This window comes from Schistocerca piceifrons, chromosome 5 (genome assembly GCF_021461385.2).
Source record: "Schistocerca piceifrons isolate TAMUIC-IGC-003096 chromosome 5, iqSchPice1.1, whole genome shotgun sequence".
Classification (NCBI taxonomy): Eukaryota; Metazoa; Arthropoda; class Insecta; order Orthoptera; family Acrididae; genus Schistocerca; species Schistocerca piceifrons.
The window spans coordinates 160,087,059-160,208,954 of NC_060142.1; the positions used below are offsets into that span (position 1 = coordinate 160,087,059).

Sequence of the window (121,896 nt, forward strand, 5' to 3'; positions counted from 1 at the left end):
GAACCTATTTTCAGAAGTATTTGTAGATGAACTGCACTTTGCTAAGACTCTCCTACTAAAACGAAGTCGAGCATTCGCTTTCCTGTTACAGTCTTTACGATGACGAAGATTGTGTAATTCTATGTCAACGCGAATATTTTCGTTATTGTTTTGGTTGGCTTCAAAGATGTTGTGAGGGGTCCACTTATACGTGGTGCCCGATTTTGTAATATAATTCAAGAAAAAATGACCTGAAACGATTGTCAAATGTAAAAGAGATTATATTTTTGACACCACTGAACCAAAGATATTGTCTGAGTGGCAGAATCGATTCTAAATAGGGCCGCACGGAGCGCAGTAGCAGTTGCCATTGCACTCTGATGTAGGTAGTATGTAAAGCTTAAAGCTAGTGGCTAGCTGTGAGAATTTAGTTGTTGGTCCTTGGACGCAGCATAATACAGTTTTTACAAAATGAAGTGATGAATGGTATTGTTTGTGCTCACACAGAGCCCGTAAATGTTAGGTCGCGGTTATTTTTATAAAAGTGTAAAGTGTGTCTAGTAATTTGTAAGGCTACAAGATTATCAAGAATTGAAGTGATGCAGATCGTTAACAATATTGACCACTGTCCGTGGCAATTAGAGAAGACTAATGAATTGATACTGTAACCCGAAAGGAAAACAACTGGAACAAATTTGTAGGGTAATGAAATTGTGTATATTTAGTTTTAAGTATGCAGCAACGCAATGTGGATTTCGCTAATTTTTACAGTGCTGACCCCTGAATGTAGGAACCAAGTATTTTCCATCAGATTTAATAGGTTGATTAGGTGTAACAGACTTGTAATACTTTTTGTGTGTTTTGTAATTATGATACATAGAAGTTAATTTTTAGAATCTATTTTGTCAAACGATGTCAGATCTTTTGTCACGTAACAATCCAAGTGTTTTTAATTACGATCGTAAGTGAGAATTGTACAACAGTTAAGAAGTTCACTGATTTTGAAGTTAATGTAAAAAGTTTCACATCAGATTTTGTGAAGGAAAAACTTTATTTTGAATACAATTTTCAAGCTGAAGCATTTGGTCTTTGGATATTCCCTTATCAGTAACTCATCCTCTTCCATGCCGTGTTTACTTAAATGCAATGAATACTTTTTTCCTATCAGAATCAGAATAATATTAATGTGCTAGAATCAGAAAAGTATAAATGTTTGTAACAGCTTCAGTGCGGACACTACTGCACAGGGCTGAGCCAATATCCAGTTTTTTCACTGAACATTTGCAAGGTTATTCATTTATCAAACAATCTACTGATATTGTTTGTATTAAGCTATTTTACGGCCGGCATTGCACTTCGCTGTGCCAAAACTGAATATTTTCTATGCCTACTGTGGAGAGAACAGAATACCAAAATTATATCAGTTGCGACTGTAGAGCGAAGGAAAATTTATTTCATTCTTTATTTGCACAGGGAATTTTGTCAGTTAATAATACAGGGCCGTAGACGTCGGTGCTCACGAGACTGGGTAAATTTCAGAGGGACTGAATTCATTATTGGTTTTCCAGATTAAGTTGTTCAATTTTTTTTGGAATACAGTAACACTGACAAAGCAGACCACTGGCTCAAAAACACGTCACACAGTAAATTTTCGTAAGACAAACATTGTTGTTGTTTATGCAGCTCCTCATGCCACTCTATCCTGTGGAAGCTTCTTCATCTCCAAGCCACTACTGCAACCTACATCCTTCTGAATCTGCTTAGTGTATTCACCTCTTGGTCTCCCTCTACGAATATTACCCTTCACCCTGCCCTCCAATACTAAATTGGTGAGCCCTTGATGCCGCAGAATATGTCCTATCAACCGATCCCTTCTTCTAGTCAAGTTGTGCCTCAAAATTTCTCTTCTCCCTAATTCTATTCAATACCTCCTTATTAGTTATGTAATCTACCCATCTAATCTTCAGCATTCTTCTGTAGCAACACATTTCGAAAGCTTCTATTCTGTTCTTGTCCAAACTATTTATCGTCCATGTTTCACTTCCATACATGGCTACACTCCATACAAATACTTTCAGAAACGACTTCCTGACACTTAAATCTATACCCGATGTTAACAAATTTCTCTTCTTCAGAAACGCTTTCCTTGCCATTGCCAATCTACATTTTATATCTACTTCGACCATCATCAGCTATTTTGCTCCTCAAATAACAAAATTTATTTACTACTTTAAGTGTCTCATTTCCTAATCTAATTCCCTCAGCATCACCTGATTTAATGCGACTACATTCCATTATCGTCGTTTTGCTTTTGTTGACGTTCGTCTTATATCCTCCTTTCGAGACACTGTCCATTCCGTTCAACTGCTCTTCCAGTTCCTTTGCTGTCTCTGAAAGAATTACAATGTTATCCGCGAACCTCAAAGTTTTTATTTCTTCTCCATGGATTTTAATTCCTACTCCAAATTTTTCTTCTTTTCCTTTACTGCTTGCTCACTATACAGATTGAATAACATCGGGGATAGGCTACAACCCTGTCTCACTCCCTTCCGTACCACCGCTTCCCTTTTATGCCCCTCGAATCTTATAACTGCCATCTGGTTTCTGTACAAATTGTAAATAGCCATTCGCTCCCTGTATTTTACCCTGCCACCTTCAGAATTTGAAAGGGAGTATTCTAGTCAACATTGTCAAAAGCTTTCTCTAAGTCTACAAATGCTAGAGACGTAGGTTTGCCTTTCCTTAATCTATCTTCTAAGGTATTGCCTCACGTGCTCCAACATTCCTACGGAGTCCAAACTGATCTTTGGTTCAAATGGCTCTGAGAACTATGGGACTCAACTGCTGAGGTCATTAGTCCCCTAGAACTTAGAACTAGTTAAACCTAACTAACCTAAGGACATCACAAACATCCATGCCCGAGGCAGGATTCGAACCTGCGACCGTAGCGGTCTTGCGGTTCCAGACTGCAGCGCCTTTAACCGCACGGCCACTTCGGCCGGCAAACTGATCTTTCCCGAGGTCGGCTTCTACCAGTTTTTCCATTCATCTGTAAAGAATTCGCGTTAGTATTTTGCAGCCGAGACTTATTAAAGTGATAGTTCGGTAATTTTCACATCTGTCAACGCTTGCTTTCTTACGCATTCCATATTCTTTGACAAAAAAGAAATCCTTTTAAAAGAACGTTACAATGTGTTCGTTGCAATCCTGCCTGTGGTTGCATACAGCTACCTAGCCACTATAGTATACGGCTGGATTGTTCCGTCGTTGATTACCTAAGACAGTGGCAACAGAGCTGCGGTTTCGCTTGTAGCTTAAATAAATCCACTGAAAATTAAGGTAATGAAGAATCAACTTTAGAAGATAATTCACAGTATTTTAAACTTATTGAATAACCCAGGGAAAAATTTCAGGGTGGATGTAGATGCAGTACCTTGTTGAAGCACGAAAAATATTGGCCACAATGAGCAGCCGCACTATTATGTGTATTTAACTGGTACCTATATGTTTATTTAAAACTGCCACAACCACATACTATGCCCTCACAGGTCATTAAACAGTCCTAAATTGTCCCTCTACCTCCCGCATCTCGTGGTCGTGCGGTAGCGTTCTTGCTTCATACGCCCGGGTTCCCGGGTTCGATTCCTGGCGGGGTCAGGGATTTTCTCTGCCTCGTGATGGCTGGGTATTGTGTGCTGTCCTTAGGTTAGTTAGGTTTAAATAGTTCTAAGTTCTAGGGGACTGATGACCATAGATGTTAAGTCCCATAGTGCTCAGAGCCATTTGAACCATTTTTTTGTCCATCTACCACTGAGCTCTAGTAATAGCGACTATTCTGGCAAACAGTTGGTTCTTATGCCACAGTCGATTTGCACGACACAGTTCACGTCCACTATCCACTTTGCGGTTAAATAAAATTTTACTTGTGAGCGCACTCGACAGTATGTCGCTTCTTCGAACAACACACTTTCAATACGAGTTCAAAGGCGCGCGGAGTGGCTGCGCGATTCGAGGTCCATGTCACAGATTTCGCGGTCCCTCCCGCTGGAGGTTTGAGTCCTCTCTCGTGTGTATGTTGTTATTATCATAAGTTAAAGTAGTGTGTAAGTCTAGGGACCGATGATCTCAGAAGTTTGGAGGGTTAGGAATTCACACACATTTGAACACATTTGGACGAGTTCAAAGAGTTAATACCAGTCTTCAAACATATTGTATCACTCTCCAGTCCCACTTCCAATTGAGCCCCAATGGCCAGCGAAGAGGTGTTCAAATGGTTCAGATGGCTCTGAGCACTATGGGACTCAACATCCGAGGTCATCAGTCCCCTAGAACTTAGAAATACTTAAACCTAACTAACCTAAGGACATCACACACATCCACGCCCGGAGCACGATTCGAACCTACGACCGTAGCGGTCGCGCGGTTCCGGACTGAAGCGCCTAGAACCACTCGGCCACAACGGCCGGCGAAGACGTGTCTGGAGACGCTGTGGACAGTTGGGGGGGGGGGGGGATACCAACCTAACTGTCGTCTTCCATACGGTCCGACACCCATTTGTGCCCATACTCTGCAAATCACGTTTAAGTACCTGGCAGAGGGTTCATCGAACCACCTTTACAATAATTATTATTCCAACCTCGTAAAGGACGCTCAGAAAACGAACACCTATATCTTTCCGTGCGAGCTTTGATTTCTCTTATTTTATTATGATGACCGTTTTTCCCTATATAGGTCGGCGTCTAGAAAATGTTTTCGCATTCCGAGGAGAATGTTGTTGATTGAAATTTCGTGAGAAGATTCCGCCGCAACGAAAAACGCCTTTGTCTTAATGACGTCGATTCCAAATCTTGTATCATTTCGGTGACACTCTCTCCCATATTTCGCACCATATTTCGCGATAATACAAAACGTGCTGCTCTCCTTTGAACTTTCTCGCTGCGCTCCGTCATTTCCTCTGGTAAGGATCCGACAAAGCGCAGGAGTATTCTGAAAAAGGACGGATTAGCATAGTGAAGGCAGTCTCTTTAGTAGATCTGTTACATTTTCTAAGTATCCTGCCAATAAAACGCAGTCTTTGGTTAACCTTCCCCACAACATTTTCTGTGTGTTCCTTCCAATTTAAGTTGTTCGTAATTGTAAAACCTTGGTATTTTATTGAATTTACGGCCTTTAGATTTGACTGATTTATCGTGTAATCGAAGTTTAACGGATTGCTTTTAGCACTAATGTGGATGCCCTCACATTTTTCATTATTTATGGTCAACAGCCAATTTTTGCACCATACAGATACCTTTTCTAAATCGTTTTGCAATTTGTTTTGATCTTCTGAAGAATTTACTAGTCGATAAACGGGTGCGTCATCTGCAAACAACCTGAGACGGCTTCCCAGATAGTCTCCTAAATCGTTTATGTAGATAAGGAACAACGGAGGGCCTAGGTGATGGTACGGGGCACTATGTCAGTTCATAGTAGGACCCATTTGGTTGTGATCCACCGCATCCTTACAGCACAGCCGTACGTCGACGATATTCTATGCCCCGTTTGTTGCTCTTTGTGGCAGGTCATCCTAGGCTCACATTTCCTCAAGTTAATACCTGCCCACACATGGAGAGAGTTTTTACTGATTGTCGTTGTTTTAGTATCTTGGTCAGCAAGATAGCCGGACATGTCACCAACTGAGAAGATTTGGAGCATTATATGCGAAGCCGTCGAACCACCTCGGAATTTTGACGATCTAACGGGCCAATTTGAAAGAATCTGGAGGACACCCAAAAAATCTAGCAATCAACGCACATCCCAGTAACTGCTGAAGTAAAAGCCAGAGGTGGACGAAACCGTCACTGACATGCTCATTTTGTGAAGCTCGTTCGCTTGAATAAATCTTCAACATTTCTGAAATTGTAATCATTTGTTCGCTTGTACAAATACAACACAGCTTCCGATTTCCGCCCCACTCGAATAATTCCTTTGTGGTGTGTCATACGTGTTTGTCTTAGAGTGTATAATTGGATTTTTGTCTATCGTAGCATATCTGATTGATTTATTACACTTACACAAGAGTAGAACAAAGGACGTTTTCATGATCTACAACTTCAACCCAGTTGTCACAAAAACTACAATTTCTAGCTTGATAATATCATGCTTCCAAGAGTTAAAAACTTTAAATAAGTGCTCATAAAACGCTAAGGTACAATCTGTAAACCGGCTGTAAGACCAGCGCTGTTGCATGACAGTGAAGTCAGAGTATCAAAAAAGACTCTCTAGCGGAAGTAGTATAAAAGGAAATGGGCATGTTACAATCGACTGGTGGAGTAACATTGAAGGACAAAGGTGTAATGAATTCGTAAGAGGTAGTTTTAAAGTTGTTTCTCTAAACGAAAGACTCTCAGAATCCAGCCTGAGGTGGCGTAGTCACATAACATGAAGACCTGAAGACTATATCAGGAAAACGTGCCTCTCCAGGAAGAGAAAGACCTCCAGCCAGCCGTTAGACAAATACCAAAAAAATGTTCAAATGTGTGTGAAATCTTATGGGACTTAACTGCTAAGGTCATCAGTCCCTAAGCTTACACACTACTTAACCTAAATTATCCTAAGGACAAACACACACACCCATGCCCGAGGGAGAACTCGAACCTCCGCCGGGACCAGCCGCACAGTCCGTGACTGCAGCACCTGAGACCGCTCGGCTGATCCTGCGCGGCTAGACAAATACCCATAGCGATAAGAAGAAGCTAAACTTTAGCGAAGATGATGCCTACCAGAGGGACTGAGGGCACCGCATGATTGGAAAAAACGACCCCAAGCAATAGGAAAAGGTGAGGACAAAGATGTGGTAGTGAAGTATGTTTCTGATTAGTTGTAGCTCTGGAACTACTAGTCGTATTAGAAAGCTCTCACTACCAATAATCCTGTCTCAACTTCATCTTTATTCTGCAATTTTTATCTAATGAATACCATCATTCCTTCGGGTAACATCATAACTATTGTGAGAAACATAAAATGCCACTATTTTTACTGTCTGTCCAAGCGCCGCCATATCTCGATGGTTGACAATCATTCGTCTCTTAGTGGCAATGATTAATAAAGCCAATAAATCAGTCAAGATGTCTAGGAGAGTAATTTCGCTGGAAAGAGCAGGTAAGCAGTTGTTAGCATCTCAGTTGTACAATGGAATGATATCATTTAGTTTTAGTACGATGGACGTAGAGTAATTACGTGAAAAGTTTCAACAGACTTTATAACGTTCTCCGAAGAAGTACGTTCTGAGTAAGTGGATTAAGGACGGAAAAGACACACCGTGGCTTAACAACGAAATTCGAAAAATGCTGCCAGAAACATCTACATCCACATCTACATATATACATATATACTCCGCTAGGCGGAGGGCACAATTCGCGCCGAAGTCATATTTCCTCCCCTCCCCCGCCTGTTCCACTAGCGGATCACGCGAGGGAAAAACGACTGTCTGAAAGCCTCAGTACGAGCTCTAATTTCCCTTATCTTTGAATGGTGATCATTGCGCGATTTGAAAGTTGATGGTAATAATATGTGCTCTACATCCTCGTCAAAGATTGGATTTCGGAATTTAATGAGCAGCCCCTTCCGCTTAGCGCGCCGTCTATCTGCAAGTGTGTCCCACTTCAAACTTTCTTTGAGATTTGTAACGCTCTCGCGGTGGCTAAGTGTACCAGTCACGAATCTTTCCGCTCTTCTTTGGACCTTCTCAGTCTCTTGAATCAGACCCAGCCGGTAAGGGTCCCATACAGACGAACATTACTCTAAGACTGGACGAACTAACGTATTGTAAGCTATTTCCTTTGCTGAAGGAGTGCATCGCTTCAGGATCCTACCAATAAACCGCAATCTAGAGTTCGCCTTGCCCGTTACTTGTTAATCTGATCATTCCATTTGAGATCATTTCGAATAGCCACACTCAGATACTTGACGAATGTTACCGCTTCCAAAGACTCTCGAAAGTCGAGAAATATGGCATCAACCTCGGAGCCCGTATCTAGAGCCTGTTGTATATCATGTACAAAGAGGTCCAGCTGCGTCTCGCATGACCGCTGTTTCCTAAACTCGTGCTGGTTCTGCAGATGAGCTTCTCAGAGTCTTGAAAGGTCATTAGCTCTGAACACAAAATATGTTCCATGAGTCTACAACAAATCGATGTCAGTGAAACTGGCCGGTAATTATGTGCATCCGATTTTCTACCCTTTTTATAGATTGCTATGGCCTGGGCCTTCTTCCAGTCCCGTGGAGCTTTCCGCTGTTCCAATGATCTCTGATAGAAGATGGATAAGAATGGTGCCATATTTGTAACATAGTCAACATAAAATCTTACGGGGACACGGTCTGGGCCAGATGCCTTCCTGGATCTTAACAACGGCTGTTTCAATCTAAGTTCAAAAGAGAACGCTCAAATAAGACTGGCGAAAGTTGATACAGTTTCGTGAGTCTGTAAAAAGGTCGATGAGCGAAGCGTAGGAGTACCAGTGCCATAGCTGAGCAAAAGGTTTTGCCAAGAACACCGGACAATTCTGGTCCTGCACGCAATCGTCAACCAGGTCGCAGGCTTCTATCCAGTCAGTCGTGGATTAGTCTGGTGTGGCAGCTGAATATAGTAAGAGGAAAGCCGAAGTTTTAAATACCACATTTAATAAATCGTTCACGCAGGGGAATCGTACAAACATATCGTCGTTTGACCATCGCACAGACTTCCGCGTGCAGGACATAGGTATACAATTAAAATCGCTCAAAAGAGGAAAGGCCGTTGGACCTCATGGGATACCATTTCGATTTTACACAGAGTACGCGAAGGAACTTGCCCCCGTTCTTGCAGCGGTGTACCGTAGGTCTGTAGAAGAGCGTAGCGCTCCAAAAGATTGGAAAAGGGCACAAGTCATCCCCGTTTCCAAGAAGGGACGTCGAACAGATGTGCAGAACTATAGACCTATATCTCTAACGTCGATCAGTTGTAGAATTTTGGAACACGTATTATGTTCGAGTATAATGAATTTTCTGGAGACTATAAATCTGCTCTGTAGGAATCAGCATGGGTTTCGAAAAAGACGACCACGTGAAACCCAGCTCGCGCTATCCGTCCACGAGACTCCCCGAGACTCAGAGGGCCATCGACACAGGTTCCCAGGTAGATGCCGCAAGGCGTTTGATACAGTCCCCACAGTCGTTGAATGAACAAAGTAAGAGCATGTGGACTATCAGACCAATTGTGCGATTGGGTTGAAGAGTTCCTAGATAACAGAATGCAGCATGTCATTCTCAATGGAGAGAAGTTTTCCGAAGTAAGAGTGATTTCAGGTGTGCCGCAGGGCAGTGTTGTAGGACCGTTGCTATTCACAATATAAATAAATGACCTTGTGGATAACAGCGGAAGTTCACTGAGGCTTTTTGTGGATGATGCTGTAGTATATCGAGAGGTTGTAACAGTGGAAAATTGTACTGAAATGCAGGAGGATTTGCAATGAATTGAAGCATGGTGCAGGGAATGGCAATTGAATCTCAGTGTAGACAAAAGTAATGTGCTGCGAATACATAGAAAGAAATATTCTTTATAATTCAGCTACAATATAGCAGGTCAGCAACTGGAAGCAGTTAATTCCATAAATTATCTGGGAGTACACATTAGCAGTGATTTAAAATGGAATGAAGATATAATGTTGATCGTCGGTAAAGCAGATGCCAGACTGAGATTCGTTGGAAGAATCCTAAGGAAATGCAATCCGAAAACAAAGGAAGTAGGTTACAGTACGCTTGTTCACCCACTGCTTGAATACTGCTCAGCAGTGTGGGATCCGTACCAGATAGGGTTGATAGAAGAAATAGAGAAGATCCAACGGAGAGCAGCGCGCTTCGTTACAGGATCATTTAGTAATCGCGAAAGCGTTACGGAGATGATAGATAAACTCCAGTGGAAGACTCTGCAGGAGAGACGCTCAGTAGCTCGGTACGGGCTTTTGTTAAAGTTTCGAGAACATACCTTCACTGAAGAGTCAAGCAGTATATTGCTCCCTCCTACGTATATCTCGCGAAGAGACCATGAGGATAAAATCAGAGAGATTAGAGCCCACACAGAGGCATACCGACAATCCTCCGTTTCACGAACAATACGTGACTGGAATAGAAGGGAGAACCGATAGAGGTACTCAAGGTACCCTCCGCCATACACGGTGAAGTGGCTTGCGCAGTATGGATGTAGATGTAGATGTAGATAGCCAGAAACAACTTAAAGAGTTGAAAACAAATATTTCGCCAGGTCCACGTGGAATCCAAATTCGGTTTTACAGAGAGTACGGACCCATAAAACTGTTGACTAGTATCCTTAACATCGGTTTGTTGCAGAATTCTGGAACATATTCTGATTTCGAGTATAATAAATTTCTTTGAGGTGGAACAGCTTCTGTCCACAAATCAGCATCGCTCGTGCGAAACACTGCTTTCCGTTTTGTCACATGATATTCTGCGAACTATGGATGAAGGGAAACAGGTATAAAACATATTCCCAGTTTTCCGGAAAACGTTTGACAAGGTGCCCCACTGCAGGCTGTTAACGAAGTTACGATCATACGGAATAGGTTCTCAGATATGTGAGTGGCTCGAAGACTTCTTGAGCAATAGAACCAGTATGTTGTCCTCGACGGCGACTGTTCATGAGAGATAAGAGTATCGTCAGGAGTGCCCCATGGAAGTGTAATAGGACCGTTATTATTCGTGTGTATACATAAATGATCTGACGGACAGGGAGTGCAGCAATCTGCTGCTGTTTGTTGATGATACTGTGGTGTACGAGAAGGTGTGGTCATAAGTGACTGAAGTAGGATACAAGATGACTCAAACAGAATCTTTAGCTGGCGTGATCAACGGTAGCTATCTCTAATTGTATAAAAATGTAACCTTAATGCGAAAGAGTAAGAAAAAAAACCATAATGTTTGAATACAGCGTTAGTAGTGCGTTGCTTGACACAGTCAGATCCATTAAATATCTAATCGTAACGTTGCAAACAGGTATGAAATGGAACGACCTAGTAAGTATTGTAGTAGGGAAGGTGAATAACGACTCCGGTTTATTGGAAGAATTTTAGGGAAGTGTGGTTCATCTGTAAAGGAGACCTCCTGTGGAACACTAGTCTCACCCATTCCTGAGTTCTGCTCGACTGTTGGGGAACCCCGCCAGGTTGGATTAATGGCAGACGTCGAAGCAGTTGAGAGGTGGGTTTCTAGATTTGTTACCGGTATTACGGAGATGCTACGGGAACTCAAATGGGAATCCCTGGAGAGAATGGGACATTCTTTTCAAGGAAAGATTTTGAGATAGATTAGAGAACCGGCATTTGAAGCTGACTGCAGAACAGTTCTGCACCCACAGATGTACATTTTACGTAAGGACCATGATGATAAGGTAAGAAGGATTAGAACTCGAAAAGGAAAGGAAGGAATGTTGCGTTTAACGTCCCGCCGACATCGAAGTCATTAGAGACGGAGCACAAGCTTGGATTGTGTCAAGGATGGGGAAGCGAATCGGCCGTGCCCTTTCAAAGGAACCATCCTGGCGTATCAAATGTTCAAACGTGGGTAAAATCTTATGAGACTTAACTGCTGAGGTCATCAGTCCCTAAGCTTACACACTACTTAACCTAAAGTATCCTAAGGACAAACAGACACATTCATGCCCGAGGGAGAACTCCAACCTCCGCAGGGACCAGCCGCACAGTCCATGACTGCAGCGCCCGAGACCGCTCGGCTAATCCCGCGCGGCCCTGGCATATCCCTGGAACGATTTAGGGAAAGCTCAGAAAAACTAAATCTGGATGGCTGATTACGGCTTGTACCGAGGCATATAGACATTAATTTATTCCTCGCTCTATTTGCGAGTGAAACAGGAAAGAAAATGTCTAGTAGTGGTACAAGGTACCCTCCGTCACGCACCATACGGTGGATTACGCAGTAGGTATGTGGGTGTAGATGTAGCTTTTCCATTTCCCAGTCAATTTCAACACATCTACTGGGGGTGAGGTGAGATCCGTCTTCTCACCGCTCGTAAGCGAACGACCACGTGGCCGCTAACTGTCATTCTTCTGTCATTCTGCTCGTACGTATCAACGCGTCGCGTCGTCTGACGAAGGTTTCACCTCGCTGCATCACAATCACTGGTAACTACAACGACACGGCAGGAAGTCACAGGCATTCTGACCCCCATGTTATCTTTCATAAGATAATAAAATGGTACAGTCTATTAACAGGACAACGCTCATCTTCACGAAGTTTCTCTATGAACTGCACCGAGAGAGGTTTTCACACTGGGCTCGCATTCGAGAGGAAGACGGTTCATATCCCTGTCCGACCATCGAGATCTAGGTTTTCCGTGATTTCCTTAAATCGCTCCATGCAAATGCTGAGATGGTTCCTTTGAAGAGGGCACGGCCGATTTCCATTCCCATCCCGTCGTAATCCGAGCTTAGGCTCCGTCTCTAATTACCTCACTGTCGACGAGATGTTCAACTCTAATCTTACTTCCTTTTATGAATTGCCTCAATAATGTTACGGTACTGCCTTGGTCAGTAATATCCTCCGTTCAACCCCCACACATTATGTAAGAAAGCAACTGTAACGTATCTACACCCCAATGTCAATACAGACGCCCAGTTACAAAAGTTGTGGGAAAACTTAACCGCAGGAGGGGAAAAATGGCTATGTGGCACTCTCCCCAACTGAAAATGGCTCTGAGCACTATGGGACTTAACTTCTGGGGTCATCAGTCCCCTAGAACTTAGAACTACTTAAACCGAACTAACCTAAGGACATCACACATATCCATGCCCGAGGCAGGATTCGAACCTGCGACTATAGCTGTCGCGCGGTTCCAGACTGCAGCGCCTAGAACCGCTCGGCCACCCCGGCCGGCTCTCCCCAAATGAATCATTGCATTCATCCAAGACCAAGAATATGTAACATCTCGTCGACAAGTGACGAGCAGTGTTCTCTTACTGCCAAATTCATTGTTCATTTAAAGCGACTTCCTAATTTCTGAAATAAAACCATATAACCTCTCAACACATTACGTTTCATTTCATTCTTTCCTCTCTTTCCAGGCGCTCAACTTTTCTTTTCCCAGGGAGTATATAGCCCGCCTGAGCTTTTAAACGTACAGTATACCATCCAGCTTCTGTATCTACATTCTCAATTCCGGAATTTATAAGACTTCAGTAGTAAAATCGAAAAGAAAACCAAAGCGTTTTAGATATAGTTTTACATAAGAGTACTGAAAATAAAGTTGACTGATAAGAAATGAGCGACTTTCCACAGAATCAGTAAGAACAGTAACATATGGAAAGTGCTAACTACAATATGGCATATGATGACAGAATATGCGTTAAGACATGGTACTAGATGCATGTGTAGAGTATAATAATTACAGGGGAAGATGGTATAAAATGGAAATGTCGTGTGGCTAGGGCCTCCCGTCGGGTAGACCGTTCGCCTGGTGCAGGTCTTTCGATTTGACGCCACTTCGGCGACCTGCGCGTCAATGGGGATGAAATGATGATGATTAGGACAACACAACACCCAGTCCCTGAGCGGAGAAAATTTCCGGCCCAGCCGGGAATCGAACCCGGGCCCTTAGGATTGACAGTCTGTCACGCTGACCACTTTTTTTTTTTTTTTTTTTTTTTTTTTTTTTTTTTTTTTTTTTTTTTTTTTTTTTTTTTAGTAGGTCAGAGGGCAGAGTGTGCAGGGGTCGTACTTGGAGGCCTGGCCACGGTGTCCCCGTCTCCTGACAGGATAAGGGAGAGGCAGCAGGAAGGAAACATGGATATTGTAATTTTTTCTTTTTAGTAACAATAATATTTTCTTTATTCATTTAATTTTAATGTCCCAAAAGAAAAATCATATATAAAAAAGAAGGGAAATAAATATAGGGCCGAAGTGACATCCTCGTCACTGCACTGGGAGTAAATCCTATCCCTCGATCCAACGTAAACCTGGGACTCCCCACCGCTTCGGGGGGCTATGAAACATGCTGCCTAGAAAGTTCGCAAAATCCGTTTTATATTTAGAGTGGCGTCTGATGATTTCGTGTTGTTCTAGTAGATAATGCCAATAGTCCATGTCCGATATCAAGGTCCGCGAGAGCACGTAGTGTGATGCGTGTCCTCCAATCCATCGGATTGCCGATGTTTTGTGTGAGGGGAAAAAGACAGGGTCAGGGAAAAATAAAGCGTCCGTCGTGATCGTGGATTCGTCGGTGCGTCGGAGGAGGGCCATGATGCGTTGCGTCAGCCGCCAAACATCCTTTGCCTCACCGCACTGCAGAGAATGTTCGTCGGTGTCCTGCATGCCACATATAAGGCAGAGCGGGGAATCTACCATGCGAATGTCGTACAATCGTTGGCGGTTGACTGTCTTGCGGTTGATTAGTGTATACCATGACGATCGCGCTGCTGTGGTGAGGAGAGGTGTGTGGACAGCTCGCCAAATCTGTTGCCAGTTTCGTGTTGGGTATTTAAGTTCGACAACATTGCTGCCATGACGACGCCGCAAGTATCGATATATCTCACGGGTAGTGGGGATTCTGGTAGAAGGTATCTGTAACTGAACATAACTAAAATCAACAAAAAATCGCGCGACGTGAGAAAACGAGGGCGAGATGGTGCCTACTGCTACCGGTGGTTCAAAGGACGTGGGAAGAAGCACATCCAGGATGGCCGACGTGATGGCGTGTTGCCGCTGGTTCTAAGTTCGTAGCGTCGCTCGCAGGTATAGAGCTAGAGCCTTGTTCCGCACATCCGTGAGGTTAAGTCCTCCAGAGTGGTATGGGAGAGTTAAAGTCTCGTATTTGATCTTAAACAGCATTCCTTGGCTGACATAGTATCCAAAGGCCGCCATTAATCTGTCAGCGAGACCATGTGGCATTGGCAGTACCTGTGCCAAGTGCGGCAGTCGCGAGGCCAGGTGAACATTAGTGTAGTCCACCCTTTGGAGCAGGTCGTGCGTTCGGAGTGAATTGTTGCGTATGTGCAGTCGGACGTTCTGGAGGAGACGTCGATAGCTCGCCGCCGCTGATTGCCGTAGCGATCGGGTGAACAAGACACCTAAGCATCGCAAAATGTCCACAGTCGTAAACGGACTTCGCAGAGCGTCCAGCCCTCGACCGATGTGCATGATCTTGGTTTTATTCATGTTGACCCTGCTTCCCGCAGCTACCCCGTACGTAGTAAGAAGGGTAACCACCTGACTTACTTCGTTCTCCGACCGGACGAGTATCATCAAGTCGTCGGCATATGCACGACACGTGAAGGAGCTCGCACGGAGTCGGACGCCTGTTAGAGTCCGTCTAAGAGTCTGCATCAATGGTTCGAGCGCAATTGTAAACAGTATCATCGACAAGGGACATCCTTGCCTAACTGAGCTGCGAACAGGAATCGTTCCCACCTCCCGGCCATTGACTCTCACCGTCGAAGAAGCGCCGCGAAGGCGGCGCATGAGGACGATAATAAAATCCTGTGGTATCGCCATGCGTCGCATGGTCGAGTCAAGGAAATCATGGTTGATCCTGTCAAAGGCACGATCAAAATCCACCGATACGAACGCCGCTCGCATGCGACAAGCTTCCGTCAGGGAAATTACGTCACGGTATTCGCCGAGGATAGAATGTATGTTGCTCCGAACCCCTAGACAAGCCTGGTCTGGTGGTATTGTTTTGGATATTACAATCTTGAGCCTTGCCGCCAACATTCGCGCAAAGATCTTATAGTCAGTATTGAGCATCGTGAGCGGTCTAAATTGATGGGCGCTGTCACTCGCTGTCGATTTTGGTATTGGTATAAGCAGTCCCGCCATGAACTGCGACGGAACATCCGTGTCAGGGCTCAATAACTCGTTATACATCAATACCCACTGGGACATCATTAAATCCGCAAATGCGCGGTAAAATTCGAGTGTCAACCCATCTGGCCCAGGAGATTTATGCACCGCACCCTTCGCGAGTGCGCCCCGGATGTCATCTTCCGTTAGGGGTGCCAATAGCACCTCTGCATCCGGACCATCCACCTCCGTTTGCATCTGTCGCAAAATTTCTTCTTCTGTCCGATTGTCCGTCGGCGTCCCAGTGAAAAGGAGGCGGTAATGCTCCAGAAACTCAGCAGCAATGGCCTGTTGTGATGTCAAGGGCCGACCATCGTCATCATGGAGGACTGTGATTAGGGATCGGCGATTACGCGCATGTCCCTTGGACACATGATGCATGCCAATACGTTCTCCATCGACGTTGTCCAAGCACCGAGCACGGATCGAAAGTCCCTCCAGTCGACGTCTCGTGATCGATAAAATGCAGGCCTGAATGCGATGGACTTCCGCTTGACGTTCGGGCGATGGGGCCCTGGAGGACAGGTCGCGGAGCACCATGTAGTAATAGTCAAGTGTATCTCGGAGCCATTTCGCTTTTTCCTTGCCATACGTTATGAGAGCTCTTCGTATCGCCGGTTTTGCGCACTGCAGCCACCACGAAAGAACCGTACGGTGCAGCGGCAGACGGCGAGTGCAAGTCTGCCATGTTTCTTCGATCCGCTGGCGACATTCGAGATCCACCAATAAGGAGGAATTAAGTTTCCAGGAACTACGACTCCGCCAGACCCGCTGCCGTGGGAGGGTTAACGTGCATAAATACGCAAGGTGATCCGTAAAAGCTGTGGGCCAACGTTCAGCAGCCAACACGTGATCTCTTAGTCCGTCAGAAACGTAAATCCGATCCAGCCTGCTCGCCGAGTGGCTAGTAAAATACGTGTAGCCCTCTCGCTGCCCATGGATCTTTTCCCACGCGTCCATAAGGGCCATGTCCCGGCAGATCGTGTTCAATGCGTGGCAGGAGCTGAAATTAGGAGTTTGATCCTTCGGTGTGAGTACACAGTTAAAATCCCCCCCTACCAAGATGTGGTCATACCTCCCATGGAATAGGGGGGCAATCTCCTCCGAGTAGAATCGTGCACGCGCCTGTCGATTGTCAGATCCGGAGGGTGCATAGATGTTGACGATACGAATGCCGTTCACGGTCATAGCCAAACCCCGAGCCGAAGGAAGGTAATCGAGGTCACACATCGGAATCCCTTCCCGGACTAGTATCGCTGTGCCACGTCCTCCATCTGGAGTCGGCGCTAGATAAGTGTTGTATCCATGCACGTCGGGAAAAGCAGCATTGAAGGTTTCCTGCATCAGCAAAATATCGACGTCTGTGGCGTAAATCATGTCCCGGAGAAGTTGCATCTTTGCTAGCGAACGTGCGGTGTTAATGTTCACTGTGCCCACCTTATATGCTTGGTTCGATGTCGCTGTTGTCATGCTCGTGTCATGTCATTGAGAACTCCAAGGGCTTTAGTCCACTATTCGTGCTCAGAGGGGTGCCCGCCAACGGGCTGCCCTCCTTCGTTGTCGTTCCGTGGTGTGCATCCTGTAGGTGAGTGGTCATCATTTGGGGGTGGTAATTCCTGTAGGTCTTCGACTGGTTCCGCCCAGTCGCAGTGGTCATCCATCCGAGAAACGTCCTCTGGTGTATTTCGACGTGGCTGCCGGGACATTGATGTCCCTGACTCCTTCGTCGGCAGCGCTGGGTCAGTCGGTGTCAATGAAGAGGGACCATCTAAAAGGCAGGACATCCGGTCACCATCGGACGGAATCCTGTCAGCGTCCTCTGATGACACGTGTTCTGTGTCAGACAGTTCTTCGGCTAGGATACCTTCCGTGTCCCCTAGGCTAGGGGGGGACGTGTCACCCGAACTATGGCGACGCTTTTTGCGACGCTTCGGCGATCGCTGTTTGCGTGCCCTGCCCTCTGTTGCCTCACTGTGTTCGTTGGTCGTTCGCTGGTCCGTTGCCGGCGCCACCGTCTGGACATCCACTTCCACGTCGCGTGCTACATGTGAGTTTTCGGAAGGTTCCTCCCTCAACCGTCGTGACATGGGTGCAGGGACATTCTCCGAGTCACCTCCATGCTCCCGTAACTCGGTCTGCTCTTGCATAAACACGTCCTTGTCACGCTCCGAACTTGGCAACACTTACCGGCGGGCCACCGACACGTACGTCATCGGCAGTTGCGTGGGAACTTCTCGCTGTGACGCTTCTCCACGTGGCAGTTGCACGACGCGGCGTTGTATGCACTCCGAGCGGATATGTCCTTCTCCACCACAGCCAGAACAGGTGCGTGGCTGGCCATCGTAGATCACAATAGCTCGACATCCGCCAATGTATAAATAAGACGGGATATGTTTAGTAAGGACGATCCGCACCTGTCGCACGCCGTTTAGCACAGGATGGGTATTAAAACTAGCCCAGCGTTTAGGCGTATGACTAAGTACCGTTCCATATGGTCGCAGCGATTCAGTAACCATCGATTCTGGCACCTCAAACGGCAACTCAAAGATCCGAATGACCCTCACACCCAATCCTGAAGGAGCTACTGTTACATCGCTGATATGGCCATCAGAGTGTCGAAATTTAAAGCCTCTTTGTGCAGCAGAGAGAGTTCTTTCACACGCAGCTTCATCGGTCATCTTTACGTACATTGTACTGCTTACAATGGACAGGTGTATTCCAATTATGTCTGCAGCAGGTAAACGAACTTCTTCCCTCAAAAAACGCTCTATTTCGAAAGCTTTGGGTCTGGCAAATTCGTTGTCGAACGTAAATTGGAGCGTAGTCTTTCGAAAATTGTGTGCATGGCGATCGAGTCAGACAACAACACGCTCGAGTACCGGCGGTGTAAACACTTCCTCGTTCACGCGCGCCCGCGGCCGGACAGCAGGTCCGTGCCGCGCCACTGCCTAAAGCAGACTTTTTTTTTTAAATGGTTCAAATGGCTCTGAGCACTATGAGACTCAACTGCTGAGGTCATTAGTCCCCTAGAACTTAGAACTAGTTAAACCTAACTAACCTAAGGACATCACAAACATCCATGCCCGAGGCAGGATTCGAACCTGCGACGTAGCGGTCTTGCGGTTCCAGACTGCAGCGCCTAGAACCGCTCGGCCACCCCGGCCGGCTCTCCCCAAATGAATCATTGCATTCATCCAAGACCAAGAATATGTAACATCTCGTCGACAAGTGACGAGCGGTGTTCTCTTACTGCCAACTTCATTGTTCATTTAAAGCGACTTCCTAATTTCTGAAATAAAACCATATAACCTCTCAACACATTACGTTTCATTTCATTCTTTCCTCTCTTTCCAGGCGCTCAACTTTTCTTTTCCCAGGGAGTATATAGCCCGCCTGAGCTTTTAAACGTACAGTATACCATCCAGCTTCTGTATCTACATTCTCAATTCCGGAATTTATAAGACTTCAGTAGTAAAATCGAAAAGAAAACCAAAGCGTTTTAGATATAGTTTTACATAAGAGTACTGAAAATAAAGTTGACTGATAAGAAATGAGCGACTTTCCACAGAATCAGTAAGAACAGTAACATATGGAAAGTGCTAACTACAATATGGCATATGATGACAGAATATGCGTTAAGACATGGTACTAGATGCATGTGTAGAGTATAATAATTACAGGGGAAGATGGTATAAAATGGAAATGTCGTGTGGCTAGGGCCTCCCGTCGGGTAGACCGTTCGCCTGGTGCAGGTCTTTCGATTTGACGCCACTTCGGCGACCTGCGCGTCAATGGGGATGAAATGATGATGATTAGGACAACACAACACCCAGTCCCTGAGCGGAGAAAATTTCCGGCCCAGCCGGGAATCGAACCCGGGCCCTTAGGATTGACAGTCTGCCACGCTGACCACTCAGCTACCGGGGCGGACTAGGGGAAGATGGTAGTAGAATATATAGAACAAATAAACGATCATTACATGTGCTGTTGTGAGACGGTATGCTTCATCAAACATTTCGGAAGACTGATGAACTTCCCTTCTCCAACCATCCCTGCCCCCAAAACACACACACACACACACACACTCACAAATGCACCATATTACTTGAAGAACAATATACTAAACTACTCAGACATGCTGTTCGTGTTATTTAAATTTTTCTTCCGATGCATGTGTGTTAACTTCTCATTTTCTGGTATGAAATATACCAAGTCTGACCAACTTTTTGGTTAATTAGTTTTTAACTTGCATACACAGGGTGACAATTATTGAACTATATGAAAAAAAACGTAAATTAGTTACACACTACGGCGTGTACACACTTTATTAAACATGTGAAAGTCACTTCAGATATTAGGATTTAGGTTATGACATGTTCGATATGCGTGCCATCATTGGCAATGATGTAGCGCAGACGAATAGCGGAATTTTGCTTGACCCGCGGCCCGCCGCTGTGGCCGAGCGGTTCTAGGCGCTTCAGTTCAGAACCACGTGGCTGCTACTGTCGCAGGTTCGAATCCTGCCTCGGGCATGGATGTGTGTGTGATGTCCTTTGGTTAGTTAGGTTTAAGTAGTTCTAAATCCAGGGGACTGATGACCTCAGATGTTAAGTCGCATAGTGCTTGGAGGCATTTGAACCATTTGAAGCATGACCCGTTGAAGTGTCGAAAGATCGATGCTGCCGATGACTTCCTGAATGGCTTTTTGGGCTCAGTAATGGTTTTGGGATTATTGCTGTACACCTTCTCTTTAATACAGTCCCACAGAAGGAGTCGCATGTGTTCCGCTCCGGAGAATACGGCGGCCAATCAAGGTCCTTGCCAGTGGCATATGGGTACCCCAGTGCCAGAATGCGGTGCTCGAAGTACTCCTCCAGGACATCAGATACCCTCCTGCTTCGACTGGGTCGAACTCCGTCTTGCACGTACCACATCTTGTCGAAATCAGGGTCACTTTGAATAATTGGGAAGAAATCATCTTCCAGAACCTTCACATACCATTCGATAGTCACCGTACCATCAGACCAGTTATTTCGTCACTGGACGTTGCACTTGCACACCACATAGTCACCCGTTGAGGGTGAAGAGACTTCTCGATAGCGAAATCCGAATTCTCAATCCCTAAAATGCTCCAGTTTTCCTTGTTGACGAACCAATCCAAATGAAAGTTGACTTCGTCACTAAACCAAATCATGCATGCGCCTACTAATTCTCATCTTGCTCGGCGGCCAACTGTGCAGTTTGAAAGTCCTAATGCAAACCGTGCAGAAGTTATGACAGTTTTATTTCATATAGTTCAGTACTTGTTATCATGTATCAGAAACATTTTTTCTAGTTATTTCACATATTGAAAAGTCAAAATGTGTGTAAACTTGCGAACAGATCAGTTCAGAACGCCAGTAAAATGTCATTAATGAGTCAGCTTCTTCAGTTAACAAAGTTGCTGCAGTCGCCGAATAATAAAATCTGAAAATAAATCGTGGTATTAAAAGTGGGCTGTCGCTTTCACCTGCTAGAAATCCTGCCAGTCAGCTGCAGAGACGTCTCCTGCAGTTACCCGCTAACCGCAAACTTCAGTCGTCTCATCAGCACACGCCCTCCGAGCAGCGAAGTGGTGGGGGGAGCTGGCCAGAAGCAAATGCGCTTCGGCGCCAAGGGCACCATGTTGCCCCAGGCCTAACTACACTCAGTTTCGTGGCAGCAGCGACGGCGTTACATGTTACGTGTCCGCTACTGCGCTGTCCGACTATATCGCGTCCGTGGGCGTCGTCAGTTTGCCGGAACTGTAAGTAGATGCCTACATCATAAGCCACGAACGAGCAGAAGAGAAAGTTCATCTGAGATGTGGGTGTCTGGTTCGGTTCTGTGGATCCGAAAGTGTACGAAACAGAGCAGTTACAGCAGAGTTTGTGTTTTACAGTTCGGCTCCTTAGCAGACACGATATTGTCAGAATAAGAGCCGACGAAATAAGTACTAGAAGTGCCTCGCACCGTAGGGTAGCTTGTGAAATATAGGTGTAAATGTTTAACATGCCAAGTTAAATCAAAATCATGCGCACTCATCGACTCATCGACCCCTTACACAACTCATGGAGGCAAGTGACCTGCCAACAAAAATTCTACGATCAACAGCGGTATAGTGAAACTCATAATCTCTCGTATATTACAATTCAAGACACTAGCACCATCATTGAACCACTGCATGTACCTCCATCTGACAAATATTCTTCAAAATTTTAAGATTTTAAGATACACATTGAACTTTTAGCTCTCAATAGGCACCTCATTTTTTGCACATGATTAGATCGTCATTCCATGGCACATTAAATATTTCTCTAATCTCACTCATTTCTTACTTTTAGGTAAATCATTCCACCTAAAATTTGACAGTTTCTGTCACATTCTTTTATTTTCATCTTTGGTTCAGAAAGCATGAAACACAATATATCTAAAAATCGACCTATGTTCCACTATTATTAATATATATAGATCAAGAGAAAGTAAAGAAATTTTATTTTACATTGTGGTTTGACATTTATTGCCACTTCCTTTATGTAGCTAGCAGCAGCTGTTTATGAAATATTTCAGTTTTCCCGCAAATGTCTAATTAATTTTTTCTTACTATAATTAATTTATTAATCCTTTCTTGCGAAAATAGACCTCACGCTGGTCGATTTAACCTCCCACTAGTCCATTTCCCACTCTTCGTTTGTCTACTAAAATTTTGATAAAAACCCATTGTGTAACTTTCCCTCAAATCTATCATTAAGTTTAATTACCCCGAGTACTTTCAAGCAATTAAATATTTTTTTTACAAATCTATACCTCACAGTGGTCAGTTTGATGCCCCATTTGTCCGTTTCCCTTTCTAAAAATGCCTATCAAAATTGGAACAAAAATTCGTACTAAGGAGTGTTGTTTTCGCTCCCGTCAAACGTTTGATCAAAAGTGGATAACTGCTCGTAAACATGTCGATTTATATTCGGTTGTTGATGCGTGTGTGTCATCAATACGTTTAGCTGATTGGCATTGATAAATGGATTTGAGATGTGAACTATGGACTCTCCATCTGAAACGCAGGTAGGTGATTGATGCTGTTCCAACTCTAATTCTCCCATCCTCCAGAGTTGATTTAGGACGTAGAAATGAACCAGTAACGAGAATAATCAGGGCATGATAACGATGTTCCATAAAAATGGGAAGAGATTTTACAGGTAAATAGTTATCGAATAATGAAGGACTACAAGTACAGAAAATACTAACAACGAAAACACTGCTTCAAATGCGATAATACTCGTTAGTGACAACAAATATGACTTATGGAAAAAGAACTAAAAGAACTTAGGCAGAAGACTACAGATTTATAAGCTCGTTCCTGTCGGTGTAACGCTGTATTAATTAAAATAGAACATTTCCAAAAAGTTGTTGACGGTTCTTTTGTGACCGTCAACAAGTGGTTACGAAAGGACTAAATGGTTATCTCAAGATTTTGCAACTTTACATTGTGTCTATTCATATTATAAAAATGAATGTACATATGTACACTACTGGCCATTAAAATGGCTACACCACGAAGATGACGTTCTACAGACGCGAAATTTATCCTACAGGAAGAAGATGCTGTGATATGCAAATGATTAGCTTTTCAGAGCATTCACACAAGGTTGGCGCCGGTGGCGAGACCTACAACGTGCTGATATGAGGAAAGTTTCCAACAGATTTCTCATACACAAACAGCAGTTTACCGGCGTTGCCTGGTGAAACGTTGTTGTGATACCTCGTGTAAGGAGGGGAAATGCGTACCATCACGTTTCCGAATTTGATGAAGGTCGGATTGTAGCCTATCGCGATTGCGGTTTATCGTATCGCGACATTGCTGCTCGCGTTGGTCGAGATCCAATGGCTGTTAGCAGAACATGGAATCGCTGGGTTCAGGAGGGTAATACGGAACGCCGTGCTGGATCCCAACGACCTCGTATCACTAGCAGTCGAGATGACAGGCATCTCATCTGCATGGCTGTAACGGATCGCGCAGCCAAGTCTCGATCCCTGAGTCAGCAGATGGGGACGTTTGCAAGATAACAACCATCTGCACGAACAGTTCGACGATGTGTGCAGCAGCATGGACTATCAGCTCGGAGACCATGGCTGCGGTTACCCTTGACGCTGCATCACAGACAGTAGCGCGTTCGATGGTGTACTCAACAACGAACGTGGGTGCACGAATGGCAAAACGTCATTTTTTCGGATGAATCCAGGTTCTGTTTACAGCATCATGATGGTCGCATCCGTGTTTGGCGACATCGCGGTGAGCACACATTGGAAGTCTGTAATCGTCATCGCCATACTGGCGTATCACCCGGCGTGATGGTATGGGGTGCCATTGGTTACACGTCTCGGTCACCTCTTGTTCGCACTTACGGCACTTTGAACAGTGGACGTTACATTTCAGATGTGTTACGACCCGTGGCTCTACTCTTCATTCTATCCCTGTGAAACCCTACATTTCAGCAGGATAATGCACGACCGCATGTTGCAGGTCCTGAACGGGCCTTTCTGGACACAGAAAATGTTCGACTGATGCCCTGGTCAGCACATTCTCCAGATCTCTCACCAATTGAAAACGTCTGGTCAATGGTGGCCGAGCAACTGGCTCGTCACAATACGCCAGTCACTTCTCTTGATGAACTGTGGTATCGTGTTGAAGCTGCATGGGCAGCTGTACCTGTACACGCCATCCAAGCTCTGTATGACTCAATGCCCAGGCGTATCAAGGCCGTTATTACGGCCAGAGTTGGTTGTTCAGGGTACTGATTTCTCAGGATCTATGCACCCAAATTGCGTGAAAATGTAATCACATGTCAGTTCTAGTGTAATATATTTGTCCAATGAATACCCGTTTATGATCTGCATTTCTTCTTGGTGTAGCAATTTTAATGGCCAGTAGTGTATATTCCCAGGCAACGCTGCATACTGAGATAGTATCTTATAAAGCGTTATGTTTTGTCAGGGATGCACTCTTCCTAGTAGAGCACTACTGCAAGAACACACGAGCAGTTTACCGTTCCACCTAGTGTTAGCTATTTAAGCCTTCATTTCATGAAAACACTATCAAAGTTACAAATTAAATTTGAAAAGACATAATTTTTAGCTTTGATGAAAGGAAAGTTAAAGGCGACGTGTGTTGTGACCACGCAGAAGACATTGTCAGTCGACCTCCACAATAATGTTCCAGTTATGGTCATCACAAGTTTAGTAGGAAAATGTATGCAGACTATTTGTTATATCTTCGAGACGCCCGTTTCTAGGGACTTGTTGACTAGGACAGTTCAAGTCACAGAATATATTGAGTTTAACGTGATATGAGCCTTTCATACCGAAAACATATACATAGTCTATAGGTTACCTTTCACAACTCAGGATTCGAAAATCAATCAGATAATTCCTTTGTAATGTCCCTCACACCTTATTATAACTGTTAAGGAATCATCTGTCTGACGATGGATACCGGCTTAAGTCTGGAATTTTCTATGCAAAAGAAGTGCTCATTAACTTAGTTGAACTTCAAAGCACCTGCCTAGCTTTACAATACGCCCATCAACTGATTACCAACCATTTTCTTGTCTGGTCGCGTGGACAGGCAAAATTTAAGGAGGGCAGCAGAGCTCTTTTCTCTCATTGTAACACAACTAAAGAAAAAAGAAAAACTTAACTCTTCCCGAACAGGCCATGAAGGCCCAACGGTATCGACCGGCTGCCGTGTCATCCTCGGCCCACTGGCGTCACTTGATGTGGATATGGAGGGGCATGTGGTCAGCACACCACTCTCCTATGTCAGTTTCCGAGACCGGAGCCGCTACTTCTCAATCAAGTAGCTCCTCAGTTTGCCTCACAAGGGCTCACTGGACCACGCTTGCCAACAGCAAACTTCGGTGATCTGACGGAAACCAGTGTTATCACTGCGGCAAGGCCGTTGGCTCATTGTAAGACAACGCATGTGTCATAACCTTCCAAAGTTGAATTCTGTTGGTGACGCTGTAACAAGCAAACAACAAATTGTGCAGAATTTTTAAATAAAGTTTTTATGCAGAGATTTTTTTAAATAAGGGCAAATTTATTTGTTCGTGTTACTAATAAAAGAGTTAATCACAGTAGTAATGTACTACAACCGAAAAATGTTTTCTGTGATTTACACATGTGAGCACAGTGTGCCTGCAAGTGTCTATGCGGTGCCGAAAGCGCGACGGTCAGCAGTGACGTCATCACTCACAGCTTACATGCACGTGACACCTACCGCCTATTCTAGAAACCGTGTTTTGAGCCTAATGTTTCGGACGTCCTGTATGGTTGCTGTACAACTCCCTGATACCCATGCAAGAGATAATTTATTTTCTGCTTGCCACCGATTCAGGAATATTTTCTTCCTTTCCATCATGTGTATTGGTTTGTTGCCTGCCCTTCCACGTCTGCTTATTGATTCGCTCTGCAATCCAATACCATAATTCCTTTTCAGGTACTAATTTACTGCCGGCCGGTGGCCGACCGGTTCTTGGCGCTTCAGTGTGGAACTGCACGACCGCTACGGTCGCAGGTTCGAATCCTGCCTCGGGCATGGATCTGTGTGATGTCCTTAGGTTAGTTAGGTTTAAGTAGTTCTACGTTCTAGGGGACTGATGACCTCAGATGTTAAGTCTCATAGTGCTCAGAGCCATTTGAACTAATTTACTGTTAATGAAGCTCTAGATCCACGCAGAGCTTGGTGATCCATGTTTTAAGACATTGGACTCTTGTGAGGTTTAGTGTTTCCATGCCGTATCAGATGGCCAATGAAATTCTGGGAATTCGGCGGTAGCCAAACTTGTTATTTGTTAATATTTCGACTGTTAACCATTCAGCCGCCTTAAGAGTGAGCACTAAAAACTGACGGAAAAGCGCTCTAACCTTTCTTAGGAAATGTGTGTTCCAAAATAGATCGCATCAAATGGTTCAAATAGCTCTGAGCACTATGGGACTTGGAACTACTTAAACCTAACTAACCCAAGGACATCAGACACATCCATGCCCGAGGCAAGATTCGAACCTACGACCGTAGCGGTCGCGCGGTTCCAGACTGAAGCGCATCGAACCGCTCGGTCACAGCGGCCTGCTAGATCGCATCCTCTTCAAACATAAGGTCAGGGATATTTCTCTCTCAGCACCAAGGATAGCTTGTTGGCTTTGTGAAGAGTAGCTTTATTCTATGGAAGACAAGCGTTGGCTCTGTGAAGTATAACTTAATTCTATGGGAAGACAGACTTGTAAACGATTCCCTGTCAGTGTGGTTTGTCATTTGAGGGACATACTTTACACACAGTTCAAGAATTCTGCGTGGAATATAAACGCTACAGCTGCCAGATACAGCTTCATAAAGCTGCCGTGATCGAGCACCGTATTCAGACACGCCACCCTATGGACTACGAAAACGCACAAACGTTCAAATGTGTGTGAATTCCTAAGGGACCAAACTGCTTAGGTCATCGCTCCCTAAACTTACCCACTACTTAAACTAACTTTAACTTATGCTAAGACCAACACACACACCCATGTCCGAGGGAGGACTCGAACCTCCCGCGGTAGGGGCTGCGCCTCAAACCACGCGGCAGGAAAACGCACAAATTTCGTCCTTTTGGAACTGGGTTTTCAGGAAAGTAGATGAAGTACTTTTGACGAGTGATTTAAGTAATCTTGATGATGGTTTTAACCCTGAAAAAATGTTGCATTGCTGCTGGCAATAGTTAGCGCTAATACATAAAGGCACTGTTCCCCTATGGACCAGAATTTTTGGCGGAACTTCCTTCATAGAGGGACCTCCGCCCGTGTAGTGTTTCTTCCATCATGATTGTCCGTGTACGCATGCGGATTGCCTCCCCCTACCGGTACACAAGGCGGACTGGAACACTTTACTGAATAGTACTCAAATGGCCTCGTGCTGTTAAATTCTGGAGACATGTAAGAACGTCTGCAGAAAATTGCTCTGACGAAAATGTCGTCTTACCCTCCTTAACTACTGACCCAAGAAAATTTTATTATAGGTTATCTGACGTTATTTTAGGAACAAATTAACATGTGCAATACTTAGCTTTGTACAACGGTTAATCTATGGGCATAAATGAATATTTAAATGTACCTTAATGATCAGGTTTCTTGTCACTGAGTTCAGCTTTTGGCTTAAATGGTTCAAACGGCTTTGAGCATCATGGAACTCAACATCTGAGGCCATCAGTCACCTAGAAATTAGAACTACTTAAACCTAACTAACCTAAGGACATCACACACATCCATGCCCGAGGCAGGATTCGAACCTGCGACCGTAATGGTCCTTTTGGCTTAAGAAATGTGCCACTCAGGCAAAACATGTGCAGTTAGCTTACCTGGCTCGCAGTTGTGAACTAAACGCTTTTCCACACAAAAATGGAAATTATTAAATAATATAATAATCAGTAAAGAATGGCTCCTGAGACACCGATGCCTGCTACGACGATCTCGATGCAGTTTACCATCAAAACTTGAAAGATTCATGCAAAGACTAATAATAATATTGTTACTGAATGAGTGAGTGACTATTGTACGAGCAGCTCGCAGCGTGTAAACACATTTACTGCGAGCAAATGACGACAGCAAAATCTCTGCTGCAGTTTAATTTGTAAGTGGCGTACTAAACAGAATGCTTAAATTTCAGACATAAATTTAATAGCAGCAAGGAACATAAATTAATTCAGAGAGCTCGTGTTCAAATTACTGATTATCTCGACTCATAATACAGCATGGAAGAATACAGTTATTTCTGCATGAACCACGTTGAATTCTATACCAGCACACAACAAATAATTTACCCACAAAGTATTCAATAAATCTGCGAAAATATCCAGGATCATCACGTCAGAGAGGCATTGATTTATTCAGTTCACCTATGGTTCGGGTATGGTGCAGAGAAACCCATTTCTGGCCCTTCTGAAATGGCTTGGTTCAAATGGCTCTGAGCACTATGGGACTTAACATCTGAGGTCATCAGTCCCTAGAACTTAGAACTACTTAAACCTAACTAACCTAAGGACATCACACACATCCATGCCCAAGGCAGGAGTCGAACCTGCGATCGTAGCAGCCGCGCGGTTCCAGACTGAAGCGCCTAGAACCGCTCTTCCACTCTGGCCGGCTGGCCCTTCTGACTCTAAACTCAATACCTTACAGTAGAAAATGTATTGAATCCCACCACTCGTAATGGCTCAGTACAAACGTGAATTCGTTGCACTGTGCAACATGTTACCACACGTAACTCGTAGCCCTTGACAAGAGAACGCATGAAGAAAATCTCATTGGAAGTATGCACACCAGTCTGTTCTACAAGGGAAGCGGCAGTAGAAATCTTACGCATACATACCGCCAGCCGGCCTCTTTCATCCGACTTCCGCACTATGAGTCTCCTGTTCCGACCACATTAGGAAAGACTACTCTGTCCACATTCGAACGCAGAACACACCGTACCGGCCGAGGACATGCTGATCTCCCATTGCGCAAGACAACGCTCGCCGGAGAACGTCGTTCAAACTACCCATCGCGACTGTAAAAAGACCATCTTCACCTCAAACATCTAGAACTGGGCGCAGAATATGTTAGTAACACTGCTCTCTAATTAGCAAACGCAGAAAATGATAAAAGCTGAAAGTTGATATGCGTGGCAAGCTTTCAAGTTTACAACCGTAGGGGAGATAGTGGCACGTTTACACAAGGATCAAGTTTACGCAGAACTCTTTTGTCGGAGCCATTCTTGCTAGAGCGCTACCGACAGTGGAAGATTAGTACTGACATCTGCTGAGTTTCTCACAAACTTCATGGCACCAGCTAAGTGAACATCCTAGCGCAGACAACTTATTTGTGTTTCTGTGCAAGATGAGTAAATTTGTTATCAAATATTGAAGCTCCTAGGAAGCATAGCTTTTAGAATTGTGAATAGATAAACATATGTTTGTTGACAAGAGCTTATTCTACTCTACAAGGCATTTTTGTATAGTTAGAAATCCTGAAAGTACTACTGTAATTTCAAAACTACACTACTGGCCATTAAAATTGCTACATCACGAAGATGTGCTACAGATGCGAAATTTAACCGATAGGAAGAAGATGCTGTGATATGCAAATGATGAGCTTTTCAGAGCATTCACACAAGGTTGGCGCCTTGGCGACACCTACAACGTGCTGACATGAGGAATGTTTACAACCGATTTCTCATACACAAACAGCAGTTTACCGGCGTTGCCTGGTGAAACGTTGTTGTGATGCCTCGTGTAAGGAGGAGAAATGCATATCATCACGTTTTCGAATTTGATGAAGGTCGGATTGTAGCCTATCGCGATTGCGGTTTATCGTATCGCGACATTGCTGCTCGCGTTGGTCGAGATCCAATGGCTGTTAGCAGACTATGGAATCGGTGGGTTCAGGAAGGTAATACGGAACGCCGTGCTTGATCCCAACGGCCTCGTATCACCAGCAGTCGAGATGACAGGCATGTTATCCGCATGGCTGTAACGGATCGTGCAGCCACGTCTCGATCCCTGAGTCAACAGATGGGGATATTTGCAAGACAACAACCATCTGCACGAACAGTTCGACGACGTTTGCAGCAGCATGGACAATCAGCTCGGAGACAAAGGCTGCGGTTATCCTTGACGCTGCATCACAGACAGGAGCGCCTGCAATGGTGTACTCAACGACAAACCTGGGTGCACGAATGGCAAAACGTCATTTTTTCGGATGAATCCGGGTTCTGTTTACAGTATCATGATGGTCGTATCCGTGTTTTGCGACATCGCGGTGAACGCACATTGGAAGCATGTATTCCTCATCGCCATACTGGCGTATCACCCGGCGTGATGGTATGGGATGCCATTGGTTACACGTCTCGGTCACCTCTTGTTCGTACTTACGGCACTTTGAACAGTGGACGCTACATTCCAGATGTGTTACGACCCGTGGTTCTACCCTTCATTCGATCCCTGCGAAACCCTACATTTCAGCAGGAGAATGCACGACCGCATGTTGCAGGTCCTGTACGGGCCTTTCTGGATACAGAAAGTGTTCGACTGCTGCCCTGGCCAGCACATTTCCCAGATCTCTTACCAAATGAAAACTTCTGATCAATGGTGGCCGAGCAACTGGCTCGTCACAATACGCCAGTCACTTCTCTTGATGAACTGTGGTATCGTGTTGAAGCTGCATGGGCAGCTGTACCTGTACACCCCATCCAAGCTCTGTTTGACTCAATGCCCAGGCGTATCAAGGCCGTTATTACGGCCAGAGGTGGTTGTTCTGGGTGCTGATTTCGCAGGATCTATGCGCCCAAATCGCGTGAAAATGTAATCACATGTCAGTTTTAGTATAATACATTTGTCCAATAAATACCCGTTTATCATCTGCATTTCTTCTTGGTGTAGCAATTTTAATGGCCAGTAGTGTAATTCAAACGTGGCGATGGGGCACGTTTACCCAGTTCCGTTGGGTCATGTATACGCTCTAATTTGCATTACCATCCTAACTGATTCTCCAGTCAAGAAAATTTTAAGAGAACAGCAGTTGGAAACGCAGTCCAAAAAAGTGAAGAAACAGGAGAAGAAAAGGCAGAAATTGCTAATCAAGCTATCTGAATCTAGCGAGCAAGCAGAAGCAAAAGCAGAAAGAATAAATTATATGTGAGCAAGGACTTATAAGGGCAAGAAATTCCTAAAAGGAAGAATAAGGAAAAATGTAAATAGGTCCACTTCTGATGTGATCATTGGTGTTCTGCCGACAGTCAAATTTTCACAAGGTTACTCTGCATGCTCTCCTGTCTTCTATCATCCTCTTCAGATTCTTGTTATTTCCGCTTCTTTTATGCCATTTGTCATCCTTCCTCTCAATCTCCTCTCATAAGCCAGTCCTTCCTTTTGTATCCCGCCTGGAAGGCGGAGCGTGGTCTTGCTCCTGTAAACTGAAAGGTAGGCCGAATGTAGGAGGCGAGTAGGGGTAGGTGAGGTAAAAATCTCGGAACTGCTTTTAAAGTAAAAGTGGTTTTACTATATCTCAGCACACTAAAATATGAGAATACATAACGTTGTACTGAGGAGCACGTAGGTGCGAAGCCAGATGTATCAAAGCTAACACAGGCAAAATCTGTAGTGGCTCACCCACAATGAAAATGAAACAATGTTGGTTGGTCATCTGCTCGGAATCAAATGGGCTGAATCCGGAGCGGCGATCGTTGAGCTGCACAGCGCCGGGCTAGAGGGCGCTGTCGTCGGCGTTGATCGTTCGCTCTCGTGGTTCCAACCTACGAGAGCGCATCTACCGTTGTCGCATCGTAGCTACCGATACCTCACTTCCAAAGCGTCTTTTATCAAGAGCTCACGTTCCAATCAATTCTCATCCAGTTCTTCTTCCTTTGTCTCATAACCTGCAGCAATCTGACGAAGAGTGTGAAATTTTCATTCGTATTTACTGCTTCACACGATTCGGTCAATCGAAAAGAAATGAAGAATGAATCCAGTGCATCAGATGTAAAAGATGGGCTCTCGACGATTGTGCCAAAAGACGGTACTTTTTGCATGCATAAATTGCAACTCGGACAGTTATGACGAATAGGCCTTTAATTAGCATTCAAACTTCTAGGTGGGCCATATTATGCTAACAGGTGGAAATTCGACTAGACATTTTTTTATTTTCAGCAATTTTTTTGTTTTTCTTACAATGTTAACTGGTGTAAGTACATCTTCAATATTGTAGTGCCAATAAAATATGCTGTGTTCTGCAAATTTTAGTAGTGTGTTTTATTTAATCGTTATTGTGTTCTATGATATGCAAAAACGTGCCCTATAGAAGTATAAACCTGTCCCATACCCGTCGCACGTTAACTTGAGCCTAGATAAAATTATTTTACACTCTAAAATGTAATGTTGAGTTAGAAAAATATGTACCAACTGTTACTGTAATAACCATGTTATAAGACTAGACTATATGAAACACGATAAATTTAAGCAAACAATTTGAAAAATTCCGAAAAGAAATTCGCGTAAATGTGCCCCGATCACCCCTAATATTAACAGATGTCTGGATATATCTGGATTCTGTCGGTTTTATGGACTATATATGTTTCTCATTCGGGAGAAGCGTAATTCGATTCCGATTCTGGCGTTCTACATTCAAATTTTCTGTTGTTCCCTTGTATCGTTTAACGAAAAATGGCGGGATGGTTCATTCAGAAAGGACACGTCCGATTTCATGTTCTATCCCTGTATAAGCCCTGTCTGTATTCCGGCGTAAATGTGCCCCGATCTCCCCTAATATTAACAGATGTCTGGATACAGCTGGATTCTCTCGCTTTTATGGACTATATATGTTTCTGATTCGGGAGAAGCGTAATTCGATTCTGCTTCGGCCATCCAGATTCAAATTTTCTGTTGTTCCCTTGTATCGTTTAACGAAAAATGGCGGGATGGTTCACTCAGAAAGGATATGTCCGGTTTCCTGTCCTATCCCTGTGTAAGCCCTGTCTGTATTCCGTCCCTAATGACATCATCGTTGGCTAGAAGCTTAACAGTAACTTTCCTTCCATTTTGCCCACTTAACTTCCGTTTTCTCTTATTTGCACCGCCATGATAGCTTTAGTTCCAGCAATTACTCTTTATTTAAAATGTAAGAGCAACATTTCACTGTTTCCACAAAGCAAATTTGATCGCGGGCCTTTAGTTCCATGAATTTCGGGTTTTTCAAACCCCTCTCGGAGTGGTATGTAAGATTCCGAAGGTGTTATTTATACCAGACAGGTGGTTAGCAGCTCGCCAAACACAACGTTAAGGTCCTCGATGAATCACGCTTGCTGAGATGGAGCTTAGCTTTACTAACGCAAACCTACTAACTCAAACCATTGTGTCTGAGATTCCCAGATGAGTTTCACTTCCTGTGAATCATACCGTGGGCATCTGAAACGGTGTTTTGATGGAGAACATCTTGTAGATAAGATTTCGCAGACTCACGGTGATAAACGGCTTGCTGGTACTTTTATCTAGACACAAATGCGAGACGCAACCAGTGAGCGGATCGGCACAGAACTGGTGAGTGTAGCAACAGCAGCAATAGCAGTAGTAGTAGTAGTAGTAGTAGTAGTTTCATTTATGTGTGGATCTATTTTACACGGATGTCGGACTTACCGTGGTATTACAGTTCAAGAACAAATGCAGTCGACAATCGTTAATTTGAAACTCAAGGGACCAGGGATAGTTTCAACTTACGAAGTGTTGAAAGTAACAGGCGTTCAAGTAATCGAGAGGGACAGCGGAAAATTCGAATAAGCGAGAGTCTGACTTTGTTTTAATAATATGAGACGTAATGCATACATATAAACATATGGTAAATGCATTGATCAGCCACAACATTATGACCACCTACCTAATAGCCGGTATGTCCAGCTCTGCGGATAACAGCGACGACGCGGCGTGGCATGGAAGGGGTGAGGCCTTGGTAGGTCGCTGGAGGGAGTTGGCGCCACATCTGCAGACACACACACACACACACACACACACACACACACACACACACACACACAAAACCAAGTCACCTAATTCCCGTAAATACCGGTGAGTGGGGCGATGAGCTCTGACGCCCCATTCAATCACATCCCACATGTTTTCGATCGGTTTCAGATCTGGCGAGGTGGGGGGCCAGCACACCAATTGGAACTCGTCACTGTGTTTCTTGAACAACTCCATCATAGTCCTGGTCTTGCGACATGGCGCATTATCTTGTTGAAAAATAGAACTGCCGTCGGGAAACATAGTCGCCACGAAGTGTTGTACGTGATCTGGAACCAATGTACCATACTCCATGGCCGTCATGGTGCCTTGCACGACCTCCACTGAATGTATGGATGCCCAAGTGACTCTTCCCCAGAACGTAACAGGGCCGCCGCCAGCTTGTCTCCATCCCACTGTAGAGGTGTCAAGGAGCTATTCCCCTGGAGGACGACGGATCTGCGCCTTCCCATCGCCATGATAAAGAAGGTACCGGGATTCATCAGACCATGCAATGCTCTGCCACTGACCCAACGTCCAGTGCCGATGATCACGTGCCCATTTCAGTCGTAGTTGCCGATGTCGCGGTCTTAACATTGGCACATGTATGGGTCGCCAGCAGCGGACGCCCATTGTTAGGAGTGTTCGGTGCACTGTGTGTGTCAGGCACATTTGTTCTCTGGTGAACAGTAAAGTGTGACGTTAGTTCCGTCACAGTTCGCTGCCTGCCCTGTTTTACCAGTCTGTCCAGCCTACAACGTCCCACATCTGTGGCCGGAGCGGTTCTAGGCGCATCAGTCTGGATCCGCGCGTTCGCTACGGCCGCAGGTTGTGTGTGATGTCCTTAGGTTAGTAGGGTTTAAGTGGTTCTAATTTCTAGGGGAATGATGACCTCAGATGTTAAGTCCCAAAGTGCTCAGAGCCATCTGAACCATTTGAACCCACTTCTGTAACGACGGGTGGCCGCCCAGTCCCACGACGTCTGGACGTGGTTTCACTTTGATTTCGCCATGTGCTGAAGACGCTCACCACAGCACTCTTAGAACAGCCGACAAGTCGTGCAGTTTCTGAAATGCGAGTGCGGAGCCTCCGGGCCATCACAGTCTGCTCTCGTTCAAATTCAGATAGATCGCGCTTTTGCACGCACTGTGCGTGTGTCTATCACTCATTCCTCGCCAGATGACGCTGCTATTTCCTGGGCGGATTTATATCGATAGTAGGTCGGTGGTCATGATATTCTGGTTGATCACTTTGCATACATGAAAAATACACCAATTAAAATATTACACACCATTTTGAAAAGTAGTTGGTGATTTTCATTTGAGAGAGAGACTTAAATCTAGCACTGTCCAGCGAATTCTATGGTGATGAGATCTGAGAAGAAATATTCACTTGTTTTCGCTCTGAAGGCGTAGAAGCACAGGATGTGGACAGATCACCTTGACTCGCTCGATGTGACTGGCGTTGGCGGGTGATGTTGGTTATCTTCTTCGTCCGCGTCCTGACAGGCCAAAGGTTCAGCATCGGTAAGAACACGGTGGACACCGATGTCATCATCAACACGAACGAAATCCTCAAAGGTTAATTCATTACAATTTGCTGGGAGTTCCCAGTCTGACTCTGGCGGGACTGAATTCGTTAATTATCGCGACTCTGATGACTCTTTGCGTTACAAACCCGCTCTTTCTGAAGCAATTATAAACAGTGGTAGGGCTTACATTCTTCCAGGCCTTACAGTCATGGCTATAGCGGCCAAAACCATTATGTTCGTCTTCTAATCTTTTTCGTTGTTATCCAGCATAAGTAAAGCAATTCCTTTACCTAAAGAGTTTTAAAATTTTGTGTTATGCCCTTGTCCAATGGTTGCAATCTTGATTTGTTGTCTGGCGAAAAAATCAATTTCACTTGATCTAATGACGGTGGGTTGTTACGGTCGGTGCAGTTGTCCAAAAACGTCGCTATTATCCGAGGTCAGCCATTCATTAAACAGTTCTGTCGTCATGTACAATTTTTTGTTTGAGCGGGGAAACGATTTTATTCCCTTGAAACAGCTTGGTTTATCACATATCGCTACTATGAATGGTTTCAGCTTGTGAAATATGTCCCTGTTACAGGCTAGGAGAATAGTTAATCCGTCCTTGCTCAGTTATGACACTTTTCGTCTTCGAATGCTAGGGTGCGCTAAAGATGACATTTATTAAAAAAAGACCGGTTCGTCTCTGTTGAATAGCTGACGAGACGTTCTGATTCATCAGTCCATTCAGCACAAAGAAAACTCTCCACAATGGCACTCTCAGTGGATCTTTTTATCTTGATGCCGTGACGTTTTTCAAAATTTGAGAGCCACCCCTTACTTGAAGGAGATCCATCAATCCCGAGAGGCTCAGTAAAAAATTTGGCTTTTTCTTTCGACATTAAACCACCAACGAGAACATTTTGTCCTCTACACTGTTTTATCCACTTGAGCAAGCAGTCCTCAAGGCAGGGAAAATCGCCCTGACATGTTCTTTTCCTTTCTGTGCCTGAGACACTTCCGGTGACACGACCTTTGTTTTTTAAAATCGTCGACAATGTACGTGGTAAAATAGCGAACTGTTTTGCAACTTTTTTTCCCGAAATTCCACTCTCCACAGCTACAGTAACAAGTGGTTTCCATTACCTGAATGACACATCTTCCTTCTAACATGGCATTTCACAGTTTCTAGAAACACGGATTGGAAACAACACAGTGTGAAAGCTGATTGCAGACTGAATGGCATGTGGGCTGGAGACACAAACGTCGGGTGGTCTGAGGCTGTACTGGGAATCACAAAAGTAATGAGACTTCAGTGGGTGTCACAGAAGTTGGGGGCCTCAAATTGTAGAGATTATGGGAAACCTGACTTAAAATTATAAACTGTTTGCCAGGTTCCCTCAACACCACAACTTCAGATTACCCTGGGGACATAAACACGTATTTTTTTTCAATTTATCGAATGTTTTTCGAGAGACCGGGACAAAATTTTTAACTATCATGTTTCAGATTATCGAGTGACAAATTACAGACTGTCAACCGCAAAACAGAGTTCACGTAAGTGTTAACGTAAAAAACAAAGCTTCGGATGTTTTCTTAGCATTTTCGTATAAGGCCCCATGGAATCCAATGGTTTGTTGCAGAGTACTAATGTAATGAAAGGAAAAGAAAGCAACTACTGTACAGTTACACTATTGATGAAAAAATGCTGGAAATAGCACATACACAAATATTGTTAATATTGCTTAGCAAGTGCTGCTGTAACAATAAATAACATTGTGCTACTGTTTTCTGATGAAGGTACATATGTGGATCGTCAGTACTACTTTGTTATACGAAGACGTCTTTCAGAATTCGAATCAAGTACAGATGCCAACATGGGTAACGTAGAGGTAGATATCCTTGGAGTAGTGAAGCAACATAAATCACTTAACAAAAACAAGTCTTCCGGTCCAGATTGTATACCAGTTATGTTCCTTTCAGAGTATGTTGATGCATTAGCTCCATACTTAACAATCATATACAACCGATCGCTCGACGAAAGATTCGTACCCAAAGACTGGAAAGTTGCACAGGTCATACCAACATTCAAGAAAAATAGCAGAAGTAATCCACTAAATTAAGGCCATATCATTAACGTTGATATGCAGTAAGATTTAGGAATATATATTGTGTTCGAACATTATGAATTACCTCGAAGAAAACGGTCTATTGACACACAGCCAACAGGCATTCAGAAAACATCGTTCTTGTGAAACACAACACACTTCACTCGCACGAAGTGTTGGATGGTATTCACAAGAGATTTCAAATTGATTTCATATTTCCGGACTTCCGGGAGGCTTTTTACACTGTACCACACAAGCGGCTTTTAGTGAAATTGCGTGTTTATGGAATATCACCTCAATTATGTGACTGTCAGAGAGGTCAAAGTTCATAGAAATAGACGGCAAATCATAAAGTAAAACAAGTGATTTCTAGCGTTCCGAAAGGTAGTTTTAAAGGCCCCTTGCTGTTCCGTATGTATATAAACGATTTGGGAGACAATCTGAGCAGCCGTCTTACGTTGTTTGCAGATGACACTGTCGTTTATCGACCAATAAAGTTATCAGAAGATCAAAACAAATTGTAAAACGATTTAGAAAATATATCTGTATAGTGAGAAAATTGACAATTGACCCTAAATAACGAAAAGTGTGAAGTTATCCACATGAATGCTAAAAGGAATCTGTTAAACTTCGGATGCACAATAAATCAGTAAAATCAAAGGCCGTAAATTCAACTCATTACCTAGGAATTACAGTTACGAACAACTTACATTGGAAGGTACACATAGAAAATGTTGTGGGGAACGCTAACCAAAGAATGCGTTTTGATGACAGGACATTTAGAAAATGTAACAGACCTACTAAAAAGACTATCTACACTGCGCTTGTCCGCCCTCTTTTAGAATACTGCTGCGCGGTGTGGGATGCTTGCCAGATAGGAATGACGGAGTAGATCGAAAAAGTTCAAAGAAGTGCAGCTCGTTTTGTATTATCACGAAATATGGGTGAGTGTGCCACGGATATGATAGGCGTGTTGGGATGGCAATCGTTAAAGCAAAGGCGATTTTCACAGCGAAGGGATCTTCTCATGAAATTTCAGTCACTAACTTAGTCTTCAGAGTTAACTTGAAAAATTTGAGGGTACCTTATTGCAAGTATCGCGTAAACGTTCACTAAAACACACCGTAAACAGTTGTGATTAAAGCGCCACAAATAGTTGTGATTAAATCGCCACACACCTGTCCATTTAATCCACCCCCTAATCAAGCAGCATCTATTCTGAGCTAATTATATGTCTCTGATATTATCTGGCAGATAGTGTCTATCTCTAAGAACGAGTGAAGGACATTGCTGATACGGAACAGACGCAAGCTTCAATCAGACAGAAAATAAATAGATACAAGTGAGACACAAAAGCAGATAACATATACTAGCAAGTGCTGCTGTAACAATAAATAACTTCGTGTTACTTTTTGCTACTCTGGGTGTATATGTAGATCCGCAGTGCAACTTTGTTATACGAAGACTTCTTTCACCAAGCTATGAGATTTGATGCGTACTTGCTTATTACCCACTGTTAGCAACTTAGATCTGTTAGTATTCAGAAGGTCCTTGGTGGGAAACTTTAATTAAATGCGCTGCAACAATCAACAAACAAGTAAGTTATGAATAACATTAATGTCACAACTAAAGAATGAGTGATGACCTGGCTTGAAATGACGCAGCTGTAAACAGTTTCGACTTAAAGCCATTGTTAACTGATTATAAACGTCTCTATTCCTCACGAGCATCAGTTTTGATAATGTATGGTCACAGTATCACTAAAGCAAAACTGTTCAATTGTTATCCTCAATGTCTTCAAAGTTACTTTAGTTAAACTACGGCATTGGCCACTATTTAACAAAGTAATAGGAAACTAGTGTACTCAGCATAAACTATTATGTCAACACTCTTTGTTATGAGAAAACTACGTAAAGTTGTAGCATCCGAAACAGCCCTTTACAGCACAGAATGCAATTTTAATTTCAAGTCTTACTGGAGCAGAATTGTTGGGAAGTATATCGAAAACTGACTTGAACCTACGCAATACACTTCATTAAAATTTATCGACGGCTTTAGTATTGACACCCCGCAGCTATGAAACGTCAATTGACTGTCGACAGTATGACTGCAGAGATGTGAGTGCTGCAGCTTCCTACCTGATACGTCTGCTGTAGGATCTCTGATGCCGACGCTCCTTTGTCTTGTTGACAGCTGCTCTGTCAAAATACATCTAATAGACTTTTCCTGTTTCTGTAAACGAAATTTTCAGAAGCAATAGCGAACGGCTGGTCGAAAATCGACCCTGACGTGGAGCTCACTGTTTATTTGCACATGACCATAATTGAACTCTTCAGAAACCCGACCCTGACATAGATTCCGATATAATTGTGAATATACCCAACCAGACAATACACAGTTTATTGCGCTAATGACAACAGACCGTTTTATCGGTCGTATTCAACTCCATTTACAGTAGCCCCTCGACATTGCACACCATAGCTTCTCAACTGTCTCTCTCTAATATTATTCAGTAATATTAATTTTATTAATGCACCAAAGCATCTACAATTAGAACGAAATAACATACATAAATATAAATAACATTACATGATAAATAACAAATCGATTTTACATAATACATTACATTACGTTTGTACACACAAATCCATTATAATCCAAGATAAGCAACGTTAAAAGACAAGAAAAAAAATCAGGAAATATACATACATACCTTTCTAATCTCTTGTAGAACTCTAAACGTAGTAGCAGATATGCTATGTAGTAACATAAGTCAAATGAGCCTGTTACTCATTGTTTTCTGGTGTGCATTCTTCTTTTCCTTGCTAAAGCACAAAGTACTAAGTTTGCAAATTATAAAGGCGGGTATTCAAGAAAGCTCATCAGATATGTTTCCTCACACAAATGAATACTGATTCTCCACTTCTGGGTTCATCTGCTTTCTGCCCGATTGTGTACCGTATTTCTATAATCACAATGTCGGCCATTAACTAAATAGCCACCGCCTTTGGACTTATCGTCCGCGACCGTCTGTGACTTTTCACCGGGTCGTCCACGATCACGTTGGCATCGATCTGACCGCCACATACACAAGTTAGATTCGTCACCGAACACCACACAGCGCCACTGTCTTAGCTGACTCTGTATTTACTCTTTTCAAGTTTCTGTAGTTTGTAGTATGATAGCGGTAACGACACGTGGCAATTCGAGATCTATCTGTTCCCGACGGTTCGTGATGAAACTCTGCCCGTTAACCTCTGCACGGATTTTAACTGTTGTCATTCGCCTATTTGTCAGAGCCAGGCGAACAATCCTACATTCTTCTCGTGGTGTAGTCTTTCTTGAAAACCCGTGCCTGCACTTCCTGCCCCGCTTTCGTCCTGAAACCGTGACGTCATCACACCACATTCTGTAGTTATTGCACTACAACCAACTGTCCGTGCGATCTGTCGGTATTGATATTCGCATGCCCCTCATTCCAGGAACTTGACGTTTCTGGAAGTCAGAAAGATCGCGATAAGCTTAAGTGCACGTTCTCTGTACAAGCTGCCTTGCGATCTCCACCTAAAAAGCCTACTAGCTTTAGACACACCTTAAAGCCATCGAAATAAACGTAAGGAAAATCTCAGTCACTTTGTAAGACAAACGTACTCAGTAATGCACAATGCTGTCTAGCTTGTTACATCCCTCGTCAGCTATATTTGAGAACAAAGAGGCGAACTTTGTGTTTATATGACTTGGTGCACGTCTTGTAGGGACGGTTCCAGAAGTTAATGATTTAATTTGAGAATAGTTCATACTACACTATGTTGAGGCATGGATTAGTATCTATGTGATATTCCAACGCTCATCTTTTCTAACGTGTGCTATTTAATCATCGTCAACTTTCACCATGTATCAGATGTTTGAGAATAATCCCATGTAGCGTAGGATCTAGGTGGGTTGGGGTTATGGCTGGAGGGTGGGCAGACGTTGCGCACAATTTAACAATTAATTTTGTTGTGACGTTGCTAGGTGTCCAGTAGGACGTCACCTCAGTACGACTGAGGAAAAAAACTACACAAATAAATGATCCAAGTTAATAACTGTATTTATTAGAACACTCAGAAAGGAAGTAGAACTCTGGTATGACTGAACACAAAAAGCACTTCCTGGAACAGGTAACTTCCAATAACTAAGCCAGTAACTTTATATGCAGTACAAATCTGCTAGTTCCTCTTACAAAAGTTGTAAGTAGTCTGTTTAGGTTTTTATGTTGGTAACGCCACATAGTGCTGTGTATGAAAATCGCTGACTGCGCTGTGTGAAGGCTGTGGCTGGTTGGACTCATTGTTGGAATATTCGCTATTGTAGTGTTGGGCAGTTGGATGTGAACAGCTCGTAGCGTTGCGCGGTTGGAGGTGAGCCGCCAGCAGTGGTGGATGTGGAGAGAGAGATGCCAGAGTTTTGGGAGGTTACTATAAGCGGACGATCTGGACGTGTGTCCGCCAGAAAAAGGAAGTTTGTAAAGATGGATGTCATAAATTGATATATATATATTTGAACGTTATTATGGTAAATACATTGTTTCCAGAATGAGATTTTCACTCTGCAGCGTAGTGTGCGCTGATATGAAACTTTCTGGCAGATTAAAACTGTGCGCCGGACCGAAACTCGAACTCGGGACCTTTGCCTTTCGCGGGTAAGCGCTCTACCAACTGAGCTACCCAAGCACGACTCAGGCCCCGTCCTCACAGCTTTACTTCTGGCAGTACCTCGTCTCCTACCTTCCAAACTTTACAGCTCTCCTGCGAACCTTGCAGAACTAGCACTCCTGAAATAGAGTATATGCGGAGACATGGCTTAGCCACAGCTTGGGTAGCTCAGTTGGTAGAGCGCTTGTCCGCGAAAGGCAAAGGTCCCGAGTTAAAGTCTCGGTCCGGCACACAGTTTTAATCTGCCAGGAAGTCAAATACATTGTTTGTTCTCTATCAAAATCTTTCATTTGCTAACCATGCCTACCAGTAGTTAGTGCCTTCAGTAGTTAGAATCTTTTATTTAGGTGGCAGTATTGGCGCTCGCTGTATTGCGGTAGTTCGAGTAACGAAGATCTTTGTTAGGTAAGTGATTCATGAAAGGTATAGGTTATTGTAAGTCAGGGCCATTCTTTTGTAGGGATTATTGAAAGTCAGACTGCGTTGCGCTAAAATATTGTGTGTCAGTTTAGTGATGATCAGAATAAGTAAAGAGAGAACTGTCTGAGTACGTTCAGTTTTGCTCAGCTGTTTGAAACTCAAATAACGCAGAAGTTTATCAGCACAGTCATTCTTAATTTTTCTAAGGGGGCGTTTCAAAGTCCATATCTGCGAAGTTATATTCCAAGATGACTCGCTGGAGGTCTACCGCAGTGGTATTGGTACTGCTCTCCAGTGACTGCCACAGACAGCAGCTCGCTGCCTTCTTACCGTAGACTCCAACCGTGGACTTGTCCACCGTGAATTCGCTGTGCGCTCGCTGTGGACTGAGTGTAGACTCACTGTACAGGCCACGTGGCATGCAGACCCACACAGCCCATTCAGTCCACACGCTTGGCTGCTGCTAGCTGGGAGGATAAGTTTCTTGCTTATTGAACCTCCGCATAACATGATGTATCTGATGGGTCAATGGCGTCTACAGAAGGTGCGGCAATGTAGTTCTGTCGACTGTGGTGCCGTCTAGGGGCGGCCGTTGCTAAAAGCCTTTCCAAAGGACTGCACCTGCAGTTTATGCAACTGGTGACACTGTGCTGTACAGAGGGGTGTCATATGGCAGACACCAGAGGATGTAACAATTTTATTCAACATCAAAAATTTCAGTTAACTGAACAGAAACCAATCACATTAATGTGGCCACCGCCAATGTTCGACGCTAACATGTAATGACCACTCACAGTCGGCATGTGGCAGCACAAGCGTGGACAGTACATATGCGTGTCGGGGATATGGGCGGGGGAGGGGGGGGGGGGACTCGGAAGACAGTGCAGTTGTTGTCCTAATGCAGAAACGGAGAGATGTATCTCAAGTCTAAAAGGGCATGATTGTTAACTTTTGGACCAAATGTTAGCATTTCCGAAATTGCTAAGTTTGTAAACTGCTCGCGTTATGCCTTGGTAAAAGTACATCGTGCAAGGCGAAATGGCACCATCCAAAACCACACCGAGGCAACTGTGGTGCGGGACAGGCCATAAGGCCATAGATGACAGGTGTGAATGACGGTTGCAGAGATGTGTACGGGCGAACAGACATGCAGCTGTTGATCAACTGACTGCCGAGATGAAACAAGAGGCTAACAGTACTGTCCCCTCGAGGATCGTTCCGCAGGCGCCTAGTTCCTGCACCCACTCTGACTGCTCTTCGTCGACGACGAAGGCTAAGATTTGCACGCCGATGCCGCAACTGCAAGTCCACTAAGTGTGCCACAGTTGGCCTCTTCAGATGAATCATTTTTTATGCCCCATCAGTGTGAAACGTCTGAAAGCAAACATTCTGTAAAAATCGTCAGAAGGACCCACGCCGAAGATGGGGCCTTATTTTTTGGGTAATGTTTTCGGGGTATACCCTGGGTATCCCGTTATTGTGGAAGGCACAATGGATCAACACAAGTATGCATCTATCTTTACCGACCATGTCCACCTCTATATCCAGTTTGTTTTTCTTCGGCACAATGGCATCTACCAGCAGGACAATGTAACGCTTCACACAGCTCGCAGTGTAGGTATGTGATTCGGAGAACACCAAGATGAGTTTACCGTGCCACCAGGCCACCAAACTCCTCGGATTTAAACCTCCTCTATAGGGCTGTTCACACCATGGATCCTCAACCGAGAAACCTAGGACAGCTGGCCACGGTACTGGAGTAGTCATAACTCCACATCCCTCTCGGTTGCATCCAGAATCACATTGACTCTCTTCCTAGACGTCTCGCAGGGCCCGCGCTGCGAAAGGCGGTTATTCAGGCTTTAGACAGGTGGTCACATTAATGTGGCTGGACAGTGTATGTCTGCTCTGAATCACAAAACACAATGCTGCGCGCCCCGTGTGCCATAAATACAACAAGCCATCACTCAGCCCTCGCCGGTCGGTGTGGCCGAGCGGTTCTAGGCGCTTCAGTCCGGGACCACGCGACAGCTACGGTCGCAGGTTCGAATCCTGCCTCGGGCATGTGTGTGTGTGCTGTCCTTAGGTTAGTCAGGTTTAAGTAGTTCTAAGTTCTAGGGGACTGAAGACCTCAGATGTTAAGTCCCATAGTGCTCAGAGCCATTTTGTACTCAGCCCTCTCAAACTTCCGTTCAGGAAGTTGTTTTACAAATGGGTACTCCCTACGCGGGTTCTCACATAACACGGTTCAGTGCTACAGTCACAAAGCCACCGGGCTACTATCGTCAATATTGCGGAAGCACAATACGTAGCGTTTCTTATGACCAGCAGGAGCCGTTCTCTCGTTTCACCTGGAATTGCTGTGTGTCGTATGTGCACCAGATAGCGCCAACGCAAATGCTGACAACTTCTTTAAAAAATATAAGCAATTCCATCCATCATCACTGACCGTGTGAACCCAGATGTGTAAAACATCCGCGATGAAATGGGATCATTGGTTAGATGAAAACAGTCACCGTATTTGATAGCACGTATCCTCATTAATGCTCTGAATTCAAGATTCTGAAAATAAAGGAGCTACCTCTGCGAAAAGACGAAAAGAATGACGCTCATGAGGTAAAACACCGTCGACATCCAGAAGATTGGATGAACTGTATAAGGCATAGTTGTACTGGCGGTTGGCTGAGATCCCCTTGTCTTCTTCCAGCCTACGAATCCTTCCAGCCTACGAATCCACTTACTCAGCAAATATTATGAAAGGCGTCTACAGTTCAGTCGATGTATAGCTTGTTATTTTTTTATGAAAATAAAAATTGTTCTCTTGCAGTGGTACCTATAACACCATAACCGTAAAGGTTTTTCTTTCTCTGTGCACAATGGTTCCTTCACACATAGTGTGTAAGTAAGAGTCCCTGCTGCGTGTGGGTGACCGTAATTGGTGTGTGTGTATTGCGTCGTCATATTTGTATTAAATGATGTTGAGAGAAGGGAAAGAATGAAACCCAACACCGGAACATAGCCTACCCCTTTCGAATATCACCAAGAGACCGCCAAGCTTAAAGACCCCGCCCGACGGAAAGACCACATCAACAGTGTCACATGCTCTAGTTCCATAGAACACAGCAGAGAGATTGGAATGTAATCTAGAACACTGGGCCAAGCTTAAACAGCCCATCCTACACGAGGATCACATCGGTCGTGTCACATGCTCTAGTTCCACAGGACACAGTACAGAGTTCGGAATGTAATCCAGATTACTCAGCCAAATGTGTTTTATTCCAGTCTTTGATCACAATATCAGTTCTTCCGACGTTGACCGGTTTCAGTTCGTGATGACCATCCTCAGGTCTACAGTATACAAATATACACACCTAGTGACCAGTGTGTCTTTCAACACAATACAGCAACACGTATTACAATATACTATCATACATCAGGGAAATGTACAGATAAAATACAGTAAAACGTACCTTTTCTACACCATGTCCTAAAGTGGTAAGGCCACAATGGCATCGTCAAAATATATAAATACAGCCAGCACAGCGCTGTTTTTTGCGTAAATGATGACTACATCTAAGCCCACAGTAGCTCCGTCTATGTAAGATGTGGTAAACAGATTTCTGGTAGCTACGGTACTTCAGTAGCCAGTAGCAGTAATGACTGTGTGGACGATGTGGCCTATTCTACACCTTATTTTAGATCTATGTGACGATGCTGTGCTGACTATATTTATATGTTTGACGATGCCATTATGGCCTTACTAGTTTAGGACATGGTGTAGAAAAGGTACGTTTTACTGTATTTTATCTGTACATTTCCCTGGTTGTATGATAGTATATTGTGATACGTGTTGCTGTATTGTGTTGAAAGAACACGTCTGACTAGGTGTATATATTTGTATATTGTAGATCTGAGGATGGTCATCACGGACTGAAACCGGTCATCGTCAAAAGAATTTATATTGTGATCGAAGACTGGAATAAAAAACATTGGACAGTGTTGGATCACTGTTCGTACACGCGACTATATCACAGCTGGTGACACTCGGCCAAGCTTAAAGACCCCGTCCGATGGGAGGACCACTTCAATCGTGTGACATGCTCTAGTTCCACAGGACACAGTACAGAAATTGGAACGTAATCCAGAACACTGAGCCGAACTTAAAGACCCTGTCTGATGGCAGGACCACATCAATCGTGTCACATGCTGTAGTTCCATGGAATACAGTAAAGAGATTGGAATTTGATCCACAACACTGGCTCAAAGTATGGTGACCGTAAATTCTTTTTGCCAAACAGTGACGGTGAAAATTTCTTCCGCCACCAGGATTAAAACTGCTCAAGGGTGCGTTAGTGACCTCTGCTACAGAGTCGTATTTTCTTTACTCACTTGTTTTGGCACACGCATGTTGACGGTTGTCACCTACTGTAACATTAAGATGCAACACCTCCAGTCACCGGAAGATGTTACAGTACATCACCCCACTGTATACGATACATTGGCACTGCCAACACTATCCCACAACCGTCCGATGAGGTGTGCCTCAACAGGTAAAAGAACATTGTGATATTAAGGAAGACGACATTTTTATAAGTTTCGGCTAAGGAAGCGATTCTAGAATCTCAACAGCAGATTTCCTGAAAAGACTCAGAGCTTTAGCCATGGAAGTGTGTAACAAAGAATGGCAGTAGTTCTCCAGAAGTAGGGAACCAACCTGCACCAAAACATGACTCATTTTACCAGTATTCCACTGGTATGACAAAAGCGTAATGTTCAGTGAGGTTCGGTACCACTATTCTAGGAATTACCCTCACTGCCGTCAGTCACGGATGCTACTAGAACCAACCATACTGCACTGACCTTACAACATCCCGTTCTGTGCATGTAGTGAAGAGGACACCATGTTTCTTTCGATTGCATAAACTGGCATGACTGCACAGGTCTGCTAAAACTGAATTGTCCCCTGCCGCTGTTGTCATCAGAGAAGATCTGGAACCTACACAGACTCTTGTACTTAAGGCAATTTGGGTCCGAATGTAATAATAAAACGTATACAGTGTTGAGTGCAATAGTTAACAAGCTGTAAACTGTTTATTTGACTGCATTAAATTGCTAGTTATAAAAAAGATATGCCAATAGCAGTTTGAGAAACAGTGTGAAGAAGCCTGCTCTCGAAAACCTCGGTGAACCGTTTACATAAGCAAAATTTCTCATGTTCTCACACACTGTGAAAGTAAATACAGCACTGGTTTCTTTCTGTACATCAAAAAATTGAAAATCAGCATCGAAAGATTAGTGCTGTATGTTGAAGCACAAAGTAATCGTCTGAAGCCTGAAGAGCTGAGTTGTAAAGTGAATTTCTGTTACATTCTCAGCCAAAACCTTTAACAGTATCCCTCATCTGAACTGAAGTCTGATAAGCAGAAAATAGCACATAGGACGAGGTTTCAGATTCGAGCGTCTTGTATTTCAGTGAGATAAGTGTCTTATCGGTGTGTGGACTCCTGTCACTTTCTGAATCTTCATTTACACTCGGGCAACTAATTGCTCTCACTGGAGTGCTACTACTACGTCTGGTCGTTTTCAAAGATTTATCGTTAGCTCTCAAAGAACGCCAGTCAGAAAGGATCGACAAGAACTGAGAGAAGCAGACGACGAGAAAGAGATTTATGTGTTCATATGTTACACAAGCACTTGATAAATGTTTGCCAATAATTCGCAGGGCTGACAACAGAGTCCTTTTCTCATGTTTCAGACTCAGCAACATGGGCTTGTATGCGGAGTCGTGGCTCACGGAGCTGTTGGTAGCCCTGTCACTGGTGACAGTGGCGGTGTACATGTGGTTCTCCCAGTCGTACAAGTACTGGCAGAAGAAAGGAGTGCCCTATTTGGAGCCACAGTTTCCGTTTGGCAATATCTACAAGAGTTTTGTGGGCAAGCAGTCCATGCCCATGGACGTCACTGACGCATACCGGCAGCTCAAAGGTAAGACAACTCACACAGACATTACATAACAGGAAAGTCCGAGGTGTCTGGTGCAACAAGTCAGTTGTTCTAAATGTACAACAGCTTTTTCTGTAAAATAACATTTGTCTCCAAGAACGCTATTGTTCATTTTTTGTGAAACATCTACTAATCATAACCCTAGCAATAAAAACGCATTTTCAACAACATGTACCAAAAAAATTTAAAAAAACGAAATTTGTTAACTGCTGTTGACTTGTATTAACAATATACTGTATAAAGAGGTCCTGATGTGTAAGAATGGTCCAGAACCCGAAAATATCTTTTAGCACACCGTTATCAGTTCCAATACACTTTCAGTAACGTACTACCAAAAAGGGGCTGGGGTTACTTTATGACCGCCTAAACATATTTTTTAATGTAGATATCGTTAATTTTTGTTGACTTTTACCCACAACATACATGTTGATGTGTAAACAGGGCCCACAATCTGAAAGTACTGAATGTGATATTCATTGTGAAAAAGACACATCTGGTACTAAAACTTAAATTTTTCGTTAAGTTCAAATGAAAAATTTAAAATATCCACGGAATCTGGTAGAAGACGTCATTGGAAACGATAAATATTTTCTTTCTAAACTAAAAAATATAATGTACCTGACTAGATTACCATATTTTCTAATGTAGGGTATATAGTACCTCCACTCCCACCCCGCACTCCTCGATATTGCTTTAATACTCTGTCATTTGAGTGTCAAGTTTGTTTACGTCACCCAGAATTGTTTCAGGGGCTATAATTTCAACACATCTTACTAGAAGTGGGTTGACTATCTGATGCTTGCATTTACAGTTTTTCCCAGTTGTTTCGTAGAGGACGATTGGAATTTCTCGCTGTGAGTCGAACTTGTACTTTCCCAATCTCTTATCCTTACTCTTGCTGGAAAAAATTCTAATCGGAAGTCTCTGTGAATTCGAGGACATAAATGTTCCTCTGCCAATGAACATAACTTTGACTCCGTTAAGGACGACTGGAGAGGAAGAGAACTGCGCTTGACTTACGTCGCCTTACAATAGAACATATGCGTTACGAAACCGCAGGCAGATCTCTGAAGGTGATCCCATGCAACCATGCGACTGTCAAAATGTTTTGATGAATCGTTATATGAACAGAGCAAAGAAGCTGCCACATATTATGATACCGATCAATTTATACAACCCCCACCCCCACCGCCCTGAACCATAGTCGTTGCCGATGGTGGGGAGGCTTGCGTGCCTCAGTGATACAGATAGCCGTACCGAAGATGCAACCACAACGGAGGGTATCTGTTGAGAGGCCAGATAAACGTGTGGTTCCTGAAGAGGTGCAGCAGCCTTTTCAGTAGTTGCAGGGGTAACAGTCAGGACGATTGACTAATCTGGCCTTGTAACATTAACCAAAAGGGCCTTGCTGTGCTGGTACTGCGAACGGCTGAAAGCAAGGGGAAACTACAGCCGTAATTATTCCCGAGGGCATGCAGATTTACCGTACCGTTAGGTGATGAAAGCGTCCTCTTGGGTAAAATATTGCAGAGGTAAAATAGTCCCCCATTCGGATCTCTGGGCGGGGCTAATCAGGAGGACTTCGTTATCAGGAGAAACAAACCTGGTGACTGGCGTTCTACCGATCGGAGCATGGAAGGTCAGATCCTCTAATTGGGCAGGTACGAGTAGGTTAGAAAATTTAAAAAGGGAAATGGACAGGTTAAAATTAGATATAGTGGGAATTAGTGAAGTTTGGTAGCAGGAGGAACAAGACTTCTGGTCAGGTGAATACAGGGTTATAAATACAAAATCAAATAGGGGTAACGCAGGAGTAGGTTTAATAATTAATACAAAAATAGGAGCACGGGTAAACTACTACGAACAGCATAGTGAACGCCTTATTGTAGCCAAGATAGACACGAAGCGCACGCCTGCCACAGTAGTACAAGTTTATATGCCCACTAGCTCTGCAGATGACGAAGAGATTGAGGAAATGCATGATGAGATAAAAGAGATTATTCAGATAGCGAAGGGAGGCGAAAATTTAGTAGTCATGGGGGACTAGAATTCGATAGCAGGAAAAGGAAGAGAAGGAAAAGTAGCAGGTGAATATGGAATGGGGGTAAGAAATCAAAGAGGAAGCCGCCTCGTAGAATTCTGCACGGAGCATAACTTACTCATAGCTAACACTTGGTTTAAGAATCATGAAAGAAGGCTGTATACGTGGAAGAGGCCTGGAGACACTGGAAGGTTTCAGATTGATTATATAATGGTAAGACAGAGATTTACGAAGCAGATTTTAAATTGTAAAACATTTCCAGGGGCAGATGTGGACTCTGACCACAAATTATTGGTTATGAATTGCCGATTAAAACTGAAGAAATTGCAGAAAGGTGGGAATGTAAGGAGATGGGACCTAGATGAACTGAAAGAACCAGAGGTTGTAGAGGGTTTCAGAAACAGCATTAGGGAACGATTGACAAGAACGGGGGAAAAATACAGTAGAAGAAGAGTGGGTGGCTTTGAGAGATGAAATATTGGAGGCAGCAAAGGATCAAGCAGGGAAAAAGACGACGGATAGCAGAAGTCCTTGGGTAACAGAAGATATATTGAATTTAATTGATGAAAGGAGAAAATATAAAAATGCAGTAAACGAAGCAGGCAAAAAGGAATACAGACGTCTCAAAAATGAGATCGATAGGAAGTGCAAAATGGCTAAGCAGGAATGGCTAGAGGACAAATATAAGGATGTAGACGCATATATCACTAGGGGTAAGATAGATACTGCCTACAGGAAAATTAAAGAGACCTTTGGAGAAAAGAGAATGACGTGTATGAATATCAAGAAAGATGGAAAACCAGTTCTAAGCAAAGCAGGGAAAGCAGAAAGGTGGAAGGAGTATATAGAAGGTCTATACAAGGGAGATGTGCTGGAGGGCAATATTATGGAAATGGAAGAGGACGGAGATGAAATGGGAGGTATGATACTGCGTGAAGAATTTGACACAGCACTGAAAGACCTAAGTCGAAACAAGGCCCCGGGAGTAGACAACATTCCATTATAACTACTGAGAACCTTGGGAGAGCCAGCCCTGACAAAACTCTACCATCTGGTGAGCAAGATGTATGAGACAGGCGAAATACCCTCAGACTTCAAGAAGAATGTAATAATTACAATTCCAAAGAAAACAGGTTTTGACAGGTGTGAAAATTACTGAACTATCAGTTGAATAAGTCACGGCTGCAAATAGTAACACGAATTCTTAACAGACGAATGGAAAAACTGGTAGAAGCCGACCTCGGGGAAGATCAGTTTGGATTCAGTAGAAATGTTGGAACACGTGAGGCAATACTGCCCCTACGACTTATCTTAGAATATAATTTAAGGTAAGGCAAACCTACGTTTCTAGCATTTGTGGACTTAGAGAAAGCTTTTGACAATGTTGACTGGAATACTCTCTCTCAAATTCTGAAGGTTTCAGGGGTCGAATACAGGGAGCGAAAGGCTATTTACAATTTGTACAGAAACCAGATGGCAGTTAAGAGTCGAGGGGCACGAAAAGGATCCAATGTTACGGAAGGGAGTGAGACGGGGTTGTAGCCATGTTATTCATTCCGTATATTGAGTAAGCAGTATAGGAAACAAAAGAAAAATTTAGTGTAGGTATTAAAATCCATGGAGAAGAAATAAAAACTTTGAAGTTTGCTGATGACATTGTAATTCTGTCAGAGACAGCAAAGGACCTGAAGAGCAGGAAGAGCAGTTGAACGGAATGAACGGTGTCTTGAAAGGAGGTTATAAGATGAACATCAATCAAAACAAAACGAAGGTAATGGAATGTAGTCGAATAAAGTCAGGTGATGCTGAGGGAATTAGATTAGGAAATGAGACACTTAAAGTGGTAGATGAGTTTTGCTATTTGGGTAAGGAAATAGCTGATGATGGTCTAAGTAGAGAGGATATAAAAAGTAGACTGGCTGTGGCAAGGAAATCGTTTCTGAGGAAGAGAAATTTGTTAACGTCGAGTATAGATTTAAGTGTCAGGAAGTCTTTTCTGAAAGCATTTGTATGGAGTGTAGCCGTATATGGAAGTGAAACAAGGAAGATAACTAGTTTAGACAAGAACAGAATAGAAGGTTTCGAAATGTGGTGCTACAGAAGAGTGCTGAAGATTAGATGGATAGATCATGCAACGAATGATGAAGTACTGAATAGAATTGGGGAGAGGAGAAATTTATGGCACAACTTGATTAGAAGAAGGGATCTGGTCGTAGGACACGTTCTGAGGCATCAAGGGATCACCAATTTAGTGTTGGAGGTCAGCGTGGAGGGTAAAAATCGTAGAGGGAGGCCAATAGATGAATACACTAAGTATATTTAGAGGGATGTAGGTTGCAGTAGGTACTGGGAGATGAAGAAGCTTGCACAGGATACAGTACCATGGAGAGCTGCATCAAATCAGTCTCTGGACTGAAGACCATAACAACAACAACAAATTTATAGAAATGGAGACTATGTAATTGTTCTCCAAAATGTGATAACAACGTAAGATAACAGACAACAAGAATATAGATGATAAAGTGAAGAAATAGTCTTTGCAGTTTGCAGACTTTTCATTTGACTCTCAGGAACTCTTGTATACAAAATACGTTTTTTAATGACAATGGCAACCAAGAATTATTTAGGATAGCTACGATGGCGTGATGATTTAATACACTATTAATACCAACAATGTTTCCACGTACACTGCTGAGTTTCTTTTGATGGCGTTATGATTGAGTTTAAGAATGTTAATTAACCCAACTATACTCCTGGAAATTGAAATAAGAACACCGTGAATCCATGTCCCAGGAAGGGGAAACTTTATTGACACATTCCTGGGGTCAGATACATCACATGATCACACTGACAGAACCACAGGCACATAGACACAGGCAACAGAGCATGCACAATGTCGGCACTAGTACAGTGTATATCCACCTTTCGCAGCAATGCAGGCTGCTATTCTCCCATGGAGACGATCGTAGAGATGCTGGATGTAGTCCTGTGGAACGGCTTGCCATGCCATTTCCACCTGGCGCCTCAGTTGGACCAGCGTTTGTGCTGGACGTGCAGACCGCGTGAGACGACGCTTCATCCAGTCCCAAACATGCTCAATGGGGGACAGATCCGGAGATCTTGCTGGCCAGGGTAGTTGACTTACACCTTCTAGAGCACGTTGGGTGGCACGGGATACATGCGGACGTGCATTGTCCTGTTGGAACAGCAAGTTCCCTTGCCGGTCTAGGAATGGTAGAACGATGGGTTCGATGACGGTTTGGATGTACCGTGCACTATTCAGTGTCCCCTCGACGATCACCAGTGGTGTACGGCCAGTGTAGGAGATCGCTCCCCACACCATGATGCCGGGTGTTGGCCCTGTGTGCCTCGGTCGTATGCAGTCCTGATTGTGGCGCTCACCTGCACGGCGCCAAACACGCATACGACCATCATTGGCACCAAGGCAGAAGCGACTCTCATCGCTGAAGACGACACGTCTCCATTCGTCCCTCCATTCACGCCTGTCGCGACACCACTGGAGGCGGGCTGCACGATGTTGGGGCGTGAGCGGAAGACGGCCTAACGGTGTGCGAGACCGTAGCCCAGCTTCATGCAGACGGTTGCGAATGGTCCTCGCCGATACCCCAGGAGCAACAGTGTCCCTAATTTGCTGGGAAGTGGCGGTGCGGTCCCCTACGGCACTGCGTAGGATCCTACGGTCTTGGCGTGCATCCGTGCGTCGCTGCGGTCCGGTCCCAGGTCGACGGGCACGTGCACCTTCCGCCGACCACTGGCGACAACATCGATGTACTGTGGAGACCTCACGCCCCACGTGTTGAGCAATTCGGCGGTACGTCCACCCGGCCTCCCGCATGCACACTATACGCCCTCGCTCAAAGTCCGTCAATTGCACATACGGTTCACGTCCACGCTGTCGCGGCATGCTACCAGTGTTAAAGACTGCGATGGAGCTCCGTATGCCACGGCAAACTGGCTGACACTGACGGCGGCGGTGCACAAATGCTGCGCAGCTAGCGCCATTCGACGGCCAACACCGCGGTTCCTGGTGTGTCCGCTGTGCCGTGCGTGTGATCATTGCTTGTACAGCCCTCTCGCAGTGTCCGGAGCAAGTATGGTGGGTCTGACACACCGGTGTCAATGTGTTCTTTTTTCCATTTCCAGGAGTGTATTACATACCTATTTTGACATGGAGAACAATAACCACTCCCTTACTAATTTTCTTCGTCTCATCTGGTGTTAATCGCTCTGATTTATTTGCAATCGACTACGAAGCAAATATGTTTAATTATCAGGCTCTGTTATCGATTTCATGTACTACCGCAAGCATATCCCAGCTTTACGTAACATACTTGCGGTAGTATATCGCATCGATAACCGCACTAAAGTATCTGTAGACAGAGCTGCAGTAGTTTCGAAATTGAGAGCAAGTAAGTTAAAACATTCTACACAGATGAATGGCAGAAAAGTAATAGTGGAAGACAATTCTTCGAATTACGTAGAGCGGTCGGAGGTACACAAGATCAGCTCTCTGGACTGAAAACAACTTGCAGGTACGACAAAGCCACACGAATTTTTTGTCAAAAATTTGAGATATTCCCTGCGAGTATCAACGAGGATGAGAACATTGGCGTCCTCTGATACTGCAAGTACGCTATGGAATAGCAAAAGCGCTGTTTATCTTGCATTGCATGCATTATCTGGCCACATGAAAAAATCCGTATGTCACAGTCTGATGACAGTGTTGAGATACCTAATCATGGCATCGATCCTACATGAATTTGTAATTAAGCATGGGTGAACGGTTCTTATAAATGCATGTCAACGATCTTCTTGTGTGAAGAATGAAAAGAGCACCAAACGATAAACCAGGGCTTTAAGGACCCTTTGATTAATGAGGGCAACCATCTGTTGGTGGCCACGTACCAAAGGAAAGTGGCTCCTAGTATGAGGTCCTTTTGACGATGTGCATCGATAGGTTGTACCACAGCCAAATATACGAAGAACTTCATGAGACACATAGTCTCCTTCAGTGTTAGAGATTCGACATTGAATAATTTGGTGCAGGAAAAGTGTTTCTAAGATCAGATCCATCCATGACCGAGACTTCACAGTTACTCATCTCACAGTCAATTACGACAACAGTCTTGTTGCGTATTTTAATAGCAAGCACGGAAAAAGCCCAAAAACCGCCAGACACTCTGCTGGTGGCGTACTTCTTGCCTTTAAGATTAGTTCTCGAAATACTGATGTACCAAGAAGTTACTCATTACATCAAGCAGGTAGCCAGAAAAAAAGAAAAGAATTAAACGCCGTATGTAGGGACTGCAGTCGATGGCGACTGATGTTTGAAGTACTTTGAGTCGCGCTTGTGTTGTCAACGGAACAGCTATTATCAATACTGTCTCCCTTCTAGTTCCCCGATCTTACTTCGTTCCAACACTTGAGGGCTGTTGTCTCACAAGACTGCTCGAGAATGTCAACATTGGGAACTCACATGATTCACTCGGATCCCCACTTACGGGTTCCGTTTGTAGGTTCAATAGGCAGTTCCCTGTTATTCAGATTCATGGCTCTTTCAGACTCATTCAAAGGTGATCTGACCGAAGATTTGTTACAGCACCGTAGATTGGAGATATCTGAACATAACTTGAAATAAACCATTTACAATGACGCTCTGCGATCTGTTCAAAATGTCATTAAGTCAAACTGTGAAACTTCTCAAGTTCGTTTGGTCTACCTGCTTCTGGAAAAAAATTCTAACAGCATACCGTGTGTATTTATCAACTTAAACACCAAGTTCAGCAGATCCTGCCTCAACTTCACAACATAGTAATCATTAAAAGATTTGATGAAGGAGAATCAACAGTTCTTTTCTTAAGCTTCCCATTCTACGTTAGAAAGCCTTTGTTATTCAGTCCTTCGCTTTCCCAGCTGTGGAAAGGTTTTGTTGCTCCAGTAAATCACATTATCACCAGATGGCAAGATACCCATTTCACCGTGAAATCTCTCATTGGACTTCGCAAAAGCTGACGATCCCCACTGCAAAATCTCGAAGAACCAAGCATCTCCAGATGCTGCCAATTTTTGTCGTGAATGAGTTTATCATGCATAACAAATGTGGAATTGAAGATTTGAACCTGACTCTGCAAGACGTTAGAAATAATTTGTTTGTACGGTTGATCCAGCTGTTGCGTTACCAGCAGACATTACTGGAATATCCAAACAAATGAGATGTTTGATGTGGTACAGTTAGTGGATTCACTTTGATAAGTTATTTCGGACACACTAATTACGTTTTTACCTTCATGATGGTTGCATTATTGAAGACTGGCGGGGGATTCATCGTTGCGGACAAACTGCGAAGAATTTGTTGTTCGAAGTTTTCGGGCGAATCGAATATTCCACCATTTTCGGAAACGCAACCGGTATATTAAAAAATATTTAAAAGAAGATCAAGAAGAAAGAGAAGTAAGATCTCGGCATTTCTACCGTATATGGGAAATACTTCTTTAAAAACTGCTTGAATAGTGAAGAAGAATGAAGTGGATGTGGTCTTCCTACCGCCGCAGCTCGTCTGGGATTTGTGAAGGATAATTTGCTTTTACGAAAGGCGGGTACACGCGAAATTCCTTGAGAGTGTAGTAAAAAGCACATAGGACAAACAGTACGAACTGTAAAAGAACGTTGCATTGAACACCAGCGAAACTCTCGCCTACTATCATCCAATAAATATGCAGTGGATGAACTCTGTATTTCCACTGGTAATTACGTAGATTACGGGAAACTTAAGACCCTGACCACAGCCTCATCCCATTGGGATTCAGTGATCAAGAAAGCTGTCGGAGTATTATTAGCAGATAACCAGCCTAACCGAGACGAGGGTTTCCAGCTCTACAGGTGATGGAAACCCATCATTTCACGTCTGCGCTCTTAAAGGGAATTTCGCTCTAGGTCTTCACTGCGTGGTACTGCAACATATGCCATCTATAATAATCAACGAAATACTTTTTAAGCATCTGTGCATTCGCAGACTGTGCGCTTGCTTGTTTTCCTCTTCGAGGTGTTAAGTTTTAGCTATGAGGGACGCTCGCGTTATCAACAGTATTATCTTTGGCGCGTGTACTCCGCAGTGTAAAGTGCTTTAAACTCTTTTAAGCGACTCACCTTGAGAATAGCTGCAGCGTTGTCAGCCGAAATATCTGTACACGAGTCAATAATATTCCAGATTCACTCCCGACAAAGATGGACTATAACGGATAATTTTTTTCCGCTTGGTTTTTTAAGTTCTGACTGTACCAAGAGAGCTACTATGCTGTCACTATGTAACCAAAAATGACAAAAAGCATCCATAACAATAAATTGCTGGCTTCATAACATATCATTTGTCCATTGATGTCGCTCTCGAATAGCAACAATAAGTGCGCTACACAGTCGAATTATTACGACTTGTAACTGCAAGGAATTCCCTACTATGAACTTAATCTGATGCTGGTGTTTCCAGTAACACTACTGCATAACGTGAAGGGACCGAGAGTGTCAGACGTAGTGAGCATGGTGACAATGTCATGAAAAAGGATGTAAATGAAAACACTATTTCAAGTGGGTGCGCTAAAGAAGGAATCGTTTCTATTTGCAGGACTTCTGTCACATCATACTTGCCGTTCACATTCATGCTTCTTCAGTTTCTAGATAAAATTACTCCTGGTGTGACCATACACTGAAGTAAAATCCTTACAATGTTTGACTCCCTTCTCGAGAGACAGTGTTCCAGTCACGCGCAAATTTACGAGGCTTACTCGCAAGTACAATGTAGAAACAACATCCATACACGGTATAAACTATTACTTTTTACGAAACATCCCAGCGGTGTACGCGAAGTCGAATATGAGACACTTGTGGTCCGTCGAGCCGGGCAACCACATCAAATTGGCATACAAAAGCCACCTAAACTACAGCGCATGCGCGCCGCTCTAGATTTTACAATATCCTCTCTCTCCCTCTCTTAGGTCACCGACTTAGTTGGATGTTTCGGTAACATTATTAATTCAAAACAAAACGATTTAATTGTTTATTTCATGCTGTTAATATCCACAATAATTACACAAATGTCAATTCTACATTTTATAAATGCAAGAACAGAGGGTATTTAATACTGAAGGTCGATTTTAGCCAAAATATCGCTCTTATGTGGCTTATGTAGACCAATTTGAGGCTGTTTCCATGCTTCATAGATCACAAATGTCCTCTATCAATTCGTTTGTCTTGATATCACCTACAACACTGTGGTACGTTGTAAACAGTTGTCGTTTACATGGTGTATATACAATGTAAGGAAAAAAAAAGAAAAAAATACGCACCACGAAGGAACTATCCCAATGGGACGCAAAGCGGTAAATCTGATATATATATTAGGACATGCAGATGGTTACAACTTTAAAAAAACGGATGATTTATTTAAGAGAAACAAACACCATCACAATTTGAGAAATTAATAAAGCGTTAGTCCACCTCTGGCTCTCATGCAGGTTGTTATTCGATTTGTCATTGATTAACAGAGTTGATGGATGTTCTCGTGAGAAATATAGTGCCAAATGCTGACCAACTGACGCGTTAGATCGTCAAAATCCCGAGCTGGTTGGAGGGCACTGCCCCTAATTCTCCTAAGGCTCTCAATTGGAAAGAGATCCAGCGACCATGCTGGCCCAGGTATGGTTTGGCAAGTACGAAGACAGGAAATAAAAGTCTCGCCGTGTTCGGGCAGGCATTATCATGCTGAAACGCAAGCTCAGAATAGCTTACCATGAAGGGCAACAAAACGAGGCGTAGAATATCGTCAACCTACCGCTGTGCTGTAAGGTTACAGTGGACGACAACCAAATGGGTCCTCCTAGGAAATGAAACGACACCCCAGACCATCACTTCTGGTTGTCGGGCCGTATGGCTGGCGACAGTTAGGTCAGTATCCCACTGCTGTCTAGGGCATCTTCAGACGTGTCTTCGCTGATCGTCGGGGCTCAGTTCGAAGCGGGACTCATCACTGAAGACAATTAAACTCCAGTCAGTGAGGTTATAGGCCCAAGACGTTTATGGAAATGTCCCGGACACCGGTAAAACACCAATCTGACCGTCGCTCGCCATGCGGCTCAAAACCAGGAGTGATGGTCTGGTGTGCCATTATTTTTCCTTTCATAGCAGGACACCTTTCGTTGTCATCCGCGGCCCTCTTACAGCAGGGCTTGCTTCCCAAACCCTACCATGCCCATCAAAGTAGCAGGATCTCTTCCCTATTGACAACGTATGTAGCATTATGGGCAGAGCTCTCCAGCCAGCTCGAGATTTTGACAGTCTAACGGACCAGTTGGACAGAATATTCCACGATGTCCCTCAGTAGGACATGCAACAACCCTCTCGAACAATTCCAAGGCGAACAACTGCCTGCATAAGGGTCAGAGGTGGACCAACGCGTTGTTGATTTTCTCAACTTGTTAAACTCTTTCTCTTGAATAAATCATCCAATGTTTCTGAAATTATAATCATTTGTCTGTACATCTACATCACGTCTTTCAATTTCCATCTCATCCGGAAATCCGTAATGCGTCGCCTTTTTTTTTTTTGTCTTGGTGTGCATATGTGTTGTCTAAAACAGAGGATTGACGGCTGTAAATATTTTTAAAACGTTGATTTTGTAAATTTTTATGAATATATGACTAACTAAACCATCACAATATAATTTAAGAAAATATATGAAATACAAGATGATGTTTCTCCAGTAAACACTAAATATACACTGAAGTGCCAAAGAAACTGGTATAGGCATGCGTATTCAAATAGAGACATACTTAAAGAGACAGAACACGTCGCTGCGCCTGGCAACGTCTACATAAGACAACAAGTGTCCGTCGCTGTTGTTAGATTGGTTACTGTTGCTACGGTAGCAGGTTATCGAGATTTAAGTGAGTGTTATACTCGGCGCACGAACAATGGGACACAGAAGCGCTGTAGTGGGAATTTTCCGGTACGACCATTTCTCGAGTGTACTGTGAATATCAGGAATCTGATAAAACGTCAGATCTCCGATATCGCTGCGGCCGGAAAAAGATCCTGCAAGAAGGGGGTTCAGCGACGTCTGAAGAGAATCGTTCATCGTGACAGAAGAGCAACCCTTCCGCAAATTGCTGCAGATTTCAATGCTGGGCCACCAACAAGTGTCCGCGTGCGAACCATTCAACGAAACATCATCGATGTGGGCTCTCGGAGCCGAAGGCCCACTCCTGTACCCTTGATGAGTGCACTACACAAAGCATTACGCCTCCACTGGGACCGTCAACACCGACATTGGTCTGTTGATAACTGGAAACATGTTGCCTGGTTGGACGAGTCTCGTTTCAGATTGTATGGAAAGGATGTACGTGTACGGGTATGGAGACAAATTCATGAACCCATGGACCCTACATGTCAGCAGGTGACTGTTCAAGCTAGTGGAGGCTCCGTAATGGTGTGGAGCGTGTGCAGTTGGAGTGATATGGGACTCCTGATTCGCCTAGGTACGACTCTAACAGATGACACGTACGTAAGCATTCTGTCTGATCATTCTCCTCCATTAATGTTCATTGTGCATTGCGACGGGCGTGGGCAATTCCAGCAGGACAATGCGACATCACACGTCCAGAGTAGCTACAGAGTGGCTCCAAGACCACTCTTCTGAGTTTAAACACTTCCACTGGCCAACAAACTCCACAGACATGAACATTATTGATCATATCTGGGATGCCTTGCAACACACTGTTCAGAAGAGGTCTCAACCCCCTAGCACTCTTACGGATTTATGGACAGTCCTGCAGGAATCATGGTGTCAGTTCCCTCCAACACTACTTCAGACATTAGTCGAGTCGATACCACGTTGCGGCACTTTTGCATGCTCGCGGGACCCCTATACGATATTAGCCAGGTGTACCATTTTCTTTGGCTCGTCAGTGTAAAACAGTTAACATACCAGCCCGTACGAACGACAGGTAACTAGCAAGTTTAATTTATCAAACAGTGCAAATATGCTTTCTCTCCACAAGTTTTTTACATGTTTCTATTCCCTGGGAAATATGTTTCATCTGCGAGAAGTCCCAGACGACTTAGTTATTGGCGTTCCTTTTAGGACTAGCATGTTTGAAATAAATGTTGTTCTTTGTGCTCCGGGAATGCTTTCTTCGTGATGGGCGTGGAGGTCCAAAAGGAAGATCGCTGGTGACGTAAACTCAGATTAGTCAAATGACGCTTCATTAAGTAGTCTAAAACAACCTCCAGAGCATTGCAACTTTCTGAGAGCTGTTTCCAGAGAGCACTTTTAATGAAGGTAACCTCATTTCAAAAGTGTTGAGAGTAGGTAAGAATTTTTTTATACCGCGTATAGTTTGTTTATTTTGATGACATTAGATCTGCAAAAATAATTAAAGTGAAGTTTCCACTTGCTGGCAACTACTGTAGAGTAAACATTCGGCACTGTCATAGGGCCGTAAATAAATCTAAAATTTATATAAATCTGAAGTGCCGTGAATGATACTATTCTCCTTTTAACCGATAAAATCTACGGAGAGGTGTGTTTGACTGCCACAACCATACCACTGACAGAAAATAAGTATTTTGTGAAGCTATCAAGAATTGAGATGCTTTTCATCTAATGAATTCCTAATAGATATAAGTTTTGTATTTACAGTTTCTAACTGGTGATATTCTCGTTTCAAAATTTCAAGGATGTCGTTTTAAAATTTGGAAACTATATTACACGTGACTAATAAGTATTTTAGTCTTAGCAATCAGGTCCCGCTACGGCTAAGATACACACTCCTGATGGCTCTAAATGACGACACGAGGAATGTTAAAATTCACTAAGTTTTTGGAGTTAACACTGGAGCAGACTTCAAAAATTTCTAATTGCTGTTTACAGCTGAAGAGAGATATTGTACAGGATGTTCCAAAATGATATTTACAACTTTGATCACATATTTTTCAGAAATGGAGATGAATAGAAAGGTGTGGTTTGCGGCGAAGTATTCACCACACGCCTAAAATCTTAGTAACCGCTAAACAGAGATCAGTGTGCGCGCTGAATGCCGATTGCACTCGTTCCATATCTGCATCATTTCGCGCACGGATACCCATAACTCGTCCTCTTCATGACACTTCTGGATTCCTTGAACCTCGTGTGCCACTGTCCGATGGTGGGACGTGATAGTGTTTGAACCTGTCACTTGTCCGAAAGAGCTGAATGTCAGATTTGGTCCTGCAAAAACAAAATCAAAACATTTGGTGTGTGTGAACCTATTTTTCTACCTATAAAAATGTTGTAAAGATCACTTTGGAACACCTGTATTTTTGTGTTCATTCTAGTTTATTCCCGTGTTATATTTTAAAAATCTTATAAATTACGTATATTCTAAAAGAAATATACCTAATTATTTTTGTTTGTTACCTGAAAGTAACTAAAGGTCTTATTTGTTATAGGCAAGCGTTTCGGTGGCGTGTACTTCTTCAATCGGCCTAGTCTGCTGATACTGGATCCAGATCTGATCCGCACTATCCTCGTAAAGGATTTCTGGTCCTTCCAGGACAGAGGGTTCAAAGTGGATGAAAGCGATCCTCTGAACAAACACCTTTTCCTGCTGGGTGGAAATAAGTGGCGGAGGTTGCGTGTGAAGCTGTCGCCCACATTCACGTCGGGAAAAATGAAGATGATGTTCCAGGTGAGGAAGCTGTCTGTTAGCACCAATAGCCCACTGTTCCTTTACGTTAGGTTTATCTCAATACATATTTCATGACCATGTGAAGCCCACTTTATTTCGATTTTAGTCATATTATTGATGATGTTTCACGATTTTCTTTCTACCTTCGGATACCATTTCAGAATTGTAGTTAGCTTAAAGAACACCCCAGTAATCTAACTCCGACGCAAGCTTCTGAGGTCCAGAAAGCTTTGAAGCCCCACACCAGTTCCAGTAATTTCCGATCGAGTGGTGGCTAATCTGTCGGTAACGGTTTAATAGTTTCGTCATTAGCTAAGAAGTCGTCAGGCCCTAATTTGTGTACATGTAGGAGGATTACGAATTAATGTACCACTGCCGACGAGATCATTAGAGGCGATGCATAAGCTCAGTTAGGAGATGGCTTTGCGAAGGAAATTGCCTGCGTTCTTTTTCCTCGAAACTGTCTCGACATCCACCTTGACAGAATATAGGAAATCACCGGGTTATGGGCTTAAACCCAGATCCTCCAGAATGCGAGGCCAGTGCCTTAGCTCTGCCTTACCTTACGCCACCTGTGCAACTACAGACGTGCGAATTGTCCAGAACGTTCTTCAAATCAATCGCGAACAACTGTGGTCCGGTGACATGACGCATTTTCATCCACAAAAACTGCAAATCCCCTCGTTGTTTGGTAACATGAGGTCCATGAGTGGTTTTAAATGGTCTCTAAGTAGCCGAACATAACCATTTACAGTCTATGATCGGTTCAGTTGGACCAGAGAACCCAGTCCATTCCATGTAAACACAGCCCACACCATTAAAAAGCCACTACCAACTTGCACAGTGCTTTGTTGGCAAGTTGGGTCCATGACTTCGTGGGTTCTGCAACTCACTAGAACGCTACCATCAGCCCTTACCAACTGAAATCGGGACTCATCTGACCAGACCACGGTTTTTCAGTCGTCTAAGGTCCAACCGATGTGGTCACGAGCTTATACTAAGGGCTACAGGCGACATCGTGCTGTTAACTAAGGGACTCGCGTCGGTCGTCTGGTACCATACCTTTCCCTCCAGCTCTACTTCATACATAGTCGAGACCATGTCACGTCGTGTTCCGGTACTTCTGCGTGCTCGCGGGGTCCTACCAATGTTAGGCAGGTGTAACAATTTCTTTGACTCTTCAGTGTAACTGCACTTATTACACTATGTACACTCCTGGAAATGGAAAAAAGAACACATTGACACCGGTGTGTCAGACCCACCATACTTGCTCCGGACACTGCGAGAGGGCTGTACAAGCAATGATCACACGCACGGCACAGCGGACACACCAGGAACCGCGGTGTTGGCCGTCGAATGGCGCTAGCTGCGCAGCATTTGTGCACCGCCGCCGTCAGTGTCAGCCAGTTTGCCGTGGCATACGGAGCTCCATCGCAGTCTTTAACACTGGTAGCATGCCGCGACAGCGTGGACGTGAACCGTATGTGCAATTGACGGACTTTGAGCGAGGGCGTATAGTGTGCATGCGGGAGGCCGGGTGGACGTACCGCCGAATTGCTCAACACGTGGGGCATGAGGTCTCCACAGTACATCGATGTTGTCGCCAGTGGTCGGCGGAAGGTGCACGTGCCCGTCGACCTGGGACCGGACCGCAGCGACGCACGGATGCACGCCAAGACCGTAGGATCCTACGCAGTGCCGTAGGGGACCGCACCGCCACTTCCCAGCAAATTAGGGACACTGTTTCTCCTGGGGTATCGGCGAGGACCATTCGCAACCGTCTCCATGAAGCTGGGCTACGGTCCCGCACACCGTTAGGCCGTCTTCCGCTCACGCCCCAACATCGTGCAGCCCGCCTCCAGTGGTGTCGCGACAGGCGTGAATGGAGGGACGAATGGAGACGTGTCGTCTTCAGCGATGAGAGTCGCTTCTGCCTTGGTGCCAATGATGGTCGTATGCGTGTTTGGCGCCGTGCAGGTGAGCGCCACAATCAGGACTGCATACGACCGAGGCACACAGGGCCAACACCCGGCATCATGGTGTGGGGAGCGATCTCCTACACTGGCCGTACACCACTGGTGATCGTCGAGGGGACACTGAATAGTGCACGGTACATCCAAACCGTCATCGAACCCATCGTTCTACCATTCCTAGACCGGCAAGGGAACTTGCTGTTCCAACAGGACAATGCACGTCCGCATGTATCCCGTGCCACCCAACGTGTTCTAGAAGGTGTAAGTCAACTACCCTGGCCAGCAAGATCTCCGGATCTGTCCCCCATTGAGCATGTTTGGGACTGGATGAAGCGTCGTCTCACGCGGTCTGCACGTCCAGCACGAACGCTAGTCCAACTGAGGCGCCAGGTGGAAATGGCATGGCAAGCCGTTCCACAGGACTACATCCAGCATCTCTACGATCGTCTCCATGGGAGAATAGCAGCCAGCATTGCTGCGAAAGGTGGATATACACTGTACTAGTGCCGATATTGTGCATGCTCTGTTGTCTGTGTCTATGTGCCTGTGGTTCTGTCAGTGTGATCATGTGATGTATCTGACCCCAGGAATGTGTCAATAAAGTTTCCCCTTCCTGGGACAATGAATTCACGGTGTTCTTATTTCAATTTCCAGGAGTGTATATAGAGAGAAGTAAGATATTGATTGATGTCCTAATCTCCACAATCACTGATGTTCTCTGCTATAAAAGTACTGATATAGATGAAATATGAAAATGATACATGAGACCATCAGTCCAGCAATAGACTGTCATGTGTCAATAGGTACTGATAGAGGACAGGTTTGAATGTCTAGATAGCTCAGTTGATAAGGGGCTCTCGCACGAAATGATATGTATCCTAAGCCTAGTGTGGCAACATGTTGTAATCTGTTTCACTTTTTCATTACTATGTACTCTTAACTCTGCAGTAAAATGCTGCCGCCTCACTTCCTTCAATCTTGTCTGCCAGGCAACTTTGAATGCAAGAACACCAGGCAAGAAAACGGTCGCCCACGAGAGCATCGTATAACACTGCTTCCCCTCTTGATAATCGTGCCACTGCGGCTAGGAAGAGAGTCCAAGTGGATTCAGGTAGAACTCTCTCAGATCTCCCAAACTGCGGGAACGGTGATCGCTACGTTTCACGCGCTTCTCCAACATTTCTCCCGACGTTTTCTGTGCGCTTAAAATCGAGTGATTTACTGGGTCAGTCGAACTGCGAAAGCGTGAACGTCGAAACAGGATCGTATGATGCAGTCCTGACAGCTGCTGTCATCTCGGAAAACGGGAGTGTCCACAGCATACTTGATCATGGAGAACGTTGAAATATACATCCTGGTTCATGTTCACGGTAAAGTGAATTAGTGGGTCCAAGTTATGGTACGAAAAATACACGTGAAACATCATAGAAACGATTCCGGTGAGAATTGACGGTTAAGAGCTTCATTGGACCCTTGGTGCACTCGAGGCCTCGCATCATTTGAAAAGAGGCAGAATCACGACTCGTCTGACCTCAGTAAGCGCTTCCAATCAGCTAGTGTCCAGCTTCTGTGTTGTTCGTCACACTGAAGACGTACAGCGTTACCTGCCCCTGTGGGGAATGGACTTCCGTGGACTCGACTCCACATGGCCCTTTCATGCAGTTCCCTCCGCACTCTGGTCGAGAAGAACTTGTATCCACTGACAGCAGCAATTTATTGAAACCGACTGTAAATGACAACACGTGATTACCCGGCTGCGGTTCCATTCGGTTGGGATCCTTTTTACGACCATTGTTCGTTCTTACGTCGCGTTACATACCTGTCACAGATACGCAATTCGTTATAGACACACTGGACAGTCCTACTTGACACACTAATAAATCGGACAGCTTCATTCGCGGTGTTCTTGTGGGCACGTTGAAACGCGATAACTCCTGTCATTCTTTCACATCTGTACGACTGCTCATCTTACTGCGTTCTTTCCATACAACCGACCGACACACACACACAAGCACACACACACACACACACACACACACACACACACACACACACACACCACTTCACTGCCATGGATTTCATGAACGGCGGAGAGTCACATGACTGATTGTTACCAATTTTACATCTTCTATTGCAATGCAGCTCGACCAGTTTGCGCCTTGAACGTAGTGACTATTGCACAGATTGTCTCTTCCGTCAGTTCTTGGTAGACGATTTTATACATTATGAATGAAAACATACACAAAAATGGTGTAATATTCTACAGTATTTATTATTTACTTCACAAATCGGTTTTCGCCTGTTGCGCCAGCATTAGATACAGCGAAATTTCTTGCGATCAAAGATGTTAAATTAGTACATCTACAGCGTGTCTCCATTTCCAGAGACGGAAGATGTTAATGCTAGGTTTGGGAATAAAACAACAGCGATTATTTCTGTGTAAATGGGATGTAAGATTATTTAAATAAGATAAAATGAAATAATGACCTATACAGAGTGGTCCATTGATAGTCACCGGCCAAACATCTCACAAAATAAGCATCAAACGAAAAAACTACAAAGAACGTAACTCGTATAACTTGAAGGGTGAAACCAGATGGCGCTATGGTTGGCTCGCTAGATGGCGCTGCCATAGGTGAAACGGATATCAACTGCGTTTTTGTTTTTTATTAGGAACCCCCATTTTCTATTACATATTCGTGTAGTACTTAAAGAAATATGAATGTTTTATTTGGACCACTTTTTTTGCTTTGTGATACATGGCGCTGTAATAGTCACATATGGCTGACAATTGTAAACGAACAGTTGGTAACAGGTAGGTTTTTTAAATTAAAATACAGAACGTAGGTACATTTGAACATCTTTTTTCGGTTGATCCAATGTGATACACGTACCTTTGTGAACTTATCATTTCTGAAAACGCATGCTGTTACAGCGTGATTACCTGTAAATACCACATTAATGCAATAAATGCTCAAAATGATGTCCGTCAACCTCAATTCATTTGGCAATACGTGTAACGACATTCCTCTCAACAGCGAGTAGTTCGCCTTCCGTAATGATCGCACATGCATTGACAATGCGCTGACGCATGTTGTCAGGCGTTGTCGGTGGATCACGATAGCAAATATCCTTCAACTTTCCCCACAGAAAGGAATCAGGGAACGTCAGATCCGGTGAACGTGCGGGCCATGGTATGGTGCTTCGACGACCAATCCACCTGTCATGAAATATGCTATTCAGTACCGCTTCAACCGCACGCGAGCTATGTGCCGGACATCCATCATGTTGGAAGTACATCGCCAATCTGCCATGCAGTGAAACATCTTGTAGTAACATCGGTAGAACATTACCTAGGAAATCAGCAGCATTGCACCATTTAGATTGCCGTCGATAAAATGGGGGCCAATTATCCTTCCTCCCATAATGTCGCACCATTCATTAACCCACCAATCTCGCTGATGTTCCACTTGTCGCAGCCATCGTGGATTTTCCGTTGCCCAATAGTGCATATTATGCCGGTTTACGTTACCGCTGTTGGTGAATGACGCTTCGTTGCTAAATAGAACGCGTGCAAAAAATCTGTCATCGTCCCGTAATTTCTCTTGTGCCTAGTGGCAGAACTGTACACGACGTTCAAAGTCGTCGCCATGCAATTCCTGGTGCACAGAAATACGTACGGATGCAATCGATGTTGATGAAGCATTCTAAACAAGGACGTTTTTGAGATTCCCTACTCTAACGCAATTTTTTTGCTACTGACGTGCAGATTAGCCGCGACAGCAGCTAAAACACCTTCTTGGGCATCATCATTTGCTGCAGGTCGTGGTTGACGTTTCACATGTGGCTAAATACTTCCTGTTTCCTTAAATAATGTAACTGTCCGGAGAAGGGTCCGGACACTTGCATAATGTCGCCCAGGATACCGGGCAGCATACATAGCACACGCCCGTTGGGCATTTTGATCACAATAGCCATACATCAACACGATGTCGACCTTTTCCGCAATTGGTAAACTGTCCATTTTAACACGGGTTATGTATCACGTAGCGAATACCGTCCGCACTGGCGGAATGTTCCGTGATACCACGTACTTGTACGTTTGTGACTATTACAGCGGCATCTATCACAAAGCGAAGAAAGTGGTCCAACTAAAACATATTTCTTTACGTACTACACGAATATGTAATAGAAAATGGGGGTTCCTTTTTTTAAAAAAAACGCAGTTGATATCCGTTTGACCTATGGCAGTGCGATCTAGCGGGCCAACCTTAGCGCCATCGGGATTCCCCCTTCAAGCTAGACGAGTTTCGTTCTTTGTAGTTTTTTCGTTTGATGCTTATTTCGTGAGATATTTGGCATGGTCGCTATCAATGGACCAGCCTGTATACAATTTACAGCAGTTGTTTGTGGAAGAAAATAAACTGAATGATAAACTTTGGTCTCGTGTTCCGAAAGTGTGGCTGAACAAAATAAGCCGCCGTGTGCATACAGCTATCGTGTGACTTTTTGTCATCTCAGTGTACAGCAAACGATTTAAGCTCCTCGGTTGTTGCAGACGATGGTGGACTGCGGTCGAGAACTGGCGAACGTGCTGGAGGAGCCGGCCTCCCGAGGGGAGGTGATGGAGATGCGCGAGGTGGGCGCCCGCTACGCCACGGACATCATCGCGTCCGTCGCCTTCGGCATCGAGGTCAACTGCCAGCGCAACCCGGACGAGGCGTTCCGGCAGTGGGGGCGCAAGATCTTCCAAAACAGCCTCACGAGGACGATACAGTCAATCTTAAACGCTGTTAATCCCAGAATGATTAAGTTGATACGGTAGGTACGCAAACTTTACCGTTGCACCACTGTTTCCTATCGTTGTGTACATTGTGCGGGTATGCAGTTTCGAACTTAGGATTGTTAGTTGCTGCCGCCGGTGTTCCGTGTCACATACAACCTCATAGATGCCTCATTTTGTTCCGCCCTCCGTAACGCAACGGAATGCATCAAAAGCAATATGCTGAAAGAGTAACGCGTTAACACCTCACAAAAGAATGACGCCTCTGTAACGCAACGGAATGCGCCAGAAGCAGTATGCTGAAAAAGTAACGCGTCAACACCTCACAAAAGAATGACGCGTCCAGAGGCCCTAGTCGGATGCCAGTTTCACTTTTTACACGTTCACATCATTTGCAGATGTGTAAACAGTTATATATACACTGAAGCGACAAATTTACTGATACAGGCATGCGTATTCAAATACATCTACATCTACATACATACTCCGCAATCCACCATACGGTGCGTGCCGGAGGGTACCTCGTACCACAGCTAGCATCTTCTCTCCCTGTTCCACTCCCAAAGAGAACGAGGGAAAAATGACTGCCTGTATGCCTCTGTACGAGCCCTAATCTCTCTTATCTTATCTTTGTGGTCTTTCCGCGAAATATAAGTTGGCGGCAGTAAAATTGTACTGCAGTCAGCCTCAATTGCTGGTTCTCTAAATGTCCTCAGAAAGAACGCCTCCTTTACTCCAGTGACTCCCACCCGAGTTCCTGAAGCATTTCCGTAACACTCGCGTGATGATCAAACCTACTAGTAACAAATCTAGCAGCCCGCCTCGGAATTGCTTCTATGTCCTCCCTCAATCCGACCTTACATGCTTGTCCCACTTCATATCGCTCTGCAATGTTACGCCCAAATATTTAATCGACGTGACTGTGTCAAGCGCTACACTACTAATGGAGTATTCAAACATTACGGGATTCTTTTTCCTATTCATCTGTATTAATTTACATTTATCTTTACTTAGAGTTAGCTGCCACATGTACACAGGCAGAATACGGCGCTGCAACGCCTATATAAGACAACAAGTGTCTGACGCAGTTGTTAGATCGGTTACTGGTGCTACAATGTCAGGTTATGATTTAAGTGAGTTTGAACATGGTGTTATTGTCGGCGCACGAGCAATCGGACACAGCATCTTCGAGGTAGCGGTGAAGTGCGGATTTTCCTGTACGACCATTTCACGAATGCACCGTGAATGTCACGAATCCTGTAAAACATCAAATCTCCGACATCGCTGCGGACGGAAAAAGATCCTGCATGAACGGGACCAACGACGACTGAAGAAAATGGCCTTTCGGAGCCGAAGGCCCACTCGTGTACCATTGATGACTGCACAATACAAAGCTTTACGCCTCGCCTGGGCCCGTCAACGCCGACATTGGTTTGTCGATGACCGGAAACGTGTTGGCTGCTCGGACGAGTCTCGTTTAAAATTGTATCGGGTGGGTAATGGACGTGTACTGGTATGGTGACAACTTCATGAATCCAAGGACCCTGCATGTCAGCAAGGGACGGTTTAAGCTGTTGGGGGCTCTGCAATGGTGTGGGGCGTGTCCAGTTGGAGTGATGTGGGACCCCTTATACATCTAGATACGACTCTGACAGGTGACACGTACTTAATAGTCCTGTCTGACCACCTGCATCTACTCATGTCCACTTGGGCAATTCCAGCACGACAATGCAACACGCCACACGTCCAGAACTGCTACAGTGTGGCTCCAGGAACACTCTTCTGAGTATAAACGCTTCCGCTGCCCGCCAAAGTCCTCGGACATGAACATTATTGAGCATATCTGGGATGTCTTGCAATGTGCTGTTCAGATGAGGTCACCACCCCCCTCGTAGTCTTACGGATTTATCGACAGCTCTGAAGGATTCATGGTTGTCAACTCCCTCCAGCACTACTTTAGACATTAGTAGAGTCCATTCCGCGTTGTGTTGCTGCACATCTACGTGCTCGCGGGGGCCCTACACGACATTAGGCAGGTGTACTAGTTTCTTTGGTTCCTTAGTGTATACTTCTCTGTGATAAATAGAACGGCCGCTTAGGTTCAGTAGTATTATTCGTGATTAGTGTTTTTACCAGGCGTGATAGGTTACTTAAGGCGCATGAAGAGCTCCAGATGTTGAGTGATCACTCTGAACGACACAGAGATGCCGTGTGCTCGTGTGGATCAGTGTTGGCAGCACTGACAGCGGTCTCATTGTGGGTGTCCATTTACACGGCTGGTCGAATTGGGCATTAAGAAGTTTTGTGGGGCGTTCGGATATGAAATTGGCCTAATGAACGATGAGAAAGGGTTCCAGACGACCTCATCTGACCACCATAAGAAAGAATCGCCACATTATGCACCAAGCACATCCTATCCCTTCCCATCTGTGTCTGCCATTAGAGAACGCGCCAGTAATTCCCTGCAACATCCTGGGTCGTCCTGCACCGATGGTCAGATGGTAGCCCACCTGGGATTTACTGTCCCAAGCATAGACTGCCTTTTACAACACAGCACAAACGGCTGTGATGGGAGTGGTATCATAACCGGGAAGCATGACTGCTAATGAATGGAATCGCAGTGTATTCTGTAAAGAATTGCCAGTCTACATCACCGTATACGGCCCTCGTCGGTGATTGCGGCGGTGAGTTGGGAATAGGTTCAATTCTTCCAACGTTTTGGAGAGACACAGAAGTGCTACTCCTGGCGTCATAATGTGGGGACCCATTGTGCGTGACTTCATATCAATGCTAGTAGAAATTGAGTAAAATCTGACAGCACAACACTTTGTCATGGATGTCTTTAGATCTCACACGGCAGTATCGTGGTGGCATTTTATCAGTGGAACAGTTCTCGTCCACAGATGGCACGTGTCTTTATGAACTGTCTGCGTGATGTTGAGCTCCTGTGGTTAGCAAGATCCCAAGATCCGTCCCCAACAGAACATGTGTGGGACCAACTTGGATGTCAACTTTGTCCCAGTGGCAGTATTTAGGATATCAAGCACCAGTTTCAACAGTTGTGGGCCAGATTGCCTCAGGAGGGAATACGAAGTCTCCTAACCGAATCAGTGCATGCATCTAGGCCAGACGGCGCACAATGTGACACTGAAAATTGTGCTCGTTCTCGGTGCATTTGACATAATTTTTTAATCACCTTAATAGCATCACCTACGCTCTCAGCCCGCGAAGTATCATTTCGTTTCCTCTTCTTCTTCTGGACGCTTCACTTTTTTTTTGTGAGTCAAACTTATGAGGTACTTGGACTGACGAAAGAAACAGACCGCAAATGATTTACGGTAACTAAGGATTATTCCGTCAGCATAATGGGTTTGATCTGCAGTACTCAAGCGCAATACACACTGCAATAAACCACGTTTCATTAGCTTAAGTAGGGTGTAGGCCTTCTCTTCCTGTAATGTTGACATACCTGATCTGCTTCCACACACTCAGCTACGGTGCTCTGCTCCAACATCACCATGTGATCCTATAACTAGTCAGTATCTGTAGACCTGCGGAAAGGTCACACAGTCAAATCACTAACACGAGACTCTGGTAAAATTTTTCGCCTCCTGAGACCAGAAAAAACGTACATATAATGTGGGCTGTACTATGCATACTTTAGCTGTAACGTTGATAAACGCTTATTTACAATAAACACGTTTATCTTACGAATGTGCACAGATCACAGTACTTGCGTAACACACAGCCGCTGTTCACGAAAGAAGTACGGGGATACCAGTCTCGAGACACTCTGCATTGTTGCCAGTTTTTGCCCAGATAGTTGCACTTGGTGCACTCTACATTGTCGTTAAATGTCCGTCAATCTCAAGGTCAGCCACACCGTCCTCCATGCCCTCTTGACCAGTCTGACACTACCACTTGTGTTCTCTTCAACGTACAAGAATGTCCAGACAGAATAATAGCAAACGGAGTTTGAGCACTATACTACTGATCATTCCCCAATTACTGTGGCTAATAATTGTGGCTGACTTCAAGTGACCTATCAAATTGATTATACTAACTCCATATTTAACAATTACCTCAAAATTACGCTGTGGCGGTGTATGGGTAAAAAGTTTACCCAGCAAGTTCTACAAATATACTAATTCTGAAGGGAAAACTGAGCTACACTGGTTCAATTGACCTATCAGGGTGGTTAGATTTATTGGACAGGATGCTACTACTTTTTTTGTACGACCTGCCACACACCTTCTATGATTTGTTGCACAGAAATTATACGAGGATTGGAACTTTAATAGCGGCAACTAATTATTTACAGCTCGTAGAAATTAGATACGTTTTTCAAAGTTTTACGGACCTTCAAAATAGTCACCAGCATTGTGTATAATCCGTTGCCAGCGATGTGGAAGTCGTAAGATACTGTTAGCAGTGCCAGTTGTGTTGACGGTTGGAGCGGCGCGGTCTGTTGCCCGACAAATTCGTAGCAGTCCTGAAGCGAATGTCATGAAGTGTTTCCTTCATTTTAGAAACCGAGTTGAACTTACAGGGGCTTAAGTCAGTGGAGTGCAGTAGGTGGTATAGCACTTAGCAGCCTCATCAGTCAAACAAATCAGTAACAGCTTGCACTGTACGTGCTTGAACATTGTCCTGCAAAATGATGGTCAGGTCCTACAGGAAGTGTCATCACTTTTGTCTCTAAGCTGGTCGTAGGTTCTGTTCCATAAATAAACAGCTTAGAGACAGAAGTGATGACACTTTCTGCAGGACCTGACCATCATTTTGCAGGACAGTGCTCAAGCACGTACAGTGCAAGCTGTTACTGATTTGTTTGACTGATGGGGCTGATAAGTGCACTGCACTCCCCTGACTTAAGCCCTCGTGAGTTCAACTCGATTTCTAAACTGAAGGAAACACGTCACGGCATTCGCTTCAGAACTGCTATAAATTCGTCGGGCAATAGACCGCGCCGCTCGAACTGTCAACACAACTGGCACTGCTAAGAGTAGTCTCCAACTTCCACATCGCTGGCAACAGGTTAAACACAATGGCCGGCCACTATGACCGAGCGGTTCTAGGCGCTTCAGTCCGAAACCGCGCTGCTGCTACGGTCGCAGGTTCGAATCCTGCGTCGGGCATGGCTGTGAGTGAGTCCTCAGGTTAGTTAGGTTTAAGTAGTTCTAAGTCTAGGGGGCTGATGACATCCCATAGTGCTTAGAGCCATTTGAACCATTTGAACACAATGCTGGTGACTATTTTGAAGGTCAGTAAAACTTTGAAACACGTATCTATTTTGTGCGAGCTGTAAATAAATAGTTGCAAATATTAAAGTTCCAATCCTCGTATGTTTCAAAACAATTCTCAGAGTCAAACACATAAACAGAAATAGTTTATCCGAGTTTAAAAATGCAAGCTAGTCCATATTTTTAAAACAGAAGCCTGCACACTCACTACTCTCGCCATGGATCACACATACACTGAGTACCAAAAGCGTGACGTCACAGATAGTAGCCAGTTAGGTGTTACTGGTGTTCCTTATCCAATGCCACTACACCATCCATCGTAGAAGGAATAGGAAGGAAGGAGTAGGAATACGTCTTTATTTGTCTTAAGCATTTTAACTCGCAGAACAGCCAGCACACAGTGTCCCACACTGCTGTATTGATTTGTAGCAGCACGCATGCGCCGTGTGCCGAGCAAGAGAGCAGTGCAGCTACACAACAGCTAAATATCAGAAGTGCAAGGCCCATACAGAAACAGAGATTGACAACAGCGCTCTGAGTGACATAGCAATGAATTTCGAATTCAGAAAAATAAGGCGCTATAAACCGATTTCTTCTTCTATGAAATATGAGTACTAGATGGTAATATTTTTCATTTATAGTTTGTGGGTGGATTTGGTGGTAAAGTACATTTACTTGTAAAACTCAGTATTGCAATTTCGAATGTGTGGCTGCTATCTAGCGGAAATTATGTTCCTGATTACGATCTCTTTGAGTGTACTGCACTCTTTGTATTATATTCTAAATATGTTGTTTGTATTCTGCTTAATTTTTGCTCTCATCTGTAATATTGCGTGGGGTATATGATTCCATTTTGCTTTTGTTTCATACGAAACAGAAGCTGGTTTCGTCGCATGGTATTCTGTGGATTCATCTCTATTTGTTACTGTTTATGAATCCGTGGGTGAACTTCACGATTTAAATGCATCGTAAGCATATTCCTCGTATTCTACGTTATTTTGTTCCCATCCGTTTTTCATAATATAGGATTTAATGAAGGCCACCGAGAGTTTCATCGACTTCTGCTAAAATGTCCTGTCTGTAATATCTGCATGTGAAAACATTTGCGAAGATACTGTCGGATTTTCAGCATTTGCAAGGAAGAATCGTTTAGTCACCAAAGCTACAGAACATAATGCCTTCTCATCTACGTCTACATCCATACTCGGCAAGCCACTGTGAAATGCATGCCAGTCAGTGATAGGAACCAAAATCATTCAAAACAGAATTACATACTCATTCCATGACAATCTGTAATATATCTGAATACCAATACTGTCAAAACCTGCTAACATGGAGTTCACCATTAAATGTGGATGCAACTAAAAGTAAAGTAGAATAAAAGCAATATACTTACGGTTCATTTAAATCGAGCAGTTTACAGGCAGATTCGTAAGCAACCACAAATATACTTAATCCACGGAACGCCATGCAATGAAAATAGCTTCTGTTCTGTGTCAAACAAAAACAATTATGAGATAATTTACCCCACATAATATTACAGATGCGAGCAGAAAGCAATCAGAATGCGAGCAGCATACTTACAATGCATTACATACATGAGATAAGTCATACCCCGAAGTACTATGTGATGAAATCAGATTCTGATAACTACGAAAAGGAAGCAAACACGGAAGACTAAAAATCAGTCAATAAGAAAGCGAGATAATGGACTGATAAGCTTGCAGCGCCCCAAGTGGCCTGGTAACGAATCAATGTCGGGTTACTGGAAGTCCCTCTACGAGCTCCACTTCCGTGACCGCAGCGACCCGCACCCAAATCAACAGCGAGAGGTCGAATGTGGACTCCCCTTCTGCTAGCGGATCGCGCACTCCCTTCACTCCCTCACCCGACGCTATCCCACCACCACCCTAAGAGCACAACCCTCACACAGGCTGTGGTCCACGCGCCAAGAGTCGGCAGGTGAAACCCTTGAGCGCCTTCCAGGTGACGAAAACGCTGTCACTCACATTCTTGTTTGTCACCCTCGCGTAAAAAAATGTTCAAATGTGCGAATTTCTAAGGGACCAAACTGCTGAGGTCATTGGTCCCTAGACTTAGACACTGCTTAAACTAACTTAAGCTGAGAACAACAGACACCCGTGCCTGAGAGAGACTTCGAACCTCCGCCAGGACGGCTGGCTCTAAGCACTATGGGATTAAACATCTGAGGTCATCAGTCCACTACCGAGCGAGGTGGCGCAGTAGTAGCACACTGGACTCGCATTCGGGAGGACGACGGTTCAATTCCGCGTCCGGCCATCCTGATTTAGGTTTTCCGTATTTCCCTAAATCGCTCCAGGCAAATGCTGGGATGGTTCCTTTGAAAGGGCACGGCCGACTTCCTTCCCCATCCTTCCCTAATCCGATGAGACGGATGACCTCGCTGTTTGGTCTCTTCCCCCAAACAATCCAATCCAATCAGTCCACTAGACTTAGAACTACTTAAACCTAACTAACCTATGGACATCACACACATCCATGCCCGAAGCAGGATTCATACCTACGAACGTAGCAGCCGCGTGATTCCCGACTGAAGCGCCTAGAACCGCTCGGCCACCGCGGCAGGCTCCTCCGCTCGTGTAAAATATCTGTCGTTAGAATACCTTCTACCCACCGCATGTCTGAGACCCCTGTTATGCCAACATAGATTACTGAAGTTATAATATACTAAAGAGCTAAAGAAACTCGTACACCTCTCTAATATCGTGTACGGTCCCCGCGAGTCCCAGCTCGAACAGCTCCTGATGACATGCAGGCTCCATGGATTCATTAGGTTGTCTCCATACCCATACAAGTCCATCCGCTCCATACAATTTGAAACGAGACTCGACCGACCAGGCAACATGTTTCCAGTCATCAACAGTCCAATGGAGAGATTGACGGGCGCAGGTGAAGCGTAAAGCTTTGTGTCGTGCAGTCATCAAGGGTACAAGAGTGGGCCTTCGGCTCCGAAAGCCCATATCGATGATATTTGGTTGAATGGATCGCACGCTGTCGCTTGTTGATGGTCCAGCATTGAAATGTACAGTAATTTGCGGAAGGGTTGCACTTCTGTCCCGTTGAACGATTCTCTACAGCCGTCGTTGGTCTCGTACTTGCATGATCTTTTCCGGCCGCAGCGACGTCGGAGATTTGATCTTTTACCGGTTTCCTGATACTCACGGTACGCCCGCGAAATGGTCGTATGGGAAAATCCCCACTTCATCGCTACCTCGTAGATTCTGTGTCCCATCGTTCGTGCGTCGAGTATAACACTACGTTCAAACTATTGACAACCTGCGATTGTAGCAGCAGTAATCAATCTAACAACTGCACCAGACACTTGTTTTATACAGGAGTTGACGACCGCAGCGCCATGTTCTACCTGTTTACATATCTATGTATTTGCATACAAATGCCTATTCCAGTTTCTTTGCCACTTCAATGTGTATCACTCAAGTGGTTTAATGTAATGATTTTCTCAGAGGAAAGATCTAAGTTTCCACCACAATGTTTCGAAGCCTCCTGTGACTGCTACTGTAATACATCAGTCCTCTCCTAAAGTCATCAAGCATGCTCACTTGTTAGACGCTGGCCGGTGTGGCCGAGCGGTTCTAGGCGCAACAGTCTGGAACCGCGCTACCGCTACGGTCTCAGGTTTGAATCCTGCCGCGGGCATGGATGTTTGTGATGTCCTTAGGTTAGTTAGGTTTAAGTAGTTCTAAGTTCAAGGGGACTGATGACCTCAGAAGTTAAGTCCCATAGTGCTCAGAGTCATTTGAACCATTTGAACTTGTTAGACCCATCTACCGTCCCAGTCAACCAGGTCGTCTCGTCACAGATGAACGCAACCTCACACCTGCGATGTGACGTCGTTCCAAGCTGCCGTGACGACTACCTAGCCTCTCGCTAATCTAAGACTGATGCCACACCGCACTTGCGTGGTGGTAGTAAGTTCAAATGGCGCCAAACTGCTGATGTCATCTGCCCCTAGGCTTACATACTACTAAATCTAAATTAAAATAACTTACACTTTTGACAACACACACACCCGTGCCAGAGGGAGGACTCGAACTTGCGACAGGGGGAGTCGCGCGAACTGTGGCAAGGCGGCCTAGACCGATCGGCTACCTCGTGCGGCGCGCATCTGGTCGTTGTGCAGTATCTCATGTCAATGGCCCCTATCCCATGTCCTCAAATTCCCTCCTGCACACGCCCAACAGTCCCTGAACCTCTTCGTCCAAGACCGACATTCCTTGCGTCGCCTCCTAACAGCAAGGCGCTGACACAATTCATGTCCTTGCATCAAATGGTTCAAATGGCTCTGAGCACTATGGGACTTAACTATTGAGGTCATCAGTCGCCTAGAACTTAGAACTACTTAAACCTAACTAACCTAAGGACATCACACACATCCATGCCCGAGGCAGGATTCGAATCTGCGACCGTAGCGGTCGCGCGGTTCCAGACTGTGCCACCTAGAACCGTTCGGCCAGACATGCCGGCTGTCCTTGCATCGCCTCCCTGCAGCAGCGTGCAGGCACAATTCAGGCAGCTGTACTACTGATAGCTGATTTTCAGATATTCATTGTGTACCATAGCCAAGGGGCTAAATGAAACCTGCCACCACGCACTAAGACAGCAAACACCGCTTCATCGGATCGCTAGGATTGTCTATAGTTCTGTGGCCATCTCGTGTCATTCAGAGGGCGAGAGCCATGGGCGGGGCTCCGAGATATGTTAACACACCACATGCAGTCAGCCTAATTGAGCAGCCTAAAATAAACTGTGAACATCTGCAAACAAAACAGAGGGAAGTTAATGCAGATGTGTGCGAAAAATGAAATTCTGTAATATTTAGATGTTGGAAGGATTTGTACTTTGAATCTCGTATTTATGTGTAATAAACGATCGGTTGCCTTCCGGTATGGGTGTTATTAAACATCTAGTGATGAGCTCTGCCTCATCTGTTTAATTAATGTGTATAGCATGACAAGGCAACTCACAGAATGCTGCTGAGAGAAGCAAGTGTGATGAGTCGCAGCTAGCTCAAAGTGTGCGAAAATGCAGGTTAATGTGGATGAGTAGGTAAAACAAACCTGTAATGCTCGGATGCATTAGTAATGTACTGCTTGACACAGTCACTTCGTCTAAATGTCTGGGCGCAACGCTGCAAAGTGATATGAAGTGGAACGAGCATGTAAGGATTACAGAAAAGAAGGCGAATGATCGACTTATGTTTATTGGGTCACCTGTAAAGGACGTTGGTGCGACCTATTCTTGGATACTGCTGGAGTGTTTGGTATCCGTACCGTCGGATTGAAGGAGGACATCGAAGCAATTCAGAGGCGAGCTGCTAGATTCCTTACCGGTAGGTTCAAACAACATGTAAGTGTTATGGAAACGCTTCAGGATCTCAAATGCGAATGCTTGGGAGGAAGGCGACGCTCTTTCCGAAGAACACTATTGGTAAAGAAGTTGCAGCATTAGAAAATTGCAGCGAAATGCAGGAAGATCTGCAGCGGATAGGCACTTGGTGCAGGGAGTGGCAACTGTCCCGTAACATAGACAAATGTAATGTATTGCGAATACATAGAAAGAAGGATCCTTTATTGTATGATTACACGAAAGCAGAACAAACACTGGTAGCAGTTACTTCTGTAAAATATCTGGGAGTACGCGTGCGGAACATTTGAAGTGGAATGATCATATAAAATTAATTGTTGGTAAGGCGGGTGCCAGGTTGAGATTCATTGGGAGAGTCCTTAGAAAATGTAATCCATCAACAAATGAGGTGTCTTACAAAACACTTGTTCGACCTATACTTGAGTATTGCTCATCAGTGTGGTATCTGTACCTGGTTGGGTTGACAGAGGAGATAGAGAAGATCCAAAGAAGAGCAGCGCGTTTCGTCACAGGGTTATTTGGTAAGCGTGATAGCGTTACGGAGATGTTTAGCAAACTCAAGTGGCAGACTCTGCAAGAGAGGTGCTCTGCATCGCGGTGTAGCTTGCTGTCCAGGTTTCGGGAGTGTGCGTTTCTGGATGAGGTATCGAATATATTGCTTCCCCCTACTTATACCTCCCGAGGAGATCACAAATGTAAAATTAGAGAGATCCGAGCGCGCACGGAGGCTTTACGGCAGTCGTTCTACCCGCGAACCATACGCGAGTGGAACAGGAAAGGCAGGTAATGACAGTGGCACGTAAAGTACCCTCCGCCACACACCATTGGGTGGCTTGCGGAGTATAAATGTAGAAGTAGATGTAGATAAAATTTAGAGAATCGATATTTGAAGCTAACTGTCGAGTGATTCTATTGCCGCTAACATACACTGCGCGTACAGGCCACGAAGATAAGAGAAATTAAGGTACATGCGGAGTCATATACATATAGTCGTTTTTCCGTCTATTTGCGGGTGAAACAGGAAAGGAAATAACTAGTAGTGGTGTATGATACCCTCCACCACGCACCTCAAGGTGACTTGTGGAGTATCAATGTAGATATAAAAATAGATGTAATTTTCTGTGCAACTCTGACGCACAGCCGTGATGTTAGGGAAGGTCGTCTGGGTAGTTAGGCTGACTGCATGCAATATGTCAGCATACCTCGATACCCACCCATGGCTCTCGTCCTCTGAGTAACACAGGGTGGCCACATAGCGATGCACCTCTGTCAGTATAGTGTTTGCGACCTGACGAACCAGTTTTTGCCTCCTTAACACATGGCGGCAGCCTATCATTTAGCGTCTTGACTATGCTGCACAATAAATCAGAAATATATTTACGTGAACTGACTCTTGGTCCGCACCCTGCCGTGAGGAGGTGACACAAGGAACGTTGACCTTGGACAAGGAGGAGCTGGGGCAGCTTGCTGTGCGGAGGAAGGAATTGGCAGGGAGTGGGAGGGGAGCGTTTGACATGAGATATCGTACAGCCCAGGTTCAGTGAGGTATCTACACTACTTGCCATTAAAATTGCTACACCACGAAGATGACGTGCTGCAGACGCGAAATTTAACAGACAGGAAGAAGATGCTGTGATATGCAAATGATTAGCTTTTTAGAGCATTCACGCAAGGTTGGCGCCGGTGGCGACACCTACAACGTGCTGACATGAGGAAAGTTTCCAACCGATTTCTCATACACAAACAGCAGTTGACCGGCTTTGCCTGGTGAAACGTTGTTGTGATATATAGTGTAAGGAGGAGAAATGCGTACCATCACGTTTCCGACTCTGATAAAGGTCGGATTGTAGCCTATCCCGATTGCGGTTTATCGTATCACGACATTTCTGCTCGCGTTGGTCGAGATCCAATGACTGTTAGCAGAATATGTAATCGGTGGGTTCAGGAAGGTAATACGGAATACCGTGCTGGATCCCAACGGCCTCATATCACTAACAGGCGAGATGACAGGCATCTTATCCGCATGGTTGTAACGGATCGTGCAGCCACGTCTCGATCCCTGAGTCAACAGATGGGGACGTTTGCAAGACAACAACCATCTGCACGAACAGTTCGACGACGTTTGCAGCAGCATGGACTATCAGCTTGGGGACCATGGCTGCGGTTACCCTTGACGCTGCATCACAGACAGGAGCGCGTTCGATGGTGTACTCAACGACGAACCTGGGTGCACGAATGGCTACACGTCATTTTTTCGGATGAATCCAGGTTCTGTTCACAGCATCATGATGGTCGCATCCGTGTTTGGCGACATCGCGGTGAGCACACATTGGAAGTCTGTAATCGTCATCGCCATACTGACGTATCACCCGGCGTGATGGTATGGGGTGCCATTGGTTACACGTCTCGGTCACCTCTTGTTCGCACTTACGGCACTTTGAACAGTGGACGTTACATTTCAGATGTGTTACGACCCGTGGCTCTACTCTTCATTCTATCCCTGTGAAACCCTACATTTCAGCAGGATAATGCAAGACCGCATGTTGCAGGTCCTGTACGGGCCTTTGTGGTTCAAATCGCTCTGAGCACTATGGGACTTAACTTCTGAGGTCATCAGTCCCCTAGAACTTAGAACTACTTAAACCTAACTAACCTAAGGACATCACACACACCCATCCCGATGCAGGATTCGAACCTGCAACCGTAGCGGTCGCTCGGTTCCAGACTGTAGTGCCTAGAACCGCTCGGCCACCCCGGTCGTCAGGCCTTTCTGGATACAGAAGATGTTCGACTACTGCCCTGTTTAGCACATTCTCCAGATCTCTCACCAATTGAGAACGTCTGGTCAATGTCACAATACGCCAGTCACTACTCTTGATGAACTGTGGTATCGTGTTGAAGCTGCATGGGCTGCTGTACCTGTACACGCCATCCAAGCTCTGTTTGACTCAATGCCCAGGCGTATTAAGGCCGTTATTACGGCCAGAGGTGGTTGTCCTGGGTACTGATTTCTCAGGATCTGTGCACCCAAATTGCATGTCAGTTGTAGTATAATATATTTGTCCAACGAATACCCATTTATCATCTGCATTACTTCTTGGTGTTGCAATTTTAATGGCCAGTAGTGTATGTTTGACCAGCAGCAGAGCTAGGTGGCAGCCATGGCCTTTTTGTGGGACCTCCCATCGCAGATGTGATGTGTTGGCTGTCTACAAGTTGGTCTGACTTGGCTGGCTGTGCTGGTATGCAGGTCTGAGCCTTCTTGACGCCGTTATGGGAAAGGTGGTGAATTATGATGTTGCTCGTAATAAATTAGAAAGGTGAAAATTATGTTGAAAGCTTACTGGCTTCCTCTCAGAAAATCATTACGTGAAACCATGTGTGGGATATACTGTAAGTTCAGAAATCAGTACAACCATAGTTGGGTGATGAGTTATTGTGTCAGTAGATGGTATTCCAAGGATAGACATTTTAGTTGATACCGGCAAATGAGAGTGCGAAAGATCTTTTTTCTCTCACGGATGCGACAAGAAGGTTATATTTGACAGCTCTCGCCATGAGGACCCCAGTCGATACAAGGTTTGCGGGCTGTAGGCAGAAGGCAGCATCTTACATGTATGATGATTCATTTGGTAGTTTATCTTACCATTACTCTTTATCACGGCTTTTACTATATACTCTCCTCTTCACTTAGTGGTTCATTCATTTTGCCTCTGTACCATTGCCTTGTTGCCTAAAAAGTCACATATTGTCACAAGCTTGAGAGTTTAAATGGTTCAAATGGCTCTAAGCACTATGAGACTTAACAGCTGAGGTCATCAGTCCCCTAGACTTAGAACTACTTAAACCTAACTAACCTAAGGACATCACACACATACATGCCCGAGGCAGGATTCGAACCTGCGACCGTAGCAGCAGCGCGGTTCTGGACTGAAGCGCCTAGAAAGCTCGGTCACAGCGGCCGGCGCTTGAGAGTTATTTGGCCTATCGGCATACTACTGCTCGTTCATAATCTATTAAGTCCTTACATGAAGTATTGTAAGCGCTCGCACCAGTTAGTCCAGATTTTCTATATCATTGCCGTTAATGCTTGTACACGTTGGCGCCTGCGACGCATCGCGCTTCCTACCTCCTGCGTAGCCTTCCACACAGTTGTGGTTGCGTTCCTATCGAGGGCTGTGCGGCGGCGGCCACTGTGAGTACTGTGTTTGTTCTCCGCTTCTGTTTATATCGTCTCACCCGCCCTGACATTTTTAGGCAAGTTTTATTACTGGAACCTCACCTTTTTTTGCTCCGCCAACGCGGAGTGACTGAAGCTCTAGAACAGACTGGCCCGACCGCTTGTTATGTGTTACCAATACAACAAGTGTGTCGGCTTGTTTCGGTACTCTAGTCTTTTGGTTTTCCCACAGATGTTGCATTGTATTTCTTCCTTCCTCGCCTTTGTATGTTACAGTTTCATATACATTGAGATGGGATTTTAAAATCTCGAAACTGCTCGTGGTTTTAATAAGTGATTCAAATGGCTCTGAGCACTATGGGACTTAACTTCGAAGGTCATCAGTCCCCTATAACTTAGAACTACTTAAACCTAACTAACCTAAGGACATCACACACATCCATGCCCGAGGCACGATTTGAACCTGCGACCGTAGCGGTCGCGCGATTCCAGACTGTAACGCCTAGAACCGCTCGGTCACCTCGACCGGCTTTAATAAATGTTAGTACAACTCAAGCCGATCTCTCTAAATTAATTATGTTTCTATTTATTGATCTATGATAACTAATCGCTTCAGCAACGCGAGAGGTTGTCAGTGCTCCTAAAGTAAAGAAGTTCTGTGAAGAAAATTACACTGATATCGTGTGGAGCCCCCGCGAGCACGCAGAAGTCCCGCAACATGAAGTGGCATGGACTCCACTAACGTCTGAACTGGTGCTGGACGGAACTGACACCATGAATCCTGCAGGGCTGTCCATAAATCCGTAAGAGTACGACGGGGTGGAGATCTCTTCTGAACAGCACGTTGCAAGGCACCCCAGATTTGCTTAATAATGTTCATGTCTGGGGAGTCTGGTGGCCAACGGAACTGCTTAAGCTCTGTGTTCTTGGAGCCACTCTGTAGCAATTCTGGACGTGTGGGGGTGTCGCATTGTCCTGCTCGAATTACCCAAGTACGTCAGAACGCACAATGGACATGAACGGATTGCAGGTGATCAGACAGGATGCTTACGTACGTGTCACGTGCCAGAGTCGCATCTAGATGTATCTGGGGTCCCATATCACTCCAACTGCACACGCCCCACACCATTGCAGAGCCCCTACCAGCTTAAACAGTCCCCTGCTGACATGTAAGGTCCTTGGGTTTAATGAGGTAGTCTCCATACCCGTACACGTCCATCCGCTCGATACAATTTGAAAGGAGAGTCGGCCGGCATCTGGATGAGGTGAAGTCGATATCTTCATCCTCAGCGCCGCCCGTGGCGCTGGTGGAACTCGTGCAAGTGGCGAGTCTCTACGGCAATGGCGCCAGCTCGCATCTTTGCGCTTGTGGTGCTTTTGCCCTGGTTGTGTCTTGTTCGGACGACACAGCAAGAACTATGCCACCTCCGAAGACTCTCCCGGGAAAATGTCTGCAATAATAACTTGATATTACATGTTGTTTCTGGAGAGACGCACAGAAAAAATACCACTGTGGCCTTTCTGGGGCACAGAGTCGGGTATAATTGGCCGCCTCCCGAAGAGACACAACGTTTCATCAGAGTTCAGGCTTCTAGCAAAAACACGACAGCTGACGAGCCCTACGAAATATGTAACCTCCCAAGTAAAAAAAATTAATTATGTATAGCATCCTACCAATAATAAAAATGTGACTAATCTCTCAATAAAATTGTGACTCACTTATAACATTTCAATAATTGTCTTTGAATTTAAACTGGTAAATTTTGGACGTCAGCAGTGCTGCGTCATGGCCCTGAAAATTCATTCTGAATAAATTGAAAATTCTTACCTCAATAAGGTCGCCGGATAACGCGTATATATCTGCTCCTATAAGAAATTTTTCTGGCACAGCCTAGTGCAATGCTGGCCGATAAATTTGTCATGTATAAAAGGAAACAACTGATTTTTCTTTACAATAATCGGAATGACCATGGATTGGAGAAATTAGTAAATTCTTTAAATTGAGATGAATGATTGTCAAAACTTAATTTTTATAAGAAAGATTATTATTAAGAGATTTTTTAAAAACATTTACATGGACTTGTTATAACAATAGTAAATATGCGCGAGGCTGTTTTTACCTTATACTACAACGCTCAGGCACCGCCATCGCTCCCCACGACCGGCCCAGCCAACACGATACACCAGGCTGCTAGCAACTACTTGCTCCTACTGCCACACAGTTCCTACTGCAGCCAACACTGCTCTCTGGTCTGAGATTCTCTTGTAGCTTACATATCGCAAGCAGCGCGTGAGCAACCCATCGGAATTACATCTGCTCGAGTGCGCTAGCAAAAAATTTCTTAGTCATGGACCTCTTACAAGTACTATCTAGGGACCAGAACCCCTAGAGTATAGAAGATACCGTGTTAGTGTGGTTGCTGCTACGACGGGTAAACAGTACATACTGAGGAGCAACACTGGTTGGCCGGCCGGGGTGGCCGAGCGGTTGTAGGCGCCACAGTCTGGAACCGCACTACCGCTACGGTCGCAGGTTCGAATCCTCCCTCGGGCATGGATGTGTGTGATGTCCTTAGGTTAGTTAGGTTTAAGTAGTTCTAAGTTCTAGGGGACTGATGACCTCAGAAGTTAAGTCCCATAGCGCTCAGAGCCATTTGAACCATTTGAACACTGGATGGAACACGAGAGGCGTTTATGTCTATGCTATCCTGAACAGTCAACCGCAGCAGGGCACGGTTAAGAAAATCGTCACTGGTTTGAGTCTGATGAAACGTCTATCATTATAAAGAGGAAGATATTTTGATGTAGCGTTATAAAAGAGGCTATAGAAGTAAAAATATCAGAAAACACCATCGATAAGAACGGCGGTCTGCAGTTCAGCACAAGCTGGGACGTGGCCATCGCGAGGTTCAAGCCGCCGCAACAGACGCGGGGCGAAAACATTACAATATTTGGTGAGGAACACAGCTCCAGTGACGTCACAGCCAGCAGCGCTTCTGTGTTACGTCGAAGCCACGTTGACACTGCAGTTGTTCACCACTTGACAACGGAAGAGGGAAGCTCGGTAGGAAGTTCGTGGAATTTTGACAATCTCACGCGGCCAGAAGCCAAGAAATTTTTAATAATTCACATCGTCGGAAAACCACGCACTCATACAAAGCAGATTAAAAATTTAAACATCGTCAGTCTCTTGTCTTTTATGTTTCAGTACGACTTACAAACTGTAGAATGCTAAAGCAATTTCTTATTACAACGGCTAGACATTTCTTATTCGTTGTATATGTTTCCGTATTTCTCAAATGAAAAGCACCAGTTTGCTTTTGGTCTACAATATTACTTTTATTGTTAACCGGTTTTCGGCTTACAAGGCCATCTTCAGACATTTACTGAGTATTATCAACAAAGAAGTTAAATGTTAGCAGACAACATTGGAAGAGAAGTAACACATCTAGACTGAAGTAGAAACATACAGTAAGTAACATCTTTGCAATGAAAAAGTAATAACTAAACAGTACATAAATAACAATGGAGTAGACAGCAAAACCTTTAGCACAAAATAGGAATAGCATGCCTACATAACAGTTTCTATTAATAAACAAAACTAATAGAATAAAATAAAATTAGTACTAGACAATGTTGCCTCAGGAGGTATGAAACATGGAGAGTGATACACAACCAGTTAAAAGAACAGACAGTTGTCAATGTAAATACAGAATACATAAGGAACTTAAGCAATATCAATAAGATAAACAGAAATTAATAAATGCAGGAAAATGGCGGTGTTTGAGGGAACCTACAGTTTGAGAGTGTGGTGGTACTGCATTTTAACATTAACATTATAATCAAAGCAGTGGCTGTGTACCAGTTTTCATTAAATACATGCGCAAAGTAAAATATGAACGGCATTTAATGAGAGAACTACAATGGGTGTTAAACATGGACAGTAATACAAGTACCAGTTAAAAGAAAGCCTTAACTATTGAAACTACTGTCTATGTGGAATACAAAGACAACTTCAACAAATAAAACAACTTAATGAATACAGGGAAATGGGAATATGTACGAAGAGAGAGTGTGGGAAGTAATGAACAACAAAGATGATTATATGAAGTTTAGGAGAGGGGAAGTGTTGAGTTGTGTCTAGTCATTTAGGATGAGATCTGAACTGTAAGCAAGATGTTTGTTAATTTCCAGGGCTTCCAGCAGGTTGAGTTTATGGCCTTTGTTTGGTAAGTGAAGTACATGGGACACTGGCTGTTAGCAAATGCTCAGCAAATGCAGAGTCAGTATTCTGCAACCTCCAGCTGCGTTCATGTTCAGCCAGCCTAGTTGATATGTCTCTACCTGACTGACCAATGTAAAATTTTGTCACAATCAGAACAGATGATTTTGTATACCCCACTGTTGGCTAATAACTGGATCTTGTCTTTGCTATTAAAAACATACTTGGCTGTCGTGTTCCTTATTTCTTGTTTTATAGCCTTTCTGATACTTGCTATTAAGAGTTAGGAAAATGCAACAAGTGTTCGTTTTTTTTTCGTACAGATTAGTGAGAGGCGAGAGTGAAGTGTCGAAGTATTTCCGCAAGATGGTGAGCGACACAGTTGCGTACAGGGAGGAGAACAACGTGGCGAGGAACGACTTCATGCACCTGCTGATCCAGCTCAAGAACAAGGGTTGCGTGGACAGCGACAAACCGGGGCAGCAGAAGGAAGCGGACGAGGACGACACGTGGAGTGAGTTTTCCAGGCTGCTCCCTTTAATGTCAATACTCAACTGTTGGTCTGTATGAATGTAATAAGGGGTGTACCAAAAAGAATCATCCGGTTTGGCACATCTACATTTCTGAAACTAATAAACTTATACAATCTATTTTTTTTTTTGATGAATGGGAAACTCAAAAAGTTTTTTCATAACTTTTCATAGGTGTTCACCCTTGAGATGCACGGCATATGTCAATGCCGTATTCATATTATTCCCACATTGCAGCGAGAATCTCTTGTGTTACAGCTTCCAGAGCTGCTGCTATGCGATGTTTCAGTTCTTACATTGTTTTTCGTAACGGAGGTACATGAACAGAACCGTTTATAAACACCCCACACAAGAAATAATCACATAGTCATGTACGGTGACCTTGGAGGCCAGTAACGTAAGGTGAATCATTTGGTCCAGTGTGACCGATCCGTCGTTCAGTACTCCAACTGCTACCTAGCGGGAACCATGTAAAACTCGAGAGTTTGCTCTTTCCAACAGTACGTTGTTCACGCACATATCTCAAATAACATAACAATTAGGATTTTTTTTAAATCGGATGATTATTTTTGATACACCCTATATAAAAAAAGAAAGGTTGGGTTGAACATTCCCACGACGAATTGATTATCAGAGTTGGTCGACATGACGTAAACCAAGACCACCTACAATACATCAGACCACAACACAGAAACCAAGATGGCGGCCGTCTTAGGCCAAGTATTTCAGCGCTACCCTAATACGAATAATTTACAAACTTCATAAATGGAAAGTAGATTCTAAATTGCGTAAGCAATTATCGTTATGTATTTTTCTATTTTCAAACTTAAATAAAAAGTTGTCACTAAAGCTACAAATTACGTAATAAGAACTATGACGAAGTAAAATTATGAGATGCAACTCAAAATCAAATCCAAAAAACTTCTACAAAACACATGTAAATGGCATATTTGGACACTAATAATAATTTGCACAATAGAAACTACATAGCAATATTAAATGAAGCGTGTAACTAAAGCTCAAAATTGTATTAAACAATATGCAGTTAATTCTAGTCACTGTCATTACGTAATATGTTAGAAATGTTTGATTTTGAGTATCTGTTGAACTTATTTGCTGCTCAGCTTGGCCACTTTGCGTTTTGTTATTTTTGCTGCAATGTCTTCGTGAGTTCCTCTTTTTTGTTTGACTAGTGTTCGAGCAATTTCCTTTGAAACACACTTTACATTCAACAGTTTTGTGTAATTATTAAATAAAATATTTGATAGCACTTTAATACTTTTCTTGATTATTGTCTTTAAAGGAATGCCACATTTGCACACATCACTGATGTTACTAACAGCATTTTCACACAATTCAGTTCCTAAGGCAAGTACTGCATCTCTCTGATTTTCACGTTTTAGGAATTCTGGTTCATATGTGCTGCTAATCAGAACTAAAAAAAGTTTATATATATTACAACACAAGGAAATCATTATAGAAGAAGGACACTTCAGTCCCCCACGATCCAGCTGGTTGAAATAGGAAAGGAGTTCTTTGGTTTCACACTGCAACAAAATTTCATCCTGTGTCTGCAACATTTCTTCACAGCCTGAACATTTTCCACCTTTTTGCAGCTTCTCAAGCACTGTTTTGCTGGTGTAGCTAGCAATACAAACCAACACTTTCAAGTCTTCACCCATCATGGGAATGTTTGCTAGTTCCTCTAGAGCAGGTTCTAATTTATCTAAATTTTCATACGTTTGGTGTTTTATGCTGTAATTTACTTTTGCTGTAAAATCATTTATTGTAAATTCACCATAATGAGATTTTCACTCTGCAGCGGAGTGTGCGCTGATATGAAACTTCCTGGCAGATTAAAACTGTGTGCCCGACCGAGACTCGAACTCGGGACCTTTGCCTTTCGCGGGCAAGTGCTCACCATCTGAGCAACCGAAGCACGACTCACGCCCGGTACTCACAGCTTTACTTCTGCCAGTATCTCGTCTCCTACCTTCCAAACTTTACAGAAGCTCTTCTGCCCACGAAAGGCAAAGGTCCCGAGTTCGAGTCTCGGTCGGGCACACAGTTTTAATCTGCCAGGAAGTTTCGTTAAATTCACCATGTTTAGTAGATCTGAGCTTTAGTAGACTTATTACTTTCAGTTTCCTCTCAGATTCCAAGATTTGCTCAACTGAAACATTATATGTGCAGACACTTAGTCTTCTATAAGCTCCAAATCTTGCTTCCAAAGCATCAGTTTGTAATTTTGCCATAAGAATATAGGACCAGTTGTAAGTGTTAAAAATGTATCTGCATAACTGAACTGTTGCTGCAAGTGTGTGAGAGAAAGCAGTATATGTTCATTGGTTAATTTTCCATGAGTAGGCAATGCATGCCAGATATCAAGAAATGTTTTCAAATTTTCAAGAAACACAAGTTTGGAGTCAGTAGGTCCAGCGATTGGGCTAGAATTATCATCTGATGTGTATTTGCCTTTCATGGGATGCTGTACATTAGAAACTGTCCACCATTTAATGATTAATTTCAAAAACTGAATAGTGCCATCAGAAATCACAATCCCCTGAATTTTCAAAATTTCTACTGCTGCCACATTTTTAGAATCAAAAACACTGAGAGCAAGGGTAACATTCTTTCTCTCAATAGAAGTTGGATATACTGCCTTTCTCACTAGCTTTGGGGCAAGTTTCAACAGTTTATTTTTCTCAGAATGAAACAGGTTCCTCAAATCTGAAAACGTTGCTTCACTGACAGTATATTCACATGCAGATTTCCCTTCATCACTGTGTAGAAAGGTACTGATGAAAGCAAATGTATCCTCAATATTTGGCATTATGAAGGATTCATTTTTTCCATTCAACGAGTTATTTCTGATACACTTAAGCAAGTGCACATTATCAAACAGAAGAAAGAGCAATTTGGATGGAGCGACTGGATTTGTAATACATGGCTGTAAAGTGCCACCACACATAAGCTGATACATTTTTCTATTTGTGCTATGGTTATCTGTTACCAGGCATACAACATCATACTGAAGCTCATGCATTAACTTTAATACATCAGTTGTCATTTTCAGTAGAGTATCAGAATTAACATTTTTTACAGGAAAGAGAGCTATCACTTCTTTATAATCAGAATGTAAAGATGATGCCATGAAAACCTGCATTGTACCTGCTGTTGTAGTATCTGAAGTATTCTCAGCAACACCAAGTATCTTTCCTGCCTTATAAGAGAATTTTGAATTAACATAAACTTCATCTAGCATCACTGAAATTACCTCGTCACTTCTCTGAAGAAATTTATTTTTTTCCCTCAAAAAAAGCTACCTGTGATGGACCAATACAAGGTTTATTTGGACCCATTTTGCATAGAAACTGCCTTAAATATACAGGATGAGGTAATGTTAACACATTTGTTTTTCTCAAGTGATGGTAGGCACCAGGAAATGAAAAGCAAATGGTTCTGCCCATATCAAAAGCTCAGGAGAATATCTACTTTGCTTTGTTATTGCGAGTTGTAATTGCTCCAAAACAAATTCTATTTTAGGTGCTATTTCAGAGTCAAAATCACTACCAGCTTTTAGTGCTTGTTTGAGAACATTGACTAAAATTATAATCTTGTCAATGGTGCCAGTAGAGTTATCTGTGAAACCATTTAGGTGACTCACCAGATTATCAAATTTCGTCCACTTGTCACATTTCAAGTTCCCTTCCTCCCCAGACTGTAGTATCCATTTCAAGGTTTCCATAGGCAAACACACATTTTTGTGAAACACTTTTACTTCCAAGGAACTTGATATCTTGAAGCACACTGAAACTAATGGCACATCACTGACTGAATCATTCGTTAATTTAATGAAAGATACGTACTCATCGTTTACTAAAATTGTAAATGGACAAACATCCCTTTTCTGCACTTCGCTTTTAAAATGCTGAAAGTCAGGTATATTGTCATTTTCGCACCACTTACTGAAACTACATTCCTCATGTTCCAGTAGCTGTTGAACACGATCTTCAGTATTCTTCCTTTGCTTAGGGACTGGTACTGTATGATAAGAAGGTTGATTAGGAAAGATGGTTGGAAATGCATCATTTGTTAGTTTTGGTATTTTTCGTGGCACACGTATTGGTTCACTATTTTCCACAGGAAAAATGTCTTCCCTAACCACAAACTTAGGTTCAAAATGCTTAATGCATACCACCGCTTTATCGTTCACTTCAAAATTATCCCTATGAATTAGTTTAATCCATTTGTTCCTCAATGCTGTTTCCTTGGGAAACTTAAATGTTGTGGTATCGTATGTTTTGCCGTAATTGGATTTACATCCTGGTACACAACAGCTACGACCCATCGCAAGAACAGTTTACACTTTAAATTATGCCGAACTTACTACAGAATCTAGAAAATAAATACTAGCGTAGCGCTTTTGACGACATTCACAGCATATAGCATAAATAACAGCTAGTAATAAATGCTTTCGCTTCTCTTGAACGTCACGTATACAATGTTGCACACACGCGTTATGGAAACACAAGCACGCTGGTTTGTTTTCCCTACGATTGCCGCCATATTGTCAACTATCGATATCTGCGTTAAGGTCTGATTTATTGTAGGTGGTCTTGCGTAAACGTATTTATGAGAATGGGAGTAACATAGAGAGTGTTCTCAGTTACACAATTTTGTAATATCTAGAGCAGTTAGATACTATAATGTGAATACCCGACTGATACGGTGAACAGTACATACAAAAAAGCCTGGATTTTGCTGAGCTTCAACGTTTATAGATGGTAAACGTTGGTGACTGTGATTTTTTTCCTTTTCGTTATTCCTTGCATAGAAACTACTCTTTGTTCGATGTTAAAGCGCAGTGAAAGGTCTTAAAAATTTTTTCGAAAATAGACAAAGATAGATAGTATTAAAATGCTGTGGCTACTGAGGCCAAGTGAGCTGAATTATTTCATCCTCGTCCGCATCAAATGTGTAAATCGGGGCATTATCACTTTGGTGGAGACAATTCCCTGTCGTGAATAAAGCTTGCTCAGCTGAATCGACAAAGTCATCCTTTGGTTTTTAATGCTCTGAAGTCAATAACTATCTTGTATGCAGTTTTCGTGTTCCCTTTGTAACACACGATGAAAAAGCACGTGAGGAGAATAAAATCGAGAAAAATTGTAAATACATTCCGAAATTTTTCCGTAAAATGAACACTACTGACTTTCATTATTGTTCAACCATCGTCCAAAGAACAGTCATGTTGGAGATAACAACTTATTTAATGTAGCATAACTGGAAATATACACAGACGCAGAGTGTTAATGTGAAATATTGTCGTTGCTCTTATAAGAGTAAAAAAATGGTTCAAATGGCTCTGAGCACTATGAGACTTAGCTGCTGAGGTCATCAGTCCCCTAGAACTTACAACTACTTAAACCTAACTAACCTAAGGACATCACACACATCCGAGGCAGGATTCGAACCTGCGACCGTAGCGGTCGCGCGGTTCCAAACTGTAGCGCCTAGAACCGCTCGACCACCCCGGCCGGCTATACGAGTAAAGGTGGAAAAAAACTGGCAGCGTAAGCCAAGTTTGAAGAGAGTATTAATTTATTTCAATGCAACTGGGCAAATGCGGTCAGTCTCCAACCAAGTCACGTGGGAATGTTATTCAGTTATCAAAGCCTGTAGTGCGTTAAAAAAATTCTTAAAATCGGGAATGATGTGATAGTTGATGACAGCTTTCGATTGCCTGACGCAACATTCATTGTGTGAGCTAGCTGAGAGTCAACCTGCACACACGTTGAGAAACTTTTTTCTTCAGGAAGACTGACAGCAGACGGACACAGCATAGGACTGTCTCAGGTTGATTCATAAATTTTGCATATTACTTGCTGAGATGATGTGATTCCACACTGCTGCTCTTGTTGTCTTGGTCTCCTAAACTTCTGAATAATTCGTGGCTTAGAAGATCCCCAACTAATTTTTACTATTGGGTTGGTGCATAAGTTCGTAGCGTTTCCCAGAACACAACACATACACATAACAAAAAAAATGGCTCTGAGCACTATGGGACTTAACAGCTGAGGTCACCAGTCCCCTAGAACTTAGAACTAGTTAAACCTAACTAACCTAAGGACATCACACACATCCATGCCCGAGGTAGGATTCGAACCTGCGACCGGAGCGGTCGCGGGGTTCCAGACTGAAGGGCCTAGAACCGCTCGGCCACACCGGCCGGCCATACACGTAACAGAAACTTTAGTCATCAAAAATATATTCTCCTTCAGTATTGACAACAGTCTGCCAACTCTGGGGTAGCTTTTGGTATCCACGTCTGTAGAAATCAAGTTGTTTTGACTCGAAGAACTCGCCGAGCCATGTTCGCAGCACATTTTCATCTAGAAAGAACGTTCCTTGAAAGCTGTTCGATAGTGATCAAAAGTGGTGAAAATCTGAGGACTCAAATTGGATGAATAAGATGGTTGCAGTATGACTTCCCAACTCAACTCTTGTATGAAGATGGCATCTGTCAGACATGTCCGAAAGAACAGACGCCATTGGTAACCGTGCACCTTTCTAGAATGAAATTACAATTAAATCAATACCATTACCTGCTGACGGGCGTTGACATACATCAACGGGGACAGCTGAAAATTTGTGCCGTGACCGGGACTCGAACCCGGGATCTACTGCTTACATTGCAGACGCTCTATCCATCTTTTCTTTTCTTCTTTTCTTTTTTTTAAAAAAAATCTCATTTTGTTCGCTTTTTTTCGTTGCATCTGCTCGGGGCCGACGTCGTCAGACATCCGTTTAAGCTCGTTGTTGATCGATTAACTAACCCTCTGATCGAACACGGTGAGCTACCGTGTCGGCAATACATCTGAGCCACCGAGGGCACAGAGCATCGAGTGACTGCAGGGATTTATCGCCGGCACACTCCCCGTGAGACCCACATTCTCAACTTACAGTCCACACACTATATTCGTAGTGCCCCTGCCATTTTACCCATTACTCGCGGCAGACAATCCACCGAGTCCCGTAAGAGTTCAGGCAAACTGTGTGCATCCGCACTGAAGAAGGTCATCAGCCGGTTAGCTTTAAACGATATGAAGATGACATCTGTTCTTTCGGAAATGTCCGAAAGAACAGATGCCACCTTCATGGCACTGTCCCCATATCAACGCCCGTCAGTAGGTAATGGTATTGATTTAATTGTAATTTCATTCTAGAGAGCTGCACGGTCACCAATGGCATCTGTTCTTTCGGACATGGCTATAGAGCAAGTTAATTAAATTACAAATATAATAAAGATTCTCAACCGTCACTCCCGACGTTGTGCACTCCTTATTGCAGGTAAAGCTCCTGTTGAGAGGCGCCAAATCATTTTGGCTTGTCCTGGCTCATTTATTTTATGTAATTGCACTCTCGGGGGATGTCAATAGAAGGGTGATCGGGTATCAAGGGCTTTGATTAATCTCTGCTCAAACTAAACCAGGTGATGGCTCTTACAGCATTTGCTCCATATTCCAAGATACGTTGGTGAATATTCTGTGTCGGAGATGTGCACCGGATAGGGGAGTGGTTTGCAGCCGCATCCATCAGATTCCAGAAAGGTCGGGCCTAAGTGTCAATAGTGGTGGTCGGGGGAGCTTTCTACCAAAGACGCCGTAGACTTGCTCTGGGTCGGAGGGAAGACAACGAGGATTGCGTGGAATCTGCCAGTGTGACGCCATGGTGCCTATGTCAGGATGATTGCGCTTTGCGTTGCATTCTTAGATTCGCGGCTCAGCGAGGTTTCCACCATGCCGGCCGGAGTGGCCGAGCGGTTCTAGGCGCTACGGTCGCAGGTTCGAATCCTGCCTCGGGCATGGATGTGTGTGATGTCCTTAGGTTAGTTCGGTTTAAGTAGTTCTAAGTTCTAGGAGACTGATGACCTCAGCAGTTAAGTCCCATAGTGCTCAGAGCCATTTGTCTCCATCAAGCTGTCGCCTCATGTAGGCGCCGTATTTTGTTATGTCGCTTGCTCTTCTCACTTCGGAGTCTTTCACGTGCACTTCAAAAGAGCAAACTGGTTGGCGGTACAGTTGGTGATGCTTGCTGACGAAACAAGACGCCACTAGTTTTTCGCAGCAAGCATCTCAATTGTGGTAGGAGTTTTCGTGGCGTTTTGGAGTAGTTGTGTGAAGCAATTTGTACACATGTGATTGGCGATAAGATACCCGACCGGCCACTATTAGTAGCCTTGCAGCTTGGTGGGGCTGACACATCTTAATTTCTTCAGAGTTGATGTAGATGGCGGAATTTCTCCAGGAGAGAAGAGGTGAAGTAGCGACCAGAGATCGGTTAGATAAGAGTATTCACTGTCTCAGTAGTTCGGGTAGAATTTTTGCATGAGCTGACTTATCGGAACATCGCCCACAGCTGTAGCCCATGAGGATGGTCAACAGTCCTAAATGAGCCTGCAGTGCAGCCCCGTCGCTTATAACAGACACCACACGAATCAAGCATGGTGGTTGGTAAAATATTCTGCAGCTCCGGCAAAGAAGGATCTCAGACAATTATTTTATCGCCCCCGACATCGTGCCTGCAAGCACAATGCCCACAGCTGATCTAATTTAAATGTGGGATTCTACAGATGAGTTCTGTTACTCGATCACTGTACCACAAGTTAGTGAATCAGCAATTTTTTGGAGTACTCAGCTCACTCACAGTAGACGAAAGGGAATTACAATCATTTGATAGGCCTCCACTTCAATTTTGCCACCTAACTGGTCATGGAAACTTGTACTGTTATGTATTTGAATAACCATCTATTGCCATAATTGTTAAAAACCACTCAAAGTCCAAGATCGCACAAATATTTTTTATTCAAGACAATCTGTATCAACAGGCTTAGCTGACATCTTCAAGTCTCAAACTTTTTTTTTTTTTTTTTTTTTTTTTTTTTTTTTTTTTTTTGCAGTAACCCATGTTCATTTTACGGCTGACCTCATGAACAAGATGCCAAGCGGATAAAACTCAGCACATTATAAAAGTTTGTCATGGCTAAAATATTTGAAACCACACAGAATCTTGTCCAAAAGGTCATGTCCATATAAATATTGCTCATAGATGCTTGTTTTGATGATATGTATATGGACATTACCTTTTGGACAAGATTCTGTGTGATTTTTAAATATTTTAGCGATGACAAAGGTTTATAACGTGCTGAGTTATATCCACTTGACATCTTGTGCATGAGGTCAGAGTAAAGTGAACATGGTTTACTGAAAAAAAAACTTTAAGACCTGAAAATGACGGCTAAGAATGTTGAAACCGGCTGTCTTGATTAAAAACTGTTTGTGCGATCTTGACATTTTAACAATTAAAACAGATCGCCCTTCAGTATTCTCATAATGAGAAAATTCAGTAATATTGCCACACTATGTGAAGATTGGATTCATTTGTGCTTTAAATCAATAACTGTCATTGTGTTACTGTATCCCATTATCATTTCAGTAATTATAGAGAATTCCCTGCACTTAATCACATTTTTAGAAGAGATTTTCAATAAATTGTAAATTACGTAAAGGTGTCAACCTATGAAGTGTCATTACAGACAGAGTCAAATAGACTCTTTTGCATTCAGACATACTTGCATTTAATAGGGAGACTGGCAGTTCCTGGGGGTGGTGTGTATCTTCACAACATTGAGATACAGGTTTTACTCAAATCAGGGGACTAGTTTCGCATCGCCACCACGTACCCTTTTGCTGTTTAATGACTTCATAGCTCAAACAGTATCGTAAGTGTCTCTTCCAAAATCGCATGTAATACATATACTACGGCTTAACGCACTATTTATTACAAATAAAATGTGGGTAAACGTAACCACTTGGTAGTTCACAGTCCCAGTCCGCACTTGGCCATAGTAAATTGTAGAGCGCACTGGAGAATCATTCAGATAGTCCTGGGTTAAGAAAATCTATGAACATCCGTATAACAGCAGTCGAAACGTAGTCCAGCTGAAAATCCAGTAAACAAACAGTCAGGTGACAAATGTAAGCGAGATAGAGACTCAAGCACAGGACGCTCCAAAGTGTCTCACAGTCGCCCAGCGGACGGCTGTTATCTCCAGCTTGGCGTCAGCAGCTTGGTGCTTCCATCCGGTCGAAAGAGGAATCGTCGACGACTTTGCACGGTATCGACCTTGTTGTCAGATGACAGAGATATAGTAATACACTGCTGGACACGAAAAGCAATATCCTCAAGGACAAGGTCACTTTGTTCACAAGTGAGGTTACATGATAAAAAATTCAGATTAAACGAAACGCACATGTCACAGTAAAGAGTGCCCGAACAGTCAGATCATTATACAGATGCCCCTCGTCTGGGGGCAACGCAGGCATGTTTTGTTGCATCCAAATGATCACAAAGGTACCGAATGGCGTTCTGCAATAGATGGCCCCAAGCATCTTGCGCATTTTGTTGCAATTGGGCAGTGGTTCTAGCAGTCCCTGGAGAACGAGTAAGTTCCCGCTCGATCATGTCCCGTACGTGTGCAGTTGGCGAGAAATCTCGTGATATCACTGGCCAGGGTAGTAGTTGTACGCTATGAATTGTGCGTTGCGTCGCAGCAGCCATATGTGGACGTGCATTGTCCTGCTGGAAAAGCATATAATCTTCCTGTCAAAGAAATGGCAGTAGCACGGGGTTAACAACTTTTGCAATGCAGTGGGCATCGGTTACTTTATCCTGCAGAACCACCATATGGGACCGAGAGTTGTAAATTATTCCCCCCCCCCCCCCCATCCTCCCCAACTGTGTGGCACGAACTCCAGAAAAGACCACTCATCAGGTCTTCGCCATACACTTGTACGTCCATCACTAACGTACAGACACAACCTACTCTCATCATTGAAGACAACAGAGCGCCATTCCATTCTCTAGTCAACTCTTTCACGACACCAGAGTAGTCATGATTGGCGGTGTCGTGGCGGCAGTGGTAGCCTGATTCACATTCTTTATTGGTTAAAAATAATCTTGGTTGCAATTTTAGTTTCTTTTTATTTGTCAACTACGCGTTTCGCCTTATTTAGGCATCTTCAGGTTGATCTTAAGTGGAAGAATGTTACATTCTTTCATAGTCCTGCTGCAAGCAGACGGTTCCCAATGGCCCATGATAACATAGCTGATGCAACGTTTGCCCAGATTTCATACCAGGATAATGTTGGGTCGGCCACCGCTGCTCGCACAATGCGTCGATCTTGACGTGTCTCTGTATTACGCGGACGTCCAGAATCTGATCTAGGAGTGTGGAAATGTTCCACAGACCGCTATTGAAAACAGTGACTCATCAGCGATGCATTGTGCCCGACATGTACAGCAATTCGTAGACACATCCATCTACCATCTAGCTTCCTCCAAGCCCACAGTGTAAGCCCGCCAGATGGCTAAAGCTATTCTACAGGAGTCATCGGCGGTGCATGGTTGTAGCCTAGAATGAATGTTGCAAACGGTGTTCCCTCCTAAACTCAGCACAGTTACAGCGTGCAGAGTCAAAAGAGAGGGTACACACCCAGGCGTCCTGAGAGCCATCTCATGCCCAGCGACCGTGGCAAATAAATCACTAACATTACAATTCCTCAATGTGCACGTATTATACCCTGGTGCCACTGAGCAGGGTCTTTGTGGGTGTTGCATTTTCTTTCGGCAGTGTGTTTGTTGGTAGAAGAAGTTTTCCTGTGTACTCTAAATGTTATATGGGACTAGATACAATTTTTCTGCAAACTTATAGTAGATTCGTGTGTTGCCCCAGATGAATCAATTAAGCAGGAGATTGCTTTTTCATTGCTGGAAGTCACTCAGCCTTAACTGGACGATATAGTAGCACAAAACGAGAACTATCAAGTGTAGTGTCAGCTCAAACGCTACAGCTGGATGTGACAGTACTTCGAGGAAACAAAGCCTTCAGAGTGTTGCATATAAAGAAGGAAACAAAGTTCGGGAAAGACGTGTTTTTTTTTCATTGTGTTCACATCACTCGATTGTTGTACGTTATTTCATCACTACAGTGACCATACTGAAAATTTCTTTCCGACATTAAATTTCGAAATAAGACTATTCACTGATGAACCAAAACATCATGACCACCCACACAAAACCGTCTAGGTCCACTTCTGGGACGTAATTCAGCAGTGATTCTGCGTGTCATAGATTCGACAAGTGCTTGATAAGTTTCCAAAAGTCTGTGGCACCAGATGGGTACGCACACACCCACACTTCCAGTTATTTAGGGGCGGTTGGTTGGTGGGCGTAGACTTGCCTCTCGATAGCGTCCCAGCTGGGTTTCATCGGATTCAGATAAGCCGAATTTGACGGCCATGACATCAAAGTGAGTTCATTATCACACTCCGCAAACCATTGCGGCACAATTCTGGCCTTGTGACATGGGCAGTTAACTTGCAGGAAGATGCCATCGCTGTTCAGGAAGACATCAAGCATGACGGGTTACAGGTGGTCCATAATAATGTTCAGGTAGTCCACGGCTGAAATAGGACCTTCGACTGCTACCGCAGGTTCCATAGAAGCCCAGGTGAATGTCCCCCATAGCAAAAAACTGTCTCCACTGATCTGTGCCCATGACGCATTACATGTTCCGAACAACCGTTCACCTGGATGACGGTGTACCTGGACATGACCGCTGACATGGTTCAACAATAAACTGGGTTCATCCGACAAGGTGACAGGATTCCAGTCACCTGAGGTCCAACCTCGATGATCCCGTGCCCATTCAATACACAGGATTCATCCGACCAGGCGACAGGATTCCAGTGATCCGAGGTCCAATCTCGATGATCCCGTGCCCACTCAATACGTGGGATTCATCCAACCAGGCGACAGGATTCGAGTGATCCGAGGTATAATCTCAATGATCCTGTGCCCACTCAATAGGATGCATCCAACCAGGCGGTAGGATTCCAGTGATTTGAGGTCCAGTCTCGATGATCCCATGCCCACTCAACAGGACTCATCCGACCAGGCGACAGGATTCCAGTGATCCGAGGTTCAATGTCGATGATCCCGTGCCCACTCAATACACGGGATTCATCCGACCACGAGACAGGGTTCCAGTGATCCGAGGTCCAATCTCGATGATCCTGTGCCCACTCAATAAACGGGATTCATCCGACCAGGCGACAGTATTCCAGTGATCCGGGGTCCAATCTCGATGACCCCATGCCCACTCAATACACGGGATTCATCCGAATATGCGACAGGGTTCCAGCGATCTGAGGTCCAATCTCGATGATCTTGTGCCACTCAATGGGATTCATCCGACCAGGCGATAGGAGTCCAGTGATCCAAGGTCCAATCTCGATGATCCTGTGCCCACTCAACAGGATTCATCCAACCAGGCGACAGGATTTGAGTGATCAGAGGTCCAATCTCGATAATCCTGTGCCCACTCAACAGGATGCATCTGACCAGACGATAGGATTCCAGTGATCTGAAGTCCAAGGTCGATGATCCCATGCCCACTCAACGGGATTCATCCGACCAGGAGACAGGATTCCAGTGATCCGGGGTCCAATCTCGATGATCCCATGCGCACTAAATGGGATTCATCAGACCAGGTGACAGGATGCCAGTGATCCGAAGTCCAGTCTCGATGATACTGTGCCCACTCTAAAGGATTCATCAGACAAGGTGATAGGATTAGGTCCAATCTCGATGATCCCATGCCCATTCAATGGGATTCATCTGACCAGGCGACAGGATTCCAGTGATCCATGGTCCAATCTCAATGATCCCGTACCCATTAAATACACAGGATTCAACCGACTAGGTGACAGGATTCCAGTGATCTGAGGTCCTATCTCGATGATTCTGTGCCCACTCAACAAGATTCATCCAACCAGGCGATAGAATTCCAGTGATCTGAGGTCCCATCTCGATGATCCTGTGCCCACTAAACAGGATTCATCAAACCAGACGACAGGAATCCAGTGAACAGAGGTCCAATCTCGATGTTCCAGTGCCCACTCAACGGGATTCATCCAACCACACGACAGGACTCCAGTGATCCAAGGTCCAATCTCGATGATCCTGTGCCCACTCAACGCGATTCATCCAACCAGATGACAGGACTCCAGTGATCCGAGGTCCAATCTCGATGATCTCGGGCCCACACAATACACGGGATTCATACGACCACGCCACAGGGTTCCAGTGATCCGAGGTCCAATCTCGCTGATCCTCTGCCCACTCAATAAATGGGATTCATCCGACCAGGCGACAGGATTCTAGTGGTCCAAGGTCCAATCTCGATGATCCTGTGCCCACTCACCAGGATTCATCCGACCAGGCGACAGGAGTCCAGTGATCCGAGGTCCAACCTCTACGATCCTGTGCCCACTCAATGGTTTTCATCAGACCGGGCGATAGGATTCCAGTGATCTGAGGACCAATCTCGATGATCCCATGTCCACTCAACGGGATTCATCCGACCAGGTGACAGGATGCCAGTGATCCGAGGTCCAATCTCGATGATCCTGTGCTCACTCAACAGGATTCATCAGACCAGGTGATAGGATTCCAGTGATTTGAGGTCCAATCTAGATGATCCCATGCTCAATCAATGGGATTCATCTGACCAGGGGACAGGATGCCAGTGATCTGAGGTCCAGTCTCAATGATCCCGTGCCCACTCAACAGGATTCATCCGACCAGGCGACAGGAGTCCAGTGATCCGAGGTCCAATCTCTATGATCCTGTGCCCACTCAATAAATGGGATTTATCCGACCAGGCGATAGGATTCCAGTGATCTGAGGTCCAATCTCGATGATCTTGTGCCCACTCAACGGGATTCATCTGACCAGGCGACAGGATGCCAGTGATCCGAGGTCCAGTCTCGATGATCCTGTGTCCACTCAACAGGATTCATCCAACCAGGCGATAGAACTCCAGTGATCTGAAATCCCTTCTCGATGATCTCATGCCCACTCAACAGGATTCAGCTGACCAGGCGACAGGATTCCAGTGATCCGATGTCGAATCTCGATCATCATGTGCCCACTCAATGGGAATCATCTGACCAGGCGACAGGATTCCAGTGATCCATGGTCCAATCTCAATGATCCCATACCCATTCAATACACGGGATTCAACCAAATAGGCAACAGGATTCCAGTGATCTGAGGTCCTATCTCGATGATTCTGTGCCCACCCAACAAGATTCATCAGATCAGATGACAGGAATCCAGAGATCTGCGGTCCAATCTCGATGATCCTGTGCCCACTGAACGGGATTCATCCGACCAGGCGACAGGATTCCAATGATCGAAGGTCCAATCTCGATTATCCCGTGCCCACTCGGTAAATGGGATTCATCTGACAAGTTGACGGGATTCCAGTGATCAAAGGTCCAATCTCAATGATAACATGTCCACTCCATTCATGGGATTCATCTGACCAGACAACAGGATTCCAGTGATCCGAGGTCCTATCTCGACGATCCCAGGCCCACTCAATACACGGGATTCATATGACCACGCGACAGGGTTCCAGTAATCTGAGGTCCAATCTCGATGGCCTGTGCCCACTCAATAAATGGGATTCATCCGACCAGGCGGCATGATTCTAGTAGTCCCAGGTCCAATCTCGATGATCCTGTGCCCACTCAACAGGATTCATCCGTCCAGGCGACAGGATGCCAGTGATCCGAGGTCCAATCTCGATTATCCTGTGCCCACTCAATAAATGGGATTCATCTGACAAGGTGACAGTATTCAAGTGATCCAAGGTCCAATCTCAATGATAACATGTCCAATCAATTCACGGGATTCATCTGACCAGACAACAGGATTCCAGTGATCCGAGGTCCAATCTCGATGATCCCGTGCCCGCTCTATGGGATTCATCCAACCAGCCGATAGAATTCCAGTGATCTGAGGTCCCATCTCGATGATCCTGTGCCCACTCAACAGGATTCATCCTACCAGGCGTCAGGATTCCAGTGATTCGAGGTCGAGTTTCGATGATCATGTGTCCACTCAATGGGATTCATCTGACCAGGCGACAGGATTCCAGTGATCCATGGTCCAATCTCAATGATCCCGTACCCATTCAATACACAGGATTCAACCGACTAGGTGACAGGATTCCAGTGATCTGAGGTCCTATCTCGATGTTTCTGTGCCCACTCAACAAGATTCATCCAACCAGGCGATAGGATTCCAGTGATCTCAGGTCCCATCTCGATGATCCTGTGCCCACTCAACCGGATTCATCCAACCAGACAACAGGACTCCAGTGATCCGAGGTCCAATCTCGATGATGCTGTGCCCACTCAATGGGATTCATCCAACCAGATGACAAGACTCCAGTGATCCAAGGTCCAATCTCAATGTTCCCATGCCCATTCAATGGGATTCATCCAACCGGGCGACAGGACACCAGTGATCCGAGGTCCAATCTCGATGATCCCGGGCCCACTCAATACATGGGATTCATACGACCACGCGACAGGGTTCCAGTGATCCAAGGTCCAATCTATATGATCCTGTGCCCACTCAATAAATGGGATTCAACCGTCCAGGCAACAGGATTCTACTGGTCCCAGGTTCAAACTCGATGATCCTGTTCCCCACTCAACAGGATTCATCCGACCAGGCGACAGGAGTCCAGTGATCCGAGGTCCAATCTCTATGTCCTGTGCCCACTCAATGGGATTCATCAGACCAGGTGATAGGATTCCAGTGATTTGAGGTCCAATCTCGATGATCCCATGCTCATTCAATGGGATTCATCTGACCAGGCAACAGGATGCCAGTGATCTGAGGGCCTATCTCAATGATCCCGTGCCCACTCAACAGGATTCATCCGACCAGGCAACAGGATTCCAGTGATCCGAGGTCGAGTTTCGATGATCATGTGTCCACTCAATGGGATTCATCTGACCAGGCGACAGGATTCCAGTGATCCATGGTCCAATCTCATGGATCCCGTGCCCACTCAATACACAGGATTCAACCAACTAGGCGACAGGATTCCAGTGTCTGAGGTCCTATCTCGATGATTCTGTGCCAACTCAACAGGATTCATCCGACCATGCGACAGGATTGCAGTGAACCAAGGTCGAATCTCGAGGATCATGTGCCCACTCAATGGGATTCATCTGACAAGGCGACAGGATTCCAGTGATCCATGGTCCAATCTCGGTGATCCCATGCCGATTCAATACACGGGATTGAACTGACTAGGTGACAAGATTCCAGTGATCTGAGGTCCAATCTCGATGATCCTGTGCCCACTCAACAGGATTCATTCGACCAAGCGACAGGAGTCCAGTGATCCGAGGTCCAATCTCGATGATCATGTGCCCACTCATTGGGATTCATCTGACCAGTTGACAGGATCCAGTTGTCCATGGTGCAATCTCGATGATCCCGTGCCAATTCAATACACGGGATTCAACTGACTAGGCGACAAGATTCCAGTGATCCGTGGTCCAATCTCGATGATCCTGTGCCCATTCAATACACGGGATTCAACTGACTAGGCGACAGGATTCCAGTGATCTGAGGTCCTATCTCGATGATTCTGTGCCCACTCAACAAGATTCACCCGACCAGGTGATAGGAATCCAGTGATCCGAGGTCCAATCTCGATGATCCTGGGCCCACTCAATACACGGGATGCATACGACCACGTGACAGGGTTCCAGTAATCCGAGGTCCAATCTCAATGATCCTGTGCCCACTCAATAAATGGGATTCATCCGACCAGGCGATAGGATTCCAGTGATCTGAGGTCCAATCTCGATGATCCCATGCCCACTCAATGGGATTCATCTGACCAGGCGACAGGATGCCAGTGATCCGAGGTCCAATCTCGATTATCCTGTGCCCACTCAACAGTATTCATCCGACCAGGCGACAGGAGTCCAGTGATCCGAGGTCCAATCTCTATGATCCTTGCCCACTCAACAAGATTCATCCGACCAGGTGACAGGAGTCCTGTGATCTGAGGTCCAATCTCGATGATCCTGTGCCCACTCAACGGGATTCATCTGACCAGGCGACAGGATGCCAGTGATCCGAGGTCCAATCTCGATGATCCTGTGCCCACTCAACAGGATTCATCCAACCAGGCGATAGAATTCCAGTGATCTGAAATCCCATCTCGATGATCCCGTGCCCACTCAACAGGATTCATCCGACCAGGCGACAGGATTCCAGTGATCCGAGTTCGAATCTCGATGATCCTGTGCCCACTCAATGGGATTCATCCGACCAGGCGACAGGATTCCAGTGATCCATGGTCCAATCTCGATGATCCCACGCCCACTCAATAAACGGGTTTCATCCGATCAAGCGACAGGATTCCAGTGATCCAAGGTACCATCTCGATGATCCTGTGCCCACTCAAGGGGATTCATGCGATCAGGCGACAGGATTCCAGTGATCTGAGGTCCAATCTCGATGATCGTGTGCCCACTCAATAAATGGGATTCATCCGACCGATCTACAGGATTCCAGTGATCCGTGGTCCAATCTCGATGATCCCATGCCTAGTGTAATCACAATTGACGATCTTGTTGGGTCAACATGGGAACACTTAGTGGTGTTATGTTGCGGAACATCGTGTTCAACACTATTCGCTGAACAGTGTGCTTCAAAATCCTTGTGCGAGTGCCAGCACAGTATTGTCAGATCTGTCACAGATAGCCTCCTGTATTACTTTAGAAAGCGGGCAAGTCTCCGATCCTTATGTTTTGTGATGAGGTATGGAAGTCCAGTTTCCTGTTGCCTACTCGTGATTTCAGCATTCTTCAACAACTCTCCACGGATCCTCACGACAGTACCACGTGAACAGTCGACCGCTCCACCGATTCCTAGATACTCCCTCACAGGCACTGGTTTCTCTGCCTCGTGATGACTGGGTGTTGTGTGATGTTCTTAGGTTAGTTAGGTTTAAGTAGTTCTAAGTTCTAGGGGACTGATGACCATAGACGTTAAGTCCCATTGTGCTCAGAGCCATTTGAACCAATTTTGAACAGGCACTGGACGACAACAATCTGGCTTTTATCAAAGTAGCTTAAGTCGGCGTATTTCCATGTTTGTGCCACTTATCGAAGCTAGAATCATTCCCCAACCGTCTCTGCTCCGCTTATACACTTTTCTCTTGCCGCGTCACGTGCCCTCAGCGCCAGAAGGCAGCATAAAACAATGCGGTGGAGGGTGGTCATAACGTTTTGGCTTAGTAGTGTAATTGTTAAGGTTCCGGACACTACATTGGATAAAAATTTGGTACCTCACTTTTGCAAACATGGTGGCAGGAACTAGCGCGGTAGACTACTTAGTTCGTGCTTACGAAGAGTACCCATAAAATAACTTCCGCTTTTGCGTGGCATGGGAAATAGTGGTCGGAACGATATAGTCGCTACACTGTCTCAAGCGGTAGGTCAGTGTGCTTAGAGCTGCACTTGCGAGAAATCCACACTGCTTCTAGTTAGCCTATAGTAATCGTTCAAAGTGAGCACTGCAGCTGAAAATTCCAGTAAACTAGAAATTCTTTGACATTCATCTCGATTTTTTTTCTTTTCACGAACCGAGAGTAATGATTGTCGTGTGTCAGTGACGTCGTTTCTTTAAGAGTGAAAGGACGAATCTTCCTGATGGTCACAGAAATGGCCTTCTGTCTGCAGACAGCAATGAACTGGTTCAGAAAACTGACAAAAATTTTTATAAAATCGAGCGTTTTACGAAATCTCGACTGTCGAACAACTCTCCGCAGAATTCTCGGAGATCGTGATTACACAATTGAATACCAGAGGTTCTGTATTTTAGGTTCCCAAAACTCTCAGGATGCGGAGTAGTGTGTAGAAAGATTTTGTCGACCCCTTATATGAAGGGCTTATTTCAATAGTGGTACAAGTTCATTTTTGTTCATTGTGAGATACAGGGTCCTAAAGTTAACTGAGCGCTGAAAAATCTGCAGTTGAGGTACTAGAAATATTCAAGAATATGGCTTCTTGCTAGAGATGAACCTTTCTTAATTTCAGAAGCATCACAGACTGAAAAGTGGAGGTAATGGTCTTGTACCACTATTGAAATAAGCCCTTCATATATACGATTAACCTTGATCTGAATGGTGATTATGTCGACAAGTAACACAAAGGTATAATCTGTGTCTTGTTCTAATGAATTTGGTTTAAATACTCCAGAATTTTCCTTATAACCTAGCAGAGGTTACTTCTCCAACTGCCTTTGTACGTGGCCTACCGGGTCAGCTGTCGATAGCAGATTTTCACCATTCCTCTCTTAACCCTCTGTCACAACAATATGAAAACGAATGTAACATTAAAATATTTAGCAAAAGTAATCCTTATCATAATAAGCAAAGAATGCAATAAGAAATTGGCTAAAAGTAAACCCTCAGTTCTTTTACGGAAACGGTTTCACATTGGAATACAATGTTAAAATTGTTCTCAAAATTAACCAAGGAGTAAAATAAGAAATTGGCAAAAATAATCAGTTCTCTTAAGCAGGTGGTTTCATTTTGAAACCACTAGAAGATACAGTTTTGAAAATTTGTATGTTTAATATCGAAACCACATACTGCCCTAGTGATTTCATATCGAAGCCAATCGCAAAAGCAGTAGTGTAAACCCAAATTTACATTGCAATAACTTTAGATGCACTCTCTTTCACTGTCAATTATGTCCTCAAAATAGCCACTATAAAAATCGCGTTTCACAAGCTCCTATAATCACGTAGCCCAATCTCCGCGCCGACTCTTGCTTTGACGCTGTAGGTGATTACTGCAATGTACTACATTCGTAGAAGCACCTCAGTGTACCATCAGACGTCCTTGTCTTGCAACAGCATCGGTGGTTTCCTGCTAAGGCACTGGTACTTTAAAAACATAATAATAACATGGTGGTCTCAGTGAGAAATCACTGGTATTCAAAGAGTTGAGGCACTCGAAGCAGCCGCGCGGGATTATCCGAGCGATCCGAGGTGCTGCAGTCATGGACTGTGCGACTGGTCCCGGTAGAGGTTCGAGTTCTCCCTCGGGCATGGGTGTTTGTGTTTGTAGTTAGGATAATTTAAGTTAAGTAGTGTGTAAGCTTAGGGACTGATGACCTTAGCAGTTAAGTCCCATAAGATTTCAAACACATTTGAACATTTCACTCGAAGCTGTCATAGATCGACCAAGTGTGCGAAGAAAACACTGGGTCAAAACGCGAGATCTTATCGGAAGCCCCAGCTTGGGAAGTACCTTTAATACATTTCCGGCAACAGGCCTCCGCAAACCGAAAGGATTCCTTCAGTACTGATACCGAACGTTGCGTTGTTCTCCACACAGTTTCATCTGTGCTAACATTGCTCGCAAGATATTTGCAGATTCGTTTCCTTTTAGACTGTCTTTTATACTTGAGCTACTAATCTAGTTATTACTAGGTTAAATCAGGTTGCTGTTTGCACCATGAAAGTCGTCAACTAAATAAGTGAGTGCCACCATCGTCTGAAAACGTTAATGGGACGGCCACAATGAAAAAAATACATATTATAAAACATTATAGTACCTTGTACGATGAAAAGTAATGTATCAGAATTTTTTATTCTATCGGTTGAGATATTACATATCATGCATAATCTCGTTCGACTTCCCCGCTTCGCTGACGCAAATTCCAACATTCAGCCTCTAGAGGGTTCCGAATAGTAACGTAATATGGCGGCGTGTAACGTAACTATGTCGCTGTGTGAGAAACAGTGTGCTGTAATCGACGAGTTCGTTCAAACGAGGGGACCTTCAGCATGACAACGCTGAGCGCTGTAACATCTGCAGCAACCCGACGCCTTGGGTTCACTGTCATCGACCATCCCCCATACGGTTCTGACTTGGCCCCATCCCATTCTCATCCCTTTCCAAAACTTAAAGAACACCTTCGAGTACTTAATTTTGACAGTGTTGAAGCAGTGCAAGCAGAGGTGAAGTTGTGCCTCCGTCAGCGAATTCGAACGTTCTTCAGTGGCGGTGTCAACAACTGGTCAGACGTTGGGAGAAATGTGTTTGGTGCCAGAATGAGTAAGTTGAGAAATAAAGATATAGGCTTGAAAAATAAACATCTAGAATGTTAATTAAGAACGTTTTATTGAAAAAGCTCCAAGAATTTTAACATACAAAAAACGGAGGCATTAGTTTTTAATATGCTGTCATACACTACTGGCCATTAAAATTGCTACGCCAAGAAGAAATGCAGATGATAAATGGGTATTCATTGGACAAATATATTATACCACACCTGACATGTGATAACATTTTCACGCGATTTGGGAGCATAGATCCTGAGAAATCAGTACCCAGAACAACCACCTGTGGCCGTAATAACGGCCTTGATACGAGTGGGCACTGAGTCAAACAGAGCTTGGATGGCGTGTACAGGTATAGCTGCCCATGCAACTTCAACACAATACCACAGTTCATCAAGAGTAGTGATTGTCATATTGTGACAAGCCAGTTGCTCGGCCACCATTGACCAGACGCTTTCAATTGGTGAGAGATCTGGAGAATGTTCTGGCCAGAGCAGCAGTCGAACATTTTCTGTATCCAGAAAGGCCGGTACAGGACCTGCAACATGCGGTTGTGCATTATCCAGCTGAAATGTAGGGTTTCGCAGGGATCGAATGAAGGGTAGAGCCACGGGTCGTAACACATCTGAAATGTGACGTTCACTGCTCACACTACCGTCAATGTGAACAAGAGGTGACCGAGATGTGTAACCAATAGCACCCCATACCATCACGCCGGGTGATACGCCAGTATGGCGATGACGAATACACGCTTCCAAAGTGCGTTCACCACGATGTCCCCAAACACGGATGCGACCATCATGATGCTGTAAACAGAACATGGATTCAACGGAAAAAATTACGGTTAGCCATTCGTGCACCCAGGTTCGTCGTTGAGTACACCATCGCAGGCGTCCTGTCTGTGATGCAGCGTCAAGGGTAGCCGCAGCCATGGTCTCCGAGCTGATAGTCCATGCTGCAAACGTCGTCCAACTGTTCGTGCAGATGGTTGTTGTCTTGTAAACGTCTCCATCTGTTGACTCAGGGATCGAGACGTGGCTGCACGATCCGTTACAGCCATGCGGATAAGATACCTGTCATCGCGACTGATAGTGATACGAGGCCGTTGGGAACCAGCTCGGCGTCTCGTATTTCCCCCCTGAACCCACCGATTCCATATTCTGCTAACAGTCATTGGATCTCGACCAACGCGAGCAGCAATGTCGCGATACGATAAGCCGTAATCGCGATAGACTACAATCCGATCTTTATCTAAGTCGGAAACGTGATGGTACGCATTTCTCCTCCTTACACGAGGCATCACAACAACGTTTCACCAGGCAACGCCGGTCAACTGCTGTTTCTGTATGAGAAATCGGTTGGAAACTTTCCTCATTTCAGCACGTTGTAGGTGTCACCACCGGCGCCAACCTTGTGTGAATGCTCTAAAAAGCTAATCATTAGCATATCACAGCATCTTCTTCCTGTCGGTTAAATTTCGCGTCTGTAGCACGTCATCTTCGTGGTGTAGCAATTTTAATGGCCAGTAGTGTATTTCAATACGGAATACTTAAATTAGTGATGACAGATGTCTAAACCTTGTCAACATTTTCCAGAGTTGTCGATCGACGATGTCGCTGCGCAGGCGTTCGTCTTCTTCCTCGCGGGCTTCGAGACGTCATCAACCACTATGAGCTTCGCCCTGCATGAACTGGCCCACAACCCGGACATCCAGACGCGTCTTCAGGAGGAAATCGATACTGTTCTCAAACAACACAATGGACAAATAACATACGATGCGATTAACAGTATGCAGTACCTTGAAAAAGTGGTTGCAGGTATGTACGAATATAAAACTTTCTACCTTGAAAATGAATAATCTAAAAATTAACGTCCAAAATTAACCATTTATTTCGTGACTTGCTCTAATAACGTTACGATGCTAGATAGTGAGACGGGATGGGTAGTCACGTGTAGGTCGAATTTCTGCGTCCGATTAACGATCTTTGATCTGGTACATCTACCAACCGGACTGCCGTTTTTAGGCAGTCTTCCACGTACGTTTAGTATCCCAATTTCCACCTCAAAAAATGCAAAAATCAAAGTTAATATGAGTTACAGACAGATATTACACACGTGTTCCCTCTCTTAGGATAATGTAAAAGAGCTGTGAGAGATTTGAGATTTAACAAGGCAGGAGGGATTGATTCCATTCCATCGGAACTTCTAAAAAAATTGGGCGAAGTGGCAACCATACGTCTATTCTTCATGGTAGGTAGAGTCTGAGACAGACGACATATTATCAGACTCTCGTAAAAATATCGTTCACGCAATTCGGAATATAGCAAGCGCAGATAGGTGCGAAACTCATCCCATATTCAAATTGACAACTCATGCTTCCAAGTTAGTGACAAGAATAATATACAGAAAAATCGAAAAAATCTAGGAACTATTAGGTGACGGTTATATTCGCTTTAGGAAAGAGAAAGGGACCGGAAAGGCTTTGCTGACGTTGCGCTTGAAAATGAAAATTATAGTGAAGACAGATCAGGCGTACATGAACTGACATGCAATACTTATCAGTCAGTATGCATAGCACAAATATACAGGAACTTCGAAATAAAATATTCTGAACACCTCAGAGCTCTAAATAATAACAGCTCAAAAAATACTAAAATATAGCCCCAGTCTATACCAAAAACTAACAACGGAAGAGTTGGGGTTGGGTTGGGTTGTTTGGAGGAAGAGACCAAACTGCGATGTCATCGGACGGGAAGGACGGGGTGGGAAGTCAGCCGTGCCCTTTCAGAGGAACCATCCTGGCATTTGCCTGGAGCGATTTAGGGAAATCACGGAAAACCTAAATCAGGATGGCCGGACGCGGGATTGAACAGTCGTCTTCCTGAATGCGAGTCATGTGTGCTAACCACTGCGCCACCTCGCTCGGCAACAACAGAAGAAAACGTCCACGTATAGAAGACAATAGCGTAAGGAAATCAGATTATAACTAAATAGTCTACACTACGCAAAGGCGCACTATTTAGAATATTAAAGGAACTTTCCAGAAAAGATGACACAAACAGCTAAAAAGCACAAACACACGAAGAAAGAGAGAGAGAGAGAGAGAGAGAGAGAGAGAGAGAGAGAGAGAGAGAGAGAGAGAGACGGAGAGACAGGAAGTAAACAATATTCAAATTTGGCGCCCAACTTACTTGAGAGCAAGCGAACAACAACCTGGGATTGGACACACAATAACACGATGTTTTGGCAAAGTTAAATGTTGTTTACAAACGAATTTTTTGCAAAATATGGGTATTATTTGTATGTGATTTTTAATAACTCATGCGAAAGCAAATGAAAAAGGATTTGCCAAAGCGAAAGCTAAGTAGTAGCAAATATGGTCGCGAAATATCTTCACACGACGAAATAACGTTTAGGTATAAACGGTTGTGTTTATTCGCCGACGAAATTCACATTAAATTCATTTAGTTGCCGATGATAATCTGCCAGCAGATGATAATGTTCAGAGGGTTCTGCATGAACGTATAATGAGAAATTAAGATAATGACAACAACAAATAAAAACTGCCTTTAGGTCTACTTTTAGTAGATTGTTTACCACTTACAATGTATTCACTTTTCACAAATTTGAGTAAGGATAACCCACTGACTGTGCTAGAAATGTGGTGAAGCGTATTTGGGTCATTTGAAAAATCAGTTCTTGCATAATGGGTTGACCTCGTATCCAAAAATCATTTCATAATAGTAAACCAATGGGAATGTCAGCAGTACACTTCAGAGCAACCCGCCAGACCACGGGGTCAAAGAACTCCATTTAGTAACGATATCACGAAATAAAATAATAACTGTAACTAGTCAGTGAGAGAGGATACTTTAATCCACTGTTTATGTTACAGAGACGCTGAGGAAATATCCACCAGTTGTGATACTTAACAGGGAGAATAACGTTGAGTACAAGATTCCTGACAGTGATGTCGTCCTGGACAAATTAACTCCAATACTGATCCCCGTCTACGGCCTGCAACACGACCCAGACTACTTCCCGGACCCGGAGCGCTTCGACCCCGAGAGGTTCTCTGAGGAGCAAAAGGCGCAGAGGCACCCCTACGTCTACCTGCCGTTCGGAGAGGGGCCTCGCATCTGCATAGGTGAGTCACGGAACTGGCAGCAACGTCGCTGTTGCAAGATGCTTCTTAACATTAAACATACAACAAAACTACGTCGGTGTTCCATCTCGGTGAAAAGAGTGTCAAATGCCTCTATCCATACAAGAGACCGTGTCAAATGCCTCTATCCATACAAGAGGCCGTGTCAAATGCCTCTATCCATACAAGAGGCCGTGTCAAATGCCTCTATCCATACAAGAGGCCATGTGAAATGCCTCAATCCATACAAGAGGCCATGTGAAATGCCTCAATCCATACAAGAGGCCGTGTCAAATGCCTCTATCCATACAAGAGGCTGTGTCAAATGCCTCTATCCATACAAGAGGCCGTGTCAAATGCCTCTATCCATACAAGAGGCCATGTCAGATGCCTCTATCCATACAAGAGGCCATGTGAAATGCCTCAATCCATACAAGAGGCCGTGTCAAATGCCTCTATCCATACAAGAGGCCATGTGAAATGCCTCAATCCATACAAGAGGCCATGTGAAATGCTTCAATCCATACAAGAGGCCGTGTCAAATGCCTCTATCCATACAAGAGGCCGTGTCAAATGCCTCTGTCCATACAAGAGGCCGTGTCAAATGCCTCTATCCATAAAAGAGGCCATGTGAAATGCCTCAATCCATACTAGAGGCCGTGTCAAATGCCTCTACCCATACAAGAGGCCGTGTCAAATGCCTCCATCCATACAAGATGCCATGTCAAATTCCTCTATCAATACAAGAGGCCATGATATTTCCGTCTATCTCATTGTATTCATTATCTGTATCTCTAGTTCATAGTATATTATAAGAATACAGTTCTGCTTCTCTCTTCTTCTTTCAAATTCAATATCTGCCCTAAGCAGGGTCTAATGCTCAAGAATTCATCTTAATATTCTTTAAATCGTCCATCTAAAGTTCATCTTCGTTTATTAGGGTCTCCGAATGTGTTTCTAGATACTAGGATGCAAATCAAGTTGCTTTAAATACACGCTGTAACGGTCGTGAGCGTTAGTCACCTTTGAGATTCGATTTGGTGAGTTGATGTTAGTCAAGCATGACTTTAGGGCGAAAAGACGCCATTACCAACACCTCACTGAGTTTCAGCGAAACTGCGTATTAGGGCTACCAGAAGTTAGATGTTCCTTCTGCCATACTGCAGAACGACTTGACTGGAATGTGGCCACTGTACATGATTGCTGGCGGCGATGGTCACGAGAACGTACCGTCGCAAGAAGACCTGGCTACACACTGCCACGTGGCACTACCGAGAGGGAAGATCATCGTGTTCGACATATGGCTCTTGCACATCGTACACTATCTTCAGCAGCAATGTGAGGGGCAGTTGGCACTACAGTGACACGATGAACTGTTTGAAATCCATTACTTTAAGGACAGCTTCGAGGCAGACGCTCTGTAGCATGCATTCCACCACCGCCATTTGCGACTTCAGTGGTGTAATGCAAGAGATCGTCAGAAGGAATGGAAGAGGTCTGTTGTGTCGTGTGATGAAAGATGGTTCCGCCTCGATGCCAGTGATGGCCGTGTGTTGGTTAGGAGGCAAGTTGAGGACCTGCAACCAACCTATCTGCGTGCTCGACACTCTGGACATACTCCGGGAGTTATAGTATGGGGTGCCATTTCGTTTGAGTGTAGGATCACTTTCGTGGGTATCCCAAACACGCTGACTGCAAATTGCACGTCAGTCTGGTGATTCGACCAATTGTGGTGCCATTCTTGAACAGCGTTCCAGGGGGTGTTTTCTAACAGAAAAACTCTCGCCCACATACCATTGCTGTAGCCCAATATGCTCTACGGAGTGCCAACATGTAGCCTTGACCTTGCTCGATCACCAGATCTGTCTCCAATGGAGCACGTGTGGGACCTCATCGGACGATAATTCCAGCGTCATCCCCAAACAGCATTAACCCGTCCATGTATTGACTGACCAAGTATGTACAACAGGCATGGAACACCACCCGGCGCCTGTACAACACAATGTATGCATATTTGCATGCTTGAATTCAGCATTCCGGCGATTAACCGTTTATTAATGTTTATTGATACAGGGAGTGAGAGGCTATTTACAATTTGTGCAGAAAGCAGATGGCAGTTATAAGAGTCGAGGGGTATGAAATGGAAGCAGTGGTTGGGAAGGGAGTGAGACAGGGTTGTAGCCTATTCCCGATGATATTCTATCTGTATATTGAGCAAGCAGTGAAGGAAACAAAAGAAAAGTTTGGAGTAGGTATTAAAATCCATGGAGAAGAAATAAAAACTTTGAGGTTCGCCCATGACATTGTAATTCTGTCAGAGACAGCAAAGGACTTGGAAGAGCAGTTGAACCGAATGGACAGTGTGGTGTCACCGCCAGACACCACACTTGCTAGGTGGTAGCCTTTAAATCGGCCGCGGACCATTAGTATACGCCGGACCCGCGTCTCGCCACTGTCAGTGATTGCAGACCGAGCGCCACCACACGGCAGGTCTAGAGAGACTTACTAGCACTCGCCCCAGTTGTACAGCCGACGTTCATAGCAATGGTTCACTGACAAATACGCTCTCATTTGCCGAGACGATAGTTTGCATAGCCTTCAGCTACATTTGCTACGACCTAGCAAGGCGCCGTATTCAATTGATAATTAATATTATGAAGCATGTTTCTAGATACTAGGATGCAAATCAAGATGCTTTAAATACACGCTGTAACGGTCGTGAGCGTTAGTCACCTTTGAGATTCGATTTGGTGAGTTGATGTTAGTCAAGAATGACTTTAGGGCGAAAAGACGCCATTACCAACACCTCACTGAGTGTCAGCGAAACTGCGTATTAGGGCTACCAGAAGTTAGATGTTCCTTCTGCCATACTGCAGAACGACTTGACTGGAATGTGGCCACTGTACATGATTGCTGGCGGCGATGGTCACGAGAACGTACCGTCGCAAGAATTGTGGATTAAAGTTAAGTATTATATCAACTACTTACTTTATTTGCAATTCTCAAGATATTGTCCTGTTCCAGACCTCACGCCAGTCAGCGTGTAATTAAACGCGTGCATTTCGGCCTCCTCTAGAAAAACAGTGTTGGCTCTTCTGCCAACACTACAGACAGTGTCTTGAAATGAGGGTATAAGATGAACATCAACAAAAGCAAAACGAGGATAATGTAATGTAGTCGAATTAAGTCGGGAGATGCTGAGGGAAATAGATTAGGAAATGAGACGCTTAAAGCAATAAAGGAGTTTTGCTATTTGGGGAGCAAAATAACTGATGATGGTCGAAGTAGAGAGGATATAAAATGTAGACTGGCAATGGCAAGGAAAGCGTTTCTGAAGAAGAGAAATTTGTTAACATCCAGTATAGATTTAAGTGTCAGGAAGTCGTTTCCCAAAGTATTTGTATGGAGTGTAGCGATGTATGGAAGTGAAACATGGACGATAAATAGTTTAGACAAGAAGAGAATAGAAGCTTTCGAAATGTGGTGCTACAGAAGAACACTGAAGATTAGATGGTAGATCACATAACTAGTGAGGAGGTATTGAATAGAATTAGGGAGAAGAGGAGCTTCTGGCACGACTTGACTAGAAGAAGGGATCGATTGGTAGGACATGTTCTGAGGCGGCAAGGGATCACCAATTTAGCATTGGAGGGCAGCGTGGAGGGTAAAAATCGTAGAGGGCGACCAAGAGATGAATACACCAAGCAGATTCAGAAGGATGTAGGTTGCAGTAGGTACTGGGAGATGAAGAAGCTTGCACAGGATAGAGTAGCATGGAGCGCTGCATCAAACCAGTCTCAGGACTGAACACCACAACAACAACAACAACAACAACAACAACAACAATGCTGCTATGAAGACATATCCGTAAATCTTCAAACTTATACAGCATAGCTAGTCGTCAGTTCATGATTGACAACTTCTACGATTACAGAATGTGGTAAACTATTATTAGCAAGTAACAGATTTTTCTTGTTTCAGGCATGAGGTTTGGGCTGCTGCAGACGAAAGTCGGTCTTACACATATACTCTCAAAATACAACATAGAACCGTGCGAGAAGACCGTCCGCAATCTGTCGTTCGTACCAAGGGCATTTGTCCTCACACCTGAGGGAGGTATCCAGTTGAGACTGAGCAAGAGAAACAAAATGTAGCAATTATTACGTACCATTATGTAGTTTATATAAGTTATCTCATGTTTTTCATAACTGTACATATTATAATATAGATATTTGTCTTATTCAATGTTTCGTGTAAAATCTTTTGTAATAAATAAGATACTGTGAGGTTCAACCAATTTCTGAGAACGCCTTACATAACATTCACAAGGAGTGTTCAACAAGCAATACAACACCAGTGTTGTGTGTGTTTCATTCACAAAGTAATGCATCGAAAGCAGGTTCGTTTTCCTCAGGAATCTAATAGACCATATTATTCCCCACTCTTTTGGCTACGAAACCCTATTTTTCAACATAATCGCTGTACGATGTGATGGCCTTAAGGCACCTTACTAGAGGGCCTGTGTACACACGTGGTACCACTCTACTGATCAACGTCGGAGCCAACGTCTTGTTGCATCAATGAAATTGTCACAATCAGCCCCGTAACGCGCAGGGACGGTACTTCGTTGTTTCTTACGGCATTGTATTGTGTGGCGAGGAACCCAGCCTGCACACACCTTTGAGTACCCAACTGGTGGACGAGTGCGTCTGCAGTACCAAGAGAAACGTCCAGTCGAGCAGAGAGGTGTCACCTCCAGGGAGAGTGTCCGCACGTTCCAACACTGCAGGAGCCACAGCTGTGTGCGGCCAGCCGGCACACAGGAAATTAGACATGTTGGTGCGACCTTGTTGCGGTGGTGACAGACGACTCTCCCAACGGCTCAGCGTTCACTGCCAGGTCTCCGTAGGCATTCTGAAAGCGACGATGATTATCTGTGATGCTGCGGTTTTCCTCCAAAGGAAACACAATGGCCGGTCGAAGTGGCCGTGCGGTTAAAGGCGCTGCAGTCTGGAACCGCAAGACCGCTATGGTCGCAGGTTCGAATCCTGCCTCGGGCATGGATGTTTGTGATGTCCTTAGGTTAGTTAGGTTTAACTAGTTCTAAGTTCTAGGGGACTAGTGACCTCAGCAGTTGAGTCCCATAGTGCTCAGAGCCATTTGAACCATTTGAAACACAATGGCCGGCCGCTCTGGTCGAGCGGTTCTACGCGCTTCAGTCCGGAACCGCGCTGCTGCTACGGTCGCAGGTTCGAATCCTGTCTTGGGCATGGATGTGTGTGATGTCCTTAGGTTAGTTAGGCTTAAGAGGTTCTAAGTCTAGGGGACTGATGACCACAGGTGTTAAATCCCA

General features: G+C 44.4%; 1 protein-coding gene across 1 annotated transcript; it reads left to right on the forward strand.

The window, feature by feature from the left end:
* Positions 1 to 21,543: 21,543 nt before the first annotated feature.
* Positions 21,544 to 120,836, forward strand: LOC124798304 (cytochrome P450 6k1-like). The gene is made up of 11 exons (XM_047261640.1): positions 21,544 to 21,649; positions 48,933 to 49,162; positions 63,720 to 63,958; positions 70,490 to 70,743; positions 78,422 to 78,450; positions 90,130 to 90,295; positions 92,918 to 92,940; positions 101,595 to 101,608; positions 113,997 to 114,216; positions 116,295 to 116,546; positions 120,525 to 120,836. Exons 2-11 carry the CDS (start codon positions 48,943 to 48,945, stop codon positions 120,695 to 120,697), a joined length of 1,590 nt encoding a protein of 529 aa, XP_047117596.1. The 5' UTR covers positions 21,544 to 21,649; positions 48,933 to 48,942; the 3' UTR covers positions 120,698 to 120,836.
* The last annotated feature ends 1,060 nt before the right edge of the window (positions 120,837 to 121,896 follow it).

What these genes read in the sequence shown, in the direction of transcription:
- LOC124798304 (XM_047261640.1), top strand. Translation starts at nt 48,943, where the DNA reads ATGGGCTTGTATGCGGAGTCGTGGCTCACGGAGCTGTTGGTAGCCCTG. An exon ending in CTTAGAACTACTTAAACCTA is followed by an intron (nt 78,451 to 90,129) that starts ACTAACCTATGG and finishes GAGGCGAGAGTG; the next exon opens with AAGTGTCGAAGTATTTCCGC. An exon ending in GAAGCGGACGAGGACGACAC is followed by an intron (nt 90,296 to 92,917) that starts GTGGAGTGAGTT and finishes CCACATTTTTAG; the next exon opens with AATCAAAAACACTGAGAGCA.